At 39.2% G+C, this 141,558-nt stretch overlaps 2 protein-coding genes and 5 long non-coding RNA genes across 14 annotated transcripts in view; 3 read left to right on the top strand and 4 right to left on the bottom strand.

The window, feature by feature from the left end:
- Positions 1–8,739, top strand: part of LOC137616539 (tubulin alpha-3 chain) — a 22,537-nt gene extending 13,798 nt beyond the window's left edge. Inside the window, exons 1-3 of one of the 2 annotated variants that reach the window (XM_068346384.1) lie at positions 3,428–3,577; positions 4,689–4,911; positions 7,426–8,739. In XM_068346384.1, coding sequence (XP_068202485.1) covers positions 3,575–3,577; positions 4,689–4,911; positions 7,426–8,555 — 1,356 coding nt within the window. In that variant the 5' untranslated portion in view covers positions 3,428–3,574 and the 3' untranslated portion in view covers positions 8,556–8,739. Of the gene's footprint in view, positions 1–3,427; positions 3,578–4,688; positions 4,912–7,425 lie in introns of those variants that run through there. The other variant, XM_068346383.1, reaches the window with a different exon arrangement.
- An 11,145-nt stretch (positions 8,740–19,884) lies between these two features.
- Positions 19,885–73,563, top strand: LOC137616129 (uncharacterized). Of its 2 annotated transcripts, none has more exons than XR_011039283.1 (3): positions 19,885–20,058; positions 39,326–39,484; positions 73,040–73,563. It is a non-coding gene; the product is annotated as an uncharacterized lncRNA (long non-coding RNA). The 2 variants fall into 2 exon arrangements; XR_011039282.1 differs by lacking the exon at positions 19,885–20,058 and adding an exon at positions 20,647–20,790.
- Positions 73,564–75,125: 1,562 nt separating this feature from the next.
- Positions 75,126–78,504, bottom strand: LOC137616538 (uncharacterized). Its single transcript, XR_011039448.1, has 2 exons — positions 76,823–78,504; positions 75,126–76,785 (listed from the first exon to the last, which is right to left on the bottom strand). It is a non-coding gene; the product is annotated as an uncharacterized lncRNA (long non-coding RNA).
- A 3,332-nt stretch (positions 78,505–81,836) lies between these two features.
- Positions 81,837–85,639, bottom strand: LOC137616536 (uncharacterized). Its single transcript, XR_011039446.1, has 3 exons — positions 85,500–85,639; positions 85,104–85,222; positions 81,837–84,871 (listed from the first exon to the last, which is right to left on the bottom strand). It is a non-coding gene; the product is annotated as an uncharacterized lncRNA (long non-coding RNA).
- A 534-nt stretch (positions 85,640–86,173) lies between these two features.
- LOC137616537 (uncharacterized) lies at positions 86,174–86,798 on the top strand. The gene is made up of 2 exons (XR_011039447.1): positions 86,174–86,281; positions 86,361–86,798. It is a non-coding gene; the product is annotated as an uncharacterized lncRNA (long non-coding RNA).
- Positions 86,799–94,526: 7,728 nt separating this feature from the next.
- On the bottom strand, positions 94,527–98,691 carry LOC137616535 (uncharacterized). The gene is made up of 2 exons (XR_011039445.1): positions 98,465–98,691; positions 94,527–94,693 (listed from the first exon to the last, which is right to left on the bottom strand). It is a non-coding gene; the product is annotated as an uncharacterized lncRNA (long non-coding RNA).
- Positions 98,692–122,815: 24,124 nt separating this feature from the next.
- LOC137616534 (tumor protein p53-inducible protein 11-like) overlaps positions 122,816–141,558 on the bottom strand; it is a 282,889-nt gene continuing 264,146 nt past the window's right edge. For 5 of the 6 annotated variants that reach the window (XM_068346379.1, XM_068346381.1, XM_068346380.1 and 2 more), the window contains 2 exons: positions 141,389–141,485; positions 122,816–127,390 (listed from right to left, as the gene is read on the bottom strand). In XM_068346379.1, coding sequence (XP_068202480.1) covers positions 127,317–127,390; positions 141,389–141,485 — 171 coding nt within the window. In that variant the 3' untranslated portion in view covers positions 122,816–127,316. Of the gene's footprint in view, positions 127,391–141,388; positions 141,486–141,558 lie in introns of those variants that run through there. The other variant, XM_068346382.1, reaches the window with a different exon arrangement.

Genomic DNA, 141,558 nt, shown 5'->3' with positions numbered 1-141,558 from the left:
CGATGTGTTTGTTTGTGGTATTTCCAATGAAAGATCATTTCGTTTGAATTTACTCAAATAAATTACTTCCCAATGGCGAAGCTCGGTAAATAATATTGAATTTCCCTTGGCTATGAATTCGAAAGGTCATAAACTGATTTTCAAAGCCATCACACATTCTCTCAAGTGTGATCTCTACGTCATCAGACAGCATGACATCACCTCATACATACCCTCATACTCTTGTCAAGTAGGACTTGGAGTCATATCCTGTGGATGAGTGTCGTAAAGGGTGTGGAGACAATGAGACTAATATAAATGCAGCTAACGCTCGAGCAATTGCTAAATGGTAACTCTATCTGTTTGCAGTATTCCTTATTTCAACGGCGTTTGCGACAAATATATAGTTTGCAAAGGAACTGTTGCTTCAATTTGAAAGAAAACCTCCTATGGATTTATATTTTCTAATTGCAGCCTAAAATGATTCTCTGTAAACTGGTGCAAACATCACCCTAAAGAATTAACATATATTTGTTCCTTTGTAAGTGGGGATACCTTATCGTGGTAAAAGGGTTTGTGTAACGCCATGATCGACAGAGCTGTACTAGTCAGGGCCACCCCTACTAGGTTGGTTTGCTATAAACGATAAAAAAAAATCTTCCACCATCACTAATCTGCACTTGGTCAGCGTGGTATAAACTATCTTTTCTTTAAGGAATAGACAAGTATGAAAACAAGAAGTTACAGTATATCACAGCATTGGCTTTACACCAAAATCAACTTAGAAAAAAAAAATAGTCCAACTCAAGCATACAATAACAGATTATCGCAGACAGATTTCACATGTGGGTGGGTGGTGTTAGGGGTACTGTGGCATCATTGGTAGGGAGGAGGGTTAGATGGGAGATGGAGATGGGAGAGGTGGGTGGGAGGTAAAATGGAGGCTATGATGATCTCATGGTGTGAGTCATTGGGACAGCATCCCGTAGTAACACCGAGTATTAGACCCAGACATTTACAATATTTTATTAGAAATGGATACATTATCTTGTTTATGTTAATTATTAAATAATAATAAATTACATTATTTCATTCATGGATTTACAAAAGATATTAAGAAAATGAAAGTGTATCTTTTAACAGTATTCATTGCAGTAAAATACCGTTTCATTCTTAACCGTAAACTTTTTGATAAAGGATTTTGAAATGAGTTTATATATTATGAGCTTTTTCTTTTATTCTATTATGCCCTGGCAATCAAAGGTCGTTCAAAATCTAAATGGCATTCATGCAAACCATCTGTCAATATCTGATATTAAAAGTTTCGTTAATTACGGAACTAATTAAATTTATTACGCATTCAAGTAGCATTTATCAATCGAATAAAAACTTCATATACAGTAATATCCATCGTTTCGATTAATAGATAACTAAGATATATTTAATTAATATGGTAATTAATTCCAAATCAACTGAGAGTTGAAGCCTTACTTTTAATACTCTTACGATGTCTTAATGAGAGAATATGTTGGCAAGCTGTTACTCGTCACTGATAATTATAATTCTTTAATATATTTAGATTTAAATTGAAACGCATTTTATAGCAAGATACAAAATTTTCCTGGCTTGTCAATTCAACGTCTTCTCTTCCTTCCCCTGCTTCGTCTGTAATCTCTAAGTATCCAATTTATTATTATTATTATTATTATTATTATTATTATTATTACAGCAACAACAACAACAACTACTACTACTACTACTACTACTACTACTAGGTAAGCTATAACCCTAGTTGGAAAAGCAAGATGCCATAAGCCTAAAGGCTCCAACAGGGAAAAATAGCCTTGTGAGGAAAAGAAATAAGGAAATAGACAATCTAAGAGGTAATGAACAATTAAAATAAAATATTTAAAACAAAAATAACAACATTAAAACACATTTCATATATAAATTATAAAAAGACTTAAGTCAGCCTGTTCAACATAAAAACCTTTGCTGCAAGTTTAAACTTTTGAAGTTTTACTGATTCAACTACCCGGTTAGGAAGCTCATTCCACAACTTTGTCACAGCTGGAATAAAACTTCTAGAATACTGTGTAGTATAGAGCCTCATGATGGAAAAGGCCTGGCTATTAGAAGTAACTGCATGTCTAGTATTACGAACAGAATGGAACTGTCGGGGAAGATCTGTTATTCTTAATGTCCATCTATAATCTGTCATTCTCATTATGTCCTTCCTATGTCCATTTCTTTTTCTTACCTGTTGTTAAAATATCCACTGCTTTAGTTTGCTCTCGTATTCATGTTGATCTTTTTCCTGTCTTAGTGTTTATCCCAACGTATATTTTATTAAATAAAAACTGCCGTCTAGGCTACCAAAACATGTGGTTCACATTTCCTTTTGAATATATTAAACTCTTGCATATTTTGGTATATTAATAAATAATGGCAACTGACTTTTGAAATGGGTTTATGCAGTTTGAAATGTTTCATATAATATTTGCAAAGTTCAGAAAATGGAAAAACAAAAAAGTATGGTTTCCTGATCTTTATCGTTTACCTTCACTGCAAATGAAAGTTACTCATGGAAACAAAAAGATAAATTTATTGAATTAATTAAAAATGATATAATCTCTATTTATGTAAACCAAGTTATTATATGGAGTAATCCAGAACAACTTGGTTCCAGTGATTTGCGTTTGTACATTTATCGTAACCAATAAAACTAAGTATATTTAAGTGATTTCCAAATGAGATTATAACGTAATGATGATGCTTTGAAATAGGCGGAAAATAACACATATAACTTTATATTCAGTCCTTTCTTCGCGTTTTCTTTAACGTTATCACTTAGGAATTCGAGAATATCACGGGCCTTTCCATTTTAAAGTTATATTATCGGTTATATGATAATGAAAAGATAAATTTCAAAGAAGCAGATGAAACGAGACCTCCCCTACGCCTGCTGCATAACGGTCGATGGGCCATTCCTAACATTTGAAAAGTCTACCATAACATCCTCCAATTGTGTATGTAGAAACATATTTGCTATGGTGCTTGGTTTTTAAGGAACGCCTATTTCATGTTTGATTTGATAACTAAAGTGTAAAGGCCTGGAGTATCTAAAACCAGCAAAAGAAGAAAGAAAATATTGATTTAAAGACGATTACATTTTATGCGAATAACCGACTTGAATCTCCTTTCGTAAGATAGTTTCCAATTGTGTTTATGTTTGTTGTTTTTGCTCCTTAAGATGATCAAAACAGTTGTACTAGGTGGTTATTTTGCTTATTAAACCAGACTAGTAATATGTTTATTGTCTATTCATGGCGACAAACACAATCTTATAATGACAAAGGTAAATATCGGAAATATTCTTATAACTGGTATTACTGTACCACTTTTGAGCCAATGAACTCATGGTACTATAAGGCTAAACCAATCAGCGGAGTGCGTGGTATGACGTCATAAAAGTTATAAAATAGACTGGCCGCGCACTTTCAATTCATTCGAGATTGCGAGAGCACCACTGACGGTTCTTGTGATCTTGTCACTCGTACGTTCCTTTACGTAATATCATTTTAAATACTTCACAATGGTGAGTTTGGTTTTTTCGATATTTCGTTTTCCATTTTTACTTGTATAGTACCATTATTATAAGGTTTTAGTGATGGATAGATAACGTAAAGCGTTCAATTTTCTGGGTGTGGGGCGGGCGCGAGAAGAGGGTCCTTGTTTGAAAGGGCGCGGTATTGAGTTCAACGGTTGCCGGTCGCGGAATCTTCCTGTATCCCTTGTCTTTCGTCTTGGAATTAAGGCGTGGCTGGAATTTTCCTAAGCCTATCTTTAGAATACATGGTATAATTATAATTGTGGACGAAATATTCTGAATAAAGCCACACATTTATATTTCTGACGAACACGAAGCAATCTTCAATGGGGTCTTATGCTCTATAAGTCCAAGAAATCAATCTTATCGTGTAATTAAAATTTCGGTTTCCAAACGTCATCTAAATTCGCCATTTATATTTAATTACACGATTTGCACCTATTGACGTTCTCACAATTTTTTTAGCTCCAGACAATTTTCCCAGATTCTAATGCGAGTTGTGAAAATTACTTAAACACTTTGATGTGCTTGATTATATTTGGTAGTATACTTTTGTATATTTCCTTAGCCTATAATTGTTCAAATTTGAAATGTTTTGTGCCACTAACAACGGAAATTGTTTACTATGATCGTTGAAAAAAGTGATTCAGACTTTCATAAAAACTTAGTTCGGTTGAACTTTTGAGTAGTTTAATGTTGGTATGCTCTTAATACATAAACCTCGCGTCCTAAGGTCTTTAGTTGTGATTGGGCGTAAAACTTAGAGAAATTTATACCCACCAAGGAACCTTCAGAATGTTGTTTGTCATATTTCTTTAAAAGCTAGTTTTTATTTAAAATTGTCCAGGTGTAACAGGACAATGGTATTTTTTCCTGTATTACAGGGAATGAGTAACTTGAGTTATGGCTAAAGACACTTTTAGCTCCAATCTTTAATTTGACTAATTTGCTTATCGTAACCACATTAGCCTCTAGGCACTATTTTGAGTTTTAAGCCAAAATTCAAAATTTGGTCAACTTTCGTAACAACCACATTTTCTGCTAGGCACTATTTGTCTTTTAAATTTCAAATTGATAATACTTTGTTTTCTCATTTCAGCGTGAATGCATCTCAATCCATGTTGGCCAGGCTGGTACTCAGATGGGCAATGCCTGCTGGGAATTGTACTGCCTTGAACATGGCATCCAGCCTGATGGACAAATGCCATCTGACAAGACCATCGGTGGTGGTGACGACTCCTTTAATACCTTCTTCAGTGAAACTGGATCAGGGAAGCACGTACCCAGAGCAGTATTCGTAGATCTTGAACCCACCGTAATTGGTAAGTTGGTTGTAGAATTGGTCTTGATTAACATAAATCTAGATTTACTGTGACAGCTTCTTTTCCGGTCCAATACAGCAGGGGAACCCCACTCACTACAGGACCTCCCCTAGCTTATTACCTTGTTCATTTAGAGTATTTAGTTGCATATCTTATTCAATTACTTAACTCTTCACTATTGACTCACGGAATAAGTTTTCAGTTTCCTCTTGAAAGCCTTCAGGGTTGAATTCATTTGGATGTCTCGTGAGAGCGTATGTAGTCTTGGGGCCGCATACTCTGGTGCCTACTATAGACATGTATAGCTTCCAATAGTTTGAAGCTATCTAGCTATTCTCGTGTCACGATTTGTTGCTAGTTTATAACCTACCCAAGTACCTTCAGTTTTTAACCCATTCCACTTTTTTTTTTTTTTTTTTTTCAAACAAAGTAGATTAGTCTTCCGTCCGTGGGCACTTATATTCGCTTTTACTTTTACAAGTGATCGTTAGACGGTTAACACTTCTCCCGACAGACGGGGGTCATGATCACAGGGAATGTTGATAGCATAGGCCGATAGACCTACCTTCTCTATGGGAAAAAAGGGGGTGGTTGTCATTTAGGTAACCTTTACCTTGTCCAAGTTATTGAACCATGTTTCAGATTATGCTTTTTTGTCCAACTATTTTATCAATTCTCTAATTTGAATACTCATACCTACAGATTGTGTATTTACATAGCCACAGTAAATTTACTGTGGTCGCTTGGTTTAACTCTGTAGTTTATACACTTAGACGTTTGCAAATTACTCCATGGTGGATTTTTTTCTAGAACATTACCCGCAGACTTTTATCATCATTCTTAGACTTTTAATCTTTTCAAGGTGTCCATATCTCTGACAGTAGTAGCAGGTGATCACGTGGTACCTATCACGTACCTCATCGTAACGAAACTTCCCCATTATCATGAATAGTTCGAACTCCAGGATCACTCTGCTCATAATGGGTGGTCCCACTCGAAGAATTTTTCTTCAGGACTACTCATCTTTTTATTTTGGATTTGGTCCAAGCAGTGATTTCTTTGAATCGGCATTTACTACACAATCTTCATCATTGTACACATTGCTTGTCATTATATTTTGTTTCAGTTTTTCCGTTTTTCTCTTCAGTGTCAGCATCCTATGTAAAAACTGTTTGCCGTCTCTTCTCTGATAATTATTTGTAAAGTTTACAACCTTTCCATTCGTAGTTGACCTCGTGTTAAGTATAGGAATATCTCTTGAGTGCCTGGTCAACCTCATGTCTTTTTCCAGTAATTTTAGTTACTTTAGTTGAGATAATTACCAGATCCGATAAGATTCACGTTGAGGCTTCGCCTTTGCAACGGCGATTATGTCCTTTAGTTTTGTGTGTTCCTTATTTTCACTAGTTTTTCTCTTCATCCACATTCGTTGTAATACACTTCATAATTTCAATATTTTCTGAACAAAATAGGAATCTTCCAGCTGTTTGGAGCTCAATAGCTTTTATTCCTATATCGCTAAACTGATATTTCTTTTCCTGAACATTGTCAGCAAATGTTTTCTCAGAGTTTGGGTCCATTGATGTTTGAAGTGTTGCCTGGATTGATTCCATATGGCAAGAATGTCAACTCTGTGAGGTCAGTAGTCTGGCTGGAATTTGCTAAGTGCCCCCTAAGGTCCGCTAGGTTGTTTCCAAAGTAGTCTATTTTCGCATATCGTCCGTTCAGGTAATTTCTCATTCACATCTTGAAGGAGAGGTCTAATTGGTGAGGGATCTATGGTCGTGGTTCAATCACGCCCCAGTTTTCTATACCGAGCTAGGTTTATTCCTGGCATTCTATGCAACTAATTTTCTCTGGTATATTCAGCAATAACTATGCCTTAGAAATGGGGCTAGAGGAGCATTTCACGGAGCGACACAGGTTCCTCGCCCAGAAATAAGATTTTTCCTTCGTCAAAATCCCTTTAATAGATTGGCTTGTCAAGCTTTGTCTAGCAGTTTGAGCATAACCAATCAAGGTTATGCAGTTCATCATTAGTGATGTCTGTCATCACTATACACATTTATGGTATTATTTATTGATTTTCATCCTATTTTATTCCAGTCTCCATCCATGGGTTTACATAGGCTAGGCAGAAATGGTTAGGGACAGACATAGTGTACCGTTTATCACCTACGTTTCTCCAAGATTAACTAATATAATATTCTAAGCTAGAAACAAAAAGCTGAACTATTTCAAGATTAACATTTGCAACTTGCACAAACCTTGGTGCCTTACTTTTTGGAACTAAACACTTTCAACTTCCAGTAACTTTTTTTTTTTATGAAGATGAACATCAAATTGTGCACAGATTTTGTTACCTATTTTGAAGTTGAACATTTTGAACTTGACTTTTTTTATATCCCATTTTTAACATCCTCGAACTTTTTTTTTCAAGCTGAACGTTTTTAATGCACATAAGTTACTCTCAATATGCTGAACCTTATTAACTAACAAACCTTTGCCTTGCAGATGAAATCAGAACTGGGGTTTACCGCCAACTGTTCCACCCTGAACAACTTATCACTGGCAAGGAAGATGCCGCCAACAACTATGCCAGAGGTCATTATACTATTGGAAAGGAAATCGTCGATATGGTATTGGACAGAATTAGGAAACTTGCTGATAACTGCACAGGTCTGCAAGGGTTCTTAATCTTCCACTCCTTCGGTGGTGGCACCGGTTCCGGCTTCACCTCATTGCTGATGGAAAGATTATCTGTTGACTACGGCAAGAAGAGTAAGCTGGAATTCGCCATCTACCCCGCCCCTCAAGTTGCCACTGCTGTCGTTGAACCCTACAACTCCATTCTGACCACCCACACCACCCTTGAACACTCCGATTGTGCCTTCATGGTTGATAACGAAGCTATCTATGACATCTGCCGCAGGAACTTGGACATTGAAAGACCCACCTATACCAACTTGAACCGTCTCATCGGCCAGATTGTCTCCTCGATCACCGCATCTCTCAGATTCGATGGTGCCCTCAATGTCGACTTGACGGAGTTCCAGACTAACCTGGTGCCTTATCCCAGAATCCACTTCCCCCTCGTTACCTATGCCCCTGTCATTTCTGCTGAGAAGGCCTACCACGAGCAGCTATCAGTTTCCGAAATTACCAATGCCTGCTTTGAGCCTGCCAACCAGATGGTAAAGTGTGATCCCCGTCATGGCAAGTACATGGCCTGTTGCCTGCTGTACCGTGGTGATGTTGTACCCAAGGACGTTAATGCTGCCATCGCCACAATCAAAACTAAGAGGTCAATCCAATTCGTGGACTGGTGTCCAACTGGCTTCAAGGTTGGCATCAACTACCAGCCCCCAACTGTTGTCCCAGGTGGTGATTTGGCCAAGGTATCCAGAGCAGTTTGTATGTTGTCCAACACTACTGCTATTGCAGAAGCATGGGCCAGGCTGGATCACAAGTTTGACTTGATGTATGCCAAGCGTGCCTTTGTCCACTGGTATGTTGGAGAGGGCATGGAGGAGGGAGAGTTCACTGAAGCCCGTGAGGATCTCGCTGCCTTGGAGAAGGATTACGAAGAAGTTGGTGTCGATTCAGCCGATGCAGAAGGAGAGGCTGAAGGTGACGAATATTGAGAACTTTAATTTATTTCTTCCTTATCTGTCTTTAAACTTTGTGTTCATTTTCATTTGGTTCAATTATAAGACCTCTTCTTGAGAGAGATTGGTCCATAAACATCTCATTCCAGAATAGAATACCAATGTGAATTTGAAAAATTATTTTATTTTTTCACAAATTGAATAAAATTTTGTTCAAATATTTACTTTATCAATTTTCAAAACCTTTTGCTATATTTGTAGTCATTAATATCTAGTCTTGGTACTCTTGTATATGAATGTTATTGAATTCATCCATCCCAAATTCAATTAAATACCAGACCCTCTAGGATAGCATGTCTAACATTCTTTAAACATAGATTGGAGAGCTGCAGCATCATCCTGGTTACTATCTGGCCATTTTGGCAACGTTACAACATATTCAATGTTGCATGTGCATAAGGTTTCACGTGCTATTTTTGTGTACAGTACTTGAAACGCTAACCTGACATTGCTCTAAAAACCTAATTAAAAGATTGGTTGCGTAGATTTATCAATAAGCAAGTTTGGCTTGGTCATGTTCTCTGGTATCAAACCCATAAGCCAGATATTTACCTAATTTTAAGGTTGAAAATCTGTAATACTCCTGGTTGGAAAGAATTTTTTTTATTCACTGTATTGCGATAATCTGTAGCTTACTATTAAGGTCTTCATTTCCATTGTTATATGGAAATTTCATGTGTAAAAAACTCGGTACATGATTATCAGACTTAGTCTATGGGTATTGAAAGCAAAATATTGAATTGCCTGTTAGTTTTGTTACTAAGTGGTTGTAACCTAGCACCACAGGAATTTAACATTGCCAAAATGACCTTGAAGATTTTTAATGTCTACAGTGGTAAAGATCTGAACTGAAGGTTGCTTCTGAAAGGCAAGATAGTTTTAATAGTTACAGCATTACAGTATGTATCGCAGAGTTCAACTAAAAAACCTCTTGTGAGACCTTGCAGTGCTACAGAAGAGCATAAATTTATAAGAATTTCATAGGATATCTTGGTTACTCGTGAATGGCAGAGGCTAGGGACAGGGACATTGTCCTAGGAACCAGGACAATGTCTTTAAAACTGCCAATCTATATAAGCACCCACGCAGGGCCAGGTAATGGCTGCTGAAAAACTCCGCAGATTATAATTCAGAAAAGGTTACCAGTTTAGTTGAACTTAGGTATTTTGCAGTTTTTAACCATGAAACTTGAACGCCCTTTCATGCTTTATGAAATATGAAAAAGGGGAATATACTGGAAATATATCCTATGATCTTGTTTGTCCATCCCTTACCATTACATGCATGGTCCTAGGCGGCTCGTCCATACGCAATACTGTATTCTTTAGTTCAAATTCCTTACTATATACCTTGACCTATCTCTGAAGCCATTAGCCAGTTGAAGTAGTTATAAATCCTCTTATAGAACTATGCACTTCAGTTCTGGCTGCATATTAATGGAAGAGCACTAGCTTATGCAGTGCTGACCTTGGTATTGAGAATTTACTTCCTACAGGAGATAACTTACCTTTAAAGCAAACCCCATGTTTGACAACAAAAACTTGAAATGAACTAATGAGTTCTATAGCAGGTCTGGTCTTCATGGATATTGTAAATTGAGCTGCTAAAATTTCTCTGAAAATTATCCGTAAATGTTCGTGAAATTACAAGAACTGATAGATATCCTCTTGACTACACCAGAGACAGACCTTATGAATTCTATGACATCTGAATTGCACTTCTCAATGGAGAATTCCTCGTTACTTGTCCAGAAATCAAGGAGAAATGGTCTTTAAGCAGAAATTTATATTAAGAAGAAACTAATTTTTAAGTGTATTTTAATGTGATAATAGCAAGTAAAAAAAAAAAAAAAAAAGTTTGATTTTGTTGTTTAGTATGTCATCGTTTGTGGAAGTACTGTATTCTTAGATACTACGTGATTACAAACCCTCATCCTAAAGTACGGGTAATATTCTGGCGAAAGATGGAAATGATCAATGAAGGATTATTTTACATCAATAATAAATCTTAGTTCCCACATGAACATAAACCCTCAATCATTACTAGGAATAACTTAGCAGATGGGTGTTCACAGCCATGAAAAACTTAGTTAAGGTGGTACTCACTTGAGCGGGGGAGTGTTAGTGGAAGAGTCTTCCTTACACTCGCTATCTCAACCACTTTTGACATGACTGCTGTAGAGTAGACTTGCATCGCTTCCCCATTATCAGTTCATCTGGCTATAATTAACTCTAGATTCTATTTCTTTGTGCTTTTTTTCCTGTGGAAGCAGCATGTGAACTTTCCCGGGTACAAACTACCACTAGAGAAAGCATCTTGCCAACTTTGACCTTCGTACAGAGGACACTCCTGCACGGAGCCATCTCCATGTGACGATCGTTGGGAGTGGCCATCCTCCTAGTGGGAGTGGTTCAGTCACAGGAGGAAGAAAAAGTCTAGGAGTTTAGCCAGAATCGGCTAATTGTCCAGATAGCGGAGGAGATGGATTCTATTGGTGTGGGCCCAGCCTGTTGACAGGCTGAAGCACAGCATCTGGAACTGTTATATCCTTTTGAGCAGATTGAATTTCAGGTACTTTCTTGAGGAGGGGTGGACCCTGATCTAGAAGTCTCGGTCTGATTGCCTGTCTGACCATGACTGTTGTCTCCATCCTGAACAGTTTGAAGGATAAGCTCGTTTAGGGCTGAGAGGGGTATGAAAGGTCTCCAGTCTCCAGATGCGTTTTCTACAAGAAAGAGTCAAGTGAAGAAGCTTGGGGACCCTTTAACGATTTCCTGAAGCGGGGTTCGGCGACGCTAATTATCTTTCCACTTAGTTTTTCGTGTCAAGAACCCTTAGGCTTCAGTCACGGAGGACGATGGCCGTAATTTTGGAAGAACGGCAGACGACATAGACATGGTTCTTGCTATAGGTGTTCTAGATGGCAGTGTTGAGAACTCTGTTGCCTTGTGAATTGAGTACCGAGAGACTCTGAAGCCTTGCATTTTAATAAGATTATGAGCCTCATTCGCCAATTAATGGATTTTGATGAGCCTCCCTCAGAGCAGACTGCTAACGATGGTGCTCTATTGACGCTACCTCTCTACAGACTCAGGAGCTCCAGGATCAGGTTTGACGTGGCTCTCTCCAATCAGAATAAGGACACACTGAGTTTCTGAATACTCATCTCTGCAACAAAAAACTCACTACAGGCGAGCAGATCCTTAAAGCTTCCTCCCTTACCTCTGTCATACCAGAGACGTTTATATGTCAACTCTTGTCACCTTTCATCTTTCAGAGTCCTATTGATCCTGATGTGGCTAACTTAGTACCATTAGTACTGGGGCAAACACTACCGAATCCACCCGCCACAATTTCTGGGCATGAACTGGTTAACATGGAGGTAGCAGCTATATTGATTATACATATACATGTTCATGGATAGACCACTGGTCTGGGGAACTTTCTTGTTTTGCCATATCACAAGACCTCAAGGGCAAGCATGTGCAGAAATTTTTAAGGACAGGCGCTAAAGCCTTCATCAGGATGTCTTCCTTGGGGAAATCATGTTATTAAGAGGTGCGACGCTGTTTTATCCAGATGGCCTAGATAGCTGTCCCCTAGAGATGCTCTGATCCTAAGAAACTCGGACCTAGTTAACTCTCCCTCCCTTTTTTCTGTCCTCAGATGTTACAGAGGCAGTTGAAAAGGTAAAGAGGATGGGGCAAAACCTTATAGTAAGCAGAGCACTAGCACCAAGGTTACTCACTCCTTAGAAGCAACCTAACAACTTGCCTTATTGGCCAGCCCCCCCCCAACAGAGACTACTTCTCTTTTCTATGGATGCGTATCAACCTGAGCAGTAGAATTCTAGATCCACCTTTCATCAGAAAGGACATCCCTCTGGTCGAAAAGGACGTGCTGGCAGAAGTTCACACTAGGGAGGGTATGCCATCCAGCTTACCTCCAATGTGGGGATACCTGCAATGCTCTTGGCAAAGGTGTCAGGACTTGGGGGCTGACCCTTGGATAGTAAAAGTCCTTCGTTCACGGTACCACATTCCCTTCATAGACTGTCCACTTCCTCTGACCAGGAATCTGATCCAGCCATACTATTTGAAGGATCAACAAATTACCTACTCTTGTCAAAGTAAATCTCCAAGTTGCTAAACAAACAGATTGGAGACCCATCATAGACCTTTCCCTCTTGAACCTCTCTATTTTACAGACAATGTTCAAGATGGAGACCCTAACCTCTGTTCTCCAGGCTATCAAGAACAATAACTAACTTCCGACCATAGGCTAGAAAGATGCTTACTTTCAGGTCCCCATCAATCCTTCCTTGAGGAAATACCTAAGGTTTGCCTTTTGAGACAAGGTTTTCTAATTCAGGGTGTTGTGCTTTGGCCTGTCTACAGCCCCTCAAGTCTTCACCAAAGTCTTTGTCCTTGTCTCAGCCTGGGCATCAGGCTCGTGAAATACCTAGACGACTGACTTCTCTTATCAGAATCCTGAGCTCTCATGCTGAAACACAGAGACCCTCTGCTGGATCTGTGCAAGGGTTTAGGGGTCCAACTGAACCTGCAGAAGTCCAGCCTTGTCCCCAAACAGTCTATCAGGCATTTGGGCATGGCCATAGACTCGGTGCAAGCCAAAACCTTTGCTTCAGCAGACAGAATAACAAGGTTCAGGTCATTGGAAACAACCTTTCTGAAAGGGGACCTCCTGTCTGCCCTGATATGACAGAAGTTGTTAGGCCATCTCTCCTCATTAGAAAAACTTTCCTTTGGTGGGGAGGTTGCATCTGTGCTTGGTGCAATGGGCTCCAAAGACCCAGTGTTCACAAGCTTCAGACCATCCTGCAACCCTATTGCAAGTACCTCAGGAGAAGATATTGGACCTCTTATGGTGGCTGGACAAGGAGAATCTGTTAGCGGGACCCCCACCCCCTTGCAGGCTCCCCTTCCACAGCTCCTGTTGTTCACAGATGCATGTGGTGGGGCACTCCTCTGGGGAAGAAACAAATCTCAGGGCCTATGGTCAGAAGAGGTCAGTAGTTTACACACAAACTTTCTGGAAATTAAATTGGCGAAACCAGCATTAATCCCCTTCGCAAAGACTTTGAAAGGTCACACCGTGGTGTTGATGAGCAACAACTCTACGGTAGTGATCTATATCTCCAAAACAGGAGGCACAGCCTCTCTCCTGCTATGCAGTCTAGAAATAGAGATTCTCAAGTGGACACAGTCCCAGTCGATCTCTTGGCGAGGTTTATTCCTGGGAAGAGAATCATCATTTCAGACCATCTGAACCGTAGAGGGATGACAGTTGGTCTTTGCTTCCTCTAATGGTAAAGAGACTTGTCACTTTGTTGGGTTCCCCATTTCTGGACATGTTCGCCACTCATCTGAATCACAAACTCCCAGTGTATTGCTCTCCAGTCCCAAGCTGCAGTAATGGAAGACACATTTCAACACCTATGGGACGGTTTAGACTTACGTTTTTCCCACCGTTCTGTCTGATTTGTCAGACATTGAAAAGAGTCAGAAAATCTAAGGGAGTCAGAGTAATGCTAGTGACCCCAAGGTGGCTAATAGCGGAGTAGTATTCAGTCCTACTGGAACTTCTCACAGAAGTATCAAGAGAATTTCTAGAATGGTCAAACCTCCTTCGCCAACCTCACATAAGAAAATCGCACAATGCAGTACATTGTCTATCCCTTCGTGGCTGGAGAGTATCCTGTGTCTCCTTCGAGAGAAAGGCTTCTCACAATCAACTGTGAAGCAGTTTTCCAGATACTTCCTAAATTCTACGACAGCAGTTTAGAAGGCAAAGTGGAAAATCTGTGATTGGTGTCATAGGGGGAATATTGCTCCACTCAAAGCCCCTATTTCCCTGATTGCAGTCTTTTTAGTGTCCTTGCGGAACAAGAGGTTTAAAGGCCGCTCATGAATGGAAGAGGCAAGGGACAGTAACATTGTCCTAGCAAGCAGGACAATGTCCTAGAGACTGATCATCTACATTATACATATGATCAGTGCCTAAGCTTTCTCTCCACCCAAGCTAGGACCAAGGAGGGCCAGGCAATGACTGCTGATGACTCAGCAGATAGACCTATAGGCTCCCCCAAACCCTCTAGCCTTAGCTCACAAGGATGGGGTTGCAGTGACCAAAAGATCTAACAAGTTTGAGCGGGACTCAACTCCAGTCTAGTGATCACCAGGCAAGGACGTTATCAACAGGCCCTTTCAGTCACTGTGGTGAAATGCTACTGCTCAGCCTTGAACTAAGTATTCACTCTGAAGAGACTGGATCTCTCCAACTCTTGGGAACTCTGAGCCCTGATTAGAAGTTTCGAGCAGTCTTGCCCTCCTCCAGAATTAAAAATCCCTTCCTGGGATGTGACTAAGGTCCTACAGGCCTTGAAAATAGAACCATACAAACCTATGCATAAAGCCTTAGACAGCGAGTTTACCTTAAACACAGTCTTCCTCCTTGATTTAGCTTCAGCTAAGAGAGTGAGAGAATTACATGGTCTATTTCATCTAATATCACATTCCAGAGGGTGGAGAGAACTAGCTTTATCCTTTGTTCATGAATTTGTGGCTAAAACCCAAAATCCAGTTGATAATGATCTCAATTTGACTCTTTTGCAACCTTGTCTCTCAAAGAGGTATCTGATCTGAATGACATATTACTATGTCCTGTAAGAGCAGTATGAAAATATTTGAAGAGAACACAATATCTTAGGCCCAAAATCTCAATTTGTTTGTGAGCACTGACCGCTTCTAAAAGAAAGTTTTCATATGCTATTTCTTTCTGATTGAGAGAAACTATCATGAGAGCCTATAAATCCTCAGGGGAAGAGTCTCCAAGAGCCCCCTTCGAGCACATATGTGTGGGCTTGCCACAACCTTAGCATTCTGCAAAAACCTCTCGGTAGCACAAGTTCTAATAGAAGGAGTTTGGAAGAGATAAACCATTTTTTTTTTACAAACCACTACCTTAAAGATTGCACACACAGGTCCTGGGACACCTTTTCTACAGGCCCTATTGTTGCTGCACAACAAATAGTCTAACTATCCTCTTATGGGACAAGTAACTGCTCTTATCCCAGAAATTTATTATTCTCTGTATTATAAGGGTATAGAATGAGTATAAAGGTGAATGGCAATCTTGATCGGACTTGAAGCCCTCACTTGAAATCCCCCTAATGCAAGTAAGAATACCTTGTTTTTGTTTTGTGTATTGGCTGATGTATTGATGATGTATTGAACATAATAATATGAAACATTTGATTTTCATATCACTTCACCCTGGCAAAGCTGTCTAGAATGGAACAGAAGGCCCTGCCTCGTACGAGCCGGCTACACTTCACAAATAAGGCATTTTGATCTCTTGCTATTACCCAAGAGGACTCCCCATATCAATGACTCAGAAGTTTGTATCCGTTAGGAATAATCTACAAATTTTATATAATTTGTATTTTCCCTAGCTATACAAACCCGAGTCATTTACCAAAGGTCTTGCCTCAGCTGCCCCTCAATTCTTTGACCAGAAAAGTGTTGTGAGTATGCACGTGATACAAGTGTAGCTGGTCATGCACAATAGTTGCCCAGCAACGCAGCATGACGTAATCTACTGATTTCTTTTTAATTGTCTGGTCACAGAAAACGAGACTAGAAGTAACCTCTGTAAACGACTGAGGTTTGTATATCTACGAAAAAGACAAATTCCATAAAATTTGTAGTTTTAATTGACCTTTTCCATTTTCCAAAGAGGACGAACCTTATGATCTAGATACCAAAGGGACTCAAATTATTCAGATCAAGATAAGCCTTTTCATAAGGATTATTTAAAATATATTGTCAATATTTCACAATCGTCTCTATTTGTTTAAAAATAAAGGTTGTATTTTAGTATCGCGGTGAATAGAATAATTAATTTTCAGTTCCCAGATAACTTTAAACCAAGTTAGCTTTAAGCTTTTGTGATGCCAAGTATCGTCTCGGTTCTTTGTTCTCCCTCTTGCTATGTCATAATCTGTAACTTACACTCAACTTATCTTCACTGACATTTCTCTTTGAGTTAATCTCTCCCATTGAAATTAGAAGTCTCAGTTTTCAGTTTATACCTTAATGACAGGTAGTACGTCAAAGTCATTGCTCGAAATGTGTAGTTGATGACTAAACCCATATGAAACTACTACTCGTTGGTAACAGAGTTTAGGTCGACCCTAATTCCTGAGGCATGGAAGTACAAAATATTTCTCAGAAGCATGAAGAGTAGGACTAAGGTAAGCAAACAGGTGAGGTGTAATTTCTGAAAGTTTGTGGGATCTGCTACTAGTACACATAACACTATGTTCTGTAGGCATTGCTGAAGGGTATTTGCATTGTCACCCTGACCTCTAGTAACTAGTGGCGCCCAGTTATTATCCTTTTCTTACCTTCGTTTCAGGTTTCTTCTATTTTGCTGTCCAACCCCTCTACACTTAGTTTCATAGTGCAACTATAGTTTTTTTCTTTTACCCCATTTGCACCTTGATTATGAATGGCCTCCCAGGCTCCAGCGGTAATATATTTTTGTCCTTTCCTATATGATATGCGCGTGAGAGAGAGAGAGAGAGAGAGAGAGAGAGAGAGAGAGAGAGAGAGAGAGAGAGAGAGAGAGAGAGAGATTATGAAGTTACAATAATTTTCTTTAGTAATTTTTATATGCACTGCAAGATATATTTTGTAAGTTGAACAAAATACAATTGTACTAAATTTAGATGAAGCATGCTTATATTGGGTAATGTCAGACTCACAAATGTAACAATTTCTTACCAAAGGTTAGAAAAAGATGCATCATGATAATTCTAACAACATTTATTTAACCTTTAGCTCCATTGCATTTTGTTAAATAAATAAAAATCATGGAATTATTTTCTGGATCATGAAACAAAATAAAGAAATAATTCTCAGACCAACTTTTTTATAATTCTTGTTTCATAAAAATAGAGAACTTTTAATTTTACTTAAGTCATTTACATTGTTAGATATAGACATTTTGCTTTATTAACATGCCTACAATGATACCACATTGTTAGCTATAGGCCTTCTTATTTTACACTCAAAATTTCAAGAGGAGCATTAATATATATATATATATATATATATATATATATATATATATATATATATATATATATATATATATATATATATTACCGGTACTATATCTTTTAGGCTTCTGTACACCTAAAACTCTAAACCTTTGATACTTACCATTTTCTTGATTATGAGTCATGCATGATGCAAGCCTTTGTAAAATACAATTAAAAAAATAAGGTTCAGGTTCACGTTGAGGCTTCGCCTTTGCATCGCCACCTCTTGTATCTTTTTGTGTGCTCCTTATGTTCACTAGTTTTTCTCTTTTCACCTACATTTTTGTAGTACACTTAAATTTTTAATATTTTCTTCACAAAAAAAAAAAAAAATTTTCCAACTGTTTGTGCACTATCTTCTTCGCATGGTTGTTGGACCTCTATTTCTTTTCTTCTTATATCACTACACTGTGGACAATATCACATGAAGTGGTTAGTATTCTCTTCTATACATCACAGGATTCACAGTTTATATTTGCACCTTGATGTCTGTTTTATATACAAGCCCAATGTGTTCGTCCTTGCTCTAAATAATGAAATTGACGAAAATGTGTTGTCATATACTTCCTCCTCCTTGATTTCACTTTTCCAGTTTTTATACAGAATTAGACTCTCCTTGCACTCCATTTCACTCTTTCATTTACTTGTGTCCCATTCTCTTGTTCTCTTCCTTTTGTCCTCTTTCGTAAATCTCTTGACTGCTCTCATCGCCATCCCACATTCTTCAGCATACTTCTTCACATGCATCCACCACTTCCTTTCTTTTTCTTTCATATTATTGACTATTACTGTTAGTATGTCCTCTCCCTTATAAATGCTATAAAGGTACCTCAGCTTTCCAGTTTTCATAGCAGATGCTCCTACATCCCTTCTCAAGGCGAAAATTGGTGTATTCTTTGCACTCCCTAATATCCTTCTATACACTCCATTCTCAATTCTCTGCAACTTTTCTATTTCAGTTTCCCTTAAGTTCATTACATTTCTTCCATATGATATAGAAGGTAGTGCTACACTTTTCCAGTATGTTTTCCCTATCAGTATTTTATTGCAACTTTTTTTTCTGATTGAATATTTGATTTGCTAACCTTTGTGCCCTAACAATCATTTCACTTTTCTGTGTTTTGAACATGTTTCTACTGTCATCTACCTTGATACCTAAGTATTTAATATTGCGTACCACTCTTATTCCCTCTATGTTATCTGGTTTCTCCTTCATATTATCTATAAGTACGCTACTTTTATCTCTATGTCTAAAACTATATAGTCTTTGGTCTATGTTCAATTCACCATCTATACTCTCAGCAAGCACTAGGACATCGTCAGCAAAAAAAAAAAAAAAAAAAAAAAAAGATACTACTACTAACTTTATAATATTTCTAAAACCATTACCTTCCTTTTCTATGTGTTTTATAATCAGATAAGTAATTAATTTGAAATGTGTTGTAAAGCCAGTACGCTCATTTTTTTTTTCTACTTTCCCCCCTATGTCTAGTGTAGTACAGCCTCCCACATATACTCCAGCTATAGAGTTTATTATACTTGTGTGTACTTTACATTGTTTTAATATTTCTATCAGTGCTTCTCTTTTTATGGAGTCAAAAGTTTTTTTGAAATCTAAAGAGGCAACCATGAGTTTTTTCTTATTTTTGAAAGTTTCTTCGACCATGTACTGTGAAATGAATATATTATCCCCAATCCTTCCTCCCTCTGTAAATCCAGCATTGTTACTTTTTAGATGTCCTTATATTTCATCCACGATAAAAGCCGTGCATATTTCTTATGATACATTTGTGAGTGCTATTGGTCTCAATTCATTTGCTGTTGGTTTCATTTTCTTTTTTAACATTTTTGTTTTGGATTCTTTCCAGCTTTTGAATTTTTCTTTCCTAGCTGATTCCTCTTTGTAGCAGTTCACTAGTGTATTCTTACATATATCACTTATCATCATAGTTTCATTATAGTCTGGCTTTAGTCCATCTGGGCCAGCCGCTTTACCTTTCTTTAGGCGTTTTAGGCATTTTCTGATTTATCTTTGTTTATTTCAGGGGCAGGCATGGGTTTAATTACTCCTTCGAAATTTAATACGGCATCATAATGCTCCCTTTGGTGGTCAGTTATACTACATTCGTTGACTATTATGTCTTCTCTTCTCAAATTATCCTGGTATGACAATACTCCTGTAGAAAAGAAAATGGGTTCTTTCCCAAGGACACTCAAGAGAGTTCCCGGTCTGTAATCATCACTTGGTCAACCCCACCTTCTGAAATCCCTGGTCAAGTCTTAAAAACGAAAGTTTCTTTTTTGGTGATTTCGTTTAAAGCAGCCTTTTGCGTCATCCTTCCACGGTATAAGGTAAGCTATAACTCCCTTAGTGACTTATTCTAGTCTCTACTGTTTTAATGCTAGTGATGATAATCTTTTATACAAATATTGGGATAATATTGGTATTTTTGAAAGATAGCACAAGTTACCGCTGCCTCAATTGTGTACTATAGCTATTTTTTGTACAGCTTACAGTAGTTGTATCGGTAATTTTTCGTAATAACCCACCCATTCCGCAAATGTATAGTTTTCAGAGTATCACCACCCAACAATAATCTAGATATCAGGTTGGGTACTGAAAAATAATGAATTGCGTTAGAGAATAACGGCAAAACACAACAAAACAAGAAAAATAACGAAAGTTTTTTTCATGAAAAAAAAATGAACACTTAATAACAAAAACTATCATTGGGCCGTTTTCTTCTTCGTCCCGTTTTCTATTGAATGTTCAACTGAATCAAGATTTCATTGGTTTACTGCCTATTAAACTGTTGGTTACTTGGTTAGAACCGAGGAAAGCTATTAGGGTCAGTTCTGGCTAAAGGATTGTCTAGTATTCGTATCCCTATAGAATGGTGCAATATCAGTTAGGCTATTGGAACTCGCATAATTGAATAGATCTTAGCTAATACAGTATTTTGAATCCCATATGCTGATGGGGGAAACCACTATTCACGAAATTAGATTTAAACTTTTGCTTTTGTCATACGACAGGCTGCAGAAGCCTCCTGCCATCCAGTTCACAAAGACGGTGATTCTATCGTAAGTTATATATTTACTCAAATAAAGGGTTCAGTACAATGTTCTAAACCTCTTTTAAATATTTGAAAATACAATTTACTGTTATTAGACCTCTGTTAAGTTAATATTAGGTATGGAAACTAAATGTTCAACCAGATGCTAGAGCGCGAAACTGCAACGCTCTTCATGTTTGTGTAATTTGTTTTAAGGTGTAGCCCACAGCGATATTGCTTTCAGTGAAATGTTCTGCTTGCTAGAACCAGGATTAATAGTACCCTATTATTCTTGGCACGAACACAGTAGCAATGAGAGCAAAAACCATTGTATGTTGTAATAAGGAGGTATTTGGGTTAACTTATAGAATGTAATAGTTAAGGCATAAAATTGCACAATTGACTAGTTTGGGAGCGTTTGTAGGGTGACGGCCAGATCCCGTAGAAAACGGGAATATTCTGATCTGGCAGTCGTTCTGAAAACTATTTTGGCGGGAGAAGCTAACCTTAAAAACCCACCTAACCTATGCTAAAAGCCATATCCTTACCCAAGGGGGCTTCGCCCCCCTCGGACCCCCCCCCCCCCTGCCCTTACACAGTTTCCTTACCTACGAGTACGACGGGAGAAGCTAACTTAAAAAACCCACCTAAACTATGCTAAAAGCCGTGTCCTTACCCAGGGGGGCTGCGCCCCCCCCCCCCGGACCCCCCCTTACACAACATATTTAAGATCCGTAGACCATTTCCAAACGTTTTTATTCTCTACAAGATAACAGTCGGAGTGATAATAAGCAAATTAGGACAGTTGGCCGTCGCGCTACAAACTACCCCTAGTTTGCATATTATACTCTTAGCGAAAAAATCTATCGGTTAGATTTGAACATAATATACCAGTTTAGCTCCTGTGGTCATACGTACAGGAGTTGCCTCCTTTCACCCGTTAATTTAGAAACTGATAGGTGCTTCTGTCATTTGTTTTTAAAGTGGTTGTAGAATTTGTTGAAATACTAGCCCACAGAGCTAATGCACAGTAAGACGTTCCACTTTTTAGAACAGTAACAATGGAGATGTTTTAATCGCCAGGGAATTGAGCCACGACAGTGTAAAAACCATTAAATAGCTGAAATAAGGTATTTTGGTTATCAAATGGTGCAATATTAGGCCATTAAAAATTGCATAAGTGAATAGATCTTTGCAAATATAGTATTTTGATTACCATATACAGTACTACTGACAAACTTTTATTAAGTTGGTAATTTTAGATTTGAATAGAAAAAAAAAGCTTAGCTGTCTTGGTCATACATGTAGGAGCTGCTTCCTTCCACTCGGTAGTTCAGACTAACTGATGGTGCTTCTGTCATGAATTATGAACGATCAGCATAAAGGAATCATCGTTTCATGTTCATACATTTTTATTTTTGAGATAGGAATGTGAATAAATTACCCCACAGGGCTAATGCACGCACAGTAATGTTCTGCTTGCTAGAATATAGTAGTAATAGGTGTTCTAATCACTCGGGAAGTGAGGTACAGCAGAGCAAAAACTAAGATAAAATTGGTAGGTATTTTGGTTAAATTATAGAATGGTGCAAAATTAGTTAAGCCTTTAAAAATTGCACAATTTAATAATCTTTTTGCAAATATACTACTATGAATACATTATACTACTGGCTAAAACTCTTGCTAGAACATAATGAGATTTAATCTCCAGGGAAGTGATCTACAGCAGAGCAAAAAAATTATGGCTGAAATAAGGAGATATTATGGTTAAATTATAGAATGGTGCAATATTAGTTAGGCCATTAAAAATTGCATATAATAGATCTTTGCAAATACTTTTTTAATACTATATACTACTAGTGGGAACCTGTATGAAGTTAAATTTGAATAGAAAATACCATTTTAGCTCTTTTGGTTGTATAGGAACTGCCTGCTTCGACCCGGTAGTACAGAAAACGGATCTTGAAGCAAAGCGAAAAACCTATTTTCGGGTGAGATAGCCATGTTGTCCTGATGGAAGGTTCCTTTAGGCAGCTTTCTTAGGGATATTTAGCTACAGTGATACTCCAGAGAATTTACCATAGGTCTCCAGAATTCTAACTCCGGCGCGAGTATCCTTAAGAAAATTTGTAAGGATATCGCATAATATCGGGACGTATTTCTTGATACGACACATGGCAATCTTACCCCCGAATAGCTTTCGCTCTGAGGGGTAAGAGTGGCGAAAATGAAGGGGACCAGTCATCAAGGTTACCCGGTGGATCCCCTTCCTGTACTACTACAGGGCCACGCTTGGCAACTCATTCCTTGTTGCAATTAAGCATGGATGGCTCCAGATAGAGTAGTTTCGGGTGGGGATTTGTTATATATGTATGCCCCTTTTCTAGAAAAGGAGGGCGGGTCGATCAGGACGACCTGGCTCTCACCCAAAAATAGATTTTTCGCTTTGCTTCAAAATCCGTTTTTTGGGCTCAGCCATTGTCGTTCTGATGGAAGTTTACCAGAGAATTACTTGGAAGTACTATATCTGTGGGTTTGTATAAGTGCCTTAACCTTGAGTCAGCTTCTATATGGTCACCCAGACCACATAAATATGACGCTACCGTTATTCGTCATATTCTCTAAGCATGGAACGAGCTTAGGGCTTCCTGCCCCTTGCAGGGAAACTGTTAACTCTGACTATAGAAGCGAGGAGGTTTGTATATGTAGGAACAAATGGAATTAACTTACCATGAGTATGTTCACATGTAGAAGCAGATTAAAGTGTTTTATATTATTTCAGGAAAAAAATAATTAAGACTGGCTAGTTTTATTCAGCTACTTATGGGGCGAATTAAGACGAAAATACGTTTTTACAGTATATTCATTTGTATAGACATAAATACAACAATGAATCTATTATAATAGAATCATATACTCCATAACCAACATTCTAAAGGTATATATATATTTATCACCTGTAAGGGAAAATGTGCATTAAAAAGGGCCACTCAAATTGCAAAATTAAGATAATTTCACTGTAGATTAGATGTTGGATGAGTTAAACACTGCGTACGAATGTACACACGGCACTGGTGTTATTGGTTAGATTCTACACCTATTAAGAACAGTCCCAGGGGCACCAGGGTGACCCTTAATAAAAGGTATTACACTTAAAGGTGTTAACACCTTTTCACCCATAACTGTTAAGTCCCAAACAGTTCACTGTTCATAGCCAGCACTAGATGACAGGTTTTATAACACTTCTTGCTGCCACCACAGTGTTTGATTTCATGCACTTGCTTCACATAATGTTTATAAAAAAAGACTAGAGGATTTCCAACCTGTGTATGAGCGGAGTCTATCAAAGTCCATATGCTGAAAAAAGTTCAGCGAGGAAGCAATTTTTCTCAGATAATGACCTGCGGGTGTACTGTCAGGATCCGCTCTGCAAATAAAGTAGGTGAGCTTCGCCCTCGGTTGTTTCAGGGATAAGTTTGATCCTCAGGTTTCGCCTATGAAGGGCTGTCCTCCCTTGAAGTCTGAAGTTCTTCGAAGATAGAACTTTAGACACTACTGGACATAGACATCTTCCTTCAGAGGGCAGATTCTCCAAGGACCTCACCTTTTGGTGGGTAGCTCGTTTTTGGCGAGAAAGGTAGGATCGGGAAAAAGATTCGGTTCTCCCTCTTCCGTGAACTGAATATGGCCCTCGTCTCTTGATAGGGCTACTATTTCACTAACTCTTAACCCCTGAGGCTATAGCGAACAAAAATATCACTTTGTGTTAGATCCTTTCAGGAGCAATCTTCATTGTTCAAGTTGGAAGTATAGTGCAAGACTTTGTCCAAAGACCATGAAATGGGCTTCGGAGGGGCTGCTGGTTTAAGTCTAGCGCATGCCTTCAGAATCTTGTTGAAGATTTCGTTCGACAGATCCACCTGGAAGGCGTATAGAAGAGGTCTAGTCACAGCTACCTTACACGTAGTTATCGTGGTGGAAGCCAAGCCTTGTTCGTGAAGGTGGATGAAGGAGGACAGGCAGAAGTCTATCGAGATTTCCGTTGGCTTTTTTGCTTTAACAAAGGCGGCCCACTTCTTCCAAGACGATTCATAATGTCTTCTAGTTGATTTTGACTTATATTCTTCTGAAAAGTCGATACTGTCTTTCGAGATCCCAAATCTTTTCCTGGCTGCTAAGGCGAGAAAATAATGATGAAGGTTTTGCGTTCTCAGTGATGAAGAGAAGACAATAGACTTCTGAACCATTGGGATAGAACTGGGTTCGGTAGAGGAAACAGCCTCAGCCTCAGTTCTATTACCAGAGGGAACCAATTGCTCTTGGCCCACTTGGGGGCCACCACTGCTGCTGTCCCCTTGAAGGATCTCGGCTTGTTGAGGACTTTCAGCAGGAGATTTGTTGGCGGGAACAGATAGATGCAAATCCATCTGTTCCAATGGAGGGACATGGCGTCCATCGCTTCTGCCCGAGGGTCCTTGTATAGGGCTATGTATGCAGGTAGTTTCTTGTTTTCGCTCGTTGCGAAGAGGTTGATCTGCAGTTCTGGGACTTTCCAAGATGAAGGAGAATGAGTGTGTCTAGGGACCATTCTGACTATCGGCTTTCGCCTAGATAGAGCGTCCGCTGTCACATTGCGGAACCCTTGTAGGTGAACTGCTGATAAGTGCCATCTTTTCTTTCTTGCCAAGCGAAAGATGGCCAACATCACGTGGTTGATGTAGGGCGATCTCGAGCTTTGTCGGTTCAGACATCTCGCTATCACTTCGCTGTCCAAGACCAGCTTGATGTGGGCTGATCTTTGAGGGGATAGCTTCAACGTCAAGAGGACTGCCATGGCCTCTAGAATTTTGATGTGAAAGGTCTTGAACAGGGATGACCAGGTCCCTTGAGCTTTCCTTTGATGGGAATGACCTCGCCATCCTTCCGTCGAGGCATCCGTGTGGATGACTACCGATGGTTGAGGTGGTTGTAAGGGAACAGTCCTTGCTAGGCTCTTGACCTTCGGCCTCGGAAGCGATCGCAGTAAGGTCGGTGTGTGTCTGTTGTTCTCTAAGAGCGTTTGATGTGTATCTTCTCCAGACTCCTGACGCATCTTTTAGCTGTACTCTTAGCACTGGGTCTGTTACTGCTGTAAACTGGAGAGCCCAGTACTCTTTCCTGTTGGCGTCTTGAAATCCTATTGGATTTTAGTAGTCTCTTGACAGAACCCGCGATCTCTCGCCTCTTTTTTTGGTGGAATGGAGAGGCGGTGTGACTGCAAGTTCCAATGGATTCCCAACCATTGATACTCTTGAGCTGGAGAGAGGCTTCTTGTAGTTGATCTTGAAGCCCAGATGTTACAGGAACTGGATCACTTTTGTGGCTGCCTGCAGACAAGCAGTCTTGGATGCTGCCCACACCAGCCAGTCGTCCAGGTATGCAGCTACCTGAACGCCTTCTAAGCGTAGCTGTTGTACGACTGTGTCCGCAGGTTTCGTGAAGATCCTTGGGGCTATGTTTAGTTCAAAAGGCATACTTTGTCTTCTGTAGCTTGAATCCTAGGTAGGAGGAAAGGGGGTGGCTGACTGGAAGGTGCCAGTAAGCATCTGCCAGGTCTATTGAGACTGTGTACGCCCCTTTCGGTAACAGGGTCCTTATGTGTTGTAGGGTTAGCATCCGGAACTTGTTGTTCTCGATGAACTTGAGTGGAGACAAGTCTAGAATGACCGATTTTGTCAGTCCTTCTTGGGAACATTCCTCCTTGGAAACACAAAACAGCCTTCCCTGGAATTTGATGGACTTTGCTTAACTTATAACCTTTTTGTTCAAGATTTCTAAGGTATATTCTTCCAATAAGGGGGTGGAGTGTTGGAAGAATTGAGGAAATGAAGGTTGAGATCTGTTCCATTTCCATCCTAGTCCATTCTTGATTAGGCTGTGGGCCCAGGGATCGAAGGTCCAACGATCCTGAAAGTGGAGGAGTCTTCCTCCTTCCTGGAGCATCTCATTGCTTGGATGGTCCGGAGGGTTTGCCACCCTGACCACGTCCTCCCCTACCTCGTGAGGGGTTTCTTGAGGAGCCCCGTCTAGATCCTCTACCTTTTGGGCGAAAGGTAGTGGTGTGCCTCTCAAAACATGGGTTAAAGGCTGGTGACTGTGCTACCAGTTGTTGAGGCACCACCTGGAAAGTGGTTTGTGGCTGAGCAACCATTTGGGTCACGTGGTCATGGTTACTGCGGGGTGTTGCACAGGTCGAGAAGGAAGTCTTGGCTCCTTCGTCTTCCTCTTAGGTTGGGGACCAGCATCAGGGGAAGATTTTCTCTTGGCAGAGATGCCCCACTTTTGGAGAAGATTCCTTTTCTCCGTGGCGGTTTTGGCAACTACCTCTTGGACTACTTCCTTTGGGAAGAGGTCCTTGCCCCAGATACAGGAAGTGATCAACTTCCTGGGCTCGTGTTTGACCGTTGCATTGGCAAACACAAACTCTCTGCAGGCCCTCCTGGCCTTCACTAAAGCGTTGAGTCCTTAACTAGGGTAGCCATGTGCATCTTGGCTAGGACTGTATACATGTCTGGGGTGTTTGCAATGCCTGCACACATCTCCATGCAGTTCTGGAGGGACAGAGAGGTGGCTAGTCTCTCCTTTGTCTCCTGTTCTCTTCTTAGGAGAAAGTCTGACAGCTTCGGGAGATTCTCACTGAACTGCTGTCCTGCGATGTCCGCGTCGAGCTTTGATACTGAGAAGGTTAGGTGGACCTCATTTCAATCCTTCGGCCAGAGACAAGGGCCTACACTCTAGTGTAGGACATGGTTTGCCTGCATCAACTGCCTTAAGCACACTTGTCGAGCTTTCGACGAGAAGGGGAAAGCTCTGGATGAAGGAGCAAGGAAGGTAGGGTGCTTCTTGCTCAACGCAGAAACTTTGGAGTTGGTATATCCTGCCTTCTTCAGGCTACTCGTCAAGAGAGCCTGTGCCTTGTCGTGGTCCAAAACCATGACTTCCTTGGGTTCCGTCTCTTCCTTAGATGCCGGCTCACTTTTCATGGGTTCCGTCTCTTCCTTAGATGCCGGTTCACTTTTCAGCCGGATGAAACATTCCGGGTAAGCCGAAAGGTTTGGCCAGAATTGAATGTCGTCCAAGGGGGATGGCCCCCATCTTCTCAGAGATGTAGAGTTTCCCATTCATCATGGGCATGAACTCTGCATACCTCCAGGGATTGGTTTCGGAGCATGGTGGCAGGTCAGACACTTTGGGTCGCTTGTATGACCCATGAGAAGCAACTACGCGGCTTGCTTCCCGGAATTCCTTCCTCGTATCTACGTTTTCCTTACGTAGAGAGTCTACTAATTGCTGGATCTGGGCCACAACTGCTTGGCTCAGCGGGTCTAGTTGAGGGGTTGGAGCCGAAGAAGTTGACGGCACAGGCTGAAATGCCAACACAGACAGAAGAGGGTCCTCCGCTTCTGTTGACTTAAGATCTTAGTCTTCTCCAGGTGGTTGGGCCCCCTCCTCTTCAGGGTCTCTTGAAGGAGACCCTTTTCGGTGTCCGAGGACATTTCTGACATCCTCTCCTGATGGATGTCCATGCCTTGTAAAGCCTCGTTGATATCGGCCTTCATTGCAAGTTGTATGCAGGGAGGTCCGGGTCGTGCTTGAGGTACGACGGCATCAGCTGTTGCCTTCGGGAACAGCAGGCTTCTAATCATCTCGCTTGGTAGGTACGGTCCCTGAGAGTTCTTTTGGAACCCTCGTACCCACTTCCTAAGCGTTTCCCCTCACAGTATCCCTCGACTCTGCCGTCTTGGGATCACCGAAACCCTCGGTTATCAAGGCCGAGCACACGTTGCAATCCTTGGGATCCCAATATCTCGGTTTTTCAGTTGCGATGGAGCAGGGGGCATGAGACCTGCACATGGTGTGACCACAAAAGTTCTTGCTCTTGTGGTTACAGTAGATCACCTCACACTTCACCTTGGCCTCCTGTAAAGAAAAAGGTGAAATGAGTATGGGGTAATTTATCACTGATAAATTAAATTCATGCATTAAAATAGCACTTACTATTATCATTATAGCTTAGGATAGTAAGCTAGAAAGAAAATAAGAAATTGCTGTGACCTCCCTCAATATTAATATTTAGAATTTCCTTATTAGGGAAATCTAGGGTGGAAGAGCTCTAAATTCTAGAGCTAAAGTTAGTGTATACTAGCACTAACCCTTCCACAATGGAATATTAATATTGTAGGGTTAGGATATTATGTTCTGATGACCTATGGTTCATCAGGATATTGAAGGAATACTTCACTTCAACATTATTTAGTAGTAGGGAACGGGGATGGCCTTTGAAAGGCCCCCCTTTTATTTTTGCCACACCTCCTCGAACGTAAACTCTATCTGGGGTGCAGATTGCTATGAGGTGTGCCATTACGTCCTTACGCGATATCCCTTCTTAGAATTTTAAGGGATATTCGCTCCAGGAGTTAGAATTCTGGGGACCTTCGGTAAATTCTCTGGGATATATCACTGTAGTCACATATAACCTAGGAAGCTACTAATGAAGGAACTTCCATCAGAACGACATGGCTATCTCACCCAAAAATAGATTTTTCGCTTCGCTCAAAATCCGTTTTAGCAGTCTCAACAATGGACTGTAAAAGGATGCACAGAATGTTGGAAAATATACTACTGTATAATATATACTATAGTTTTCTAACTGCAGTATGTACTATACTGCAGAAATACTGGCTACTGTATAATCTTATACTGTAGTTCTGCCGGCATGCTACCGGCTAGGCTACTACTTGATGGCACTAGCCGATAGAGAGAGAGAGAGAGAAAGCATGGAGAGAAGGGCTACTGTATTATAGTTTAGTACAATAACTAAGGTTGTAGGGACTACTGCCCCTACTGCCTTCTTCCAGAATGAGGATTCAAATGGAAGGGGGGAATGTAATCATTCTAGCTTCTATCCAGCCACAGTATCTGTTGCCGGCTGCTCTGCCGGTTCCAGGGTTTGTGGATGGCAGTCCAAGAGGACTGAAGAATACTCAGTTATAAGGGTCTCCTACCGGCAGCCGTCATGGCCTGCACAACCTTTCCCGAAGCCTTGCTTCTGTTAGGGGGAAGGTCGAAGCGGCAATCAAGCTGCCTTTGTAGGAGCCTGGCCGGCATCGCAATCCACCTGGCAAGCGGGGAGATTGTAGAATACCGGCCATAGATGTTGTGACAGCTAGGCCATCACTAAAGGACAAAGGGGAAGGGAAAGGGTCTTATATTTTGCGTCGAAAGAAGGCGACACCTCTGCCTTCCACTATCAGCCACAAACACAGAAACATAGTTTCTATATCGGCGCCGTCTTGGCCGGCAAAGGAATAAAGATTCTTCAGTCCAAGACCTTGCTGGATATAAGACATGTCTTATAGACCACAAGGGAGATGGTGGCGGCAATTGTACTACCACTTTCGTTTGTGAGCTAGGGAAGCCAGGCTTCCTATGCCTGCAACTGTGAACTGGCAGGGGAATGACTAGTCCCCCGTCAGTAGAGTTGCCGACAACAAGACTGTATACTCTTTGAGTTACTGTCATAATTCAAAGCCGGGATACTCGCCGGCAAATAGGGAAGACAAACACAATCCTAGTCAAGCCGGAGTACACTACTCTATGGCAAGACCAAGATAGGGTTGTCGCCTAATGGCGGCACTCATAGGGAAGGTAGGGTTTACCCTTAAATCTCTAAAAGAGACGAGTATCGAATTACAGTATGTTAGTAATTCTAGGAGATATGCTATCTGACTGAATTTATAAAACGATACAAGAGGGTAAACGAGGATGATGTACAAAAGTATACTAAAACGCATTAGGCTAGCCCAACGCGAGTCGGGATCTTGGCTACGCTACGTCACAGAGACCCTATCGTATACAATTGAAACATTTCAGAGGAAATATTACGTGCATGATCTGATCTTCACCAGTATAATTTGCCTAAATAGCTATAATTCATTAAAGCCAAATACCGGGAACGTCCTACTACTGACTAAATTAAGTATTTATGGCGTACGACAGCGTCCAAAATGGCGCATCCGGTGAACGGCTATGCTCCGATAAACTCATCTAAATTATAGTAATTTAACTGTGAGAAGGGAGCTAGAAATTATACACAGGAAAGATTAAATACTCCAACTTTCCAGAGGAGGATGATGCTGAAGAATGCATGATAAACCCAGGAATAATAACAAAACACCGAGAGCGAGCGGGAGATACACCGTGCGTAATTCGCTACTGTGAAAGGAATGGGTTGCCATGCGTGGCCCTGTAGTAGTACGGGAAGGGGATCTACCGGGTAACCTTGATGACAGCTCTTTCATTTTTGCCACTCATCCCCCTCAGAGCGAAAACTCTATTCAGGGTGAAGATTGCCATGTGTCGTATCAAGAAATACGTCCCCTGATATTATGCGATATCCTTAATAATTCTCTTAAGGATACTCGCGCCAGGAGTTAGAATTCTGGAGACCTATGGTCAATTCTCTGGGAGTATCACTGTAGCTAAATATCCCTTGGAAAGCTGCTTAAAGGAACCTTCCATCAGGACGACATGGCTGAGCCCAAAAAAATTGATAGATGGTGCATGTCATGAGTTTAGATAACAAAGTAAAGGGACCAAACTTTCATCTTTAAAATGTGAATGTTTGCATAATTTGTTAAAATGTTATCCCACAGGGTTAATGCACACAAAGTAAGGTTCCGCTTGGTAGAACATAGTAGCAATGAGATGTTTAAATTGCCAGTGAAGTGAGCTACGGCAGAGCAATAACCATTAAATAGCTGAAATGAGGTATTTTGGTTCAATTATAGGGACAATATTAGTTAGGGCATTAAAATTTGCGTAATTGAATAGATCTTCGCAAATATATTTTGAATACCATATACTACTGGCAGAAATATCTATTAACAAAGGTGCAGATTTGAATAGAAAATAACCAGTTTAGCGCTTATGGTCTTAGGTATAGGAACTGTTTCCTTCCACCCGGTAGTTTAGAAAGATAGATGGTGCTTCTGTCGTGGTTTTGATCGAACAGAATAAAGGAACTGTTTTACATTTCAAACTTCAATGTTTAAAGTGGGAATGTTTTTTAATGTTGAAATACTGTACTAAGCCTCAGGGCTAATGCACAACAGAATGTAATGCTTGCCAGAACATAATAGCAATGAGATTTTTAATTGCCAGGGAAGTGAGCTACAGCAGAGCAATCAAAGTATTTAGCTGAAATAAGGAGGTAAAGTATATGGGTTCAGTTATAGAAAGGTGCAATATTAGTCAGGGCATTAAAAATTGCTTAGTTGAAAGATCTTGGCCAATACTTTATTTATAATACCAAGTACTACTGGCAGAAACCTCGTAAAGTTTGGTTTTAATAAAGAATACCAGTTAACTCTATTCAATAGGACAGAAGACAGGACGACATCTTGGAGGGAACTGTCCTTTATTTCAAAGCGCATGCGTGGACCACAAGAAGTACGGTGCGCCATATGTACTACACTATATAACATCTCCCCTTTAAGATTGTTTGATTTAAAGTTAACAGTCCATTTTCCCCTCAAGAAACATAAGTTTTATGAAGTTACATAATCCATTTCCTCCCTACATGTATTCGTGATAATACAAATAATAGTGACCCAGCAATCAAATATAATACACTACATGGCACACACACACAAACTACAAGGCTCAACACTTATTCACAATTAACATATGACAAATGTGAATGTCTCTTGAACATTAAAACACGAACATTATTGGTTAAATGGGACATTAATATGGCGTTAACAATAAGTACACGTTCATTTTATGTCATTGACATGTTTGAGATGAAAATAAAATCATTTAATAATAAACCATATCAGGTTGTTGGGTTGTTTTTCATTCTTCCTGACATTCTGGGAGTCACTTTGTGGTTTGATTTGGCAGGTGTCGGGGGGGGGGGGGGGGGTGTGTTTTGGGGTGGACCTTTGGTAGGGGTAGGGATGGGTGGTTCGGGTGCAGTCGGTCGTGGTTCAGTCTGAACTCGTTGGGTGTCAGGTGGTTCCAGACCCTTCTTTGGTGGCGAGAGACTGGTGGTGCCGGTATGATCTAGAGCGCTCCGATTGCGTCGAATAACACTTCCGTTCTCCATAGCTACCCAGTAGGATCTAGGGTTGGTCATCTGCTGTTTGATTTCACCGTAGCTAGACTGGTCTCTCACAAAGACTATCTCCTGGGGTGAGACTCTCACAAAGACTTTATCTCCTGGGGTGAGACAGGGGAGCTGCACAACTATATGATGGCAGTCATGTGCTTTGGTGTACTGATTCTTGTACTCTTCTCCTTCCTTGATCTTCTGATGGTCTGGTACCTGCGGTATCAGCTTAGCTGGAGCTGTCGGGACATAAGGAGCTGACTTGGTGGCTTGCCATTGTAGAGCGGTGCCGATCTATAGGCAAGTAGTCCGAGGTAGGGGTTTTGGTTTTAGCTCAGAATCGCTTTCGCTGTTCTGACGGCTCTCTCAGCTTCTCCGTTGGCTTTTGGATACCGCGGTGATGAAATGATGTGTGTAAACCCCCGGTCTTTGCTTAATTCCTGGAACACACTTGATGCATACCAAGGTCCATTGTCGGATATTACAACCTCGGGAGCTCCATGAGTGGCGAAGACTTCGCAAGACTTCCGGATGACAGCTTGACTGGTGGTAGATTCTAGTTCTTTGAACTCGAGCCATCTAGAACCGTAGTCTACTATCAACACATTCTTCTTCGACTTGTACTCGAACAGGTCAGTTCCCAATCTTTCCCAGATTTCGTTAGGGGGAGAGAGAGCTAGGAGTGGCTCGGTTGGTTGGTCACGATGCAGGATGAAGGTTGAACAGTTTCTGCACATTGCTTCTAACTGTGATGTGATAGACGGCCACCAAACACTTTCCTTCGCACGGGCCTTGCATTTGGTCATACCCAGGTGTCGAGAGTGGAGTTTCTCCAGGATATTCATCTGGAGTGACTGCGGGATGACTAGACGGTCGTCAAACATCAAGATCTCGTCGTTGATGGTGAAGTGTGATGCCTTCTCCCAGTAGGTCTTGAGGAGCGGTAAGTTGGGCATCACAGGAGGCCAGCCTTCTTTCACCCACTTCCAGATCTGCGTACAGACTGCGTTGTTCTGTTGGGGTTCTCTTGATTTTAGTCTTGTCACTGGCAGGCAGGTGCTGGATAACCGAATCCTTGAATGCCTCCGTTTCCAGGCAGAAAATCTCTTCTTCCTTGGAGGGCTTCCCAACAGGCGCTCGTGAGAGGGCGTCGGCGGTCTTCTGATATACCCCTTGGACGTACTTCACTTCCGGTGAGTATCGCGTGAGCCTTAGTCTGAATCTGAGGATGTGGGCTGGCAGTTTGGACAGGTCAGTTGTTGTGAGTAGTGGTACAAGCGGTCAGTGGTCAGTTTCCACAGGGAATTTTGAGCCAAGCACATTGTCTGGGAATTTCTCGCACGCCCAGGTTACAGTTACTGCTTCCTTTTCTATTACCGCGTATCTCTTCTGTGTCAGTAAGGGACCGAGATGCACAGTATATCGGGTGTTGGATGCCGTTGCTGTCAGTTTGGAGAAGGACAGCCCCAAGGCCATTTTGGCATGCATCTGCTGCGATGACACATGGTATGTTCGGGTCATAATGGGCCAGGACTTCAGTTGAGGACATCATGCGTTTGATGGTGTCGAAGGCGTCTTTTTGAGCCTTGTCCCACATCCACATTTGCTCCTTCAGAAGTTGGCGAAGAAGCTCGTTCACTCGGGCTAGTGTCGGTATGAATTTGGTGAGTTGGTTTGTCATGCCCATAAACCGTTGTAGCTCTGTGATGTTTCGAGGCACTGCTAGTTCCTGGATGGCTTGTCTTATCTGGATCGACGCCGATGCCTTCTTAGGAGAAGATATGACCGAGGAACTTCAAGCACGGTTGGTTGAAACGGCATTTGTTGTTAGTCACTCCAGCGTCTCGCAGCCTCAACACATTCCTCACTCTCTCATGTTCAGGTTTTGTCGCTGCATGAATCAGTATGTCATCCATATGATAGATTACCCCTTCTAGCCCATTTAGGATCTTCGACATCAGTCTCTGGAATAGTTTCGGCGCCGAACTAATACCGAAGGGCAGGCCGTTGAAACGGAAGCGCCCGTATGGCGTGACAAAGGTTGTCAGTAGTCTGGAGTCTGGGTGCAGAGGGATCTGCCAGAAGCCGGAGTTTGCATCCAACTTGCTGAAGATTGTGCTTCCCCTAATCTTCGCCAGATTGTCATCTACCTTTGCCATTGGGTGAATTTCTCTTCTGACTGCTTGGTTCAGTGGTGTCAGGTCCACACACATGCGGACGTCTCCTGATGGTTTTGGGACGACGACCATGCTGGAACACCATTCGGTTGGCTTAGTCTGCAGAAATTACGCCAGACTTCTCCATCTTCTCTAGTTGATCTTTCACTTTGGGAAGTAATGGGTGTGGCACTCGCCTCGGTGTGTGTATAAGCATAACTGGGTAGCGTCGTCTCGCAGCGGAATCTTGTACTGTACATCTCTTTGAGCAGGCCAAGCCCTTTGAAGACTCCTGGGAACTCCTCCTTGAAGTCTGGGGACGAATCAGCTGCGTATACCGTGGAGGCCGGTGTGAGTAGGGAAATGACTCAAGTGAATGGCTTAGGCAAGCATTAGATTTGGTTTAATTACTTTTTATGGTATGAAATGCTTATACAGTACTGTACAGAAGTTCTTAGTCAATTAATTTTTAGGGCAGCCTGATAAGATACAGAATAGTGGTAAAATTTTGGCAGAGCTAAAACCAATGAAGGGGCAGTAAATCACACTATGCCATTGATTGGACAATTTTGAAGATTTAAAGGGGCCCTAGAGATAACTGTACTAAAGAGGAAACTGTTCTAGAGTTTTCTCTGCGACAGTTACTACGTACTGTAGGTTTTTTCACCCAGCCCACTTTTGCATGGAATACCTTTTTGTTGGTTTGATGTACCTTCCACAAAACCCATGTTTTCAGATTACTATCCCCCTTCATATCCCAACAGTAAGGGGGTTTCCTTAGGTGGGATAAAATGAAAACTCAAGATTTACGAAAGATCGTAAGGTAAAATTATAGGTGTAACAAACTTTGTAGGATGGTTTTTTTTTTTAAAATACAGTACAGTCTTTTGAATCCCATATGCTACTGGTGGAAATCTCTATTTGGAAGTATAGGGTTTGAAAAAGAAAATCCTGTAGCTTGCTTACAATTGGTAGTTCAGAAAAATTGAGTACTGTAAGTTGTTAGAACTTATAAGGGGCCCAGAAGATTTACTAGATACCGTATTCTAAACTATTTTTTTTCACTAATGGTATATACAATATTACTATTTATTTTTAGTAATGAATGGTTATAGTAGAAAAGTTTGATACATTAGTCTGAAAATGGGAAAGGGAAAATTTTATCCCTTTTGAGCATAGTTTTCTCTTGTACAGTTTCCTCCTGAGCCGTTTTCTAATTCTTTAACATGATCAAAAGCATAGCAATTTGCTGTCCCTGTGTTAATTCATTGTTGCTGGCACTGCTTGCTAATAAACAATGTTGCTGCCCTGTTGTGGTAAGTGGTAATTGGTTTGTAGAAATTAATTTAAATGTTTTTTTTTTTCTTTTAAGCATTTCTGTAGTTATTTTGGTGGAAATCCATAGTTTTGGAGTTAAAGGGGGGTTTACTACCAAACTGAAAAACTATGGCGTATCACTTGGTATCATCAATTACATTTGAAACAATGCAATGTAGTTGTTGTTGTAAGGACTACTTTTGACACCACTTCTCCTAGGAGGGGTGGGTGGCACCAGAGTGGCCTGAGATGTGTAGAGGGAGTCACAGCCCTGTTTTTGTCCCTTAGGACAGATGCACTTGGAGTCACGGCCTTGAGCCTCTATCCCACCGGGTGTGGGCTTGGGTCCCTGGCTACTCCCTTAAACATAGCCATACAGGACTGATGTTACACATCAAGTGTTTAGGATCACTGGGGCCGATGCAAAATGCCGGGGCTGTGACCCTCAACTAGACTGGAGCCATAAATCTTAGCTTTGGGGCTGCAGCTCGGGTCCCATGCTGCCTTGATAAACGAGGACAGGCATTTCAGCCCCTCTTTTCTACCCCCCAGAGGCCATTGCATTGGGCTGAAGTCGCGACTCCGTATCACTGCTTCAAGCTTTGGCCTCACTGGGCTGGGACTCTAGTTCCTGACTACCTGGTAGTCAAGAGATCCCTTCAGTGATGTCTGAAGGACCATTGTTCAGCCGACAGGGAGGCCCCGTTCCATCTTGTTCCAGTGGTGCAGGGGCCTTGGGCTGAACTGTCCTGGTTACTTGAGAACCTTCCAGGAAGCTCCATTACCCTGCCTCTGAACATGTAACTGTTCTCTGATGCATCAAAGGAGGGGTGGGGAGCACTCCTTAATGACCTGGTCATCTCCAGGTGTGGAACGAAGGAGGCCTCTACTTTCTCCTTGAGATACAGCCTTAGCAGCTTCCCTGTTGCTGCAAGCATTCAAAGAATGTTTGAGGCAGCACTGTAGTGTTGATGAACGACACCTCCCTAGTGGCCTAAAAAGTAGCAAGGGTGCGTGGTCTTGCACCTTCTACAACCTAAGTGGTACACACTGGGAGGCGTTCCACCTCGTATAGTTGTCGGCAAGGTACTGTACTTTCCAAGCGAGCAGAATTTACTAGCACACACTTTGTTACCAGTGGTCCCTTCCTTTTGTTGCAAAAATGGCTTCATGCCTTTTTGGACTGTTTGCCACCTGGCAGAACAGAAAGATCCTGGTATTTTTCTCCCTCATTCTTGACCCTTGGGTATTGTGTGAAGACTCGAACACTTGATCACCTAGATATCTACGCCTTTCTTCCATTCAGCCTTATCTGGCTGGTTATTATGTCAGGACTTGGGATGATCCTGGTAGCTCTCAGGTGGCTTCATGCATAGTATCCCAATCTGCTTGCTCCTATAGTATAGAGGTCCTGAGAAAACTCCTGCCACCTGCATAGGTACCATAAGGCATTGAAGTCCTTGGCTCTTAACGGATGAAGGCTATTTAGCATCTCACAAGTGTCTCTTTGCAAGGCAACTGCACCAGAGATTTCTGGATACCTTTGGAGGTCTTCTACAGCTGTGTATTAGGTAATTAGGCGATCTTGTGGTTGCTGTTATAGAAGGGATTAGTCCAGATCAGATTTTCTAGACTACCTTCATAGAGAGAGGAGCGCCTCTCGGTCGTGACTGTTAGTGCTATCACTCTGCCTTGATTAGGGTGTTACCTAGTAGCCGGACCTGATGTTGGTGTGTTTCACTTGAAGCTCCATTCTTAGGGTCTGAAGAACTCTCCCATCCCCCTGTAACAAGCAGGGAATTCAAACAAACTACCCCTAGTACATAGATATTTTTCCAACTGATGTTGCCTTCAGGGAATCCCCAGTTTGACCAGGTACATGCTTGCATGTAGTCTGGGTCCTATTGGCCATTTATCCTTTGAAAGTTCCCAGGGTCATTGCTTTGCTTCTCCACAGATTAAGCAATGATCACTTCCATGGAAGAAAATGAACCTATGAGTAAGGGCTAAAGGAGACTTCAACCCATCAAGCGCGCACTCCTTAAAGGTCGAGGGTTTGTATGCTGTGTAGTAGCAAATGACATTTTAAGGTAATTTGTATCTTTCCTAGCCATACAAACCAGTATTTTAATCAGTCTTCCTTCCTCAGCCACCTGTCTTGTGCCAAAAGGTAAAAGTGAAGTGTAAGGCAGAAAGTGGGCAGAGCTAATCCTCCAATCCCTCATCAGTTGGATTACTGTTTATCCTGCTTTAACAGACAACAGCTTGCACCAAATCGCTCCATAATAAAAAATGATGCAGTTTTTTTATGACTAGGAAAAATACAAATTGGGAAAAAATACTTGAGGATGAAAGGTTTGTGAATATGTAGGAACAAATAACAAATTTTTAAAGGTAATTTGTATTTTTCATAGTGCTGTAAACCAGTCCTAAACTTAGCACCTCCACCATCCCATCAGTCCTGAGCCAAAGGTCAAACGTAAGATATCCTGATAGACTGGTGGACAGGTTACTGTCCATCTCAGCACCTGTTATTAACTACTGTACCAATTTAAAAATTTCAATGGCTGTTCTAGCTCTGCTGAACACCACCTCCAATTTTAAAGGACTCAGGTTTGTATAGATTGGAATATACAGAATCCTAGGAAATACCAGGTTAAATTTTTATTAACTATATACGCAAGACTGAATTTGAGACTTGTTTCCACTCAAGATGTAAATGTATATTATATTTCTTAGAAAATTTGATAGATGAAGCAGAACTTTTTTTTCCAAGTACAGTAAATCAAATTATTTTCATAGACAAATTAGAACACTTTCAGTTTACTGATTGGGAAATCGTTAGTGGCCTGCTTGGTAAATGTTGTTGTAAAAGATTATGGAAGGTAGTAATCTGGTTGTAAGTTAAAAAAAAATAAGTGACAAATTTTCTTTTGCAGCTGACATTTTGAAATGGAACAGTTAAGCAAGGATTATAGGAAACCACATGGAAACCAGTTTCCTTGTATCCAGTAAAAGAAGAGCTGGAAGTTGAAGTTTTCACCTTTCTGAACTCTTAATATTACTTTCAAGATCAACTAAAGATGATAAGGAAATACGTAAGAGTGGTCTATGTAGAGGCTTAAACTTATACATAGAAAAAGAGGCTTAAGTTTGGTTTTGATTAGTTGCACATTTTTTCAATATAGTTTTTCTTCCCTCATCCTGGTACCTGGGTTTCTCTCATTTTCTAGTTATATCTTCCAGATCATTATTTTCGGGGATTAGTCTTTTCTTTATCTAGATAAAGGGGGAGGGATTGCATCACAATGTAAAAAAGATATAAAAAGCAATGTGGGTTAGTTTTTCATTTTAGTTTACAAATGTGCATGTTATTTGTTAAGGATGAAAGTAGCAAGGGAGATGCTGTTTTTGCTATTTTAGGTTTTCTGAACTTGTGAAAACTATATTTTTGGGCATCAAGCCATGTCGTCCTGATGGAAGGTTCCTATAGACAGCTTTCTAAGGGATATTTGGCTACAGTGATACTCCCAGAGAATTGACCATAGGTCTCCAGAATTCTAACTCCCAGAGTGGCGAAATTGAAGGGGAGCAGTTATCAAGGTTACCCTTCCTCCCCTACTATTACAGGGCTCCAAGATGGTGCCCATTCTTATTTTGGTAGCGATTTCACGCGGTGTTCTCCCTGCTTGTCTAGTATTCTAGATTGCTTATTTTGAGGATTTTACTATGCATTCTCCAGCATCTTCTGCCTCTGGAAAGTTGAGTATTTAATCTTCACTTAGTATAATTTTTAGCTCCCGTCTCGGTGAAATTAGCATAATTTAATGTTTATTGGAGCAGAGCCGGTCACCGGAGGCGCCATTTTGGGACGCTGTAGTTCGTCATGCATGCTTTATTTAGTCAGCAAAACGACATTCCCGGTATTTAGCTTTAATGAATTATAGCTATTTAGGCAAAAATTATACTAGTGAAGATATGATCATGCAAATAATTTTCCTCTTCCTAAATGTGTCGATCGTGTACAATAGTCTTGGTGATATAGGAGCCGAGATCTCGCCCTGCGCTAGGCTAACCTAGCCTATGCGCTTTAGTATACTTTCATACATTACCCCCGTTTACCCTCGTGTTTCGTTTTATCAATTCAACAGGAGATAGTACTGTATATCTCCTAGAATTAATTATATATTCGATACTCGTCTCCTTCGGAGATTTAAGGGTAAACCCTCTTTCCTTCTGAGTGTCGCCATGGGCGACAACCCTATCTTGGTCTTGCCATAGAGTAGTACACTCCGGCTTAACTAGGCTAGTGTTTTCTGTCTTCCCCCCTTGCCGGTGAGTATCCCAGCTTGGGTTTTCAACAGTAACTCAGAGTATTCAGTCTTTATGCCGACATCTGGGCTGCCGGGTGAGTAGTCGCTCCCCTGCCGGCGTACAGTTGTTGACATAGGAGGCCTAGCTTCCCTAGTCCGCATCTGAAGTGGTAGTACGATGCCGCCACCTTCTCCCTTGCGGTCTAGAAGACAAGTCTTGTTTAGGCAGACCCTAGGCTGAAGAATTGATATTCTTCTGCCGCCACGGATGGCGCCGATATTGAACTAGTTTCAAATTGTGTTTGGAGATGGCAGGCAATCCTGCCGCCTTCTCCCGACACAACATACAAAACCCTTTCCCTACCCCCCCTCTGTCCTTAGGCGATAACCTAGCCATTGCATGTCTGTGGCCGGTGTCATACAATCTCCCCGCGTGCCAGGTAGAATGTGGCGCCGGTCGGGCTCTTACATAGGCGGCTTGATAGCCGGTCCGATTTTCCCCTACGGATGCAAGGTTCCGGGAAAGGTTGTGCTGGCCATGACGGCTGCCGGTGGGAGACCCTTATGTCTTTTGAGTGTTCTTCAGTCCTCCCTTGGACTGCCATCCACATCCCTGAAACCGGCAGTAGCCGGCAACAGATCTTGTGGCTGGATGGAAACTAGAATGATTCGTTCCCCCCTTCCATTTGAACCCTCATTCTGGAGGACGTCAGTGGGTACAATAATACCTACACCCTTATTTATTGTAATGAAAACTACATTAATATAGTAGCCCTTCATTCCATGCTTTCTCTCTCTCTCTGTCGGCTAGTGCCGTCAGGTATGCTGCCGGCTGGACCGGTGCCACCAAGTACTAGCCTAGCTGGCAACATGCCGGCTGAACTACTATATATGCTTATACAGTAGCCAGTATTTCTGCAGTATAGTATATACTGCAGGCAGAAAACTATAGTATATATTATACAGTACTTTATATTTCCAACATACCCTGTGTATCCTTTCTCAGTCTATTGTTGAGACCAAATTTACATTGAAGTGAAAGTCATCAGTTCATAATTTACCCTACAATATTGATACTTTCTGAAAGGGTCAGTGCTAGTATGCACTAATCTAACACTAGAACTTAGAACCCTTCTCTTTTGATTTTCCTTTAATAGGAAATTCTAATACAGTACAGTATTGATATTGGGGGAGGTCACAGCAATTGGCTGAACAGGAGACACAAGTATGCCTCTTTCCTATTTCCTTTCTAGCGTACTATCCTAAACTATAATGGTTGGTTGTTACCAAAGCATTTATTGCATGTAACTTATTTATCAAGTGTGATAACTGCATACTCATTTCCTTTTCCTTTCTTTACAGGAGGAGCCAAAAATGAAGTGTGAGGTGATCTACTGTAACCACAAGAGTAGAAACTTTTGTGGTCACACTATGTGCAGGTCTCATGCCGCCTGCGCTATTACCACTGAAACCTTGCGGTATTGGGACCCCCAGAACTGCAACGTCTGCTTGGCCATGATGGCCGAGGGTTTCGGCGACCCCAAGTCAACGGAATCGAGGGATGCAGCCCGCGAGAAGCTGCACAAATGGGTATGAGGGTTCCAGAAGAACATTCCTGGACCAAACCTTCCAAACGACAGGATGCGTAGCTTGCTGTTTCCCAAAGTGGGTAATGAAGCAGTCTTGCCCCAGACACGACCCGGGCCTCCCTGCATCCAGATCGCAGTTGAGGCGGATGTCAGTGAGGCGATGCAAGGCATGGCCATCCACCAGGAGTTAAGGATGTCTGAAGTGTCCACGGACACAGAGAGAAGGATCTCCAGAGGAAGAGTCTACTCTACCTCCCGGAGGAGAAGACGACGTTGATTCGTCAGAAGCGGAAGAGTCCCTTCCCCCCATGCCGACACCATCTACGTCTTCGGCTCCTACCCCTCCATTGGACGCCATGGGTCAAGCAGTTTTGGCCCGTATTACCACCCTAATGATGAATCCTTCAAGGAGAGCGAAGCATGGGAACCGAAGATCACGAGAGCTCCGTGAAGAGACTCGGACCACCGCCTCCCGAGGGTCTTACAAGCGACCCAGAGTTCAAGACCTGCCACCCTGCTCCGAAACCAATCCCTGGAGGTATGCGAAGTACATGCCTATAACCAACGGCAAGCTCTATATCTCAGAGAAGATGGGAGCCGTCCCCTTGGATGATATCCAGTTCTGGCTGAGCTTTAACGCTTAACCTGACTGCTTCATTCGACTGAGGCATGAGCCAGCGTCAAAAGAGGAGATGGAACCGAAGGAGGTCATGGTTTTCGACCACGACAAGGCACAGGCTCTTGACGAGCAGCCTGAAGAAGGCGGGTTACACCAACTCGCGAGTTTCTGCATTGAGCAAGAAACGCCCTACGTTTCTTGCTCCTGCTTCAAGAGCCTTCCCCTTTACGTCGAAGGCGTTCCAGTCTGTTGCCAAGGCAGTTGAGGCAGGCAAACCATGCCCTACACTAGAGGAGTGTAGGCCTCTTGTCATTAGCCCTGCCCAAGGATGAGAAGGAATGGAAGGAGGTACACCTAACCTCAGTAGGGAAGCTAGATGCCGATATTGCGGGACAGCAGTTCAGCGAGAACCTCCCTAAGCCGTCGGACTTTGTCTTGCGAAGGGAGCAAGAGACAAAAGAAAGGCTTGTCACCTCCCTGTCCCTCCAGAACTGCAGAGAGATGTGTGCAGGCCACAACAGCACCCCAGACATGATCACGGTCCTGGCCAAGATGCATATGGCCACCTTAGTAAAGGACCTGTACGCCTTCATGAAGGCTAGGAGAGCCTGTAGGGAGTTCGTGTTTGCTGCCACAACAGTGAAACACGAACCCAGGAAGTTGATTTCTTCCGACATCTGGGGTAAGTACCTCTTTCCGAAAGAAGCGGTCAAAGAGGTAGTCGAGAAAGCCGCCACGGGGAATAGGAACCTTCTCCAGAAGTGGGGCATCTCTTCAAAGAGGAAGTCTTCCCCGGTTGCGGGTCCCCAACCAAAGTGGAAGTCAAAGAAGTCAAGACTACCTTCTCGGCCTCATCAGCAACATCCTACGGTCATCATGACCGCGATGCCCCAAGTGGTTGCTCAACCACAGACCACCTTCCAAGTGGTGCCTCAACAGCTGGTTGCCCAGTCACCAGCTTTCAACCCAGGGTTTGAGAGGCAAACTACTACCTTTTGTTCGAAAGGAAGAGGTTCTAGACGGGGCTCCTCAGGACACCCCTCCGGAGGCAGGGGAGGACGCGGTCAAGGTGGCAAGCCCTCCGGACCACCTAAGCAATGAGATGCTTCGGGTAGGAGGAAGACTCCAACACTTTCGAGATCGTTGGACCTTCGATCCCTGGGCCCACAGCCTAATCAAAAATGGACTAGGATGGAAATGGAATACGTCTCCCCCTTCATTTCCTCAATTCTTCCAACACCCCACCCCCTTACTGGAAGAATATACCTTAGAACTCTTGAGCAAAAAGGGTATAAGGAAAGCAAAATCCATCAAATTCCAGGGAAGGTTTTTTTGTGTTCCCAAGAAGGACTCTGACAAACTCAGTCATTCTGGACTTGTCGCCACTCAAGTTCATCGAGAACAGGAAGTTCAGGATGTTAGCCCTTCAACACATAAGGACCCTGTTACCAAAAGGGGCGTACACTGTCTCAATAGACCTGGCAGATGCTTACTGGCACCTCCCAGTCAGCCGCCTCCCCTCCTCCTACATAGGATTCAAGTTACAGAAGACAAATTATGTCCTCAGAGCCATGCCCTTCGGACTAAACATAGCCCCAAGGATCTTCACGAAACTTGTGGACGCAGTCGTACAACAACTACGCCTAGAAGGCATTCAGGTAGCAGCATACCTGGGCGACTAGCTGGTGTGGGCAGCATCCAAGACTGCTTGTCTGCAAGCATCCAAGAAAGTGATCCAGTTCCTGGAACATCTGGGATTCAAGATCAACTTCAAGAAGTCTCGACTCTTCCAGCTCGGGAGTTTCAATGGCTGGGAATCCATTGGAATTTGAAGTCACACCGCCTCTCCATTCCATCAAGGAAGAGGAGAGAGATCGCGGGGTCTGTCAAGAGACTACTGAAATCCGACAGGATCTCAAGACGCCAACAGGAAAGAGTACTGGGCTCTCTCCAGTTTGCAGCAGTAACAGACCCAGTGCTAAGAGCACAGTTGAAAGATGCGTCAGGAGTCTGGAGAAGATACGCATCAAACGCTTGAAGAGATCTACAAAGACCGGTACCAACCTTACTACGTTCACTTCTCAAGCCGTGGTCGAAGGACAAGAGCCTAACGAGGACCGTTCCCTTGCAACCACCTCCCCCATCGGTGACCATCCACACAGATGCCTCGACGGAAGGATGGGTAGGTCACTCCCATCAAAGGAAAGCCCAAGGGATTTGGTCATCCCTGTTCAAGACCTTTCACATCAATATTCTGGAGGTCATGGCAGTCCTCTTGAAGCTGAAGAAACTATCCCCTCACAGATCAGCCTACATCAGGCTGATCTTGGACAGCGAAGTGATAGTGAGATGTCTGAACCGACAAGGCTTGATCGCCCCACATCAACCATGTGATGTTAGCCATCTTTCGTTTAGCGAAAAAGAAGAGATGGCACCTATCAGCAGTTCACCTACAAGGGTTCCGCAGTGTGACGGCGGACGCTCTATCCAGGCTAAAGCCGATAATCAGAATGGTCCCTAGACGCAGATTCATTCTCCTTCATCTTAGAAAAAGTCCCGGAACTGCAGATAGACCTCTTCCCGACGAGCGACAACAAACTACCTCGATAGGTAGCCCCATATGAGGACCCTCTGGCAGAGGCGACGGACGCCATGTCCCTCGATTGGAACAAATGGACCCGGATCTACCTGTTCCCTCCAACCAATCTCCTGCTGTAGGTCCTCAACAAGCTGAGATCCTTCAAGGGAACTGCAGCACTAGTGGCCCCCAAGTGGCCCAAGAGCAATTGGTTCCCTCTGGTGATGGAACTGAAACTGAGGCTGGTCCCTCTACCGAACCCAGCTCTATCTCAACTGGTTCAGAAGTAGATTGTCTTCGCTTCATCAGAAAACCCAAAACCTTCATCTCATGATTTTCTCGCCTTTGGAGTTAAGAAAAGATTTGGAATCTCAAAAGGCAGTATAGACTTCTTAGAAGAATAAAAGTCTGTCAACCAGGAGACAATACGAATCGTCTTGGAAAAAGTGGGTTGCTTTCGTTAAAGCAAAAAGGCCAAAAGAAATCTCAAGACTTTTGCCTGTCCGTCTTCATCCACCTTCATGAACAAGGCTTGACTGCCAACACGATAACTACGTGTAAGTCAGCCTTGACTAGACCTCTTCTATACGCCTTCCTGGTGGACCTGACGAACAAAATCTTTAACAAAATCCCGAAGGCACGCGCTAGACTTAAACCTGCAGCCCCCTCCGAAGCCCATTTCATGGTCTCTGGACTAAGTCTTACACTATGCTTCAGCCTCAAACATTGAAGATTGTTCTCTTAAGGATCTAAACCAAAAAGTGATTTTCCTGTTTGCTATAGCCTCAGGGGCTAGAGTTAGTGAAATAGTACCCCTATCAAGAGACGAGGGCCATATTCAGTTCACAGAAGCGGGAGAACTGAATCTCTTTCCTGATCCTACCTTTCTCACCAAAAACGAGCTACCCACCAAGAGAGAATCTGGAGAATCTGCCCTCTGAAGGAAGATGTCTCTCTCTGTCCAGTAGAATGTCTGAAGGTCTATCTTCGAAGAACTTCAGACTTCAGGGGAGGACAGCTCTTAAGAAGCGAAACCTCAGAACTTATCCCTAAAACAACTGAGGGCGAAGCTCACCTACTTCATTAGCAGAGCGGATCTTGATAGTACACCCGCAGGTCATGATCCGAGAAAAGTTGTTTCCTCACTGAACTTTTTTCAGTATATGGACTTTGAGCGTCTTTGCTCATATACTGCTTGGAAGTCCTCCAGAGTTGTTTTACAAACATTATGCGAAGCAAGTGCACGAAATCAAACATTATATGGTGGCGGCAGGTAGTGTGGTGAAACCTGTCGTCTAATGCTGCGATGAACAGTGAATTGATTGGGACTCTCAATTCGTGTGGAAAGATGTTGACACCTTCTAGTGCAATATCCTTTTATGTGAGTGTCACCCTGGTGACACTAGGACTGTTCAATTTTCAGGTGCAGAATTATACAAATGACACTTGTGCCATGTGTACATTGTACACAATGTTGATAGTATCCAACATTTACAGTAAAAAATTACCTTGATAATTTTCTCAACTGTTGTGAGTGGCATTAACCCTTTTCTTCCCTTTCAGATAGAAAAACATTCTGTATATGTTGAATGTATAATTCACTTTTGTTATATTACACGTGTTATTCCATTTACTCCTTTAACTTTAAGTGTAATTGCGTCTTATTTCGCCCCACAAAAATAAAACTTAGCCGGAGTCCTTTTACTTATTTTCCTAAGTAAAACTCATACTTATTGTACTGATGTGTATGAACAAATAATCTGGTTGATACTTATATTTGTTCCTACATGTATACAAACCTTGAGCTTTTATTGTCAAGCAAGACACTTCCCTGCAAGGGGCAGGAAGCCCTAACTTTGTTCCAGGATTAGCAGTAATGACATATAACGGTATCGTCATATCTCTCAGCGGTCTGGATGACCATATAAAAGCTGACCCAAGGTTGAGGCACTTATACAAACCCACAGATACAGTACTTTCAAGTAATTCTCTGGTAAACTTCCATTAGGACGACATGGCTTGAGCCCAAAAAACGGATTTTGAAGCAAAGCGAAAAATCTATTTTTGGGCGAGATGGCCATGTCATCCTGATGGACCCACCCTCCTTTTCTAAGAAAAGACTTGGGTAATAATCCCTCACGAAACTACTATATCTGTAGCTACAAGAAATGAGCACCATCTTGGAGCCCTGTAATAGTAGGGGAGGAAGGGTAACCTTGATAACGGCTCCCCTTCAATTTCGCCACTCTTCCCCCTCGAAGCGAAACGCTTTTCGGGGCAGATTGCCATGTGTCGTATCAAGATATACGTCCCCTGATATTATGCGATATCCTTAAGAGAAATTTTAAGGATACTCGCGCCAGGAGTTAGAATTCTGGAGACCTATGGTCAATTCTCTGGGAGTATCACTAGCCAAATATCCCTTAGAAAGCTGTCTATAGGAAGCTTCCATCAGGACGACATGGCCATCTCACCCAAAAATAGATTTTAAGCTTTGCTTCAAAATCCATTTTGTACTGTAAACATTAATCTTAATATTTTAAGATTTCCATAGAAATTAGATTATTACTATTAAACGCTATTTGTTTTACCCAAACAATTTGTCTTATTCTGTACATGGATTTGTCTAGCTATTCCATAGTTTCTGTAATTTGAACTTTTATATTAAACTAGTTCAGTTCATTTTGCTATAGTTTTATATTGAATGTATGAAGTCTTAGTACTGTAGTGCATTTGTAGCATATGAAGTCTGTTGTGTGGGGTAGTCTAAAATTTGAGTATCATGCTGCCAATTTGATAACAAAGGATCAGATTTTTGCCTCTCTCTCTCTCTCTCTCTCTCTCTCTCTCTCTCTCTCTCTCTCTCTCTCTCTCTCTCTCTCTCTCTCTCTCTCTCTCTCTCTCTCTCTCTCTCTCTCTCTCTCTCATAAATACTTATTTTATATTTGTGTAGTACTTATTTTATAATTTTTTTTCCACCACTTATTAGGTAAGTCTAGGAACATTTTAGGTGTCCGCAATAGGGCAAGAAGCACTCGCATGGGAAAAAACCCTCGTGTCATTGAATTGTTATAATCCTTAAACATACTCATTTTACTATATTAAAGGTTAAAGGTGTCTGGTTCCAGTTCCATCAGAATAGATGCTCACCAGAATGTCAGCCGGGCAAGCCCAATCCCCCACTGTTGTGCCCCAGTAGCCTCCCCAGTAAACAACTTAAACTCACGGCCCTGGGCGGGGATCGATCTCTTGCCACGCGAATGCGAGGCAAACACGTTACCACTGTACTAGCATCCTTTACTTTACTATATGCAGTATATATACAGCATGATCTTTCCCAGTTATCCTACATTAAGGGATTTGTAGTGTAATGTATCTTCCCCAATCCCTTCGATCAAAGGCATCATCTACCATCAAACCACGTCTCCATATCATCCTTCACCTTATCTTGCCATCTTGATTTTCTGCCTCTCAATCTTCTATCCCTAACAGGTCCCTCTCAAGCCCTCCTCATTCCCTCCCTGCCATCTGTCCTGAAGACGTGCCCGCAATATCTCGGTTGTTACTCTTATCACTTTTGTAATCTTTAGTACATTATCCATTCTTAATCGTTTTCCAATCTTTCAAGCAGTGATATTCATCTAATCTAACTCGGCATTCTCATCTGTTCTCTCAAGCTTGACTTCCTTTCTTAGTTTTAGAGCTCACATTTCCAATCCAATTAACACTGGTCTTATTACAGTGCTATAGATTTATCTGGGGTATTTTAATTTTCACATACTGTACCACTCCAACTACCTCCCAAGGCTGCTTTTATCCTTTTGTCCACAGCTTCTCATCCTCCCTCATTAAATGTGGAATGTACATGAATGTACTCTTAATGACCTACCAAGGACTAAAAGTCTTGTGGAAGGTTTTAAGTGCTGTAAGAGCATTGCTACCAAGTCTCCATCCAAATTTGTGGGCACTTTGCTCTTCACCAAAAATGAGGCTTTCCCAAACTAAAATTAATATCTATAAGATGAGAGACTGCTCAGAAAAAAAAAAAAAAACTTCAAAAAGGCTAACTGCTGCTACATACATACATATACCAAGGCACTTCCCCCAATTTTGGGGGGTAGCTGACATCAACAATGAAACGAAACAATAAGGGGACCTCTACTCTCTACGTTCCTCCCAGCCTGACAAGGGACAACAGAGTTCAGCTGGTACTGCTAGGGTGCCACAGCCCACCCTCCCCCGTTATCCACCACAGATGAAGCTTCATAATGCTGAATCCCTTACTGCTGCTACCTCCGCGGTCATCTAAGGCACCGGAGGAAGCAGCAGGGCCTACCCGAACTGCGTCACAATCGTTCGCCATTCATTCCTATTTCTAGCACGCTCTCTTGCCCCTTTCACATCTATCCTCCTATCACCCAGAGCTTTCTTCACTCCATCCATCCACCCAAACCTTGGCCTTCCTCTTGTACATCTCCCATCAACTCTTGCATTCATCACCACCTTTAGCAGACAGCCATTTTCCATTCTCTCAACATGGCCAAACCACCTCAACACATTCATATCCACTCTAGCTGCTAACTCATTTCTTATACCCGTTCTCACCCTCACCACTTCGTTCCTAACCCTATCTACTCGAGATATACCAGCCATACTCCTTAGACACTTTATCTCAAACACATTCAATTTTCAATATTAAACTTAGCCGGTGATTATATAAGCTGCAGCTCTGCTGCTCGACAGAAAACTCTACGTTCAAAATCCGCAAGCTGCAGCTCTGCTGCTCGACAGAAAACTCTACGTTCAAAATCCGCCAGCGATCGCCATGCAGGTAGGGGGTGTACATCAACAGCGCCATCTGTCGGGCAGGTACTCAGTACTCAATGTAAACACAGAACTCAATTTTCTCTCTGTCGTGCTACCGGCAAGACCTACTAATTCGCTGTTGCTAACTGGATTGGTTTTCACATCTTTTTGGTGAAGTACACATTTCTGGTTTTGAGCTTTCGCTTTGCAGGCTTTATCTTCAATACTCCTTGCATTCTTTTGTTGATATCGGATTATTTGTTGATGACTTTGGATAGTTTTTGAATTCCCCACTTGACTAATTCAAAATGGCTGACCCTTCTCAAGTCCCTAAATTCAGGAAGTGTAATGCTAGGGACTGTTCAAGGCGTCTTCCGAAGGCCTCTATCGATCCTCACACCGTTTGTTCCAATTGTCGGGATAAAACCTGCCAATTGGAAGATCGATGTGAGGAATGCGTTGGGGTTTCGGAATTCGATTTTATCGAATTCCTTAAATATACACGTAGGCTAGAGAGAGATAGAGTCAGGAGAAGTTCGTCTCGCTCCGTTGAATTTTCCTCTCCTCATGCCCCACAACCTATTCCTTCCCCTGTAGTGGTTGCTCCTGATCCCCCTTCTAGCACTCAACAACCTTCGATGGCAGATATGATGCGTGCCATCCAAGCTCTGGGTGAGAGAGTAGAGTCCTTGGCTAGTGACCGCAACCAGCTCATGGCAGATGTCAAGGAGCTGAAGTGTAAGAGTGCAGTGGGTGATAAAGTGAGTGGTAGTGTTGTGGATAGTGTTGCGCTTGAGGGTTCGTCTGTTCGTGCCTGTCGTCCTCCCAGTCCGGGACCTCTTGCAAGCTCCCAAGCCCAGGGGAGAAGCAATGTCATACGACCAAAGGGTTCGAGAGGCTTTAATCAGCGAACAGACGTTCCCTCCGTGGTTTCGGGCGTATCTACCCAAGATCGCCCCACCCACACAAAGACGAGTGAGCCCATTTATTCCTCGTCTGCGGAAGAGGTTTCTCGTAAGAAACCATGGACCAAGGTCTCGCGGCCTCTTAAGCGCAAGTCGGTCCCTTCCGCTCAAGTCCAACGGCCCAGTTGTAGCCACTGGGTCAGTTCGGACTCGCTGCAGTCTTCCGACGACTGCTCACCTCCTAAGAGAGGCAAAGCGGTACCGCATCAGGCAGTCACACCGTCTGTTGCCGCACTTGCTCCTGTAGACCCTAAGTGGTCTTTGCTGCAGACCATGCAGGCTCAGTTAACGTCATTGATGCAGGACTTTCGTGCGGAGAAGGTTGACGCTGCACCAACCTCTAGCCTACAACCACCCACGGTTGTGCGTCCTGTGGACGCTGAGGCAACCTTCGGCCGCACTCCAGCTGAGAGAGTCCCGCCACCCATGCGCTGCCAGCCGCATGTTGACGTTCAGCGACGCACGGAACCTTCCGTTGACGTTCGCGAGGTACAACAACAGTAAGTTGTTTTGTTTTGACGCGGTGCGTCAACCTCCGCAACCCATTGTGGTTACCTCTGCTCGCCCACATCAGACTACACAGTCTGGAGTAGACGCTATGCGTCCCTGCGCTGCTATGGTTGTTGCCAGTTCACAGACTGGGCAACAGTTCCATGACGTTGCGTCCGGTTCAGTCACGCGTGCACCCGTGCTGCCGGACTCAGCTGACCAGCCGATTCCTACTCCTTTGCCGCTTCCTCCTCAGTTCTCAGATGATGGACTCTCTGATGATGACGACGCGGCCCACATTGATGACCCACATACGGACCTTGACGAACCCAAGACCACGCAACCCTCTTTGGACTTTAGAAAAGTACTTGCTTTGTTCAAAGAGATGTATCCGGACCAGTTTGTGTCTGCGGCCCCACGCTCCCCTCCATCAGAGTTTGCTTCAGGTACGCAGTCATCCGCGCCTGCCTTTACGAAACTCGTCCTCGCCCGCTCGTCCAAGAGAGCTTTACGGGTTTTAGGAGACTGGATGCAGTCCAAAAAGGACCTAGGGAAGACAGCGTTTTCGTTTCCCCCTGCGAGACTCTCCTCCAGATCGAGCGTCTGGTATGCCACGGGAGAAGTTCTTGGCTTGGGAGTTCCTGCCTCTGCCCAGGGCGACTTCTCAAGCCTGGTAGACTCTCCCCGCAGGCTAGCCATGAGACGCTCTAAGATATGCTGGTCTCCTACGGACTTAGACCATCTGTTGAAAGGAGTGTTTAGAGCCTTCGAGGTCTTTAACTTTTTGGACTGGTGTCTGGGAGCTTTGAGCAGGAAGATCTCCCCGTCTGACAAGGAATCTTCCTTGCTCATAATGTCCTGCATGGACAAGGCCATACGAGACGGATCTAGTGAACTTGCGGCTTCGTTCGTATCCGGGGTCCTCAAGAAACGGGAGAACCTTTGCTCTTTCCTGTCAGCTGGAGTAACACCATGTCAGAGATCTGAACTCCTTTTTGCTCCCCTCTCAAAGTGCCTTTTTCCAGAGGACTTAAGGAGATTGCTGCCTCTTTGATTCAGAAGGACACCCATGACCTGGTTGCGTCCTCTGCCCGCAAAGCCAACCCTTTGCCTTCCGTGTCAAGACCCAGGATGGACACTCCAGCGTCCAGATTCATTCCGCCCTTTCGTGGCAGAGCCTCCAGCAGAGGAGGTGCTCGTGCCGAAGGGAGACGTGGGAAGAAGAAAGGTACCAAGTCCTTTAAAGGCAGAGTCTGACTGCCTCCTTCTTCAGACAGCAGTGGGAGCCAGACTCAAGAACTTCTGGCAGACCTGGGAGGCAAGAGGCGCAGATGCACAATCTGTGAAGCTGCTCAGAGAAGGGTACAAGATCCCGTTTGTCCGCAAACCCCCTCTAGCAACGTGTCCCATCGATCTCTCTCCCAGGTACAGAGAGGAACACAAGAGACGAGCTTTGAAGCAGGAGGTGTCTCTCTTACTAGAAAAGGGAGCGGTAGTCAAAGTCCGGGACCATCAATCCCCGGGCTTCTACAACCGTCTCTTCTTAGTGGTAAAGAAGACAGGCGGGTGGAGGCCGGTGCTAGACGTCAGTGCGCTGAATGTCTTTGTCACAAAGCAGACGTTCGCCATGGAGACCACAAAGTCTGTTCTAGCAGCGGTCAGAAAGGAAGACTGGATGGTCTCTTTAGACCTAAGGGACGCTTACTTTCACGTCCCCATCCACCCAGACTCCCAACCTTTTCTGAGGTTCGTTTACGAAAAGGTGGTCTACCAATTTCAAGCCCTGTGCTTTGGCCTAAGCACAGCTCCTCTTGTGTTTACGAGGCTGATGAGGAATATAGCCAAATTCCTTCATTTAGCGGACATCAGAGCCTCCCTCTATTTGGACGACTGGCTTCTAAGAGCCTCTTCCAGTCGTCGCTGTCTGGAGAATCTAAAGTGGACTCTAGATCTGATCAAGGAATTGGGTCTCCTGGTCAATATAGAAAAGTCTCAACTGGTCCCATCCCAAACTATTGTGTATTTAGGGATGGAGATTCACAGTCAAGCTTTTCGGGCTTTTCCGTCGGCCCCCAGAACAAGTCAAGCCCAGGTATGCATCCAGAACATGCTGAAGAGGGAACGATGTTCAGTCAGACAGTGGATGAGTCTGATAGGGACGCTATCATCCCTGGAACAGTTCGTTTCGTTAGGAAGACTACACCTCCGTCCCCTTCAATTTCACCTAGCTGTTTACTGGAAAAAGGACAAGACGCTAGAAGCGGTCTCGATCCCCATTTCCGAGAAGATGAAGTCGTCCCTGACTTGGTGGAAGGACAGTATCAGCCTCAGAGAGGGTCTGCCCCTGGCTGTTCAGACCCCCAACCACGTTCTCTTCTCGGACGCATCGGACACGGGCTGGGGTGCGACTTTAGACGGTCGGGAATGCTCGGGAACTTGGAACTCGCATCAAAGAACGTTACATATCAACTGCAAGGAGCTACTGGCAGTTCATCTGGCCTTGAAAAGCTTCATGTCCCTCCTTCAAGGCAAAGTGGTGGAGGTGAACTCAGACAACACCACGGCTTTGGCGTACATCTCCAAGCAAGGAGGGACCCATTCTATGACGTTGTACGAGATCGCAAGGGACCTCCTCACCTGGTCAAAAGATCTAAACCTTTCACTAGTAACGAGGTTCATCCAAGGCCACTTGAATGTCATGGCAGATTGCCTCAGTCGGAAGGGACAAATCATTCCAACAGAATGGACCCTACACAAGGATGTGTGCAAGAGACTGTGGGCCACATGGGGCCAGCCTACCATAGATCTCTTCGCAACCTCGATGACCAAGAGGCTCCCAATATATTGCTCACCAATCCCGGACCCAGCAGCAGTTCATATAGATGCCTTTCTACTGGATTGGTCACATCTAGACCTTTATGCATTCCCCCCATTCAAGATTGTCAACAAGGTACTGCAGAAGTTCGCCTCTCACGAAGGGACAAGGTTGACGTTAGTTGCTCCCCTCTGGCCCGCGAGAGAATGGTTCACCGAGGTACTTCAGTGGCTGGTGGACGTTCCCAGAACTCTTCCTCTAAGGGTGGACCTTCTACGTCAGCCACACGTAAAGAAGGTACACCAAGGCCTCCACGCTCTTCGTCTGACTGCCTTCAGACTATCGAAAGACTCTCTAGAGCTAGAGGCTTTTCGAAGGAGGCAGCCAGGGCGATTGCTAGAGCAAGGAGGACATCCACTCTTAGAGTCTACCAGTCGAAGTGGGAAGTCTTCCGAAACTGGTGCAAGTCAGTATCAGTATCCTCGACCAGTACCTCTGTAATCCAAATAGCTGACTTCCTATTATACCCGAGGAAAGAAAGATCTCTTTCAGCTCCCACGATCAAAGGTTACAGAAGCATGTTGGCATCAGTCTTCCGTCACAGAGGCTTAGATCTTTCCAACAACAAAGATCTACAGGACCTCCTTAAGTCTTTTGAGACCACGAAGGAGCGTCGTTTGGCTACACCTGGTTGGAATTTAGACGTGGTGCTAAGATTCCTTATGTCAGAAAGGTTCGAGCCGCTACAATCAGCCTCCTTTAAAGATCTCACTTTAAAGACACTTTTCCTGGTTTGCTTGGCCACAGCTAAAAGAGTCAGTGAGATTCACGCCTTCAGCAGGAACATCGGATTTTCATCTGAAACGGCTACATGTTCTTTACAGCTTGGTTTTCTAGCCAAAAACGAGCTACCTTCTCGTCCTTGGCCGAAATCGTTCGATATTCCAAGCCTTTCAAATATGGTTGGAAATGAACTAGAAAGAGTCTTATGCCCTGTTAGAGCTCTTAAGTTCTATTTAAAACGAACTAAACCTTTACGAGGACAGTCAGAAGCTTTATGGTGTTCTATTAAGAAACCTTCTCTGCCCATGTCAAAGAATGCCTTATCTTATTATATCAGACTGTTGATACGAGAAGCTCATTCCCATCTGAGTGAGGAAGATCAAGCTTTGCTGAAGGTAAGGACACATGAAGTTAGAGCTGTCGCAACTTCAGTGGCCTTTAAACAAAATAGATCTCTGCAGAGTATAATGGACGCAACCTATTGGAGAAGCAAATCAGTGTTCGCGTCTTTTTATCTTAAAGATGTCCAGTCTCTTTACGAGAACTGCTACACCCTGGGACCATTCGTAGCAGCGAGTGCAGTAGTGGGTGAGGGCTCAACCACTACATTCCCCTAATTCCATAACCTTTTTAATCTTTCTCTTGAAATGTTTTTTATTGTTGTTTTTGGGTTGTCCGGAAGGCTAAGAAGCCTTTCGCATCCTGGTTGATTTGGCGGGTGGTCAAATTCTTTTCTTGAGAAGCGCCTAGATTAGAGGTTTTGACGAGGTCCTGTAGTATGGGTTGCAACCCTTGATACTTCAGCTCCTAGGGGTCGCTCAGCATCCTAAGAGGATCGCGAGGCTCCGTAAGGAAGACGTACTTAAAAAGGCAGAGTAATTGTTCAAGTCGACTTCCTTACCAGGTACTTATTTATTTTATGTTTGTTATTTTGAATAACTGCTAAAATGAAATAAAAAATCCTTAGCTCATAATAATGTAAACAATTATTGCTGGTCTCTACCCACCCCCCTGGGTGTGATTCAGCTTATATAATCACCGGCTAAGTTTAATATTGAAAAATGTTATTTTTATAATAAAATAAATTTTTGAATATACTTACCCGGTGATTATATATTAAAGGACCCTCCCTTCCTCCCCAATAGAGACCCAGTGGACCGAGGAGAAAATTGAGTTCTGTGTTTACATTGAGTACTGAGTACCTGCCCGACAGATGGCGCTGTTGATGTACACCCCCTACCTGCATGGCGATCGCTGGCGGATTTTGAACGTAGAGTTTTCTGTCGAGCAGCAGAGCTGCAGCTTATATAATCACCGGGTAAGTATATTCAAAAATTTATTTTATTATAAAAATAACATTTTCTGTCTCTCCATCACTTTCATTCCCCACAACTCCGATCCATACATCACAGTTGGTACAATCACTTTCTCATATAGAAATCTCTCTACATTCATGCCCAACCCTCTATTTTTTACTACTCCCTTAACTGCCCCCAACACTTTGCAACCTTCATTCACTCTCTGACGTACATCTGCTTCCACTCCTCCATTTGCTGCAACAAAAGACCCCAAGTACTTAAACTGATCCACTTCCTCAAGTAACTCTCCATTCAACATGACATTCAACCTTGCACCACCTTCCCCTCTCGCACATCTCATAACCTTACTCTTACCCACATTAACTCTCAACTTCCTTCTCTCACACCCTTCCAAATTATGTCACTAGTCGGTCAAGCTTCTCTTCTGTGTCTGCAACCAGTACAGTATCATCCGCAAACAACTACTGATTTACCTCCCATTCATGGTCATTCTCGTCTACCAGTTTTAATCCTCGTCCAAGCACTCGAGCATTCACCTCTCTCACCACTCCATCACTGCTGCTAGTGTTGTAAAAGTTTGAGGCTCTACAGAGTGCAAATGGTGGTGTAGCATTTTAAACCTTTGTATGGCTATCCTGTCCCTACCTTCCTTACTGTATTCTATAACCTATCATGTCCACATTTACCCTTAAGCCACCCCTCCTAAGTCTCCAGCCATTCTATACCCCCTCCATAAGTGTATGTAATTATACAGTAATCAGAATTTATCACTTCCAAATAGCACATGGATGGGAAATAGATGCATAGTCTTATTTTGCAGCATATCTTAGAGGTGAACTATAGTACCTTATAGCCCCACTCTGAACAGACTGTGTTCTGAACAATTATGATACTGCATTGTACTCCCTTAGTTATACTGGAATGATGTGGAACATTTTTAAAGTTTTCCTTACAATACTTAACTTTCCAAGTTATTCACCTATTAAGTAATGATATTTAAGGGAAGCTGTTTTAATGTTCAAAACATGGTAGAAAAGTTAGTGTGATAAGCATATCTTATTGAAATTTCGCTAGTTTGTGATTTGTGATGGAACGCCTACCATACCACCTTTTTTTATGACATAAATTCTATTTGCATATTCCAAAGCTTGTTGCTTTTCTTAGCTCTGGCAAAATTCTTAGCATGTTGAATTCCCCAAGTTCTTCAGCAGTGTCTCTGAAGTGTATCTTTGTTAAATCTAATGCAGCTTTAGTATGATTGATAGTTGAAAATATTTTGGGTGTACTGGTGAAGATAATTGCATGTAACTTTGTTGAAGATTGTGTGAGGTAAATATTTATTGAAAAAGTACTTAATCTTTTGGTGTTATAACTTATTCTATTAATTGCAAGATATTTGAAGTTAACTAAAATGGTTTTGAGATTTACAAAGAAATTAAATGGATCCCTCCAATAACATGACCACAATAATTGACATTCTAAAGGTTTTAAATTATCACCATGAAAGGGGTTAAAATGTTTTGCCAGCCTTCTCAAAAAGTGCAGTTATAATATTCTTGTATTAACCCAACTAACTTACTGGTTTTCTAATACAGTATGTCCACTATTATGTAATAAAAAGTAAATAGATCAGTAAAGTGAAGTGAATGTCAACTAGTAATTTTGATGTAAAGGTGTGCCCCCTGGTAGATGATACATCAGCTCTTTTGATGAATAGGATGATTTGGGTAAAAACAATTGAATGATGGAAGTTTATTGGACTGTTAGAATTGTTGAAATTTTTTAAGATTATGTAAGCATTATTAGGACTTCGGTCTAGGTAACTCAATTAAGTTTTACTTCTTGCTTATAGGAATTTTATTTTTATTTGGGATGAGGGATAATTATTTTTAAAGGGTAACTTTGAGAGATGTCAGAAACTCTTAGGAATTGAGATGGTGAAATCCATTAGAGAAGAGCTATGCAAGGGGAAAGAAAACTAGGTAACCTTAGTGAGTGTACAGTAAGACTGATATTTTTATTTTTGAGGTAGAATTGATAAATGAATCAAGTTTGAAGTGTTACTGCTGCTGAGTACATATTAACAAAATAAACTGAATTAGTTGTAAAGTGAAATATATTGCAATATTTAACATCATATATAGTATGGGGTTGGGTGTTCTGGTGTAAAATATATAGGGTAGGTCTTGCACATGGTTTCATTGGTGCTGGGGCTAAGATGATAGAAATTAGGAAATTTTTGTGAAACCATATGAAGGTGAAGGGATGAAAATAGGACATTGGGTAATTGGCTTTTCCTAAAGTTTCATGTAAATAAATTCTTAGTTTTACAGAACAGATTAATAAAATTTACTGCAACTGCCTTCATAATGGGTCATAATGTACCTGAAAGTGAACACTGATAACTTTAAAAAAAAAAAAGTAATTTAATTATAAAGACAAAGTACTAAAAGAGGCAAGGAACAAGAGTTTTGACTCAAGTTAGGAAATGTGCTTGTAATGGTTCTTGTATTGTCACTGAATTATACAAAAAGTAAAAATGAACAAGTAATTCCTAGAAGTATTTTTTAGACTATATATATGATTGGACTGTTTATTGCTCAAGTTAGTGATTATAAAAGAAAAAAGTTAAATTTATTAAATTTTAGTATTTTTAGAATAGGATGTAAAATCATAGATGGGTCAGTTACTCAAAGAAGTTTAACGGAAGCTTAAAGGCTTATTGGCTGGTGACATATCATGGTGGAGAGAAGTATTGGAGAAAAGTTTGATGGTAGATTTAAATCCAAGTGTGGATTAAGTTTATATTGCAAGACCAAATAAACATCAACTTGTAGGTTGTGCATATACCCTGTGTATGGTAAATTACTTGGAATGTAGGGAATTTTGGCTAATAAGTGCTTGTGTATCTTTTAGAGTTGTGTAGAGGAATTTAGGTGTAGAAGTACAGTTTGTTGAATATTTTCCAATCTTTGCAACTCTTCACCCAGGAGGCATGCGCAAACAGGCTTTGAAAGCCATAGTTTTCCAACGAATATGAGTAGAGTATTTTCTCATCTAAATGTAAATTAGCTTTAATTAGTAATTTGAGAAATAAAGGGTAAAAGTGAATGAATTTCTAAATACACTCATGTTAGAAAAATTTCTTGCTCTTAATAAAATCCTTAGCATCTTAATTCAGTTAGAGGTTTGGTTATCAAATTAGGATGGTTTCTTGGTTCACGCGACCTCCCCTTAATTAAACCCCTCATTAGTAAACATCTGTGAATTAAGTATTCTTTAACTTAAATTCAAAACATTAACATAAGAAAAGTCTTTTCAACTTGGTTAAAATATTGGAAAATACAATTTTAATGAAGTACATTATTCAAGCTGCAGTCATAAATAATATTCTGTAAATATATATTAATTAATTTTGTCATGCGTATCATTTGATTTCAGGTTTAATCTTTGAATTGTTTGAAGACTACTAAATAATGTAGTTATCCAATCTATTGTACATGCAGTATAAAATTTGTTTTGCAATAAAATTTTTTGAAATGCAATATTTGTATTTTTAAATGTTAACCCCTCCATAGTGATGAGAATAAATTTTTAGCTTTCAAATTTGAGTGAAAATTCTTTATACAGTATGAACTTTAAAAAAAGTTGCTAAAATACTTTTTAGATTTGAACAAATTTAGTAAGGCGGGAGAAAGTAATATTTGTAAATGAGGTATACTGTAATAGTTTAATGCACTTATAATAAAACATTTTCAGTATTAAAGGTTTTGTAAAAGCAAGTAGGCAAAAAATTGGAGTACAGTAACCAAGTTTTCTTTTGTAATTTTAATTGCTAGATATATACATTTACTGCTACAACTAAATTTAGATGGAAAGTTACTTGAAAGTGTATAGATTGACAGCAGTTGAAGGCACAATCCTTATTTTAAAATTAGTCCACCCATCATATAGTAAGATTTTTTTATTGGTGCAATAAATCCAGTGATAAATTTTCAAGGAAAATAAATTAAGTTATCAATGAACAAGGAACTGAATTTAGACAGTAATGAGAAATTAAGTAATCCACAATTTTTCCTGAGGCTACGGTAACTAGTTTAGGTTTTTGTTCCCATGAAGTTAACTTGATGGTTCTACATGGTTATGGAGGTGTAAACACCAATGGTATTTAGTTACTTTTTTATATAAAATGCCTATTAATTCTTTGAAGTTAATTTATGCTAGTTTGTAGGAAGAGGTCCTATTTGCAATTGTTGGGGAATTGGTAATGTTACTTAAATATGTAAATGTTTGTGGTATCTCTAGCCTTGCCAATTCCTGCAAAATTTCCATGTCTTAAGTTTTAGAGTTGGCAAAACTTCTAAATGGGTATAAAGTTAATTGTTCCCTAGTTTGCAATTTAATTTTTTTGCAAAGGCTGCAGAGCATGTGATGGCCTTACAATTGTCTATTGTGGTCAGGAAATTCATGACTGGCCTTGATTTTAGTATTGCCTTTTAGCCTTCATACTCAGGAGTAGGTGGGTCTTTCTTTGGCAACCTCACTAAATCTATGATTGCGAAGAATGGTTGGTTGTCACTAAAGTTGATCACCATAGTGAGTACATGATAGTGTTCCTCAGGGTTGTGTACTTGGTCCATTACTTTTCATACTATAAACACAAGTGGTTTAGAATATAAAATAAGTTTGTTGCATATACAGATGATGCTACCCTGCCTCAACCTATCTCCTAAACATAGGTCTGGGTTTGGTGAATCCCTTAATATGTAGCTAAAATAAGTGCATGGTGCAAAGTATGGTGGCATAAAAATTAACCCTATCAAAACTCAAAGTATGATTTCTGGGTCGACCTGTGACGGCCGGCGAAAAAGTCCTTTGTACTTTTTCTGATATAAATCTTCCAAATATACCAGAGAAAATTAAAAGCATGGAATGCAGAGGTTACAACCCTCGCGCGAGCACCTTGTTGGTGTCGTATATCTAACAAGGGCGTTTGTAAAACACTATTCACAGGCTGTCTTCCATTTAGATAATCCCTTCATCAAAGGGGGAGGGCCGTGACAGGCCCTAGAGAATACAGTTGGGTTACCCTACCGACACCTACCACTCGCGCTCACCAGGTCTTCCTTCTGTTTTGGACTTGCCCGCTAAGTTGATAAGTGTTTTGCCCAGTGTTTTTCGAAGTGATTGTCGTTAATTCAACAGGACTGACGTTGATACTTCACCCTTACCAATGTTAAGTACCATAGTTTGTTTTGGCAGCTTTTGACAGTACCGGGCATTTGTTCTGTTTCCAATATGGTGGTTTTTAGTTTTGGAAGCGATTGTCCTGCCGAGGTATCGGCAGCCATTTTGGGTTATGTTCGCTTCGGTAAATATTTTAGTTAATTTTGCCCATCTGGTACTCTGTCATCTAGGTTATATCACTTACGTTTTATGGCCTTTTAGTGTTATCATTAATTTTTACTATGGTATTTATTTGCTTGCAAGTCCAATTTGGACCTACGAAGAATAGCGATTTAAAGAATAGCGAATTAAAGTTTAGCGATTTAGTCTGTTAGTTTGTACTCGCCTCAGAGGCTTCGATTTAGACTATATCCTTGTTTATTTGTTACGTTGTCGTTATTCTTCGTTCTTGGTTATTACAATTACTAAGAAAAGCAATCAATTTTATTAATGTTCTTGTTTTATTGTGTGATGTTAGTTTTTTATTATGTAACCTTGAGAGCGAAAACAGAGACTGCTCGTTCCCTGTTCTATGGATATGAGTTATCCCTTCTCTCGTTTTCTTTGTTAGCTCGAGTAAGAGAGGTGAATTTCCCGTTCTCCGTTTTTATACGATCACGAGTTATTCAGGCCTCCTCTTAGTATCAGAGTTGATGATAGTACGTTTAATATTATAAACGTTTTTATTGATGTGGTTACTGTTAATATAGCTAACACTATTAATAGGTACGTTAGTGTATGAGTCATTAATTGGGGTCGTTTTATACCGACACCCTTAGCTCCGCCTTGAGTTATGCTTAGCTCCGCCTTGAGTTATGCTCCGCTATATGGATACTCATTGGGTGAGAACTAGTTAACGTTCAGGAGCAGAATTTTGGAGTGCAACGGTGAAATCCGGCACTCGGACTCCGGCTGAAGCCTTTTACACACGAACCTTTGTCATGTTTGATCATAATTACACCGTTACGGCCGGCTTCACGGGAGATAACACAATCATTCATTGAGGTTAATGTTATCGTACCGGGAACGGTCACGATATCACGGTGACGGGCCTTTGCTACCGGATCTCCGGTACAAACAGAGATCAAGCAGACGGCCAGAACCGGAGTTAACAATGTGATACCGATGAAGACTTCACAGTTTCATTATTACGGTCCCTTTTTCATCGAATCTCCGGCTTCACTGGAGATAACACAAACATTCAGTATTAGAGAATGTTATCGTACCGCTGAGGATCACGTTTTCACGATGACGGACCTTTGTCACTAGTTCTCCGTTACAAACAGAGATCAATCAGACGATCAGAATCAGGGTATGAACCCCTTTTTCATAAATAATCACAATATCGTTATTATGATCCTTTTCATCGAATCTCCGGCTTAACCGGATATCGTACAGGCGATCAGCATTGAGGTTAATATTAGTTTTCCTCTGGTGTTCACGTTGTCACTATGACGGACCTTTGTACCGGGGATTGTTACCGGAGCTCCGGTACAGACAGAGATCACTCAGACCACGGTGGGCCAATCTCTTGTTTTTGCTGTAAAGGAAAGGATTTAACATGAATACAAAGTAAACTGTACTTACTTTAATGACACTTTGAATTTGCGTTGGTAATATTCATTAGTTATTCTTGAAAGTCCAAATAAAAATATATGAACATAACTATGCCTATATTTATGCATATATTTAATTCTAACCATGTATAAATATGGATAAATATCCATACAACATCGTGTTCAAATAGAAATAAATTGATTATGCCTATATTTATGCATTTTCAATTCTAACTATGCCTAAATATGAATAAATATCCATACAACATAGTGTTCAAATAGAAATAAATTGATTGTGCCTATATTTGTGCATATTCAATTCTAACTATACCTAAATATGAATAAATATCCATACAACATAGTGTTCAAATAGAAATAAATTATGCCTATATTTATGCATATTCAATTCTAACTATGCCTAAATATGAATAAATATCCATACAACATAGTGTTCAAATAGAAATAAGTTTCTACTCAGTACTGGGAACCAAACGTTGGCCCCTTCTAATGAAGGGCCGGGTCGAGACTAACCATGCCATGAGAGGCTATCTACTGTTCCTTGAAACTCTGGTCAGTGAACAGATGAATCAATAGAATACTAATAGCCAGTAAATAATGTTAGACCCGGTTCTGAACGTCTGAGTCAGGGGTGGCCAACCTGTGGCGGATGCGCCAACAGTGTCACATTTCATGAATACAAGTGTCGAACTATACCCCAAAAGATAGTACATTAAATGATTTTTCTTTAAAATTGATTTTTATGAGTTATACAGCTGATCCCAGCCTGTGAATAGGATCACTAACCAAAGTTCAAGGAACATCCAGACTTATGTCCCCTTTCTTTTACAGAAGGTTCGCCTACATGGTTCCCGTCAGGATGATGATGAATCTCTCTGGCCTGCAAGAGAGGCTCTCCGCCCTTGGTTATCAAGGTTGGGAAGAGATGCTCCATCTAGAGGTCCCTATCTCCTCAGAGTGTCCTCTCTAAGGTTGGACGACGACCCCATGGACGGGCAGGTAGGTGGGGATGAATTTTGAGCCTTCAGCTTTGTAATTACCTACATCACCGACCTAGGACCCTTAATGGATCCTGATGTTCATGTTACCCTGCATAAACCGTGACTGCTAAAAGCAACACATTCTAGGGAAAACCAAGGGGCTATGACGGAGCTCAAAAGTATGGTAGTGAGTCGGATCCGTTCAGGAACTCAGAAGTTTCCCCCTACAGCCCCAGGCATATCGAAGTAACCTCCTTCGATAAAAACAACGCATAGAGATTTGCCTTACATGTTCCATATATAGATGGTACCATAAATCTGGATGGCATAGACGTCCTCCCTCTGGGGGACCTAGAATTTACTCCCAGGTACTAGAATTCCCGTTCAACGGATTCGTTCGATTGAAAGAGATTGCCTTGGTTAGGTTAAACAAGGTACCGAAGGTAACAGTATTATTTCCTAAAGGGCAGGCCCGATCTGTCTGGACCAGGATGTTGTCAGTCTGGGGGGTACGATAATTCCAAGATCTGCCCTTCCAATTCGACCTACACGTTTGATGGTCTGATCGGGTTAGTTGTGGGAAATACGTTCTGTCTGAGGCCTCTATCAGACAGGAATCGATAGTCGGTTACCCACTCGTCATCACAGCCTCCCTCTGATTCGACGTCTATGCATCCAAATCCCCCTCATCAGGTGGTCTACCTCACTGATTCACCAGGTACACAGCCCAATCCCGTTGGGATGTTTTACCTGCATACAGCCCTAGATCCGAACCCTCAGGCTCCTCTCGTGGACACCAGAGAGGAAGCTACAGGAGTAGAAGACAGTCTCGCCATCGAGACGGACCTAGAAAAAAGGGGGCTCGGAGAAGGAAAGTACCTAGATTCACCCCCTCACAACGCGGTGGTCCCGGTAGGGGGTAGACTTTACCACTTTTGAGACCATTGGACCTTCGGTCTGTGGGCTCATAGCATAATCTCTAAAGGTTTGAGGTGAAAATGGCCACAAGGTCCTCCTCCTCCACCACCAGTGACCTTCTCCCAGAAATCCACTCCCATCCTGGAAGAGTACACCACAGGGTTACTCAAGAAGAAGCAATCAAACGGGATCGATCACTGAAGTTCCAAAGCCACCTGTTCACAATTCCGAAGAAAGGCTTGGCGGCATTGAGAGTGGACCTGGACTTGTCAAGCTAAACTCTTACATTCTCTGCGACAAGTTCCGGATGTTGACTATCTCTCAGGTACGGACCTTACTTCCCCGTAGGACCGTCACCACCTCTGTCGATCTTACCGACGACTATTATCTTGCGCCTTTAGCTCGAAACTTCTCTTCTTATCTGGGTTTCCGCCTAAGCAGGAAAGCCTTTGTGTTCAAGACATGCCCTTTGGCCTCAACATTGATCCCAGGATATTCACGAAACTGGGAGAGAGAGTGTTAGAACAACTCAGGAACCAAGAGATACAGATCATTGCTTATCTGGCCGGTTGGCTCATTTGGGCCCGGCCGGTCATAGAAGGCAACAGAGCTACGAAGGAATTATTTCAATTTCTCGACAACCTGTGATTTCGGGTCAATCTCCAAAAAATCTCGCCTGCAACCATCAGTCCGCTTAGAATGGTTAGCCATTCAGTGGGACCTTTCGAAGCACACGTCTCTCCCTTCCAAAAGGTAAGAGGAATAGTTTCCAAGATCAAAAAATTTTCTCAAACACAAACAGGTGTCCGAAGAGCCTTAGAAAGTATCCTCGGACTTTTCCAATTCACTTCAGTAACAGATCTAATAAAAGCCAAACTCAAAGACATCAATCGAGTTTGGAGAAAGAGAGCTACAGTACCTATAAGAGACATGGTCTCGAAGATCCCCTGTCTTGAAAATGAGACTACGCCCATGGTCCGAACCGAAGGACCTCTCCAAATCGGTTCCTCTACAATTCCCACCTCCACAAGTGACATTCCATACAGCCGCGTCTCTAAGTGGATGGGGGGGATTACTCCGAACATCAGATGTTTCAGGTTCTTGGTCACTCTCCATGAAACAGTCCCATATCATTGTTCTCAAAGCCATGGCAGTGTTCTTGACCCTGAAGAGAGACTCTCCTCCGAGGTCGACCCACATCAGAGTAGTGTCAGACAGCACAGACGCAGTACACTACGTCAACAGGGGAGGATCCAAGTCACCCAACCTGAATCAGATCCTGGTCACTATCTTCGCCTGGGCAACAGAAGAGAACTGGTTCCTGTCAGCACCTCACCTAGCGGGAGGCCAGAATGTGAGAGCGGACTCACTATCCAGGACGGATCCACTGGAGTCAGAATGGTCTCTAGACATAATTTCATTCCGGTGGGTACTCAGGCTCGTTCCAGGCCTCCAGGTAGATCTATTCGCAACTCAGATGAATCACTAACTTCCTTGTTATGTGACCCCAACCCTGGACCCTCGGGCTTATGCCATGGACGCATTACCCCGGGATTGGAACCATTAGAAGAAGATTTCCCTATCTCCCCCAGGGAATCTTCTAAAAACTTTTACACAAACTACGCTCCTTCCGGGGCGCAGTGGCTTTAGTACCACCTCACTGGCCAAGAACAGTTGGTTTCCTCTCCTCCTCGAGTTGAAACTCAGTCCCATCCGGATCCCGTTCCTCAAACTGACCCGAGTATCCAAACTCACTGTGTCAGATTACTCAAGGATAGCCAAAACTCTAACTTTGTGGACTACAGGAAGTTGGCAGCTCGTAGAGATGCGAACATTGAACCGGAAACGATCTCTTCATCGAATGGGACAAAAAGGGACTCGACAATTCGCCAATATGATTCGGCCGTTAACAACTAGTAGGTCCCCTAAGAGTGCAGACCATACTCGTATGTCCCCGCATTTAGCCATCTCTTTCTTGAGGTTCCTATTTGACAAAGGCCTAACAGTTAGCACTTTAACCACCATCAAGTCAGCTTTGAAGAAGATCTACCTTGTTGGGTTCAACATTAACCTAGCTGATTCCTTTTTCTCATCAACCCCAAAAACATGTGCTAGGCTTCAACCTTCGGTTCGGCCACAAAAGGACTCTTGGTCTCTGAACGGTGTTCTCAAACTTGCGATGGACACGGACAATGAATCCTGCTCTTATATCACTCTTCTTAGGAAGACTTTATTTCTAACGGCTATGGCCTCAGGTGATGGAACATCAGAACTAGCAGCTCTCACGAAACCCGGAAAACATAGATTTCCTCCCTTCAGCCGAAGTACTCCTTTTCCAGACAAAGCTTCCCTAGCTAAAAAATGAGGATCCGCAAATAGGTGCTCCTCTCGGAAGATTGTTCTTCATCCCCAGGATTTTTCTCCGTGTACAGTCACACTCTCAAGCCCCTCTTTAGCTAGAACTGCCACCCGCTCGTCTGGCCCCTTGGTTATCAGGGAACAAGGAGGTACTATTTCCATTCACGGTATCAGGCAACAAATCCTCTACTTCATTAAACATACTAATCCGGAATCATTTCCCCAGGCTCATGATATACGGACAGTAGATGCCTCCAACAATGACTTCCAGAACAGGGACTTTGATGATTTTAAAAAATATACGGGTTGGAAATCCCCTATGGTTGTCAAACGCCAATATCTAAAGATCTTACAGGCCCTTAAATACCCGACGATGGCAGAGGGGAGCCTTATCTCTCCCCATTAATCTCCTCTTCTTCCTTTCTTCCATCTCTTCTCTTCTCCCTCCTACCCGCCACTCACACCACGTCGCCGCTCTCCTTGGTAGTTCGTTAGCCCTATGATATTTGCCATGTTTAATTCCTATGGTTTAACTGTTATTGTAGTTACCGTTCCTTTAATGTTTAGATATACTTAGACATGTAAGGTTTGATGCCTTTTGCGATTCGACACTCAGTTGGTTCCTTGTCGTCATTATTATTTAACCTTACGTTCCCTATGTCATTTGGCTGGTTGGTAATTGGACGATTACTTTATTATATCATAGTATTGTCGTACATGGTGATTGTATTCTCCTCATTATGTTATTAATTTATCGGGCTTGGAAGGCATTCTCTGGTACTTTTTCGCCGGCCGTCACAGGTCGACCCAGAAAAGGGATTTTGACGAAGGAAAAATCTATTTCTGGGGAGAGACGTGTGACGCCCGGCGAAACCCTTCCCGATTATTTTTGTACGGACCCACCCTTTTCCTTGCCAAGCCATATGTTCTTGCAGAAGGATGACCTGGTGAGCGCGAGTGGTAGGTGTCGGTAGGGTAACCCAACTGTATTCTCTAGGGCCTGTCACGGCCCTCCCCCTTTGATGAAGGGATTATCTAAATGGAAGACAGCCTGTGAATAGTGTTTTACAAACGCCCTTGTTAGATATACGACACCAACAAGGTGCTCGCGCGAGGGTTGTAACCTCTGCATTCCATGCTTTTAATTTTCTCTGGTATATTTGGAAGATTTATATCAGAAAAAGTACAAAGAAGGACTTTTTCGCCGGGCGTCACAGGTCTCTCCCCAGAAATAGATTTTTCCTTCGTCAAAATCCCTTTATAATTAGGTGGAGGCTAGTGACCAGATTATGGAAAGATCTTCCTAATCAGGCAGCTGAATTGGTGGAATTTCAAGGGTTAAACTTGCAGGAAAAGTTTTTGTTGAGCAGGCTGACATAAATCCCTCTTCATATATCTTATTATATTTAAACTGTTACTGATCTTAGGACATTTTATATTTTACTTCTCATAGTTTATTTCCTTATTTTTTCCTCATTGTTTATTTCCTTATTTTTTCCTCATTGTTTATTTCCTTATTTTTTCCTCATTGTTTATTTCCTTATTTTTTCCTCATTTGTTTGCTTTAGAGCCCTTGTGCTTATAGCATCCTGCTTTTCTAACTAGAGTAGTAGCTTTGATAATAGAAACTGCACTTGCTGGTCTGATTTGACATCAATGCTTTAAAGATTTTTTTAGCATGTATAAAGCATTCAGGTTAAGCAAAGTAGTAGCCTACATTAATAATTAGGTGGTTATTTATAAATCTTATCCTTCTCATAGAATTTAATTTGTCCAATTAGTGTAATATAATTTTTGTTGAATAGATAACTTCCCAAAACAGGTGAGGGAAAGTGTCCTTCAGATTAAAAATATGTATAGATTATGAACACTTAACCTGGTGAAAATGCCACGATAGCTTGTATTTAGCTATGTTGGGGTACTAGAATGTGGTATGGATTTCATAGAACTTGATTCTAAATTAAGTTTTTCTAGTGTAACAAAATGTAATACTTTTAAATTGATGTATAAGTTTTCTGATAGGAAAATTGTTGGTATTATAGAATACATTTAAAGCTTTACTAATAAAGAAAAAACCCCATATTCTTCGAAAATAACCTTTATTTCTGTGGCAAATAGCTAATAAAATATACCCTAACATATCCTACGATAATGGGGTCACCCACGGGGAACCTGGTGTTTTGTGTGGGGAAAATTTACCGGCGAATCGATAAATAATGGTAAAACTAACCTTATCTTCTTTATACATCATTCTCTTGGATGCATAATAAATCCACAAAAAATTAGAGGAGGGGGGAATACTCTTCCCCTGAAATTAAACTTTTATTTACATTTTACAAGTCGGATGTATCTGCTCCGGTTCATGCGTTTGTGCAAAATTTCTTGCGTAATAACTACTTTATACTTCCTGTGCACAAGCCTTACTTTCACTTTCTAGCTACCAATGAAGTTACTCCAGTTCATTCATTTGTAAGTAGCTCCTCCTACCTTCCCCGATCATATTAGTTTGATATTTGGGCACATATATATACTTGAATGTGATGTAGGTAGTTCTATGACCGTAGATATCAGGATGCCAGAAAACCTCAAATCAATTAATCAATAAATCAGTTGTGACATAATCCATTTTTTTAGGACATCTCTGTTCCTTTGTAGCTGTTACTTGTTGAATGTGCGTTGTAGAGCCCACCGTAACTAAAGTTTAATGGCTGACCTTATGCCTATTTTGATGCTATAACCAAGTATCGTGGTATCATGGTACTCCTGGTGTAAGTGAATAATTTTTTAAAAGCTCTCAAAAGGTTAAAAAGTGGCCAAAGTGTGATTCTGGTAAGGATTTATTTGTGATTTACTTATAATTTGTGACTTGGGAAGGGAGGTCCAGGGGCTTGTCCCCCGGTTATTTTTATGACCTCGGAAATATTAGTTTAGGTTTGGTGTGTTTGTTGGGTTCTGTGGCCTTTTAAAAATCTAGAAAGTGTTAAATAAACACGTTTTCTCTTAATTTCACAAACCGAAAGTGCCAGGTTCCTAAATGTCTGTCGGGAAGGGTGAGCCTTAACAGTAGAAAGGCTTATTTGCAATGGAAATAAAGGTCAAATTCGTTGAAAGACTACTATTTAGGAAAAGCTGTTTTTCCTATAAGAAATGTTGTCCAGTGTTGTTGAATGATTTTACCAAATTGTCATCTGAAGACTGCTAAACTTCAACGATGTTCCCCTTACATTCATAACTAACATCAAACTTTTTCATATCTGAAGTTCCTCAGCCTATCCCAACAGATGGGCTCTCCATGTATCTTCTTGTATTCTTTAAATGCCTCAAATTCTGTTACTAGTTTATATGGGTTTTCTGTAAATACCTTGAATTTTCTCACTGGTTTTGAAGGATTTTCTTTAGGCATTTGAATTGTTATTGGTTTTGAAAGAATTTCTGTAAATGCCTTGTTTTTTGTTACTGGTTTTGAAGGGTTTTCTGTAAGGGCAATTCATTCTATTATGGTCTTTGAAGGGTTTTCTTTAAATGTCTTCCTTTCTAGTACAGTACTGGTTTTTAGGGGTATTCTGTAAGTGCCTTACATTCTATTATTGGATTTGAAGGGATTGATATAAGTACCTTGCATTCTGTTATTGGTTATGATGGGTCTTGTGTAAGTGAATTTTATTCTGTTAATGGTTTTGATGGGTTTTCTGTAAAGGACTTGTATTTTGTTACTGGTTTGATAGGTGCATTTAGATTTTGTTTTAACATAGTCTACTATGCATTTCAGACCCCGTGTTATACTGTTTTTTGCAGATATCTTCTATACAAACAACGGGATCAATGTGACATTTTGGCACAGCTTCTTTGGCACAGTCTGCTTATTTATGACACTACACTGTGATGCCAAGTGTTATTCATTAATGAGCTTACTCTTGGCTTTCAAGCATAAGTTGGCGAGAGCCGAGTAGGCATTCGGACAATGGATCTCCGTGACGTAGGTGTGACGCATATACCAAGCACACTCTCTCTCTCTCTCTCTCTCTCTCTCTTCTCTCTCTCTCTCTCTCTCTCTCTCTCTCTCTCTCTCTCTCTCTCTCTCTGTCTCTCTGTCTCTCTGTCTCTCTGTCTCTCTGTCTCTCTGTCTCTCTGTCTCTCTGTCTCTGTCTCTCTGTCTCTCTCTCTCTGTCTCTCTCTCTCTCTCTCTCTCTCTCTCTCTCTCTCTCTCTCTCTCTCTCTCTCTCTCTCTCTGTCTGTCTGTCTCTCTCTCTCTCTCTCTCTCTCTCTCTCTCTCTCTCTCTCTCTCTCTCTCTCCTCTCTCTCTCTCTCTCTCTGTCTGTCTGTCTGTCTGTCTGTCTCTCTCTCTCTCTCTCTCTCTCTCTCTCTCTCTCTGTCTGTCTCTCTCTCTCTCTCTCTCTCTGTCTGTCTCTCTCTCTCTCTCTCTCTCTGTCTGTCTCTCTCTCTCTCTCTCTCTCTCTCTCTCTCTCTCTCTCTCTCTCTCTCTCTCTGATACAATTCCCACCTTTATCCATATAAAAATAAGGCGCGCGTAATGAGTTTTTTTTTTTTTTTTTTCGTTAAATACTCATAATATACAGCCTGGAATCTTGACCAAGAGTAGGGTTGGAAGTCGGTGCTAAAGGAGTAGTATGATCATTTCAAGATTTATTAATTATTTTAATTACAATTATTATTATTATAAGCATTTACTTATAAATGCTTTATAAATAAGGGAAGTGGATGCTTACTTAATAGTTTAATGTAGACCTTGTCAGGTAGCTTGTTATACGCGTCTCACCTACAACACAGAGATCCATTGTCCGAATGCCTACTTGGCTCTCGCCAACTTATGCTTGAAAGCCAAGAGCAAGCTCATTAATGAATCACACTTGGCATCGCAGTGTAGTGTCATAAATTAGCGGACTGTGTCAAAGAAGCTGTGCCAAAATATCACACTGATCCCGTTGTTTGTATAGAAGAAATTTACGAAAAACAGTATAACACGGGGTCTGAAATGCATGATAGTTTTCATAAATAAATTATTTCATTCCCAGGTCAGTATTAAATTATCTCGGAAATAATCTTGATCATCTAGATTACAGTACATTGATTTATAACAATAGAAAAAGGCCAATTATATATGTTTTGTATTTTATTTAAGTGGTCTTTTTTTGTCAGTCACTGAATAAATTAGTATTTGTAGATTATATTACAGGGATTTGTCTCCTGAATTTACTTCATTAATAATTAGACCTTTCAAAGTTTTCAGTCAATAATTGGGTAGACCGTCATTTTGTATGCTAACAAAGACCTCATTAATTTGCATATAATCATCATTCCAGAATTCTACAGAGGTTGAACAAATCTGGAGGACTACTAACAAAGGAACTGAAGAAAAGGATGAGTCATGTACATGAAGCTGCAGTCTTCCAAAAGCTCTAATAGGAAAGATTAAGTGGAATCTTAGTTGTTTATGGAACAGTCATGAAGAAGTGCACTGAAGCCACACCTTAATGATGAATTGCGTTTGACCAGTTAAGCTTCACTTCAATAAACTGTCAAGTCCTTTTCTGATACCGTCATCGATATACATTTCTTCGCTTTCTCGAGCTATGGTGACTAACGAAGTGCCGACGTCGTTAATCACAGTACTTGAGTAGGCTAGAGAAAGGCAAACCCGGTGACAACAGAGAAAGACTTGACATTTAGAAGTGAAGGATGTTGGGCATGCCCAATTTATATTTTCTATGTGAATTCACTGGTGTGAAAACTTCTTTTGGAACGTTTTGTAAACTATACGTCATGTAAATTGATTTTCTTGTTGGTTATAGGAGATGTTGAACATTGAACGAACATAGTGCATTAAGGATAAGTGCATTAAGGATAAGTGCATTAAGGATAAGTGCATTAAGGATAAGTGCATTAAGGATAAGTGCATTAAGGATAAGTGCATTAAGGATAAGTGCATTAAGGATAAGTGCATTAAGGATAAGTGCATTAAGGATAAGTGCATTAAGGATAAATAAAGCATCTCAAATTTATGAGAACTTTTATTTAAAATCAAGATGATATTTTAAAATTGTTGGGGAAGGTTAATACAAAAATTATAAAAATATAAAAAAAAACTTATATACCATTTATCCCCCTCCTTGGGGTCAACACAGCAGGGACTTGAGCGAGTGTTCTCAGCAGAAGGTAAACTAAACAGGTAGGCCTATCACCGTCCATATGAGAAAAAGAATGCAGAGTGCAGACTTGAAAACAGCCCGTCTTAAGTTGATTTGTCTGGTTGTTCTGAGACAAGGAAAGTAATTTACTCTGCCTTGTACTATTTTCAATTATCATTGTCCTCTTGGTGCTGAAGAACCAGCAAGTTTTCTTTCTTATGGTTTTATACAAAGAAAGGGTAATCTTCAACTTGCGCATACTCTGGACACTCACAGCAAGGCCCGAGTTGCCAACAATACCCAATATATTGGAGTTGTTTGAGATTTCTTGTCACATTTGGGCAAAGGTCCCATAGACAAAGAAAATACACAAAATGAGTTTAGTTTAGTTTATGTCCAAAAGAATAAGTTTTCTATGCGAGTAAATTCTTTAGTAAAGCTGACTACATGAAAGAAAACGGATCTTGACTATTTTATGCTATACTATGAAGTATGATCTTGAAGATTGTCTAAAATGAGCAATTTCTCAAAAACAACTTGGTGAACTCGCCATATATATATATATATATATATATATATATATATATATATATATATATATATATATATATATATATATATATATATATATATATATATATATTAAAGAACTACAATTCTACATTTATGAAAGACCTCATGTGATTATTCAAGCTTTGAAACTTTCTAATAAAATATTTCCTTCGATTTTCAATTAACTATTTGCCACCATCTTTCTCATTTTTTTGGAAATGGCTTATAAAAAAAACTCATTTTCTTAATTTATCGTTAATTTCAATATACATAAAGGCTTTACTATATTACTTTAATCTTAATGTTAACTCAACGTTAGGATTTTCCAAAGACAATGTTCAAACTATTTAGAAAAATCTTTTAACTGTGGTTGGCTACTTTGAAGGAATGGGACTCCATTCCACAATATTTTGCATTAAGTGATTGACAACAGCTGCTCGAAATTCACCTTATGCACTTCAGATGTAATTTTTAAAGGAGATTTGAACAGCACAAGCTTGAAAGTTTGGAGGATATTTTTGTAAATATTGGTGTGAAAAATATGAATTATATTGTCTAATCCTTAATAGATCTTTTAAAAGTTGAATCTTCAAAGCAAAATTGCTTTCTTCCGAAATAGAAAATCTTATCAATAGGCCTTCTAAATTTCCTTTAAGCAAAAGTCATAGAAAATTTTATTTACAAAAGGGACACAAGAAAACCATTGAAATACGAAATTTGTTTTTATTTGCTAAGTCCACCAGTTAACCAAATATCTACAATGCTTTCATGGTACAATTAAATTACCGAGGACCCGCTCAGCTGCCCTAAAAGCAGACAAGCGACGCAAGCAGCCATCTTGCCCCCGTCGGACTCCCTTCATCCCATGTAGGAGATTGAGTCGGGTAAAGGGGAAGAGATGTGGGCGAATATTCTCGTTATCTCTGCTTCATCCCCCAGCTGAGAGATAACCAAATCGGACCGAAGTCACCTTCTACAACACACGGACCACCGAGACGCTCTTCAGGTTAAATTGCGTTATAGATTCTCTAGTAATTCCATAGGGACGGTTGTTTTGCAAGATTCTCTATTCAAATTCAGTTACGTTAATCAAGCTGATGGTCTAATTAAGATCTTAGGCTTATTAAATAGTTTAATCTTAACACCATAGAGTATCTAACCTACCTAATTATAGTAGTTAACTTATTATAAATAATACCTAATAATATTGATTTCGCTACAATCAATTATGGACTTTCTCCTACTTATACCTTTATTCTAACAGATGCATGATGAAAAAATATAGCAAAGAAATGTGGAATCAAAATTTGCAGTAGGCCTACAGTAAGAGAGAGAGAGAGAGAGAGAGAGAGAGAGAGAGAGAGAGAGAGAGAGAGAGAGAGAGAGAGAGAGAGAGAGATCTTATTGAAATATAATTAAAGATTAAAATAGGAAGATAGTTTATTAAATTAAGACTTCCTTTAAGGGTAAAAAATTTCAAACATGGTACATCAAATAAAATTGCTTTTAACTATTGTTGCTATTTGAACTAGTGGAAATTCAGATATAAAAAATGTTCAAGAATAGACATTTGACGAGATTAGTAAAAATTAATTTTATCAAACTAATCTATTTAGGAAAAACTAGTGATTAATATCTTTTTAGTTTCTAAACAAAATTATTTCCGGAATTCTCAAAGCGGAGCTTATACAGCATGGAAATTTTGATATTTTACCTTGCCACTTCCCTTAGTGGAAAGTGCAGTATTGTCTAGTATTTAAAGAAAAATTCTATCCTTAATTTTCAAACCAATTTAAAGATATTTTGGTAACAAACTGGTTATGTCTTGGTATTTTGATATGGTTACGTTCAGATATTTTTCTTAAGATGAGAATACACGTCTATTTTAAACTAGTCCGGTATTACGTTAATGCATCTGCATCTAATTGGGTTGAAAATAAATGTCTGCTTTACTAAAATCTATTTTCGATAAGATTTACTAACATGGGAATTTATGTTCAGGTTTTTACAGCCTATTAGAATGAATCGGGAAAAGAAAAATCAAAAGAAATTAATGCGGGATTTTAATTCTAAAACGTAGCTTACGTTAAATACATTGTTCAAAAGATTGAAATAGCAGTAGAAAAAAGGAATAGAATAATTCAGGAGAGTAAGATATCAAGGATAATTACTCCAAATTTTAGGTACTTCAATAACGAATTATAGACCACACTATCTGCTAAATTGAACTAGAAGTACACTATTCTTTTGATATATTGTATTCTACTAACTAAATATCACATTTGCAACACAAGCTCCTAAAACTTGAAGATTATCAGTTTCCTCTTGTTTTTTAATCTAATTATCTTTAGACCAAAGCTCAGTATAATCTTGAAAAAAAAAAACTTGCACTAGTTTTAGCGTAACTTTATTACTATGATTTCATGCAACATGAGGGCTCACAAGGTAGTTTGTCGCCATTCAGTGTCACTTAGGCTAAGAAATTACTAGATTAAAATAAACCTAAATCGTAGGTCAAATGTTTAAAAATCGACAGCTAGGAATGTCCTACAATATTAGAAAATTAAAAAACTAACCAAGAGTGCTCCAATGACAACCTAAATAGATATTAGCAGTTGTTCAGAACGCATTTCACATTGCTAAAAATTACAACCTTGATTCCACAAATAAGCAGTCTGCTGGAACCTGAAATGCTGATTATTGAAAATTACTTTGCAATTATGGGATACCTTTTCTTTAAATTTCTTATGCACAAATTACCATGACGTCCTACTTCAGTTAAAGGTTTCTTATATCAAGATACTTAGTCAAGACTTAGATTATTTAATTGAATCCAATATCTAGATACCAAAATTCAATTAGTTTTGGTCTCTGCTTAGGATGAAAGACATTGTTTTCATCAAACGTGGCCTCGTGATAACTTTGAAATCTTGTCTACACAGTAAAATAATTTACAGAACGCAAATGGATAAACTTAGCATTTGTATGTCAGATAAAACAATCCCGAGTATAACCCAATCTATTTATATGACATTTACTCTATAATCAGGCTTCTGAGAAAAATACAATGTAAATGAGATAATTTCGAACTTAATAAACCTAACCAAAACCTTTATTATAGTTGGCTGTAAAATGTGCAATATGTAAAAACCAAATAGCCAGGGAAAATATATAAACTTTACCATTCAGAAATATAAAATATCAGAATTCTCATTTGAAAATATAAATTCCTATGAAAAATCAAAATAAGCACTAATGAAACTTTCAGACGTGTAAGAGTTCCAGTAAATTATCCTTAAAAATACAATGAAAAAAGTTATAAAGTTCCCTTTTGCAACATTCGCAAAGATTAGAAAACTAATATTTTACTTAAAGTTTACCCGGAATTGTTTTAAAAACATTTACATCTCGGAATGTTTAATATATCATTGAAATGGCTGACCTATATTCTCTCCAGGATTGAAATCTTAAAAACTTGCATCGTCACTTTCTTTTACTAAAGCTAACCTCAAGCCATGACTTTGATACTGGTGAAAAGCTTTAAACTACTCGTTAAAGGACACAATGCTATGATAAAGTAACACGGGCAAAATACTAAACTATATACCATCCTACCATACATGGAAGAAAACAACACTGAAATGTAGATAAACGTATAGTTTTGCCAAGTGTTTGAAGACCAGTAAAAAAATGGAGTTTCATCTAAATTGGAACAGTTTCAGATGACAAACTACCCGACTTGTGTAGGTAAACATGCCAAGATTAACATTCAAAGGAGCCTTATCCACAATATATTGATAGGATTAACTTAGCTGACCGTTTATAAAAATAGAAATCTAGAATTGTCATCTAGTAAGTGCATTTAAAGTTGGAATACCCTCATGGATGCATGTGTTTTATACAGAGCTTTTAATTTAATTTAACTTTTTTTTTTTTTTTTATTTCACAGCTATATTTTAGTTAAAGAATATATAGAAAAAAAAATTACTACCCCTAGAATGATATATTTTACACGAGTTAAATTTTCTAAACTACTAAAACTCGGAACTCATTTCAAGATTAAAGTTTTTAAAAGTTACCAAATCTTTATCCTTCCATTACGCAAAATTGTAATTTAAATAATTCTACTTTAACAACCAACCCAAAGGCTATGGAATGCAACTGAATCTACAACCCAACTAAAACCGAAGGTCGTCTAGTCGTGGTACTTTATCCCTTCTTTATTTCACGTACAAAGAATGAAGGAAAGTCTCTGGGCAAAGTGATTGCTTACGCCACCAGCTGATACCCCCTTTTCAGGTGTCCTACGGGTCGCAAAATGTCACCAAAAGTACCACAAAGCAAGATAAATGGAAGACTGGTTTCCATAGCAAAGGGAAGTATGAGTTAATCTGACATTCTGACAAGAGTATTAACTTAATTTCAGCAGCTGTCATCAATAACCGCTTTGAAAAACATGATGAATTTCCACATACTCTGTAAGTTACATCGATTTGTGGAGGATTATCTGATAATTTATAACTGAAATATAACTATATAAGAAATTTTCATATAGAAGTTTACCTCAAACATATACCATATGGGGAGTTCACAAAAATGGATTTAGTTATAGAAATTCGCTCAATATACACACTCAAGGGCTTCAAGATACAACAGGCTTCTAAGTACAGTGTTAAACCAGTCACACCCATTATTCCTCCATAAAATTAAACAGCATTACTAAACATTTTTCTGTTACATAGAAATAATAATCTAGGCGAACATATACTAAGCAATACTCAAGTATACATCTTTGTCAACTGTAAAAACTCCCAAATGCCAACAAGTAAATCATGACAAATTCCAATACTGATACTGTTGGCAACTCATGGTATGCAGGGTACCCAAAAATTGCACAAGATCAAGATAACCCTTTCTCTGTGTATCAAAAATAATAAACCAACTAGTTCATCAGTAGTAAAAAGACAAACTATGATAATTGAGAACAATACAAGTTAGAGGAAGACTTCCTTACGTCTCTGAACAACCAAACAAATTAACTTTGGACAGATTGTTTACAATTCTGGAGCTTGGTTCCTTTTCTCAAATGGACAGTGGCACCTACTTTTTGCCTTTTGCTGAGAACACTCACTCACCTCCCCGAGCTACTGCAGTGTTGACCCCGAGGAGTTGGGTTCTCTTTATTTGTAATCTTTCCAAAATTTCTATTCTACACAGAGTCACATAAGAGAACTTCTAATACGTTACTGGATGAAAGGGACATTACAATCCTTAACAAAACCTATGATATTCTAGCTTGTCATTATGCCCTTCGAGGAAAATAGTTTTCATTAATGAATTTAACAAATGCGGCATATAAGGTTATGCTTAAGCAAATTTCACCATTTGTACAATGACAGTAAAGTTTTCTTGGCGATTAATTAGAGTCAGGTACAACCAAATTTTGCTATACATTTCACACAACAGAACTGATGCACATGTACATACAAATTAGCATATCAGGAAGGACCAGCGTCATGGAAGACAAACAAGAAAATTTATAAAGAAAAAAAAAATAGTTGAAGCAGATAAGATATAGAATTTGCAGTTTAAATCTACAAGAACTACAATTTGAACTTGGTTGAAATCTGCAAGGGTATTTTTGGTATAGTATTGCTCCAGAACAGTCAAGAAAATAGTGTTAACGACAATTCATCATTATGAACTAAAGTTTAGACAAGGATGGCAATGGCAATGGCAAATTGGATGGCAATGGAAAATTAGAATGAAATGTCAGCAAAAGCATTGGTTGTTGTATAGTTTAGCCTAATGAGAAACCCAGGAGGAACATATAGGAAGCAACAGTAGCAAAGTTTGTTTTGAGGAAGAGAAGTGCCTAAACCTAAGTAACATTGCTCAAGAAACAAAAATGAAACCATCAATCTAACCAAAATTGATTCAAAATAGTGACTGAAATGGACTTCATAGCATACCGGACTAATTTTTGAAACCTGAGGCAGGGGGAGGGCACGATTGCATCATCAAAATCACATAAAGTACTACATGAAAGCGTAGTGAGCAGTTATTGCATGAAATTTGTAAAATCAAACTGTAAAAAAGGGATGAAACCTTATAAAATAAAGAAAAAATCTATATGCTTCAAGATTTAAACTTAAAATTATCTAGCCAAATTAAAACCTTGCAAAGAAATATTTCGCCTCTGAATCTAGTTGGACAATGATAAAACTAATTTTAATTCATCTTCTGTTAACTATCAAGACAACCGAAATGAAAGCTTAGATTGTTCAAAAAGGAAACGCACAAGATCTTTGTAGACCTCATCTATGTCAATAACAGACTTCATATATCCTTTATTAAAGGATTAGAACTTGGAATATCATTAAAAACTAAAAATTCTGAAACAAAGTCATAAAGATAGATATTAACTCTTGAAAGCTCAAGTCAAATTATTTTACAAAATATAGTACCAAAAGGTGAAATTTATCATAGATTTATGGGCTAAAGAAGGTTTGAGGTAAAATTTGGGCTATATAAGAATATATACGGGGAGATAAAGTATGTATCCGAATGACAAATACGAAAATGATAAAGGGACATTTTGTCAAGGAATAGAAAATGTACACCACACTTCTAGAAACAAGATTCGGCTACGTAAGACATATGACCACCTGATAAATCCCATTAGAAAAGGCAGAACTTTGATATTTTAAATTTGAAAGGAACTTTGATATTGCACAAGGAAACTAATTTCAACCATCTTCAAGTTACCTCAGTTCTGCAAAAAGTTGAAAATACTGCTTTAATTAGACTACCTTAAAGCACCAAATCGACTTTTTACAATGTAGGGAAAAAAATGGAAAATAGAATTAAAACTTCACATGGTCCAAGAATAGACATTGCAAAGTCTCTTTAAATTCCAAATGAAAAAAAAAGGAGTTAAATGACCCATTTAAATCATAACAAGAAATAAGTCTTAGTTTTTACAATATATGACAGGTCATTCTACACTTGGTGACCAACTTTCATCTTTGATATAAAGGATGGATGTAGAGAATTAAGGCTATAAAGACCAGCAATGTAACCAGGGAGGCCATTCAGCTAAGTGGAACCACATTTCTATGGAGTTTGAAGTTGAAGGTTGGACAGAAAGACGGAAGAAAGGAAAGAGTTACAGAAATAAATTAAGAATGAATCAAGATTAACTGAATCAACCTGAAGAACATTAAGGACACTCCCACACTAAACTCACTCGCCCACTACCTGCAAGAGTATTCTTAAAGGGCACAATGACAGAAGCTGAATACTCGGATACTTATAGAAGTTCTCTTGTACATTTATACATTATATATATATATATATATATATATATATATATATATATATATATATATATATATATATATGTATATATATATATTACATAATACAAAAATTATAGAAATTAAAAAAAATCACAAATGTAACCAGTTGCATATAAAAATTTTGTCCAGAACAAATAGTGATATCAAGAATTCATTTGTGATTGCGTGATCTCCTGGTTCTAAAGTAAATTTCAAGGTATTTTTCGTAAAAACTTGGCTACTGCATCTAGATTAACACTGAATCTTAAAACATTTACATTTGGACATACAAAATTATGATCAATCTGATAATGGTAAAATATTCTTACAATAATCTAGGGGAAAGCCAATACTGCACCTAGCATATTACAATCAGTTAACACAAGCTTTACAGTATAGAATTGAGTAACATTTAAGAAAACTCCAAATACATTCCATGAATAACTAACCCTTAAAACGTGGATTAAAGAACTTTATGAAAAAATTTACCATAATCCTAATGTAATCTTTGGAGGTTAATTTATCTATAATTAGGAAAGATAAAGTGCGACAGCATCCTAAACTTCAAGCTGATTTTATCTAATATCTGCTTAGATATGTTCAAACTATTTGAAAATTATCAGCTTGATAAAACTAAGCTTTCTCAGATACAATGGATCATAATAAACTTGACTCAATACTTGCGTGGAGCTAACAAACCAGCTATGAAGAGAATTATGAAAAATTAACCTATGTCATATATAAAAACTGTTTCTTAGGTGTGAAGCAAATAAGAGTAAGCAGACTATATCACATCTTAGAAAGCTCAAGAAAAACTAATCAAGAGACGATATTCAGGAGTTTATGCAGATCCATCTGAAGATAAAATACCTAAATAAGAAATTTATAGAACTTTTTAAAAGTCAAGAGTGACCTGTTTTAAGGAATGCAAATATACCAACTTCATAACTTACGTCAAACGTCACTTTGCAATAACTAATAACAAAGGTGAACTTTCGTTACTGAAAAAAATCTCAATGATATTTTTACCTTAAGCAATCAATATCTCATTCAGTAATTTTTAAAACCTCTAAATGTTCCAGTGTGTGTGCCTATTGTAAACCTTTTAGAAAATTTACCTAAAACCATAAAATTGGTGAGAAAAATATGATATCACAGCCCTTCTAAATCAAAGGAAATTTATGAAAATTTGGGCATCGTGTTATGAAAAATAGGAAGAGAATAAGACGTGAAAAAGAGAAAAAGAAAATTAAAGGATCAATAAGACGTAGCATTTCTAAAAAAAAAAAAAAAAGGCTATTTTCCTCAAAGAGCAAATAAAATTTCAGTAATTATCGACTGTTCGGTTTTGTTACTTCAAGTAGCCTATAGATGGCAGTTTCTAGTTAGAAAAAAATAGTTAATCGATAGTAAAATTAATTTTAAAGTAAAAACCTAATTCGCATGAATGAAACTTGTAAACCAGCTAAAAATAAATCCTAGCGAATTCTGAAAAGTGGCAAATTCTATTCAAGAAATTTGAGCGCAAAATTAAGGTCATTGCAATTTTTAGTATATCAGTAAGTTACTAAAGTAAAAAATAAAAATCCTTTCAATACTTTCAAAATTAATATCTTATTTAATTTTTTATGCTATTTGTCAAATCAAAATTCCGTTAAGAAGTTGATTAAAGATTGATGGCTTAATTTAATTTTCAATATAGGTTACTGAAGGCTAATCAAAATGTGTTATAAGTCGGTCTTTTACCGATATAAAAGTAATAGAACAAAATCTAAAATTGTGATTAATTATTTCATAACCATAAACTTGAGGATCTAAATAGTAAGGAGAATTAGTTATATTAGGATTAATTTTATCAATAATTAAGAGAATAATATTCGAGAAAAAATATAGGAAAATTGTGCACTAACTTTTCCGTAACTCGCAATGTTCACACCAGTTTATGGCCTGATTGCCCTATTACTCCTTACAAAAAAAATTGATACGAGACTTTGCAAATAAACAAATTTCATTTTGCCAAAAAATATGCCTCAATTTTGTCCAGCAAATCAAATTGAACTAAAATTCACCAAACAGAATACCTAACAAAATTGAAGTAGCCAGCATATTGAGTATATAGTCTAAAATCATAATTTCATTAGTCAAAACTAAGAATGTTATAATACTAGAGCCAATCCTCTATATCAAACTAGAACACACTGAACAAAACTTATAACAGCTTGAATATCAAAGTTTTTTTGTAATAGCCAAGTACAGTATAACATATGTTGAATTGCACTAATAAAAACTAACACTGCTGGATGCCCAAGCTTTTTAGCGACAACAATCTCGATTGATCAATTACATATTTTACTACAAAGTGACTCATTTCAAAATAAACGAGTGACAAGGGCACAGTTATGATGAGAAACTAAACTATGAACTAAATTTACGAAAGTCCGGAATTTAAATCTACATCTAAAATTACCTAATTTGAAATTGGTGCACACAACAGGTTATTAAGAAATTGAAATATAATCCATACAGTTTGAAAATTAACATTTGTTAATGCAGTATACTCATGAGAGTGCTAACAGACGTATAGTTGAATAAAGGCATAAAACGGACCAATAATTTGAAAACAGAATAGGATCAGTTCAAAAGAATAAGGTTATAAAACCTAATAACTATGTTGCATATATCCACTACAGAAAGGGTACGTGAAATGACCAATTATAATGTTTCATAAAAACAACTTAAATCTGAGGCATATGATGATTTTTAATAATTTGATAGCAAGATAAAATAAGGGTAGAACTATTAAGCTAATAACTTTTAAATATATTCATTAGTGAGGGGTACGTGGAATGACTAACGTTATACAAAACCAATCAAGCAAATAATTTAAGAGATTTCTTTAGTACGTCGTATAAGATCGATCTACTTGTCATTTCATTCTATAGTGTGCACTATTTCTTTTTGGCTAAGAAAACAATAGAAGCTTGTGAGATCTGTAAATCATAGAAGCTTGAAAGTTCATTTTTGAATGAGCAGATGATCTTCGGTTGAACAGGGAACTTAAGCAGTCTGGAGTTATAGAAGTGGGAAAAATACTCTTGCCAACCAGTGTCAGATTCTGTAAAGAACAAATTGAATTTATTGCTTGAAATGGCACAACAATTATTTTTAGTTAATTTGACTTAATTCAATTTAGAAAACTTGAAGTCCTAAGTTACATAGAGATTTTCCAAATGATAACTCAACTTTGACGTTATATATACATATATTTATATTTCAAAAACTTTTGCATGCCATGAATATATTTTTGTGATATTAATCATTAAATAATCATGAATAATAATATTCACGTTATTCGGGAATCCTAAACCAGCAGGAATTCGTCACTTGAAATCATGATGTAGTAGCCATTATAATATATTTTCCTTAGTCTTTCACATGTTTTCATCACGTTGATCCAGACTTGTGCCTGTAAATGGAAGCAGTCTTAAGAGTAACATTTCTTAGATGAATTAAAAAGATATAAGACTACTCTTTAGTTTTGAGAACTTGTCTATGATTAATCGTTGAGTAAATCAATTTTAACATCAGTTACAGTTCATTCTAGATATTTCTAGAGGCAACATCACAGCATTATTGAACTAGATATAATCTTCAATCGATGTGTGAAAAATTACTTGAGCAAGGAAAATGTGTTTTTATATGAACTAAAAATCGACCTTATGAGCAAATTATGATAAACATACCTTTGGTTTCCTTTGGTTGCAGATCTGGTGCTGGATTCTGAAAACCTTTCAGCATATTATTGACGCATAGCTATATGCCAATAAGTTACGCTATGTTGTCTTATTCTCTCTTCTCTGCAATGTAGTCTTCAGATGTCCAGAAAACCTTGATGAACGGACTATCCATTTTGTGTGTTTGGAGAGAAGCCTTTCATCTTATAGGGCTAGGGCTTTTTAACGAGGTTGCCTTAACACTTGCCAGTTTATTTTCCAAAGCTTTCAAATGATCTCCATCATACTTATATCAAATAACGTCCTTTTACCCCTCAGACATGTAAAACTTTCATTTATACCAGTAGCTGTTGTGCCATGAAGCAGAAGTTTGTCTTCTTCAAAAGGGCAATGTATGTCCATAGCTATCTCAGGATTGATAGAATACTTTACGCTTTCCAATTAAATTACCTTCCAAGTCTAGTGCATGGTCGCCTCCAAACGGCCACGGAAAGGAATATGACAGCTGCCACAATTCTATCAAGATGCTAAAGTATCCATTGTCCAAGAGAATCCGAATTCTACAACTCTCGGATGGCAAAGGGATAAGAGACAATGAAAATGGTCTTAGATGGTCATGTACATTCGAGCAGAGTACCCTAATGTATTTTATCATTGTGGATTGTACTAGAAGGGTGAAAACTTAAATTATACAACGACTTCCTTATATTACTATTTTTTTTAAATGTTCCCCCATAGGAATTCGAAAATCAAAACTTTCTTAGTCATAAGGTTTAAAATTATTTTAAAAGGTGGCACATCTCTTATCTGATGCAGCTTCATTCACAAATCAAACTTTCTTAGTCATAAGGTTTAAAATTATTTTAAAAGGTGGCACATCTCTTATCTGACGCAGCTTCATTCACAAATCAATATGCTACACAACAACGTCTCCCTCCCCTGCAATGTGTTTTCTATGGATGTCCATGAAATCTTGAAACCTCTCATATCTTTGTAACGAAGGATTTACTCTCAAAGATAAAGGTTTTTTCTTTGAGAGATTGCATGATCATTTGGCCGAGTATTTTCTATCAAACCTTTTAAATGGTCCAGAACATAAATATAAAATGACTACTCTTAATTTCACTGTCACGCAACACCTTGGTATTTGTTTCAAAGTTTGGTGCCACGACAGTAAGACAATTCATATCAATGACCACCTCTATACTGCTATTTTAAAAGTATTTTAATGCTTGCCAAAGGAAATTGCTCTCCAAATATTGTGCATGACCCCATCTTACCAGCCAGAGAAAAAACATGAAACAGCTGGCATTATTCTACCATTATGCCACAATGACAATACAAAATTCCAGTCCAAATTCTACAGCTAAGTGAAAAAAGAACAAGAGGTTCATGAGAATGTTCCTTTAAGGAATTATGAACCTCCTCCATATTTATAAGGCAAAAAGTAATCATTACCACTCCTCCCATACTCTAGCTCCCATCACAGAGCTTATGGCATCTATTCTTTTCCAGACACTTTGGTTAAAGTAATACCCACTACAGAAATCCAGATTACAATATCCGCTTATTTCGTTATCTTGCTCCTTCCCTTAGACACAGTAGCCCAATTTTCAAGCTGCTGCTCTTATTTTTTTTTCCTTTTATACGATCATCTTCGGGTATTGTTCTTCACTCACTTGTTAGGGAATTTTATCATTTGAAACATCAAAACTTCTATCTCTCTCATCTCATCTTCATTATCTGTCATAGCTCTTTTACGAGTTTCCTGAATTTGATCCATTTTAAGACACTCATTTGGCTTGCTTCAGTTGGGGATGATTTGATCGCTCGTTGTCGAGTACATTTTATAGTGTTGCTACGACCCTTTGATTGGTCCAAATTTATTTTATACCAGTTTTCACCTTTAAGCTTTATTTGAAATCACACCATTAAAAGTAAGCCAAAACGACTATCAGTTATTCAGAATAGGTCAATCTTTCACCAATTTGAATCAGTCGGGTATCCTTATTGTTTGCAACTTTTTTCTTTATTAGTTTTATGGCCTCTTGAATTCACGCAAACCTGGAAAAAATGCATTACTATTAAATTGTTTCAAGACAATTTTATTTAACTTTTAACCCTTTCACAAATTACTACACCTTTTTTCAATCACAGAGATAAAGTTATTAGAATACATATCACTGTTCAATAAAAGACTGTCAATTCCAAGATATATTAAAAATGAATTTACATTTTCTTTACCAAAAAACTTCTTATCTTACCTCTGCAATGAGTTAAAGAAGGTGCATTTGCCAACACGATTTAATGCAGTACCAACCAAGTGTCTGGTAACAGAGTAAAGGCCGTTTTGCAAGAAGTGCTTCTTGTCGCTTAATTTATCTAGAAGTTAAAATTCCATCTTGTCTTGATAAAGTTGCTTAGTGTGTTTTACATTTTTGTCCTATTTTTGGGGGGCCTGGAAAGAAAGTTCATTGTCAGTCCACTGCATTAACTCTGAATACATTTAGGAACTAATATGAACCAGTGTTCAAATGCCCTACATTTTCCTTCCCTAGTAACCAAGGAACAATAAAATTGTCAATTATACTTTAAATAATTAACCAAGGTATTAGGGAAAATGCTAAGAAAAACAGTGTCCGGATGTATACCCATAACAGGATAAATTGAAGTGGTTATTTAAGATCGACAACTTCTATTAGGGATTCTTGCCCAAGATGATGAAAAGAATAAGAATTTGCCACAGCTACGTATAGTTTTTCCAAGTCTGTTCATAGCCAACACATTGCCAACGGATGTAACCTACTGTTGGTACAGGTGTTGGGTTTATAAGAGTGGCTTAAATTTATCTATTAATTACGCCAAGCACAAGCGTAGTTTAATATCTATAGGCGGTTGAATGGTAGCTGCAGTCTTATTTTAAATAAATGTTACCTTACATCTCAAATGTATCACAACAATCTATTCACAGAATAGTCATATGATTTGCATTAAGTGTTAGAATCGTAGCCGATTTCTAATTCAACTTGCTAATTTTTAACCAATAGACTAAATAGATAATAGAGATAATAGAAAATTACCAAGAATGTAACAGCCCATGGAAATTCGACAGTTACATTTCTCGACATTCAAATGGAAGAAAATCAGAGGGTGACGAGTAGTCTACTCGCCTACGTATAAAAAAAATGCACTAAGGCAAGTATGGATTCATAGCCTCAAGGCCAATAGAATTCTATTGGCCTTTATATAAGGGGCCATGGGCTCTTGCGTTGGCAGCCCATAAAATGATGACTATTACCACCACCTCTTCCACCGGGGATTTCTAGTATTATCCTGGAAATTGAAGTTTTTAACTGTAAAAGATATACCCCTACAGTATGATTGCTTTCCACAAACACTTTCTTTTGAAAGTCCATTATAGACCTTTCCTTCTATCCAAAACTGCTTACATTCCACGTTAAGGGAGAAAAATCTAGATATCAACAATTAAGATTTTTATACATTCTATAATCTAGTAACTTGAAAAAAAAAATCCATCCATTAAACTGATTAAAGACCACCGAAACTTTACAGGATAAGATAACCCTTACTGTAACTGAAACAGCTTATGGAATATGTATCAGATTTAAAGGGACACAGGACCACTTATCTTTAAAAAATCTTATGAACATATATTCCTTCACGATAAATTATTTGAGCGTTAGCAGTGTGATATTCTAAAATCCAGATTGTCTTCCTCTTTCTCCACATTGCCGCTGGAATATCAAACTGTCTTGTTCTGATTCGAGAATGTGTTTACTATATCATTGAATATACGTCTAATAAAACAAAGGAGTAATTTAAGCCCCCAAAAATCAAATTACTTCAACCAAGCATCTATAGTACATCAACACTACTATTTGCAATCAATAAGAATATAGAAGTGTAAGACACTTCTTACTTTACCATTTATTTCATTTTTTTAAGTACCGTAGTATATAGTAAAACAGTAAAACCACGTATTACTCATTACTCTTGTTTGAATTAATGAAGCCTTCGAAGTGGAGCAAGTATATGCGACTCCCTTCAGCCCAGTATCAATTGACTACACGTGCAAGTGTAAAATTGCGTAAACATAACACTTTCATAAATCACCCAATGAAAGGGTCCCGAATGATGTTTACAGTCCCAAAAAGTTTTTATGCATATTTGCAACTGGATTCCATAGGCTACAATGAAGTTATGGTGGATGTTGGAATCAAAATTATAAGTAAATTAATGTTGCTACAGTATAATTATAAAGATCCAACAATTATCTATTACTTAATTTTGTCATAACGAACATGAATCCTTATACCACGATAGTTATACGGAGCTAACGAACGAGAATGCTAAATATTTAAAAGAAACACACTAATGGGCCTACTCCTGATTGCGAAAACGCATTGCTTTAAGCTCCGAACGATGAAGATTAAATAGCTTATAGGAGCTAAACATAAGTTAGAATGTACTAGGGTTTCGTTACTGAGAAGTATAAGGTCAGGCTTTTTCAATTTGGTAACTGCTTTCAAACTTAAATCTGTTATACAAATTTATTAATGTTGCATTTGACCAACTAGGTTAACTTGTACCAACATAAATCTAATATAAAACAATGACTTACGACGTACCAGCTTCTCCCCTTGTCTTAACAACTTGACAACTACTCTATTCGCATTTACCCTTTCGCTAACTTTTTTTAAGCTATTTTTTGGTTTTAAGCATTTTTGTTAACCAATGTTAAATAGAGGGCGACTAAAGAATTTAACAAGAATACCCGGTGTAGCAGTTGATTTTTCCTTCCTGGAAAACCTAGCCTAGGATCTATTTCCCTCGAGAAAAAAAGCATGGGCTGTTATTCCTCCGGGATCAATTTAAAACCTGCGATTTTCCCAATTAAAGGCCATTACTCCCCCCCCTTACATAGAAGTTTTAACCTTTATTTCCACCGCAAACAGTTCGCCCGTCATCCACTCCCCCTTTCCAGGACACATGTGGGAACCTTGGACTTTGATCGCAAACAGGTAAAATACTGATTATTTAACACTTTCGAGATTCGTGAAAGGACACAGAACTTAATACACCCACCTAACCTATTAGTTCCCAGGTCTCAAACCTAGCCGGGGGCAAGCACCCCGGACCCTCCCTCCTAGGTCACAAACCTACCCAGGTCACAGACCAAGCAGGGTGCTTGCCCACCGGACCCCCCTTCCCAGGTCACAAACCTACCCATGTTACAGACCTAGCCGGGAGTTAAGCCTCCGACCCCGTTCCCGAGTCAAGAGACCTAGCCCCGGACCCTCTATCCACGTCACGCATTAAAAGTAAATCTCATAATTCCTTCCATTATGATTGACACCACGTCTTTTTGTCTTAGCAATCTTCATAGAGTAATAATAAAGATGTTTGTCTTCAATATAAAGCAACTAAGAATCACTTAAAATACTTTAAATTGAGGAATAAATTTAAAAAATGTGTTCACTACATTAGGTATTAGCTTATAACAGCTGTGGGGTTGGGGGGAATATTGGCACATTGGGGGTATTATCCTGGGAAAAAATTACCTAAGGGGGATATACATCCTGGGCCATATTTCCCAAGGGGGGGAAATTTCCAGCAGGGTGAAAAACAGACCATTATACCGGTACCCAAACTATTTTTTTTTTTACGGCTACTTTTCTGGTCCTATACTGCAGGGGAACCATACTCTCTACAAGACAATTTTATCGTATACATTCCAAAGCGTTCAACGATTATTTCAGATTTATTTTGTGCAATGTTCGCATTTACTCTTACTGTATATCCTGTCTATACTACATTTCATATATCATTTAAGAAACATGGTATGATATATCAGGTGTTCCATTTATATGTACAAGTATTTCTCAGCCATCTTTTTTTTTCGGCAGCATGAGGTTAATTTGACTAGCAAATACGTAACCTAATAGGAGGCTGCTATAAAGGCTTATTGGTGATTATTCCCGGGAATGTGCATTTCTGTAGTTAATGTAACCATCAGAAGGTTAAGTTTGATTTATACCTACTTATGCGATATTACTATAATTTAGGATTAATTTTCCATATTAGCCTATCTACCAAAATTTAGCAAATAACAATTCACAATTTCATTCATTGCAGCTACTGGCCTAGCAGCAATTATTAACAACCTTTAATCCGAACAGCTTGTAAACTTTTAGTGGTCGTCATCACCAAATCCATAACTTCTGATATCCTATACTTAGAAATTTTGACTTTTCAACGCCCAATAATGCTATGATTACACATATCTAAGGTAATTATACTGGAAACAAACTAAAAAGTTGAATAAAATATGATACAGTTAACCCTTTCTTACCATATCATGGCTGAGTTTTCAGAATAAAGAACCTGAAATTTGCCGGCCATAAAAGCGTACAAAAAATAAAAGGGTCTCCTTGTATTTTTCTGTATCAAAATAACTTTTTGACCGAGGGATGGGAGACTTTCCTGCACGTTTGCATTTGAAACACTTACGTATTCCTTTTGTTATGAACCAAGGACTTTAAATTTGGGCTACTAATTTCATCGTTATTAGATATCGAGTACACACTTCCACACAAGGGGAAAATACACGGCGGCCAGACAAATTTTGTGCTTACTTTATCCAACGAGCAATGGTAGGTGGATTTTAATGATGGACGTACGAGGTCAGCATTAGGTGCATAGTTTTAGTAACAGTTGGGTCAGGGGAGGCAAACCTTAATTAGTAATTTCTTGAAAACCTTAAACCTATTTGGTATCTAAATAAAAATCGACTAAGTTCCCTTGACTGGAACTACTGCAACCAATTCAATGCAAAACTAATGTGGCAAGGTTTATTGACCTTGGTATATTAGAGTTCGAACCTTTGCTCTTTGAATGGTTACTTTATCAGGTAGTTAAATAATTTGTCATTTTTAAACAAAATTTTTAAACAACTTATTCAAATTTAATGTGCTTGTGAGGGTGCCTACCTGACTAAAATAGCCTGTTCCAATGGTTTTTAATATGTACTAGAATTTTAAGGTTCAGCATAGCTCTATGTGTCCTGGCAACCCCCTTTATCTCAACTAAGCGACATCTGCGAAGTTGAGTTTTGCCACGTATGCAGGCCTTCTGAGCCATTCTAATTTCCTTATGGGAGAATTATTAAAATCACCACACTGGGACCTAACAAAAAGTAGCAATAGTGGCTCATTTTGGATTAAAATACATCAATAAAATAGTCCCATTGCGAGGAAGGATTACTTCTACACTATTTAAGCTAGAATTAGAGCGAGGCATTATGGGTATTAACCCATTATCACAATAGAACGTCCAAAATTTCTAAGAATTGCTACGAATCGTGCAGCCAACTACTATTGTACATAAGCGAACATTTGCGAGTTGCATATTATTGGAGCCAAGATTAATGTCTACTGTGGGTTATAGAGCTTTAAAATATGCGACTCCCTACATTACTTACACATCCGATAGACAAAATATTGAGGCTTTCAAGAAAATGAAGACTTAACTGCAATGTGGATTTGACAATTGAAACTGGATAAGTTTTGAGATACAAACTTCCTAAGAATATACAGTATACGACAAACAGATCTTGTAGGTTCCGTAGGCCGCAATGTTCCTTTATGTGAAAGGACCAGGAAAACAGCCCTAATAGTAAAATAATGGCAATGTTCGAATACTTAAACTACACTACCAAAATAAAAAGCCATTTTCTTATAATGAAGAAAATGTAAAAATAAATTATCACTTAATTTGTATTTATCACTTAGATATCCGAACTATTTGCTTTTAATATCTGAATTTTCAATTTGAAACTACTTTCAAGATCTGCAAATACTTTAGAATCTTATCAACTCCCTTATGTTGTTGAAATATGCGTACAAGTTATCAATTAGAAAATAGTACTTGCAGTTCGTCTTCTGCCTCATTCAAACCCCATTGCACCATTACAAAAGCACCTATACAAAAGCTTCTGTAGGCTGTGTTTATAGCGTTCAAACATATAAGACTTATTTGCATGTACTGCAATAACGCCCCAACTTCAAGTCTCAAATTTACAGTTTAGCCCCTTCCACACAAAGGCCAAATGAGGGTGGGCACAATGATTTGCGCACAAATCTCTCTGAAAGAGAATAAACAGCCCAAGGGAGACAGTAGGCACAGACAGCCACAAGTATACTTAAGCCAGACGCCGGGCCGAACATAGTGTTGTGCCAGGCAGCGTTTGTCCCTAGTCAAGTGTCCATTCATTGCCTCAACAATGGGCACCAGCACTTTGATGGTTTGCCCATGGTTTCCTAGTCTAAGAGGCCATCTACACTCGTGATCGGCATCCATTATGGCGAGTGTCTACCCGTCATTCATTTGCCCCTTGTGCGGAAGCTGCTTTGCTCTCCTTTGGTTGAATTTTTGCCCTTAAATTTCTTTGGAGGGAGGATTTTTAACATACTTTAAAGCTCCACTTTTGTGGTCGGAACGAACAATATTCCTAGATATTAAATGAAAGTTTGACCCCATTATTGACTATTTTAAGACATTGTTGGCAATATTTTTGCAGATCTCTGCCATTATTTCAGCAGAAAAGAGTAAAATTTCTCTTATCATTACTGCTGTGTTCAAGTATTTGCTCATTACTGCTACCAATCATTTTCCTATATTTAGTTTACTTAATGGAAAATTTTATAGGCTATTTTAGATTTATGAATTTTAAAAGGATTAATGTGATTAAAATCACATTTTCAACTGCTCTTATTCCAGTTCGATAACAAGATTCATTGATATATTTTTGGACAAAATTGGTTCACTTGTTATCTATAGATTCAACATCAACTACGCACAATATAGCCCTCATTTCCGTAACGAAACTTCAAAAAGCATGCAAACTGGATATGAGATTTACACAACTACAGTAGTCTCCAAAAGTGGACCCCACATAAAATAGTTAACCTGCAGGTCACCAAATGGCAAAGAATATAGGCGCTAATGACAATAAAATTTGATCAAGGTTTACTTGTACATTAAGTTTCACTATAAATGGAGAAAAATTCTCAGTCATTCGGCGAACAGCAGCAGTATTGGAATTTTACCTTTTTTTATCTTCCAGCAGAACCACTCCATCGTAGACCAAGTCCATTCTTGTCTTATGTTAACCAGTAATTTACCTGTAAAAATAGAAATAAAAGATTACAATCCAAATAATGCAGTCGAAGTAAACAGGGTTACAATCTAAAGGTGAAATCACCAGCAAAACTTTTGAAGAAATGACAAAATCGGGCAACAAAAGCATCTTGAGAACATTATCCTACTTTCAAAATTAATGGTTACCAAATGAAATTTTAATAGCTTATGAATATTAAATTACAACTATCACCAGACTTATGTACAAAATTAAGATTGCTCCAAGGACAATATTCAGACTCCTTTATGACTGCAGGATAGGAACTTAAAATATCAGGTCAACCCCCTTTACTAACCTGATACGCATAGGGACTTAAATACGGATTAAACAAGGTCTTTACTCGGTAAAACAAGTGACCTAAACAAAGATGGTTGTTAAATAAGCTTTAATTTCATTCAAATTCACCATGTTCTCAAAGGGACCGACATTTTACCTAGTTATATAATCATGAAATTTGATAAAAACCTACGCTTTTGGTAACTAAAGAAACTGGGAAAACACGCCTTCGTTACTCTCACAATAGACATTTTAATAGTACACTTTGATATCCATAAGGGGTGAACTTTGGAAAATGTCAATCACAGATAATAGGCAGTTAAGGGAGTTACCCATTCATTGAATATTTTCTAAGCCAGCAAAATGTAAGTGAATTAAAATTATTAAACAAAAAGTAATTAAAAGTTAAGACCAGTTTTACCACGCAATTAGTTTTTAGTAAGTTATAAACTGGTTCAGTTTTACTCGAGCAAACCAAAGTGATTTATTAACTGCAGTACAAGTTTAACGCAAGCTTTTTTTTTTGCGGCATTTGTAGCTGTTAAGAGATTAATAAATTTTGCCCGCCTTTGTTCCAAAATTTCAATTTTTTTTATAAATATCATGAACATGGGATACTTTCCGGCTCCTGTGTAATATTTTCTTACCGTTATTTACTAATTTTTTACGCAAAATCAGATTAGGTATCATTGGGATAAAACTACTAACAGCCATTTACATGGGAATTTTACAAGTTACAAGTTTGAGATTGCAAATCATAATTTCCCAGTTTCATATGAAGTTTGATAGGACATTCCTTGCAATTTAACATTGTATATGAAACTATAAAAAAATGTTCAATTTCTACGTAAAAACTATTGTGTATATAAAACTATAAACTTTGTTCGAAGAAAATCTGTTCAGTCTTCGATATACAATAGCCATTCTTCGACAAATCTCCGACTGATTACATAAATTTAAAGATTCACTGCAATATTTATCTGATCTTTATTCTATAGTTAATTATGCAAAATGGTACAAGATATTAAACGCAAAACCGGTATGAGTAATTTTGCTTTCATATCTTATTGCTTGGGACTATTTGCAAATTCAGTAATTTTCAGAACATTTAGATTTTTTTTTTATTTTCCCAATAAAGAAACCTGAACACAAAAATAACGTAACATTAGATCAGTAATAACGATATAGTCTATTTTCCCTAATTCTTTTTTCCCCTGATTATACAACTTTTTTAAGACCTAAATTCAAATTTATTCGGCTTTCTATTGTTATCATTAGTTTCAATCTTCATTCTTTAGTTGCTATACAAAATGTAGACTCAAATATCTAACACTTTACTATGCACCGAAGTAATTTCACGGCTCAACTATAAATTTTACATCAAAATCACTACTATAACCTGAGATCAGCAATCTACGCAATTAAAACTATAGTATAATTGTAACTTATGAATGTTTTGAAAATGTATCTAGTTTTCTAGAAAAACGATAGTTTACTTCGCTTAAATCTTAAGCACTGCAAAGATTCTAAAATGTTCAAAAGTCAAAAGGAGAAAAGAAGTTTGTCATATACAATAGCTCCGCCACTAATTGATAATTTTTCTTCTGATGAATTACTTGCTTTATCTAGAGCGGACTTTTTGAGGAGGAACAGTATTTTTACCCTATGTTAACCTTTCCAATCTTGGGGCCCCTCCGGTGGGAAATCTGGGTTCTTGGGTGGGGAATGATTTAAAGAAAAAATTTTAACATACGAATAATGGCAATTTTAGAATTAGCAACGAACAAGGCAACCAGCTAACCTAAAACCATCTAAATCTAACCTAACAACCCAACCATACCTAAGATACGGCTAGTTTCCAAGTAAAACAACTAACTGGGTATTCAAGGTAATTCTAGTTTTGTTAAAATGCTAGTCCTAAGTAAAATGTGGATAATAATTTGTTAAAAACTGACATTTGGGTAAAGTCTTGCTACGTAGAGTAGTCTATGATGAAATAATGACAATCTTTTTAACGTACAAACGAACAAACGAGAGCTCAGTCTGAAGAGGAATTTGAGTTATGAAGTTGAAGGACTTAGTTCTTAGTGAAAGTACTTAAATTTGATAAACTTGCTGGCGGAGCTATTGTATACAATTTCCTTTAAAATTAAGGAATATATTTACCAGCATTTCGTTCGCTAACATCTTTAGGAATACAAATTACCACCCCCTCCAAAAAAATTAATTAAAAAAAAAAGTTTAACTTATCCGCAGTATTAAGTTAAAATTCGAGGTCCCAAGATGCGAGTATAAGTTTCATGTAACATTTAGAAAGTTACATTTAGCAAAGCATGCATCTACCGCCCTTTTTAATCTGTTATTATACCATTCTTCACACATCAAAATTATTAAAAGTATTAAAACTAAAATAGTCAATTGTAAAATGGCTGGCATAAGAGCTAAATGGCCCGGCGCTTCACTTCCTGATCGTCAAATTCCTCGTTAAAACCAATTAAACTCCCGTTATACCATTGCTCATTAATCACTTAACTGGATTTACCAGTGCTGTCGGGACCAAAGTCAATGGTACATTACCATCATGCCCAGAACAGATCGTAGGTTTCCACTAAACCAAGTTACCAGATTTATTTTATTACAAGTTTTATTTTCTTAATGATTAATTTTGTTATAAAAATTACTTATTGCTGAAAGTTGAAATTTTTTTTACCCGCTATAACAAGTTTTAGGCTATGGGTCTTGTTAAATTAACTTTTTCATTAATTTCATAGTTAAACTCAGTTAAATTTTTTGCATATGAATAGATTTTAATTACGTGATTGCATTCTGGAATTTAAAAAAAAACGTTAACGGTAACATTTAATGAGCCCATTAAAAAAAAAAAATGCCGTAATAAATTTCGTTAATACCTTAAATTCCACGTACTTTATTAGGGCTTACAACCACAACTACGAAACACCGGAGAAAAAAAAAGTTTGTGCGCTATCTAAACTATTCCAAAAAAAAATTCGAAAGCATTGGGTACCATCCAAGCCGACACAGGCGATTAGTAGTGTTTTTGCTATATATAAAATTTTAAGATTTAGAAGTCTCCGTAAATCCGTATAGAGTATTTGGAAAACTATCCAAGTCTAAACTACCGCCGAAACCAACTTTACAGACGACTAAACATTTCACGCTTCACTAAATTGTGGGAAATGATTTAGTTTTAAAAGTCCAATGCAAGACACGGTAAGATGCAGATTTAACAACCTTGCAAATATTCAGAAAAGTTTAAATTTCTTGTCAAAACTCCAATATCCCGAACTTTTAATTCTCACCGATAACCTTTGACAAAATTCCACCTAAACCCATCGGTACAGTAGGATACATCGTTAAAAATCATTGAACTATAGTAGGATATTCGGTTGTCTTACAACTCAAGTTACCCGTTTATCTCCTATTAAAGAACTGGGAAAGAAAAAATGTCAACACTCACCAATTTTCAAATGAAGTCTTCACTAAACTCACAAATCAAATCAACTTTCCCGTGTTTAACTTCTACAAGATGTCACCAGATTGTCAAAACCAAGACTTTCCACAGTATGCCGAAATTTCTACTTTGGAGAAAACCAAGGACTAAAAATGAATACGGCATTCCTTGGTCTGCTAAAGTGTCCTTGGGAGAGAAGCAGCGCCCTCTTGGAGTATTGGTTTCCATTTTCTTTACCTGGAAGTATTTTTGGAATTAAGTAACCTCTAACTCTGTCGAGATGCAGATTTAGTAGAAAAAAAAATAAAGAATGGGTTACATAGTATATAATATCAAAGACAGGCCATTTGCATATAAACTATTCCTATTTTAATTAAGGAATAATTTTGTCTCATTCTTACTAGCACAAGAATATAATTTTCAACGGTTGCATGAAACAATTTTGTTCCAATAAGAGAATGGGAATTAAAAAGTAAATGCATTGCAAATACCACAAGGAATTAAGTCTATCGGCTTGAAATAAAGCCAAATTAAAATGAACAACTCATCAAGTTTCAAAAGGAACTTGAAAATCAAGTTTTTATCCAAATCATGCAATTCCTATTTCAAGTCTTTTTTTTTTTCTTCTTCTCACGTATAGCATCATTAACTTTATAAATAGTTTATTCTTCCTCTTCCCCATAACTTATCCAATTCTAGCTTACTATTACAGTAGGGCTCTTCAAGTTCGCCAACAGAAATCCAGCACATGCGAATTAACGAACTACTTTTGTCCCAGTCTTGAATACCAGAGATTTTACTAAAATAATTAAGACTAATATTAGCCATAGATTACGTGAAATCCAGTGTTTGTTATCCCAGTTTTCATTTATTATTTGCAAATCTTGAAAGGTAAAAAGTTATATATATATATATATATATATATATATATATATATATATATATATATATATATATATATATATATATATATATATATATATATATATATATATATATGTGTGTGTGTGTGTGTGTGTGTGTGTGTGTGTGTAACGCGAACGTTTCAGTACCGTATACAAGCAAGAAATATACTAAACATCTCGATGACTTTCCTATAGTTTCAATTGAAAATTGAAACTCCATGGTATTTCTTAAGGAATATATCTAGGCTTTTTGTCTTTGATTCAAATAGCATGAAAAAATATATACCATAGAAAGCTCAAGATGTGATCAATTTATCTTGCTATTAAAATCGGGATGAAAAGAGCGTTGGAGCTATTTTTTGTTTTCAAGGATAAAATCAATAATTTCGAAAAGGAAGACATTTGTAAAAGGACTTGGGATCCAAATTAGCCATAGATAGATTGAAATGTTACGAATTCGATGGTTACTTACTTAGGCGGTCGTTTTTCTGGTCTTATACAGCAGGGGAACCGTACTCTCTACAGGACCTCCACTGTCATTTTATCCTGTTCGTTCAGTTAAAGTAGTTGCTGTAAGTCCAGAGACTCCGGCAGGGAAAATAGCCCAGTGAGGAAAAGAAACCAGGAAAAATGAAATATTTTAAGAACAGTAACAAGATTAAAATAAATATTTCCTATATAAACTATAAAAACTAACAAAACAGGAGGGAGAGAAATAAGATAGAATAGTGTGCACGAGTGTTACACTCAAGCAAGAGAGTGGAAGACCATGGTACAGAGGCTATGACAATACCCAAAACTTGAGAACAATGGTTTGATTTTGGAGTGTCCTCCAAGAAGAGCTGCTTACCATAGCTAAAGAGTCTCTTCTACTCTTACCAAGAGGAAAGTGGCCACTGAATAATTGCAGTGCAGTAGTTAACCTCTTGAGTGAAGAAGAATTGTTGGGTAATCTCATTGTTGTAAGGTGTATGAGGACAGAGAAGAATATGTAAAGAATAGGCCAGACTATTCGGTGTATGTGTAGGCAAAGGGAACATAAGCCGTAACTAGAGAGAAAGATCCAATGTAGTACTGTTTGGCCAGTCAAAGGACTCCCAACTCAAACGGTATCTCAACGATTACACACATTTTAAATATTTTTTCTTCTGATTTTTCAATGACAGTTATTTGCTTAATCTCAAGTGATAATTGACTCCATCGGATGTTTTTAATCCGGTTCGCAGTTTACTAATTGGATATGCTACTTTTAAACTTACTTTACTTAGGTCACTTAAACTTACCTTGGAACCAATGGGGACACTTAGTAGAGACGAACGTAGACAGCTTTGTCGTGAGATCGAAGCTTTATCGAGTATCCAAGATATTACTGCCTATTCTCTGGTGTTAGTAGACTTGACTTCTTTAAATAACTGCAAAACGTTGCGAGTTTTCAGAATGGGTTGGTTTTAAACTTTTGGCGTGTTGATTTTTTTTCCCACAAGATACAGTGTGGGGTCTTTAATGTATTCTACATAGCCTCGCTTTTTTCCATAATTCGGTCTTTCAATGAAAATATTTTGCTGCATTTTTTTTCCAACTTTCAGAAAGTTGTGGTTGTCTCGTAGTTCTCCCGTTCTTGTTAGTTTCATAAGGCTTTTTGAAAACTGATAGTCTCCTATTATCCACATTTGGCAATAGCCAGCGTGGTTGGTGATGAAAACTGGTCAAATCCAGACATGCATTTACATTTCTGAAGCTGTTGTCCTGCAGTGGACTAGAAACGTCTGCATTTCTTGTTGTATCAACTAAACAAAACTTTGTAAATTTTGTGCTTCTGATCAAAGCTTAAATCTTACTCAATTACTTAATTAAAAAGCATTTTTCTAATGAACATTTCTATAATAAAGTTTTAGACTACTGCTTTGAATCTTTATAACCGAGACCTAACATTAAATTATGACTTGGTTATTCAATATTTAAGTTTACCAACCAACTGGTATTGAAACTTAGGTTTACCATATTTTTTCAGGGTCCTTTAAAATAAAATAAATTTCTAATATGAAGCAAAGCTCTTGCCATAAGTGATTTGCAAGTTTAGATTTTAGAAAAAAAAAAGCCAGTATTCTTTTAGAGACCAGTAACGAGCTTGCTTAACAAATGCCTTGGTAATAAACATGAAAGACTAAACGAATGAAATTTAGTTAACTTATAAGTACTACGGTGTTCGGAATCGTAGGCTCTAAATTGATAGTACTTTTACTTTCTCCATATGCCTTAATGATCATACCTAGAGATTACTTCATAATCATAAATGATGTGAAAGTCGCACATAAATCACAGAGGTACGGGAAAGGACAATGTTCCAGAGACTGAATATTTACAAAAACAGTGCCAAAGTCATATCTCAATAGTACCAGAAAACGGCAGGCAAAGGCTGCTGAAGAGTTAACAGGTAGACCTTTGTCTCCCAATGGATAGAGTTTAAATGGATCTCCAATCCACATCCAACAGATAGCCAGGGAGAAGCTAGGCAGAGATTTTTCCAATAGGCTAAATGCCTTATCCCTACCTGTAATTTCTACAAAACCTTGACTGGTTTCTAATACTGTAATGTTCCTGTTATTTCCTGCCTAACATCCACTTCCAACTTTAATTGTAAAGTTAACCAACATGAAACTTTATCCCAGTCATAATTGGGCACTGAATGGACTCTACAGTAATTGTTAATAGCATCTATAGTATTGACTAGCCCCTAACCTTAATCCTATTGATCCAAATCCCATTGTAAGCCTAAAGAAATATATATGTAGAGTAAAATCTATTCTAGCCAGACTATTACCAAATTTCTGGGTGGATAACTATCACCTTTACAGATGATGTCTTAGACAAGGAAACAACAGGTAAACCATCTTAAGCACTCGTGCCTGTTGTTGAGGCACTAGATAGGGAGCATGACTAGGGACCACATTGCATGACACAACTCTCGACTACAGTGTGCCTAATGGCCAGTGTCTAGTCCAATTCAAGCTTCCCCTGCCTTGAACTGTAATGATGGTCTTATATCCCTGTAGTTCTCTAGCTTTTTAAGGTTACCAGATCAAACCGTCTAAAGCAGACAGTGGGCACAGGCAGTCAAACCTTGACTTTGACCACACACCAGGCAGAGGGTAGAATACAGTCGGAGTATTCACGTAATGGGGTCATTAGTCAGGTGCCCATCCATTGCCTCAGTATCTATTATGCCATTAAAGAAATTATAGAAACAACTACAAACCACAGGTATAACACAATTTGGCCACGGGATCACCAGATAATATAATGCGATCTGCTAATTTGCAACTTTCTGTTTACATTGTTTAAAATTAATTACACACATTACCCTCATCTTTAACTTTAGCACCTGAATAATCTAAAAAGGCACTATGGCACTACAGCAGAGCACTGGAAGAAATGGGAGCACAACTGCTTTTCCCATGATGAATAACAATGCATTTGTCATTTTTTTTGGTGTGTTGGTAATTTTGCTCAAACAAAGGTAGGTAGTAGATATGTGTACTTTAACAGAGGACTTAAGGCAGTCATCAATTTATCTTGCCTGACAGGGCCAGTGTATATGAGAGACACATATATTCAGGCTCTGAGCTCATCACAGCACCTACGATACTGAAATTTGTCTGACAGCCAATGATACAACACCAAGAACACTGAGCAGGTTGATGTTGCTGTCTTTCACCATCCTGAGGAAATCCTAGCAGACTGGGTTGATATGTGATGCTGGTTTCTTTGCAATATTACCTCAGGAAATGTTGCTGATCCCTATCATAGGGCAAAACCTTATAATTAAAGGATCTCTTCTTTTTTTTAGATGGGAATGAAGGCATTTTACTCACTTCTCTGGGATTGAAACATTAGCTTATTGGGGATAAGGAGTTGAGAAATGGAGATAACTATAGAAGAACTCCTCTACTTTTAACTTCTCCAAATTGCAGTTGGTCTTACCCCAAGTCTTGCTTTAGCAAAGTTCTGTAAAGCTACTTAAGTAGGCTTATACAACTTTGCCATATTGGTGAACTGGTAATATGGGATCACCACCACCTTCTACTTGGAGAGGACATTACAGACAACAGATTAAAAAGTGTTTGTTAAGCACTAAACTGTGTTGTCCTAAAAGACTCAGGAAGAAAAGGAAAGCCATTACCCCACTGATTAGTACCCATGTCACTCACAAAACCCTTAATGTTACACGAATCATTTAAATTCCGTAGGGTAAACTCCTAAAAAGGAATAAATGTACGTATATTCTTTGAGTACACAAAAAAACCTTTCAGCAACATATCCCTCAGATTTTAATCCTTATCTTGCCCATTTTGGCCAGAAAGGGTATCTTCTGGCCTGGCACTGTCATCCCAACACAGATGTCTCTAAAACACTGTGATTGAGCACCAGTCACCCAGCATTTGAGACTACCTTTGCCAGATTGTTAAAAACAGACTTGTGTGTTATCAGTAAAACCATCTTGGGGGATGGTACCTTAATACACAAATGGGACCGAGAAAACATAGCAAAATGTTCAAATTCCATATCAATGAAGGGAAGATCAAACCCTTTACAATGAAACAGGTTCAATTTAGGCCCGTAAGCACATCCTGTGCCAGATTGCCAAGGTTTCCCACTATGTCCCTCTCCTCAACATCCATAGCAGAAACCGTCTCCCTTCAACTGCCCCAACCTGCCTGCCACCAAACATAGAACACGCACATGAAGAGATCCCACTCCAACTGGAATTTTCTCCAGAACTTGAAAATCCAAGGGCCCAGGCTGGGATGAGGAGGGAGCAGGAGGAACATGACAAATTCGTAGATAATTTGTATTTTTCTTAACTATACAAACCTTAGCTATTTACATGGGGTAATTACTTCGAGGTAGCTGAATGACGAGCCATAAGAATTTTAACGAGGGTTTACTACCCATCCGCTAGTTAGCGGGGGGTAGGGAGGGGTAGCTTGCAAACCCTCCCCCCTCACACACACAGTGTGAACTCCACTTTACTTAGAGGTAGGACTTATCTTGGAGGACAGGGCTGGCGGGCAAATATGTGTAAATAGCTAAGGTTTGTATAGTTAGGAAAAATACAAATTATCTACGAATTTGTCATTTGTTCCGTAACTGAAATACAAACCACGCTATTTACATAGGGTGACTTAACCCTTAGGAAGGGTGGTAAGTCCCTCCCATACTGGCTTTGGTTTGCCCGGGATTCCATATTCGAGCGTTTAAGTACTCGGACAATGGGGAATCCCTGCTCCTCGCTGGCGGTTGTGAAACTGCCGCGGCCTACGTAAGGTGTGTGCGAAGGTGAAAAGTGACTCGTCCTAGGAAGTTGACCTGGAGTTCCTCAGAAGGAAATCTAGGCTAGGACTCTCCCAATACCACCTCGTCAGGGTATGGGGACATGACAGTATTACACTTAATACTAGGAACACAAGGAAGCATGGTCTACCTGCAGTGGTTTGAGGTCAGCTGTGCAGAGAACCCAGGATGCTGCTTTCTCCAAGGGAGGAGAGGATGAAGAAAAGAATAAGGGCTAGACAGATCTTTTCATTCATGCAGACTAATACCAAGTAACAATACCCTCAACCTTCTGCTACTTGTCCATTAAGGAGCCTGAGGTTTAGACCAGCTGTTGTGCAGCCACCACAGGGCCGATAGAAAACGTATCGAGCCTCCTGTGGGTCATGTCTTGCAGGTAAAGGGCTGTGAAGGTGGTCTGATGCTTCAACACCCCCGCTTGCAGGACCTGCGTCACTGAATGATACTTCATGAAGGGCAGGGACGTAGATATGCCCTTGACATCATGCACTCTAGGGCGATGTGACGGAGAAGGGTCAGGATTCAAGGCCAGGTGTAACACCCTGCGAATCCAGGCTGAGATGGTATTATTGGTGACCCTTCTCTTCGTTTTTCCAGTGTCCACGAACGAGGCTTGAACCTGGGGACGAACTGCAGCTGTTCTCTTAAGACACCACCTCAGACTCCCTACTGGCAAGGTAGGAGATGGTCTGGGTCATCTGTTACAGGACGGAGACTCGAAACCTAGAAAGAGTCGAACCGCGGGTCCGGCACTCCCGGGTTCTGAGTCTTGGCAACAAAACTCAGGGACGAACCTGAACGTTACCTCCCCCTATCCCCTTGAATGGGCGATGTCGTATGAGAGACCATGTAACTCGCTTGGCCGAGGATAAGGCTAGCAGGAACACTGTCTACCCGGTAAGGTGGTGATCTGGGGCCTTACGTAGTGGTTCGTAGGGAGGTCTCTTTAGAGACTTGAGGACTCGAACCACGTTCCAAGGAGGAGGTCTCACTTCCGACTGAGGGCAGGAGAGAACATGGCTTCGTATGAGGAGAGAGAGTTCCAGCGAGGGAGAAATGTCTATCCTTTGAGCCTGAAGGCAAGACTTAAGGCTGAGAGATAGCCTTTCACAGCCTAAATTGAAAGGCACATTTCATCCCGCAAATACACGAGGAGCTCCGCTATTGCTGGAAGCGGCATCGTGTGGAGGGATACCCTCTCCACGACACCGACCACAGTAACTCGCCCCTTCGCCTGGGAGACTACTGCGGAAGACTTGCGCAGGTGTCCAGACATCCTTTTCGCAATTGTTGCAAAAATCCTCTCTCTTTGAGAAGATGCTGGATAGTCTCCCGGCGGGAAGTCGAAGCGAAGCTACGGCTTTGTGGAGGATGTTGGCATGTGGTTGTGTGAGTAACCCGTGACGTGGAGGGAGTTCTCTCGGAGGCTCCGTAAGGTGTTACAGAGGGACTGGTGAGCCATTCTGCGAGAGGCCCTAGCGGAGCTATGGAGGTCATTGAGAGACTGACCGATACTCTGGTCTTGTAGAGTACTCTCCTCATCAGCCAGAACGGGGGAAGGCAAACACATCGATGTTGTCCCACCGTTGTTGGAAGGCATCTCACCAGAGGGCCTTGGGGTCCGGGACCGGGGAGCAGTACAGCGGAAGCTTGCAGTTCAGCGCTGTAGCGAATCGGTCCACAGAGGGGAGCCCCACCGAGTCAGGACTTTGTAGGCTACTTGAGGATCCAAAGACCACTCGGTATCTAGTATCTGTGTTGCACTGCTCAGACTGTCGGCGAGCCCATTCCTTTGCCCGGAATAAAGCGAGCTGCTAGGGTGATCGAGAGGAACTCGGGCCATCTCGGTATCTCTACTGTAAGATGGGATGGCTGTTCTGAAAAAGTACCTCCCTGTCTGAGCATGTAAGCCATCACTGTGGCGTTGTCGATCCTCACAACCACAGAGTAGTCCGCCAGGCTTGGTGGAGCTACTGAAGTGCCAGAAACACGGCCTTCATCTCTAGTAGGTCTACAGAAGGAACTTTCCCGGTTCTGACCACCGGCCTGAGGTCCCGTGGTTCAGAACGTGGGCCCCCCCCCATTTCTTTGACGCGTCCGAAAACAGTGTCAAGTCTGGGGGGAGGACGAGAAGGTCCACTCCCTTTTGTAGATTCTCGTCTGCTACCCACCACTGGGGTCCGTCTGTTCCGGTTGTCCCATAGGGATCCAGGTGTCCGGGGAGTCATGTCTCTGACTCCACCGCGACCTGAGTCGCCACTGGAGAGAACTCATCCTGAGGCGACTGTTGGGAACCAGACGGGCCAGGGAGGAGAAATGGTCGAGGAGACGTAACCACGTTTGGGTTGGAGGTTCTTCTCGTGTGAGGAAAGGTCTCGCGACCTTCCTCAGCCTTGCTATCCTGTCGTCTGAAGGGAAGGCTTTGGGAGATTGGTGTCTAAGACCATGCCTAGGTATACCAGACTCTGAGAGGGCTGCGGGGAGGACTTCTCGAGGACCACCATGATCCTTAGAACTTGGCAAAGTCCGAGAAACTTGTCCCGATGGCGAAGAAGGGTTGCTTTCGAGTCTGCTAGGATCAGCCAGTCGCCCAGGAAACGGAGGAGACGGATGCCGATCCTGTGAGCCCATGAAGAGATCCGAGTGGACACCTCGGCGAACACTTGAGGTGTTGTGGAGAGACCGAAGCACAGCACCTTGAACTGGTATATCTGTCTCCCAGGCAAAATCCAAAGTACTTCCTTGAAGACGGGTGGACCGGGATTGGAAGTACGCGTCCTACATGTCCAGTGTACACATGAAGTCTTGTGGTCTCACCGCAAGACTGACCGTGTCTGCCGTCGCCATGCTGAACGGAGACTGTTTGACAAACCCGTTAAGTGTCGAGAGGTCGTTGACCGGTCTCCAGCCTCGAGACGCCTTCTCACAGGGAGGAGTCGATTAAAGAAGCCTGGGGACCCGTTGGCAACCTCTTGGAGGGAGCGTTTCTTCAACATGGTCTGGACTTCTGCCCGGAGGGCCCGTCCCCTTACCGATCCCTACTCAGGGAGGAGGGAGGGGCTCGTTACCGACACTGGATCTATTGAAGGAGGCAAGCTCAGAGAGCTGGCCCTCGGCCTTGTCTCTGGCGCTCTTCATTCCCTGAGACCGGGGCAAAGCTGCACCGGCCCTACCCTAGGGAGTTCCTGGGTGGCGTAGATTCGGTCCCAGACCGTATCCTTCCATTCACGAGGAGGAATCTCTGGGTCTGGGGTCCCCTTGAGGTTCCTCCTGAGGGTCAGGACCTGCCAGAACGCGAGTTCCGACCCCTGGAGCTCTCCTCCTGATGGACTGGCAGCGAGGTCTCCCGTCCCCAGAGGCTCTTCCTGGGGAGACTCGCAGACATGCTCCAAGGGTCCATCTGGTTCCTGTCGGGTCCTTGCGGAAGACTGGGCCTTCGGTTCCCTCCTAGGAGGGAAACAGGACTCCAGCAATGAAGGATGTAAGGCTTTCGCCCCCTCCGCACGAGAATATTTCTCAGGAAGAGGCGGGGATTCCCCCTTTGGTGTGATGGGGGAGAGGACCGGATCTTCCAACCCTGCTGGGGATGGGTAATGCTCATCCGCAGGGGAGGGGGAGGACGTCTGAGGAGGGATAGGAGCCAGCGTAAGGACTCGCGAAGAGACATGATAGTCCTTGGAGGAGGTACCATGTCAGGGATTCCTCTCTCCCTCTTCAGGGGGGGAGGAAGTTGCTACTGATTAGTGACCCCAGTCAGAAAGCACAGGCTCATCGCCTGCGTAAGCGCTCTGACAATGGTGTCCCACCAGGGTTGCTGACTGACCGACGCGCTGTCAGATAGTCCCTCCGGAGGGAAGAGGATCGTTCGATCCCTTGGAGGAGTTGACACATGAGGGTTCGCCCGTAGAGAATCTGCAATGAAGGGAGAAGAGACCTTTGACCTGTCCGGAAACCTCCCCTCCTCCGGAGAGGGCGCTGCTCTGCGCTGCGGGGAGGGGAACGCGAAGGTGGCCTGACCGCCAGAATCCCTAATGTAATTCAGGCGTGATCGTGTTGGAGAACGGTGCGCCGATCACGCTGGTGATTGCGCAAAAAGCACAGTTCTGGGTAGCGCGTGAATGAAACGTGCGTAGCAGGATAACTGCGCACGCGTACTCGCGTGAGCGTAGGCGTATCGGCGATCGCGCGGGGGAAACCATTGGTGCCCGCTCGGACGATCCTCGGCGCTTCCGCGCGTATGAAGATCGTCGGCGCTTGCGCGCGAAAGAAGATCGTGGGCGATTGTGTGGGAATCCATCCCACGCGCGGACGATCTCGGCGACAGAAGATCGCCGGTGCTTGCGCGCGACAGAAGAACGTCGGCGATTGCGCGTGGGAAACCATCCCGCACGCGGAAGAAATAACGCGGATGATCTTCGGCGTGTACGAAGATCGTCGGAGATTGTGAGCGGGAAACCATTGGTGCCCGCGCGCATACGATCTCCGGCTATGTAAGACGATCGTCGGCGATCGCGCGCGAACGATCTTCGGTGCTTACGCGTGTGCGAAGATCGTCGGCGCTCGCGCGCTTGAGAAGATAGTCAGCGATCACGTGCGGGAAACCCTCGGTGCCCGCACGCGGACGATCTACGACGATCGCGCGCGGATGATCCGCGATGATCGCGCGCAGGCAACCATCCCACGCGTGGACGAGCGGGAAACCGCGCGCGGATGATCCGCGATGATTGCGTGAGGGCAACCATCCCGCGCGTGGACGAACTTCGATGATCGCGCGCGGAACGATCTTCGGTGCTTACTTGCGTTATGAAGATCGTCGGCGCTTGCTCGCCTAGCGCGTATCAGAAGATCGTCGGCTAACGATCTTGGACGATTGCGCGGACGGACCTCGAAGATCGCGCGCGGGAAACCATCCCGCGCGCGGAACGATCTTCGGCGCTTACGCGCGTTGTGAAGATCGTCGGCGCTTGCGCACCTAGCGCGTATCAGAAGATCGTCGGCTAACGATCTTCGACGATCGCGCGCGGGAAACCCCACGCGGACGGACCTTGAAGATCGCAAGTGGGAAACCATCCCGCGCGCGGACCATCTTCGGCGCTTACGCGCGAGTGACGATCGTCGGCCCTTGTGCGTCTAGTACGCAACAGAAGATCGTTGGAGAGAGCGTGCGCGCGCGCTAGGTTGAAGGATTAGCTAACTCGTAGATCAGGAACTGGGATGTGTCCCTAAAAGGGAGGGCATCCCTGAAGAGGACCAAGGCAGGTCTGCTTCAGAGAGCCAACGATCAACTGGAAGTACTGCTAAACACTCCGAGGAGTGGTCTCTGTGAGGGACCTCTCCCGCGAACGGGAGAGGTGTCCTTCGTAGAAGAGACTTGGAGACACCGCAGTCTGAACCACTGGTGAGCGCCTGTGCGCTATCTCAGGAACTCCAACGATGTGCGCTAATGCGCAGGGAACGTTGGTAGCAGCCTCTGGAACAGGATGTCTCTGGAAGGCAGTCTCAGGAACAGCAGGAACAGCAGCCGAGCGCGCAAGGGAACGTTGGCGCGCAGGGGATACCTGGTGCTTAAGGGACTTACTCACGATGTGAGAAAGCCTCTTCTGCCCCGGAGGGAAAGGAGCCCGTTGGATAACAAGGAGCGTGGGCGCCCCAAGCGCGTCAGCAGCCAGGAACGGATACGGCAGGTCAGCAGGTCCACTGAGGGCACGAGAGACCAAAGGTCTAACGTAGCCTGAGTAGCGAGGCCCCGAGGGGTTGAGTTGCAAGACCCCGAAGGGTCAGCGCAACGAGAAACCGAAGTTTCCCAGTCACTAATCACCGAAGTGTAGTAGTGACTAAAGTTACGAGAGCCCGAGGGAACTGCGTAACTAAAGATCCGAGACCCCGAAGGATCAGGGAAAAAGAGAAACCGAAGTTTCCCTGTCACTAAACACCGAAGTGTTAGTGACTGAACAGCAAGGTGTTTCAACAGGAACAATCCTCCGAAGAGGAGTCTCTATGAGTGGCCTCTCTCGCGAACGAGAGAGGTGAGCACTTCGTAAAAGAGACTGGTGAAGGAGCCCCCAAGGGCCGTAAGATCAGCTGACGTAAACAGGAACAATCCTCCGGAGAGGAGTCTCTATGAGTGTCCTCTCACGCGAACGGGAGACACTTCGTAGAAGAGACAAAAAGGAGCAATCCTCCGAAGAGGAGCCCTTAGTGCGGCCTCCCTCGCGAACGAGAGAGGTCAAGACTGATCTTGCAGCTGCTCAGCCCCTTGAGCGTAGCTACAGAAGCGACCGCTCAGCCCCGAGAGCATAGTCACTAGTTACCATGGTCCAGCCTTGCAACCGCTCAGCCCCTTGAGGAAGTTACAAGGGCGGTCGCTCAGCCCCAAGAGCATAACCGCCTAAGGACCAGGAAAAGGGTAAGAAGGAAAGTTAACTAACTACCCTGGAGGCGAACCTCCTTATCGTTCTAGGATGCACTGAAGAGCTGACAGTAGTCACGGGGGAACTTCTAAGAGAAGGGAACGCCCCTGACGATGTCCTAGAGAGACAGCGGCGACAGCAGACTCCCCAGGCATAAACAGGACAGCTCTGCTTCGAAGGCACACACAGGCACGAAGAAACAGCATCGTAAACTGGGAAATAAAAATGAATAATTATCTAACAGAAATTCCCCTGGGTGAAACTCCGAAGAGAAACCCCGAGCGAAAGTAAAACATAAGAACGAAAGTAGGTATGCGCCCTCCTCCCCCACTGACATGCACGGGCGAGGGGGGAGGACGAAAAACTTAACAAAACAGAATTATAACAACTATAATTATGTAACTGATTTTGAATGTTCCAAGAATCACAGACCCCCGAAGGGACGTGTTCCCCGAGCTGAAAAGTTAAAAATACAATTAGATTTCATAAAAATAATTGAGACAAACAAAAACGAAATAGCAACTCTGCCCGAGAAGCTATCGTAGAAGACGTAGTACGAAGTAAGAGGTGAACGACCTCGAGAGAGGGGCCGTACTCCACGAAGGCAACCATGGTGGCCTAGGAGTGAACGGCCGTGACCAAGAAGAGAATCGTGGTGGCCTAGGGCTAAGCCGGCGATCACTCTCGTAGACGTACTCAACACACACCGCACAAACACTGAAAAGGAACTTACTATATTCTATACACAAGAATATATATAAACATCAATAATGTTTAAATATATTAAGAATACGAAAAGGTAAGTTAAAAAGACAAAACATTAATGGCCGTCAAGCGAGGATGGGAGCGGAGACATCCGTTCGCCATCCGAGCTAAGAGTAAAGTGGAGTTCGCACTGTGTGTGTGAGGGGGGAGGGGTAGCAAGCTACCCCTCCCTACCCCCCGCTAACTAGCGGAGGGGTAGTAAACCCTTGTTAAAATTCTTATGGATCGTTATTCAGCTACGCCGAAGTAATTACCCCATGTAAATAGCGTGGTTTGTATTTCAGTTACGGAACAAAGCAGAATTCATGGGAATGGTAGGTCCTTAGATAGGCCCATCATAAAGGGAGTGAATTATTGCCTCAACTATTTTGGCAATAACTGAGGTGTCCACTAGAAATGCAAGCTTACCGAACCAAGGAGGAATGGTAACCTGCCCAGTGAAAACCAGAGTAGAAGATGAGTTAGCAAGCTGGCCAAACCTAGGAGGAGCACCCAAAGATTGCCTCCCAGGTTAGACAAAAGTCTTCACTGAGGAACCTTGTAGTAAGGTCGCATCCTCTTCAGGAGCTAGAATATCCTCAGACTCAAAATCTACTACTTCTACTTGATTGGGGGACAGGTCCACAATGACTCTTTTACCAAAATCCATTACTGTTGAATCTGCTGCTGATGGGCAGATAAAATCTTGGAGTTCCTTACTTGGCATATACTTTGAGGAATCTTGAGATCTTTATGAACCCATCCATTTACATGGAAAGGAGAAAAATTGCACTGTATATCTCAAATATGAAGCTATTGGATCCTTATTCTTAGCTGAATAAACTCTTGTATACAGTCGATATGATAGCGACACAGAGGATTGATAACCCCTAGGGTTAGCCAGGTTACTGCACCCAACCAAGTTACATTTATCCTTTATTTCTCTCATCTGTAATACAAAATAGTAATTACTAGTATCTCCTAAGGGAGGAGCTTACATTTCCTCACCCTAAGGGATCATATTACCACTCAACTTTATATATGGAATTAAGAGATTAAGAAAAGACAAATTTGATTGAAAACTAAAACCTTAAATGGCTAACCCCTTCCCCTACCTATAAAGAAGATAGCAGACTCCTTCAATGAGATGAAGAGTAGGGAAGGATGCCATATCTCTGTCGTGACGTCTTTTTTACCCTAACCACACAGTAGTCAAAACTCATGACTTAACAAAGCCAATGAATAGGAAAAGATAAATTGCATGTCCAACGCGAAGATCTGAATTGAGCGGCCCTTCCCCCAATACCTATGACATAATAGAAATAGGGGAATACGTCCTCCTAGTACATAAAAGAACTCAACGTTGAGGAGGAGGAGGTCATCTCCACTCAGATCATGTTAGTACATACACAAACTACATATGTAAATTGAAAAAACAGAAAAATACACTAATATATGTGGGATACAGTACTATTCACTTTGTCACTCATTATCTCTCATATGAATTATAACTGAAGAACACTAGGGTACACTAGCCTAAAACTTACCTAAACAAGGGGCCCCAAATTAGGCTAATCCTTCAAACCAAATAAGGGATTTTGACGAAGGAAAAATCTATTTCTGGGGAGAGACCTGTGACGCCCGGTGAAAAGGGTCCTTCTTTACACTTTTCTAATATAAATCTTCCAAATATACTAGAGAAAGATAAAAGCATGGAATGCAGAGGTTACTACCCTTGAGCGATCACCTTGTTGGTATCGTGTATTTAACAAGGGCGTGTGGAAACCACTATTCACAGGCTGTCTTCCATTTAGATAATCCCTTCATCAAAGGGGAGGGCCGTGGCAGGCCCTAGAGAATACAGTTCGGCTACCCCACCGACACCTACTACTCGCGCTCTCCAGGTCATCCTTCTGCAAGAACATATGGCTTGGCAAGGAAAGGGTGGGTCCGTACAAAAATAACCGGGAAGGGTTTCACCGGGCGTCACAGGTCTCTCCCCAGAAATAGATTTTTCCTTCGTCAAAATCCCTTTTCTGGGTCGATCTGTGACGGCCGGTGAAAATGTACCAGAGAATGCCTTCCAAGCCCAATAAAGTAATAACATAATGCGGAGAATACAATCACCATGTACGACAATAATATAATATAATAATGTAAGAAACGTCCAATTACCAACTAGCCAAATGACATAGGGAGCGTAAGGCTAAATAACTAAGACGACAAGGAATCAACTGAGTGTCGAATCGCAAAAGGCATCAAACCTTACATGTCTAAGCATATCTAAACCTTAAAGGAACGGTAACTACAATAACAGTTAAACCATAGGAATTAAACATGGCAAATATCATAGGGCTAACGAACTACCCAGGAGAGTGGCGACGTGGTGTGAGTGGCGGGTAGGAGGGAGAAGAGACGAGATGGAAGAAAGGAAGAAGCAGAGATTAATGGAGAGGGACAAGGCTCCCCACTGCCATCGTCGGGTATTTAGGGCCTGTAAGATCTTTAGATAGTGGCGTTTGACAACCATAAGGGATTTCTAACCCGTATATTTTTTCAAAATCATCAAAGTCCCTGTTCTGGAAGTAATTGATGTAGGTATCTACTGTCCGTATATCATGAGCCTGGGGGAATGATTCCGGATTAGTATGTTTAAAGAAGTAGAGGATTTGTTGCCTGATACTGTAGTACCTCCTTGTTCCCCGATAACCAAGGGGCCAGACGAGCGGGTGGCAGTTCTAGCTAAAAAAGGCCTTGAGAGTAGTGACTGAACACAGAGAAAAGATCCTGAGGAAGAAGAATAATCTTCCGAGGGGAGCACTTATTTGCGGATCCTCATTTCTTAGCTAGAAAAGCATTGTCTGGAGAAAGGCGTTTTTCGGCTGAAGGAAGGAAATCTATGTTTTCCGGGTTTGTGAGAGAGCTGCTTGTTCTGATATTCCATCACCTGAGGCCAAAGCCATTAGAAATAAAGTCTTCCAAGAAGAGTGATAAGAGCAGGATTCATTGTCCGTGTCCGGCGCAAGTTTTGAGGACACCGTTCATAGACCAGAGTCCTTTTGTGGCCGAACCGAAGGTCAAAGCCTAGCACATGTTTTTGGAATAGATGAGAAATAGGAATCAGCTAGGTTAATGTTAAACCCAACAAGGAAGACCTTCTTCAAAGCTGACTTGATGGTGGTTAAAGTGCTAACTGTTAGGCCTTTGCCAAATAAGAACCTCAAGAAAGAGATGTCTATATTCGGAGACATACGAGTATGGTCTGAACTCTTAGGGAATCTGCTAGTTGTTAACGGCCAAATCATATTGGCGAATTGTCGAGTCCCTTTTGTCTGATTCGATGAAGAGATCGATTTCCGGTTCAATGTTCTCGTCTCTACTAGCTGCAAACTTCCTGTAGTCCACAAAGTTAGAGTTTTGGCTATCCTTAAGCAATCTGACACAGTGAGTTTGGATTACTCAAGTCAGTTTGGAGAACGGAATCCGGAAGGGACGGAGTTTCAACTCGAGGAGGAGAGGAAACCAACTGTTCTTGGCCAGTGAGGTGGTACTAAAGCCACTGCCCCCCGGAAGGAGCGTAGTTTGTGTAAAAGTCTCATTAGAAGATTCACTGGGGGAAATAGGTAAACCTTCCTCTAATGGTTCCTGAGTATCCACCGGAATGAAATTATGTCTAGAGACCATTCTGACTCCAGTGGTTTCGTCCTGGCTAGTGAGTCTGCTCTCACATTCTGGACTCCCGCAAGGTGAGTTTACTGACAGGATCCAGTTCTTTTCTGTTGGCCAGGCGAAGAGAGTGACCAGGATCCGATTCAGGTTGGGTGACTTGGATCCTCCACTGTTGACGCATTGTACTACGTCTGTGCTGTCTGACACTACTCTGATGTGGCTCGACCTCGAAGGAGAGAGTCTCTTCAGGGTCAAGAACACTGCCATGGCTTCGAGAACATTGATATGGGTCTGTTTCATGGCGGGTGACCAAGACCCCTGAAACATCTGATGTTCGGAGTAATCCCCCCATCCACTTAGAGGCGCGGCTGTATGGAATGTCTCTTGTGGAGGTGGGAATTGTAGAGGAACCGATTTGGAGAGGTTCTTCGGTTCGGACCATGGGCGTAGTCTCATTTTCAAGACAGAGGGGATCTTCGAGACCTTGTCTCTTAAAGGAACTGTAGCTCTCTTTCTCCAAACTCGATTGATGTCTTTGAATTTTTGTTATTGAAGTGAATTGGAGAAGGTCGATGATACTTTCTAAGGTTCTTCTGGACATCTGTTTGTGTTTGAGAAAATTCTTGATCTTGGAAGCTATTCCTCTTACCTTTTTGGAAGGGAGAGGCAACGTGTGCTTTGAAAGGTCCCACTGAATGTCTAACCATTCTAAGTGGCCTGATGGTTGCAGGCGAGACTTTTGGAGATTGACCCGAAAACACAGGTTGTCGAGAAACCGAAGTACTTCCTTCGTAGCTCTGTTGCCTTCTATGGCCGACCGGGCCCAAATGAGCCAACCGTCCAGATAAGCCATGATCTGTATCTCTTGGTTCCTGAGTTGTTCTAACACTGTCTCTCCCAGTTTCGTGAATATCCTGGGATCAATGTTGAGGCTGAAGGGCATGTCTTGAACGCAAAGGCTTTCCTGCCTAGGCGTAAACCCAGATAAGAAGAGAAGTTTCGAGCTATAGGCACATGATAATAGTCGTCGGTAAGATCGACAGAGGTGGTGACGGCCCCACGGGGAAGTAAGGTCCGTACCTGAGAGATAGTCAACATCTGGAACTTGTCGCAGAGAATGTAAGAGTTTAGCTTTGACAAGTCTCGGTCCACTCTCAATGCCGACAAGCCTTTCTTCGGAATTGTGAACAGGAGGCCTTGGAACTTCGGTGATCGGTCCCGTTTGATTGCTTTCTTCTTGAGTAACTCTGTGGTGTACTCTTTCAGGATGGGAGTGGATTTCTGGGAGAAGGTCAGTGGTGGAGGAGGAGGACCTTGTGGCCATTTCCACCTCAAACCTTTAGAGATTATGTTATGAGGCCACAGACCGAAGGTCCAATGGTCTTGAAAGTGGTAAAGTCTCTCCCCTACCGGGACCACCTCGTTGTGAGGGAGTGAACCTAGGTCCTTTCCTTCCCCGAGCCCCCTTTTTCCTAGGTCCGCCTTGATGGCGGAACTGTCTTCTACCCCTGTATCTTCCTCTCTGCTGTCCACGAAAGGAACCTGAGGGTTCGGAGCTAGGGCTGTATGCAGGCGAGGGCATCCAAACGGGGTTGGGCTGTGTACCTGGGGAATCAGTGAGGTACCCCACCTGATGAGGGGGGATCCGGATGCATAGGCGTTGAATCAGAGGAAGACTGTGATGGCGAGTGGGTAACTGACTATTGATGGCAGTGACCCCGGTTCGTTTTGTAGAGGGCAACTCTCTGCTTCTTCTTGAAGAAAGCTTGCTTTTGGTCTTCGACCTTCTTTCTGGCAGTGAGGCCCCGCCTTTCCTGCAATTTTGGGTTGCTCTCGTATCATCTTGTAGAACCTTGTTCACCTCCTCCTGAGGGAAGAGGGTTTTACCCCATCAGGAGGAAACTATCAGCCTGCTCGATTCCTGTCTGATAGAGGCCTCAGACAGAACGTATTTCCCACAACTAACCCGATCAGACCACCAAACGTGTAGGTCGAATTGGAAGGGCAGAGATTGGTTCTTCATGAATATCCGAAACAAAGTCTCAGTGGGATAAATCGAGGATAAGGTCTCCCCGAGGTGGGGTCCGGCTCTTTAAGAGCCGGCATGGCCGAACCTTGTTTGTCAGCCTGAATAGTAAGACCTGTCCCTTTATCCATAATAGGCAAGGCAACAATGAGAGCAGTTGTAGATATGGCGTATTCCCCATTGTGTGGGGTGAGCTTGGAATTATCGTACCCCCCAGACCGACAACATCCTGGTCCAGACAGATCGGGCCTGCCCTTTAGGAAATAATACCGTTACCTTCGGTACCTTGTCTAACCTAACCAAGGCATGCTCTTTCAATCGAACGAATCCGTTGAATGGGAATTCTAGTCCCTGAGAGTAAATTCTAGGTCCTCCAGAGGACGGACGTCTATGCCATCCAGAGTTATGGTGCCATCTATATATGGGACATGTAAGGCAAATTTCTATGTGTTGTTTTTATCGAAGGAGGTTACTTCGATACGCCTGGGACTGTAGGGGGAGTCATTCGAGTTCCTGAACGGATCCGACTCACCACCATATCTTTGAGCTCCGTCATAGCCCCTTGGCTTGCCCTAGAATGTGTTGTATCTGCTCTTTAACCCTACCCCTGGCTTTTAGCAGTCACGGTTTTATGCAAGGTAATATGAACATCAGGATCCTTTGAGGGTCCTAGGTCGGTGATGCAGGTAATTGCAAAGCTGAAGGCTCAAAACTCATCACCACCTACCTGCCCGTCCATGGGGTCGATGTCCAACCCTAGAGAGGACACTCCGAGGAGATAGGGTCCTCTAGATGGGGCATTCCTTCCAAACCTTGATACCCAAGGGCGGAGAGCCGCTCTTGCAGGCCGGAGAGATTCATCATCATCCTGAAAGAAGTGAGGGGATTAGTGATGAAGGAGAAGACCGTTCTCCTCAATAAGCAATTCATACATTAATCCGGATCAAATTAAATCATCGCCAAAGGATACCAAAAGGAAACATATTAGAACCAACTTACATCATGGGTCAGGAGTAGGGAGGACAGCTCGTAGCAGAGCGTGCATGACTCCGGGAACCATACCATGTAGGCGGACCTTCTGTAAAAGAAAGGGGACATAAGTCTGGATGTTCCTTGAAACTCTGGTTAGTGATCCTATTCACAGGCTGGGATCAACCTTATAACTCTAACTAACAATAATGTCTATATTTATGCATATATTTAATTATAAGTATGAATGAATATGGATAAATATCCATACAACATCGTGTTCAAAATAGAAATAAATTTCTACTCAGTACTTGGAACCGAACGCTAGCCCCTTCTAATGAAAAGCCAGGTCGAAACCAACCATGCCATGAGAGGCTATCTACTGTTCCTTGAGACTCTGGTCAGTGAACAGATGAATCAATAGAATACTAATATCCAGTAACCACATAACATGTAACTATAAACCTCATCGGTAAAATAATGTTAACCCCGGTTCTGAACGTCTGAGTCAGGGGTGGCCAACCTATGGTGCATGCGCCAACAGTGGCGCATTTCATGATTACAAGTGGCGCACTATACCCCAAAGATAGTAAATTGAATGACTTTTCTTTAAAATTGCTAATTATGTTCATATATTTTCATTAGGACTTTCAAGAATAGCTAATGAATATTATCAACGCAAATTCAAAGTGTCATTAAAGTAAGTACAGTTTACTTTGTATTCATGTTAAATCCTTTCCTTTACAGCTAAAACCAAAGATTGGCCACCCGTGGTCTGAGTGATCTCTGTTGCCACCGGAGCGGATCTCCGGTGACAAGGATCCGTCATAGTGAAAACGTGAACATCAGAGGAAAGCTAATATTAACCTCAATGCTGAACGTCTGTGTGATATCCGGTTAAGCTAGAGATTCGATGAAAAAGGACCGTAATAACGAAATTGTGATTATTCATGAAAAAGGGTTCGTACCCTGGTTCTGCTATATTAACAGTAACCACAACAATAAAACGTGAATATCATTAAACGTAATATCATCAACTCGGAGAATAAGAAGAGGCAGGAATAACTCGTGATCGTATAAAAACGGAAAACGGGAAATCCACCACCTTTACTCCATCTTAATAAAGAAAACGAGAGAAGGGGTAACTCGTATCTGTAGAAACAGAAAACGAGCACTCTATGCTCACGCTCTCAAGATTACATAATAAAAAACTAACATCACACAATAATATAAGAAAAATAATAAATTTGATTGCTTTTTTCTTAGTAATAGTAATAACCAAGAACGAAGAATAACGACAACGTAACAAATAAACATAAAGATATAGTCTAAAACGAGCACCTTCCTGAGGTGTGTACATAAGTATAACAAAGACTAAATCGCTATTCTTCGTAGGTCCAAATTGGACTTGCTAGCAAATAAATACCATAGTAAAAACCAATAACAAATAAAGATAATAAAATTGGTCATAAAACGTAAGTGATATAACCTAGATGACAGAGTACCAGATGGGCAAAATTAACTTGAAAACTACCGAAGCGAACAATACCCAAAATGTCTGCCGATACCGAGGCAGGCCAACCGCTTCCAAAACTAAAATCCACAATACTGGAAATAGAACAAATGCCCGGTACTGAAATAAACTGTCAAAACAAACTATGGTACTTAACATTGGTAAAGGTGAAGTAGCAACGTCAGTCATGTTGAATTAACCACAAACACTTGCGAAAACACTGAGCAAAACACTTATAGACTTTGCGGGCAAGTCCAAAACAGAAGGATGACCTGGAGAGCGCGAGTAGTAGGTGTCGGTGGGGTAGCCCAACTGTATTCTCTAGGGCCTGCCACGGCCCTCCCCTTTGATGAAGGGATTATCTAAATGGAAGACAGCCTGTGAATAATGGTTTCCACACGCCCTTGTTAAATACACGACACCAACAAGGTGATCGCGCGAGGGTAGTAACCTCTGCATTCCATGCTTTTATCTTTCTCTAGTATATTTGGAAGATTTATATTAGAAAAGTGTAAAGAAGGACCCTTTTCACCGGCCGTCACAGATCGACCCAGAAAACATCTTTACTAAAAAAAGGTAAAGTGGCAAATTAACTTACCCTAAACACCCGCACGCATTCATATAAGACGGAAACATATTAGTGTCATATACTAGTAACCGTAAAGAGTTCTAGGCTACATTAGCCTAAACACTTACCACAAAGGATTAAGGCTTAGACTAGGGTAACAATTTATATGAAAGCAAGGTAAAATTCCATAAAAAGTCAAGATATGATAAGATTCTAAAACATAAAACACCTCCCATGCTGTCATGAAAGCCAGAAGTGAATGGTGTCATATGCTACATTACAATTCAAATCAACAAATGAAAGTAATCTTTATCATTAAAATATAACACCTATATTATGTTAAAACTACCACTAAGAATGACTAAATCAAAACTTAACTGTTACTTAACTTAAAAGTAGATGCAGAAACTTCCAAACAATAGCACTCTGTAAACTGCATGCTCACTCAGGTTGCGACCATGTCAAAGATGGTAGCTGAAAGCAAATAAAGACCCAAGGTAGTACCATGTCAAAGATGGTAGCTGAAAGCAAATAAAGACCCAAGGTAGTATTGTCTTCATTACTGTACATAATTAGTATTGGTTCTCGGTAATGACATGTCACCGGCTGTCAGAAAAATTTCATCATTGAAGGGAATATGAAGAGTTCAATTGAGCCTAAAACCATGGTTCTTTCTTATACACATTGAATCCATGCTTTGCATATTAATACACAAGCCTGAACAGGTAAGACAATATTTCTTTGGTATTTTATGTCGTATTGGATTCCCTGTTCTAGCATTTAATGAGGAAGCCCTTGAGAACCAGACTAGGCTTTTCCTTTACCAAAGCCCTTATTTTAGAAGTACTGTACTGTATTTGGAAAATTCAGTCCATTTCCATAATAATCAATCCATTATCTGAAACATTAGTCATTTCTTTAAAATCATATGATTACATTAGAGTAATTATATGATAGTTTTAATTGTTGGATGTTTTGTAAGTGATTTGCGAGTATGGTTACCACCCTACTCATACTCTTTAATATTTTATAAAAACATTTTACATGAATTTACTAATTATTACAGTTAATTTCTATTCAGTTTACATTGATGCTTAAGATTTGCATTTACAATCTATACTTCATATAAGTTTTACAGAACTCATTTTTAAAATTATGGTCAATAGACCATACATCTATCTTTCTGCTCAAAATCCTAGCTTCCAGAAAATGAATCTTAATTACAGGAGACTGACTTATGGACAAAGCACCATTTGACATAAATTGACAATCTTCTCAGTGAGGAGAAATTATAGTTTTAGATACCTAATCAAATAAATTTTGCATGATTCAACCTAAAATACGTATACAATCCCAGGGAGCTGGAAGGGGGTACAGTAATCAGTGCTAAATGACTAATATGTATACAATACTAAGTATATGTTGTACCCAAATATTCCATCCTGGATGGTTTTTCTTAAAAGGTTAACTACAGTACTTCTGTCACTTTTAGTGAAACAACTTTAGCTTCCACTTTTATTTGGTAAAACTACAGTCTGTTTTACATCTTTAGTTTGTGTGAAAAATTTTTCTGAAAACATCTGAACAGAGAGAGAGAGAGAGAGAGAGAGAGAGAGAGAGAGAGAGAGAGAGAGAGAGAGAGAGAGAGAGAGATGGTACATTTATAATCTATCATGAGTTTTATAAGAAATACTGTAACTCTGTATATCCAAAATTATGGATGAACACTCACGTTTATTAATCTAAACCCCTTCACTACATAAAAAGATTACATGCAATCTCGCTCTGCAGTATAGTAAACAGAAATATACCAAGCTGCATTGATAAATTCATTACAAAACACCTTAGCAATTCATCTTTATAACCAAAATTAATTTGAACTTTGCAATATAGTACTGTATATGATTATAATACCTGTTGTACAAGATACCAAACTAAATCAGAGTGCATTGCAAACTCCAGACATTATGTAACTTGGCTTTGCTCTACATTTTCTAAAGGTTAGAATTTGTCAGAGAAATTTCTCAGTCTAATGTTAGTTTTCTACATTTTCACATGCTATTATACGTACTGTATGGTACAGTATATGCGAGTTACACTACTAATGACACGTTACGACCAATCTTATTTACCAAGAGTAATGTTAAAGGCATAATCATGGTATGAAGTACAAGGCGAGTGTTTGCACAATAAAATAAAGATTCACATTAATTCACATTTTTAATTTAAAAGCTGTGTACACGTAGTTGTTTACTGGGGTATCCGACAGTAGGTACAGGCTTAATTTAGAAATGAAGTTACTACAATCAGTTGTAATTATCAAGGCATAACAAAAGTAGCTTATCATCTGTATGTTTGGAATAGGGTTTTTTGTTACTGTTTTATTTCATCATACAGTATCATAAATGTATTCCCGCACTTTGTTATGGCAAACCTGATAACGACAAAAGATGAGATATGATAAGTGTAGTGAAGATGACGGTGATTCCTATTACCAAAGTAGGTCCGGGCACGCTAAACACTAAGGGGAGTGATACACACGAATACGACATACTGTGACTGCTATGCTATACACTTTCAATGCCACCTATTGATGTAATCATGTGCCTATGTGAGACAAGGTGAAGATAATTAAGTGTCATGGTATCTATGAAGTGTTTCACTCAAGTCTTGTACTAAAGAATTTAACTAACTTTACGGACCAGGTCAACAGTACCATGAACATACTGCTATTCCAAAATATTGATTACTGTTGCAGCAATTTCCTTGACTTCTCTAATGCTATGCTGTGGAGCTTTCCCCATGTATGAACCAAGGGAAAATGAACCTGTCAACTCCATGAATTTTCTAAAGGAACTAAAACACTGGAAATATTTAGCTTCGGTGGTAGTATTCCAATTCAATTTGGAATCACCTTTTTATCATGCCCCTACCAACTTGTTTTTATATGCTGGTTGTAATTTTCATTAGTGTGTAATTTAAAGAATACAATATATGGAATGACTTTCATAGTAAAATACATTTATATGAAATTTATTCATAAAAGTTGTGTAATTCTAATAATAATGGTGATTATGACTGACAGTAATAAAATGTATTAATATTGAACTAATTAAACACTGAATCTAAAAATACTAACATTAAAAATTAAAAAATGACTTTATAAGCCCTATCATTAAAACTAAGAAAAAAAGGAAACCTTTTGATTATGGATGAGAAATAGCTTATGGAAATTTTTAACTGTAAATAAATTATCCAGTCTGGTGGAAAATGCCACACTGAATATACAGTGCATATAAGACTACATATTAACTGATAAATCTTTTCTCTTTATTTGTGACAGATTATATAACCATCAATGTTAAACGTCACTGCATAAGTACTTGAATATCTTTTATACAGTGATTACACTGCACAAGATAAAACTTCAACATTGTTTTAAGCTCAGTTATCCTTGCAAATTAAATTATGGATACAGTTACATATATAAACATTTTCCCCACTGGATTACATGCAGTTTACATTCACTGCAGATTTATGTACAGACGTAACCGGGGTTTATCACTCCTAGGAGTTTCCTAGGAGTTTTCTTCAAAGGGCTCAGTATTAATTATCCAGTCCATTTTATCTTTAGGAAAAACCCTCCCCTTCCCTGTCCATTACAAGAAAATCTTCCTTCTTTAATGCTGCAATGGGTTAGATTATCTATCAATTCAAAATAAACTTAAGAAGAATTTAGAGTACTAGCAATGAGACTGCTATTACAAGACTGATACGTACATAGTACATGAATTGTTCAAAGCTGTATACCTTGCAAGCAATGCAATTTATTTAACCAATGCATCCTTTAAATGTCACGATGGGTGGGGAGAGTAAATCCTTTAGTCTACCAGAACCTGCTAATCATTAATGTCAAGTTCTATAACCATCACATATATCTCCATAGTATATTTATTAGCAATACAGAAAATATTATGTTCTACTTCACCAACTAACACTAAATGTTGAAAATTTATATCGATATCCAAACATATATTTGAAAGGGTTATACATATCTAAAGCTTCTTAGAATTCACAAGAAGTATCAGATATTCCATCTTATCCTACTGATATATAAATATATTAATATAAACTTTATATGACTTGTCCAATTTGTAGAAGAAACAGCAACAAGATTAATGTGGCATCTTCATATTACCAATCAAAACAGGACTCTTTTGTTATCCCTCATTTCCTATTTTCTCTGAAAATATTTATAGCATTCAAGTTCTGTTTTAATGATAAAATGGCAAGCCACGCTGTAAATTTTAAGATCAAGAATCAAACTTTAAAGCTCTATTAATTTCTGCTGAAAGTCAGAAAAAACTCTGAGGCTATATTTTTATATAAGTCCTTGCAGCTAGCATTAATGGTTAATAATGTACTGTATTGTATTCAGCAATACCCCCAGAATACAGACAATTGAAAAAATGTATTGTTATTCAATGCAGTAATAAACTCCAAATGACGGAGTAGGTTTAATCAAATCCGTATTCTGAGTACTCAAGTTTCGAACACAGTATTCTACAATCAATGCTGATTTTGCTACTTCAGTTATTCTATGGCACGGCTAAGGATTGACGTTTCAGTTCTCATATTTTCCTCTTGCAAGGTTTTGTATGAAAAACTTCAAGATGGCATCTAATAACCTTAATACATTTCATCAATCTTTCTGTGTTCCATATTACGTCTTAAAAGCTGATATAGAGAATTTAAGTAAAAAGTAACCAGAATACATTCAAGATTCACCAATATCCTTAGCCAGATAAACCATTTCCTTTAAACACAACACTGAAGTAATGAAATAAATTTAGGTATATAAGACAGTTATTAATACTGTACAGTACTTTCTTTGCTTATAAATACTAACCACAAGGTGTACTTTGACAGATAATTGTAATATTTAGCTTAAGAATATGTTTTTTTCATTTACTGTTTTACATTGCAATATGTACTGCAAAAGCTTGTTGGTTCAGATGTAACATTTTTTTTTATAATACAGAAATAAATTAGTTAATTTCTTAACCAAATTTAAAGTTATTGCATAACACTAAGAGAGAGTATGAACATAACGTAATTCTAATCACTCTGGTTGCCTTCTGGGATATACAAAAAATATTCAAACTAAAATCCTATTAATATTTCTTTAACATTGAACAGAGAGAGAACTGAAAGTTATATTGGATTACTTATCAAGCTAATGGAGTGAATAAAGCTTGGAGGAGAGAACTTTAAATGTACATACTGTACAGCCAAGATTAGGGATGTACGTACAAACACCCTTCAGCGTAAGTTATCGGAATTCTAACGACAGAGCATTGCATTACCCCATATAAGTAAAAAGGAAAATTGTGATTCAGGAGTGCTATATGGATACTCAGAAGTTTAAGACTTTAAAAAGGAAAAAATCAGCGAGTCTACTGTATAACACTGTACTATGAATCCACTCACTTACCTGTATAACGGATATTATTACATTTCAAGAACTGCAACATACTGTATTAGCATCTTTTTTACTAAACTGGAACCGACTGTCAGATATCAACCTTCCAAATACAGTATAATGCTTACATTTTCACATATATTTAAAATGATACTGTAGTCATATAATCAACACAGTAGAATTTAATGCCCTATATTAATAGTCTGAGTGCATATGCAAAATACCTAAGTCATATTTACTTAAATAAACTGTAGCTAAATCATGATGATAAAAAGGTCTAGATCCTAGTAAAAACAATGAAGAATTATATGTAATCATGAATCTTTAATGAAGTAATGTAACTATATTATTAAAAGATGTGCAAAACATTAATTTCTACTGTACATGCATAAACTCCAGTTTGTCTTGATGACTGTATATTGGAACTCCCGCATAATTACAAAACAAGATACACACTTTACAACATAATGCACGAAATACTCAAATAAAAATCTTAAAATAACGTGGTAAGTTCCGAAATTCAGTGAAGAAAATATAATCTAATATGAATGCATTTCTGACTTACTTAGCCTAAGTTTGAGTAGGCAAAATTGTGACAAGTCATGATGGAGATTTATCATAATGAATGAAAAGTCACCGGCGTATATCAACATAAGACCCATTGCCTGTCTTTGGTTTAATATCTTGTGAGCAGAAGTATTTTCCCTTGCCATTTTAGCACCCGAATCTTTCACACATTTAAAAGCAACCACTGACCTTCCAAGATTGGAGGGCCAGGTTTTATTTGGCAACAATCAACAATCACTCATAAGTTTCCGTACTATACTGTATTTTCTTTGTTACGACTGACAAACATGGGACACCAAATCAAACTTCCTGAGTATTAAAGATCCTAATTCTTAGATAACTCAATCTGTTGCCTGTAATGTATACAAAATTATATTTGATAATTATGGCAACCCAAAATTTTTTTATGCTATTAAGCAAATCTGACAACGTCTGAAAGATAGGTTTTCGCAAAAAGGGGATGTGTCCATAAAAAGTAAATCTAGTATAGTGTATGGTCATTGAAAATAGAAATCTATAAACCAGCTTCTTCATCAACTGATCATCAGTGGCCTAAGTCTACTCCTATGCTTTCTATCTATTCTTGACATGAAACCCCTTTCTATCCTGGAGAGGTCTCAGCCTCAGTGGGAAATTTGCTTGGCCAACACTCTTCAATGTTCTTTGTTGATGTGACAATGCTGCTGGTAGCCCATTGGTCTCTGGCCGCGTATGGGAGTGTAACCAGCTGAAAGGCAAGACACAGAATTACATCTAAACACACATACATGATCATTAAGACGCTGGAAAGCGATGGCATCGACTCACAAGTACTGCACAAAATAAATGGGTTCTACAATACAAAAAATAAGTACTGTAAACATATAAGAATACAACAGAAAACATTTCATATACTGAATGGGCATAATAGTAAAACATTCATAACAAAAAATTGGTCATAAAAAAAGATAAATTTTATAACAATCAATTAAAAAAATTGTAAGCAAATTTTCTGGCCACCTGAAAAGCATATTTTGTGTATATGAATAGAAATACGATCAAAATAGCCTTTTTAACCTTCAAATTCAAGTTTGGGATAGTCACAAGGTGTAGTGACTTTCTTATTCAAAAATATAATCTGTTACGGTTAAAAATAATACAAAGATAATATAATTTTTCAAGTGGGACAAAATGTTCCACCCGAAATTTTGTTAGTAGGATAGTTCACTGACAGCTTTCATATCAACATAAACAATAAATCAGTTACAGGGACAAAGACATACTCTTTTCAAACTCCGGTTAGTTAACACGTCTGTAACTTCCATGAAAGCAAATTCAAGTAGCACATTTGTTTTGTAATGTAGGCCTATAGTACAGTAATCCCCTTGACATGAACAAAATTATACCAATTATGAAATAGCCACAACAAAAGGAAATACTTTTCTTAAGAAGGTGAGGGTGTATTTAATGTAGGGTTCATTACAGTGTTCAGAACGAAGGCAAGATATCTTTCATTAACTTGAAAAAGATGGCTTGCACTGCAGTACAAGAAAATCTCATAAGGAGAGGATGGTGTTAAGACAAAGCTCTCGTACTAAACATCATTGAAAAGCATTAAATTCTAATCAAGGATTTTGATGAAGGAAAAACATTATTGGAGAGGTGTGTGTGGTGTCAAAGGATTTTCCTGTTGGATCTCCTGTTCTAGCCCTTTCTAGGAATTCCTTGGAGACCGCACAACACCCCAACTACCAAAATGTAGTATAAATGTATGTAAGATAGACAAAACTTTATAAATGTTAATCTAAAGAACTGTTTCATTCATGTCTCTATCCCTACAAGAAAATCTAAAACTGAATGACAGTAAAAGTGAATCCAGAAAGTCTCTTGCACCTTAAAAAATTGTTTAGGTAATCCGTGACACCAGGTACAGTACACATTCTGATAATTTAAATTCATGCATACTTTTAATAATAACAATAAAAATCCACAGAAATAAAGGTACTTTCAAAATCTATTATAAGGGAGCTAAATATTACATTAGCTGTAAATGTCATCAACTTATTTCTCCAAAAGGAATCTCATCAAATGAAAAGAGAGATTTCACACCAAAAAATGTTTTGGAATGGATTGTGCTCACAAATGCATACTTGACAGCATATAACAACAATATATATAAATATATATATATATATATATATATATATATATATATATATATATATATATATATATATATATATATATATATATATATATATATATATATACATATGTGTATGTGCATGAATTTCTGAGGGGAGATACCTCAATGGAGTGAAAGAATTTGTGTATTGTCATGATCATGATCAGCAAAGCTTTACTCCTCAAGGCCTCACATACTAGCTTGGCTTGCTGTGAATGATAAGACTAGTCTCCCTCCATCATCAATCTGCAGTGGTGATCAAAATGGCCAAACCCCAGACTTAACTAAGGACATGTCTGACGCCTTTGTCCTGCAGTGGATTAGAAACAGCTGCATTGTTGGTGTTGAACGTAATGAATGGATTTCTCAAGCATTGAAGTCTGATATGTATATTATATGAGGCTGAGATATCAGTGGAATGGCTAAGCTGCATACAAGTACAGTACAGTGTAGATTGATTATTCTTAATATTTTAAGATTATTTGGAGTTTGGGATCTTGTTGCTGATTTACACATTTTCAAAGGCCCCCCATGTATCCATTATGGTTATGAAAGTGGTATTATAATATAAGGGTTATATTAAAAATGCAGTACCTAAGAGCATTTGCTACTCTATAGACTGGTTTTTTGTTTAAACTTGAAATATTTTTTTTTTCTTTTTAAAATGGTGATGAAGCTATTGCAACTCCATTTGGTGGAGAGAAGCTAAGGGTTCGAAAATGCTTTTAACAAACAACCTGGTTAGTTGTACTAGGTAAATATTTGTATGCATTCATGATTTTGTTTTTTCTAACTTTCTTACGCCTTATTAATGTGAAATACTTAAGTGATGTATAATTCTTTAATACTAGTGTTTAATATACTTGCTCCTTTTTTTCCACTTCACATTTTTTTATTTCCCTCTTCCAAATGTTTGTAAAATATGAATAGAAAAGTATGCACATGTCTGCGTACAGAGAGTGACAACCCCCTAAATGAAGAAGATTCAAATAGTCATTAGACAGCATAACATGAACTTGGAATCTTGTTTTAGGAAAGCAAAATATCCCCCTACTCTCCAGTCATGTGACAAAATAAAGTTGTTATAAGTGATGAGATCTACCATACCAGCCTTTATGTTCAAATATCACGAAGGCTTTACAAAAATGCTCACACTAAGCTATCAGTGCCAACTGGTTAATAGGCCGCTCATGAATGGCAGAGGCAAGGGTCAGTGATATTGCCCTAGCAAGCAGGACAATGCCCGAGAGACTGATCATATATATACATATGATCAGTGACCAACCCCCTCTCCATCCAAGCTAAGACCAAGGAGAGCCAGGTAATGGCTGTTGATGACTCAGCAGGTAGACCTATATGTTAGCCCAAGGATGGTGAGGTTGCAGTCACTAAAGGAACTAACAAGTTTGAGCAGAACTCAAACCTGTCTGGCGAACATAAGTCAGGGACGTTACCAAATAGGCCACCACTATAATATACCTCAACTCAATACTAAATATTAAAACAGCTACCAAGGAGTACTTAAGGAAATATAAAATAGGGAAGGTGAGTGAAAGGCTGGATATCAAGGCTAAGAGAACAAAAATTAATCATGAAATCTATAGAAATTAATAATGTAATCTAGAGCCAGGCATACATACTATACAAAAGAATAGTAAAGCATGAAGGTCACATAAAATTGAAATAGCAAAACATATTAAACTGAAAGAGCTTATGAATACTGTACACAAGAAACACATCATAAGAAATAAGACAGCAACAAGAAAGCAGTTAAAGAAGGATACTCGCAGAAAAATAAAAATAAATAGGATGTTACCCATAACAAAACTGGCAGTACAGTAATTGAAAGGGTAAAATTGCAAAATAAATAACTTAAATAATGACTTGGATATTGAATGATATTGTTAAGGTCCTGGTTTATCATTACTTTTACCTACTCTGCTAAGGTCTCTCATTCATCTTTTTTTTTTTTTTTTTTTTTTTATTTTCAGATTTATAACTTTTCAGACTTTATATTTTCAAAGTTTTATTCAAATTTACATTGACCAAATTCATTTTCATTATGTTTTGTTTTCTTCTACATTTATATCATTCTACAGCCTAAATAATTGTTTAAAGCTTCTTGTTATTTCTTAACATTCTTATATTTTATTACCTAACATAACTGTACCATCTCCTGTATTGCTTCATAAATTGTACCAAATACTCCTAGCAATAACTTCATACACAAAAATATAAAAAGGAGGATATACTGAAGAATTCTAATAAAAATTGGCAAGATATTAAGAGAGTCACAAGACAATATTTCACTACTGTAATCTATCATGATCTATTGATGTAACTAAGTGGAGACAAAAGATAAAGCCAAATAAATACCAGAGACAGTACATGTATGAAAATGTTGGCCATGTGTGAATTTAGGCAGAAAGTACAAAGAAAGAATAAGGATGAGAGCTCTCATTTCATGTCTAACTCCACTGACAGCAAACCAATATAAAAGTGCTATATAGAATGACCAATTCACTGATAAAAATTCTGGCATACATTTGAAATGTAATAAATTCTCTTAAAAACTCACACCAAGAAAATAATGACTTAAATAATTCTGGCTATGGGGAATAGAATATGGTTATCAATTATATTATCAAGCTACAATGCTTCTAGACAAGACTACTTGCGTAGTTCTCCAGTTGAGTTCATAAGATGATAAAATATATGCAGATTATGTACATAGCAATGATTCTGATATTAAAAAGTATAATGCAAAACATAAGAAATAAAAACAATTAAAAATAGCACAATGTTTTGAAAGTCTTTGAAATGAGATTGATTCTAAGCAAAAGGGAAGGGGGAGGTTGAAAATGAAAAATTATTAATACAGGTAGTTCACTTTTAAAGAATTTTTTTTTTCCTATTGAGACTGGCAGCACGTTTCAATTTTCTTTTGGTTAATTTTTTTTTTCTTCACTTGCCACCTTTTACACATACTAAATATGCAAAACAAAGACATGAAGTGCAATTCTGAAAATAGAAAAAAATAATGAAGGAACCTACACTGATGATAAGAGATATGATAAAAAATCCACATCCTATTAGCAAAGTTATATAAAAATTTCCAAAAAATAGTATATGATACGACAAAGAAAAATAATGAGTTTTGCAAACGCAAGCGATGAGAAAATTTCTTGCACATTAATTTTGAAGCTTCTAAAACACATTGAGAGAGACACGGAAAGTTCCCATCACAGTGTTTTACATACTTTCCAGATATGTAAAGATGTATTAGGGCAAATAGGAAATTAATCAACAAATGGACTATTTTAGTATTAATAAATAGGTAACTAAACCACCAAGTTAAATTACCCCTTCTTATAGCTGTCAAGTTCTGTTTTTTAAAATATTAGGTATTTGCATATCAAGAATGAAAATATAAAATAAAATACCAGCAAACAATAAAAAATTATTAAAGCCTTTTCTAGGAAAAATACAAATTTACAATAGAAAACGGTAATTTATGGTATAAAATGTGAATATATAATCAAAATTACTGAAAAAAAGGGAGACTTGCAAGGAAAGAGGAAATATTACATGAACAGGAAGAAAATATATTTAATTCAACCCCAGGTCCTGTACCAACGGAATCTATTTTATTTTAAACTGACCAGTTGGTACAGCATGAAAAACGAGGAATCTAGTTCTTTCTTAAACTGACCAGTTGGTATTTCATACAAAAAAAAAAACTTTGCAAATGCTGACTACCATAGCCAACACTAGTAGTATTGTAAATGCACATCAGAGATATTTTATCATTAAAAGCAAAATAGAGTAAAAATATTTAGCTCAGTGTATTTCTTAACTCCTCGTGGCATTTATATATGACCAATTTAATTTGTTGCTGAATGTCACTATACCCAAAATCATGAACACCTGGATACTGCACAAACAAATAAAACAGGAATACTATAATCAAATTACTGTATACCTCATAGTCTTGCTACAGAACTACATTACAGTGGGCCACATCTGTAAGCGATATACAGTACTGCTTTTATAACCTAAGAGGATTTTAGGAAATATATTGCTAAAACAAATTTATAAGTACTTTGTCCTTGTTAACGAGCTTAAATATTTAATTGTGTGAAGAAATTTATAGCATAAAAAAATCTCAACACCAATAAAAGGTTTAGCTAATAACAGATTGGTCAATGGATTCTTAAAAAAACTAAAGCTGAATATGGTACAGTACTTATTTTAAACCCTATTTCAATAAGCAAAAAAAGTTATGATATATTCATCATAACAACAATCTAAACTAAAATCTATTAAAATTTCACAATTGTGATATCCTTTTGTTTGTGAGGCTTCCATTTGACTTCGTTCATTTAACTAAATAGAATCTGAAAAATCTCTTAAAAACTATTATGACTAAATAGAAAAGAACTTACGTTTTCCAGGATAAATATGTCTACAATTAAAAATTTTTCAAAGGCATCTCCTCAAGGTATGTAAACCCAAAGGCAGGTAAGTTATGTGATATAAACAGATTCTCTCTTTCAAGTCAATAAATGACATACTTATAAGAATACTGAAATACTATTCCTCTCTTAAACTTCCTGAGTTCTTGAATCAAATTACTGTACAGTGACATATGCACGAGTTGCTTATTAAGGATGATCCATCAAGAAATTTAGAAATACCTATATGTGGTGCTATTTAACTTTCTATAAATTTACAGACCTATTAAAAGATATAAACTTTTTCATTTAACTTTCTATAAATTTACAGACCTATTAAAAGATATAAACTTTTTCTATGATAACATTCCAACATTGCATAAGAGAGTTGGATTGTGGACAGAATAGAACATCCCAATTTTCTTGGTTATCTATTTCCACTGTCTACCATGAATAATGAGAATAGGTGACAGAAAATGCTTGTTTGTGAGCCTATAAGAATGAAACTGGAATTTCTTTTAGATCATACATGAATCAATAAAATTCTAAGCAAAATCGGAGGATACTGTGCACATATATATCAAAGAATATTATAGCTAAGTAACAGCAAGGGCTTTTTAATAGCATTATATGAATGAAATGATGATATTTTAGGTCAGTATATACAGTTTGTACCTTTCAAAATACTCAATTGTTATTATTGTAAATGGCCAAAGTCTCCAGACTTATCAAAATTTTACCTATTCAGTGTTTGTCCATTTTATAAATAGTTTAAGCAGGCATAAAACATATCTAATGCAAATACCAAACTTTTTTAACAACATTAAAAAGAAATATAAAACCCAAATCATATTTCATAAAAAAAATAATAATCAGTACTGTGTGAATCAAATTAGGATTAGGATTTAAAAAATACTTGAGGGCATAAGTAAGAATGAGTTAGAAAAGATCACAAATGACCAGCACCCAAATGTATGGTAATCTTTCTTCTGCGTGACCAAATACAACTGAATGCCTGCTAAACTCATTTGGAATATAAAAAATAATTGATTAGTAATATTTAAAAAATTCAAACTTTATATTCAATCCAAGATTGCCGATTCCTCCTTTGAACTACACATAGTTGCTCAAGCTTATGACACTCACAAATATGGAACATTTGAATGCAACCACACAACCCATTCACTCTACAATTTACCGCAAACCCAGCAGTCAAAATCTTTCTCCATTCAGCGCCAATATAGATCTAAACACTAAAGACAGATTACATCTAAACGATTAGTGGATGCAGATTAGTGTCAAGCTCAAGGTCCTGCAGGTAGTGCCTCAAGTGCAAAGCATGTAAACAACACGGTGTGTAAAGATTTATCGTCTGCTACATGAAGAGCATAGCTGCATGGTAAGAGAAAACTGTTCAAGAATTGCAATTGTAGAGTTCATTATTATGAATTTTAATTGTACTGTAGCTTTTAATTTTTTATATATAATCTTTTAAAATGAATATTACATATAAAATAATTGTATACCCAGGACCAATAAATATCCTAAATACTTTGTATAGTTTGGAGGACTAATGAAATTGAATTATAACAGTAACGAAAATTAAATTTTCTATGCATTAGTATTTAACTTAAAGTTAAATTCTCAGCAAGGTACCAGAATGTATCAACTGAATTATCTTACAACGAAGAAATCTTTAAAGGTACGAATTATTATCAAGCCTGAAAGAAAAAGGAAATTCCCACACACATTAAAGACAGAACATAAATGACTTACAGTATTTTGGTTTACCAGACTCCATCACGAGTGGTCTTAAAGTACAGAATATGGACATCAACATCCATTCAAACAAAAGATTACAACAATAAGTTAGTTAAAAGTGATAATTTGTATTAATTTGCATGCTAACGGGAGAGCACTACTAGTGCAATCAGTTTAATAATTTGCACTTTGCAGTACAGAATAATGAACAAGTACTATACTGTTTAAAGAAAAATTTATAGTTCCTCCTCAACTCCAGTAAACAACCATGCTCTATAAAATGATAATGAATGACATAGAAATGTTCAAAGTATAAGCGCATTACATGTTAATACACAATGGGTTGCATTAGGTTGCCTTTATTAAAAAATCCTGTTAACACTGAACCATCAAGTCACACAACTACAGCACATACATGGCTTATTGAAGAAAGTTAGTGCAATAAGGCTGGTAAAAATACTGCATTGTGATCCGTTATTATTTGACATATCCTTGCCTCATAATACATTTTATATCTTAATTAGTTTATGTCTAACATTTAAGGGCCATAAGATGGAAATGATCAACATACTGGTTTGTATTAAGAGACAGCGGCGGTAAAAAAAGCATGCAAAGTTGTTATGAACGTGCATGAATTGTTCAGCACCAAATGTTTTAATATAAGGATTTTAAAATGAAATTGATAGTACTCCATGCTATTTCTAGAAAGCTAGGAGTTACATACTCAATTGTAGACCTTAATATTGAAACTAGAAACTAATTAAAATATAGAATGGTCATTCATGTGGTACACAAGAGATCAGATCACTAACAGCCAAGGAAATCTACACAATAGATAAGCAATTATGTACATCAGAAAATGTCAAAAATCACTTAAAGAGGTTTTGTTTATCTACTAGTTTATGAAATAACAGTCTGAACAATCATTTTGGTTGCCATTCGTTTAAGAAAGACTTCAATTGGATATAAAATAATGTTAACCAGAAAAATATTTCTGGAGTCTCTCGAAAACAAACGGCCAAAGACATATGTACTAAAGTGTATATTTGTTCAATAACACAATTCTAGTAAGACTAAAATTAAGACTACTACTATACAACAATTACTTTATGAAATAGATGGAAATTTCTGTAAGAAAAAGATTCATAGAACACAAAAAGAGACATTTTTCCACAACCTTGCAGCTAATAGAAATTTTTAGTACTTGAAAGATGATGCTAAAAAACTACATGAGAACATACATATCACACAAAAGAAAAGCTATGTATCCCCCAATTAGAAATCTACTCCGCATGAAGTTAGCAAATGCATTGGTTTACTGCAAGTCATTTTGAAACCTTATCCTTTTGATAGTTTTAATAAGATGGAAAGTAATCAAATGCACCATCCTCTATTGGAGAAGTGCTTTCTAAATTTAATTACCTTCCTAATAAACAACCAGTGGTATATTACGCACACATGTATTATTAGATGTTTAACAGAAGAGATTTATAGCTACTAATTTACTATCTTTGGATACATTGTAACTACAAAAAGTAAAAAAAAAAAATAAAAGAGTGAACTTTACATCAATACCATTTTCTTTTTACGCCTATAGGCTACTATAATGTTTGCAGCATTATATAAAGATGATAACAAATTAACAGAATCTTACACACAGATACGACAAAAATTTCATTGTTACAGCAACAACCGTACAAAAGTTCTACTTCAGCTGTTAAATGAAGAAGAAAACAAAATGACAGAATATCTTTTAGACATGCAACAATACAAAAGGCTTTTACTTACAGAAGCAAGATAGTGATTAGTTATGGCTATTGAACTCTGGAAAACCTTACTCCAGTGATTTATAAAAGTATGCTTGGCGATACTAAAAACAAATGAATTTTCTTTCCCAAATATGGTTAGTTTTTTCAAGGTACCAAGGACCATTGAAATAATCCGTAAAAGAAAAATGGTATTGAGGATTGAATGAGAATATGAAGTCCTTGCATTAGCTTACTACTGCAACTACAGTTAGAATAATTATATACATATTTTAATTCTAGACAGAATATATATATATATATATATATATATATATATATATATATATATATATATATGTATATATATATATATATATATATATATATATATATATATATATATATATATATATATATATGACTTTTCATTACAGTTTTTGCAAAAGATGTTGAATCTTTAAGATTACTTTCCAATCTGTCAACTGCAAAGATATCAAGTACTATACTTATTTGGTGCAAGATATTTCTTATTTACTTCATTTAATGCAAATCTGAATGATATTTGCGGATGCATGTAACTGCTTGAACTGTACTGTATATTCCAGACTGCACTGATGATTTTATTATATAAATGACATGAACAACATTACTATAAATCTTAGATTATAAATATCTCCTAATTTAAAAGAAGCCTAAAATATTTCCAATTCAATTACTCAGTTTTTATTCTATTAAAAATCCACGATTTCCCACTTCAGCTGCAAGACAATTATGTATTTCAAGTAGCTAAATCTTAGGCTAACATATTGTTCAGGACATATGAAATGATCTAAATGTCTCAAGGCTGTAACTAGTTCATGTAAGAATCATGTGATGCAGATATTCAGTCACTGGTCAACAGCAAACACTTCAGAATCAAATAAGAAAATAAAATGAGAATTTCATGGGCAAAGTTTTGACATGAAACATAACTTAAATTTGCTATTTAATAGGCCTATCTTTCTGTAAATCAACATACAGTATGTCTTTTTAGTAACAAGAGGAATCTAATAATAAAAGTTATGAAATAAAGATGTAAGGTTAAATTCTATGGGACACTGAAACAGTTAACATATACTCGAGAATTAAACGTTTGCACACGCAAGGAGTACAGAAATTTTAAAATACTTGTGTTATCAACTTCATTTAGACTGGTAATAAGTGTTAGGGAAAACTTGACAACAATCAAAATCCTTACCAGACATAATATGAAGTCCATCAAGAATATTGGGGAAAATAATAACGTATGAGTTCTTTTTGCAAACGTAGAAATTTAAGCCCTCCTGTCAAAATTTACTATCATGGAATATCAAGGAGTACACACTAATTTTCCAGTCAGTCTATACTTCATTATTCATGGTACAGTATTTTTCTTAATAATTCTATAGGCAAATTTCTTTTTGTCATCTGTTTATGTGAATTAAGTTATTCCAAGTAACTTGGGCAAGATTCAATATAATCATCGTATTGCTCTGCTAGATTGGTTAAGAACTTGCTGCAGTATGATGCCATTAAAGTGATACTAACATAATCAAAACAAGGTAAATACTTTAAAATACTGTGCTGTCGTTATTTACCCTTCTTGCGAAGAACTATGACAATGATAATGAGGTACTATTGCTAAAGACACCCTATGGATAAACTCTCATGTTTTCAATATGTTTGTGTTGTAAAATGAGATAAATGAATTTTCAGTCAGAAATGTAAGCTAATTTCTTAATTGTCTGTGTTCAAGGTTGCTATATGTGTAAGAGTTCTCGTATTTTGGAAAAATTTAATGAGACGTTAGATTAACTTCCAAAATCTTTCAGATATTATTAAGGACACAAAGTGAACAGATAGAGCAGTTTAGCAAGCTAATACTTTGTACACTCAACATGACATGATCTAAAAGGGCTGGGAAGAGAGCTACTTCTGCAACAGGCTGCATTGCCACGCATATTACTGCATCAAGCAACAGTTGCCTAAATACACAGTACGCCATTCTATCCATTGAAGCACAAGAATTACGGCACTCAAATCTTCAAATTTTTATGGTATTACTGTGTGAATAGCATCAACAATATTAATATACAGTATATACATACATTGTACTGTGACACTTTTAATTCACTACTGTACTCTTAATGTACCACACTGAAATAACCAGAATACTTCCGGTACAGTACATGTAAAATATGTTTAACATCTTCTTCAACTTACATGTCATTGGTTTTTTGTAATCCGTGGAGTGGTTAAAAAGAATAAAAAACTTCTACGACATGTTAATACAGTGTACCACAACTCTAAATAGACTAATGTACCTAAAATATTTGTCGAGAAGCTCAACTTCATCATATATGTTTCATACTCTGGGCACATGGATTATCCAAGCAAACAGGGAATATTTCTCTATATGAAATGATAATAACACCAATAACATGCTGAAATAGAAGTTCCTATTAGAGGTTTCTGAAAATTTAGAACTTAAAAAGTCAAATTAAGTACTGCAGTCACTACTATCTGTTGTTTCTAAATAGTTATTTAAAAAGTAACCTGGTATTCTGAAACTCAAGAAAATAATTAGCATCATCAACAATGCTTATACAGGAGGTATTGTATTTTTGTAAACACCAAAAATTGCTCCTATGAAAAGTACAAAAAGAAAAGAAATATTTACTAAAGAAACAAACTACTGAAGAACATTGAAACAGAAAGTCGAGTGCAAAAAGAGAAATAGACAAATGCAAAAACAAATATATGTAAAAAGTATGAAATTCATTATAAAAATTTATCTTTTATAAAATATGGGACTACGAGCATATAAAATCTAAAAAAATATATAAGAATAGTTATGCCCTTCACTAGCAGCACAGTTGTCACTGAAAATTTGAAAATATGTAAAATATAAAAATATACTCTGCTAATGTAAAAAAGTGCAGCAGCATCAAAACTAATCAAGCATAATTGTAAAAATATTGTAGTTAATATATCATTTGAAAAAAAAACATTAAAATTATATTTTTTACAATTACAGCATGAAATCTTACTATAATTGAAACAGGTAATTGCTAATAACAAGCACACAATTCTAACTGATTTACACTTAAATCATTCAATACTGTAAGAAAAGGAGAAAGGCTTAAGATTTTCAAAGATGAACAAAATGTCTTCAAGCAAAACTGAGTAAGTAAGAAAGAAGAGAATAAACATCCATCAACATCTCAATACCTAATTACTGTGTAAAGATATCTAGTAGAGAATATTTTGAAGGAAAAAACAGCCACATATTACAGAGGTAATAATCAATAAGCACGGTAAAGATGGAGAGCTTTATGAAACACTACATAGAAAAAATATTCACAAACTAAGCAATCCGACACCAATAATAAACTGTGACAGACAAAACATCTTTCCTCTATGCACCATCCCTATATGCAGGAGATAATTGTGTGCAAAATTTGATCACTAGAAAATGGCATGTTGTTCTTAAAGCTGAAGTAACATTGTGCATGTTTTAAAATATCCTTATCAATAAAATATAACATGTCTAAAACTGCCACTTATGACAAACTCGAATCTTAGTTTATTATACCAAGCACTACAGAGCATCCAAAACACAGGAATCAACTTTAAAATTAATAATGTACTTTCCAAACTACATGAATGGAAGGGCTTGAGAGATATACTCTGGAATGTATAAGTGCTAGAATCTTATTTATGGAAAAAATAATCTAAGCATATTCAAACCTTACATTTATATTTATATGCTGTACGATCATCGGATGTTTGAAGTTAAGTACTGTATATGCCGTAATCTATACTATTACTCAAGAGTATTTATATGACTAGAAATACACGTTAAATGTTTTCAGATTATATATGCCTCAAAGACAATTAGTTTAATTCCTGATTAAAAGCTTTGTTAAAATAAAATGAACTAATTTTCTTTAAAATATCACTCCTAAGACTAGAAACTGTTTGCGTACCTACACCAAACATAAATACAGTTGAAAATAGAAAAAAAAACAGTAAAGAAAATAACTTAGGCAAGTAAATTAAAATGTATAATGGCTGGTTCATGGAAACACATGAGACAAGCAATCAGCAGTATTGTCCGAGGTAAATTAGTCACATAATCTTTAATATGGTCTGCTTTGCCAAGTGTTTTAACATTACATTAGGGGCATTCTTATGTTAGTTTGTTTCAATATGTAGATCGTGAGATTGCTGCACAGTATGTCTTTTAAAATATTCAATACTTTGACTAGAAAACCTGATACACTTATCTATACATTTACTTGGAACAATATAATGGTAGAACTTCACCCAGCAGACTGAGTGATAGACAAATGTTGTTTGTGAATTTTATAGGCTATTCATCACACACACAGTCATAGAGAAAAGATACAAAAGTTTAGGACAGTACAGACACTAAAAAGCATCACTGTCCATTTAAATTTTCAAGACAAGATGAAAAAGAATAGGAAAAAAAGGTTGGGGTTATATATCCTTCTTGCATTCATCTTTTGGTAATTCCATGTAGGATGTGGACTTGCGTATTCCGAAGGTTGGCTCACCAATGGAGTAGAAGTATGCCAGACAAAGTAGACACATAGTAGCCCTTGCTCCTGTGATGGCTGCCAATCTGTTTCCTTTGATTCCTTCTGCATTGTCCTGTAAAAGGATATACAGGTAAAATGTTTATAAAATGAAATAGTACTGTACTTAAATGAGGCTTATATGGAAA

The sequence above is a fragment of the Palaemon carinicauda genome, chromosome 22, assembly GCF_036898095.1.
Source record: "Palaemon carinicauda isolate YSFRI2023 chromosome 22, ASM3689809v2, whole genome shotgun sequence".
Classification (NCBI taxonomy): domain Eukaryota; kingdom Metazoa; phylum Arthropoda; class Malacostraca; order Decapoda; family Palaemonidae; genus Palaemon; species Palaemon carinicauda.
This window is presented reverse-complemented; position numbering and strand designations above follow the sequence as displayed.